Raw genomic sequence first — 103,655 nt, forward strand, 5'->3', positions numbered from 1 at the left:
CTGGGGGTAAAAAATGAAAGGGGGTAAAAGGGGGGGGGGACATGATACATGGAGAATGAGTGAGAGTGAGAGTGAGAGTGAAAGTGAGTGAGTGTGTGTGTGTGTGTATAACAACAAGGACAGATGTCGGGCTGGGCGAGAACCAGAAGTAAGCAAGGAATGGGAAGATGTACAATAAGGAAAGTCAAGTCTGTGCGGAGCAGAATAAGCTGGGGGTGGGTGGAAAATGGCTAACCTCCTCATGGGGAAGTGAGCACTTGTTCATAAAGCTGAATGACCAAACGCGACGCCAAATTCAATGCCGTTTCCTTGTGATTGCTCAGCTGATCACACTGATCAAAAATACGGCTGGCCTATCACAACATTTCCCATCATTAGAATACACTGCCTCTATGCATGCGCGCGTATGTTGTATCCCCAAGCCCTTATTCCGCCCATGTATATACATACCTCGTTCTCTGCAGACGACTGCAGCATCGATCGGATCTTGTCTACTTGAGGCATGGTATCGGCACCCATACGTTCTTGGTTCCATTTTTGCCAGGTTTCATAAGCAGCTGCCATGGCAATGGCTTTGTCGCTATGGAAGGAAAACAAAAAAAAAAAAACAAGGTTTAAGCTTTCTTTTTTGGGTGACCGATTTCCCTTTTCCATTTTCCATTTCTTACCTGAGACGCGGATTACGTTCAAGATAAACCATTTGATGACATTCACGATATGCATCGAGTGATAGCATCGTAACCGAACTTTGGGATCCACGCTTAGCAGGACTTAGACCTTGGGAGTACATTTCGGCTTCGGAGCTAGGGATTGTACTGGATGGCAGGGTGTTTTTGATGGCTGGAGCCATGTCGAGTTGTTCTTTGTCATTTTCATTCACAAAGGTCCAAAGTTGAAAGTCATTGTCGACGGCTTGAAATGGAAAAAGAATCAACTTGCATGTGCCATTCTCTGGATTCGAGTGGATATCCAACACCCAATCGTCATTGCTTAATGAATAAATCACATTGCCAGGTTGCTGTCTACCAAGTGCATCCATAATCCCTTCTCGTACGCCCCAAAGTTGGTTGTGTGCTTCTTCTACAGGCTTTGCGTCATATAAGCAGATTTCTGTTTCTTGAATCAAGCGCAGCCGCCCTGCCAAAGAAATGGGTGTCAATCGTCATGCGTTGTTTTTGGTTTGATGATGCTCAAGTATATACCTTTTCGAATGTCGAGAACAAGATTGGTTGCTTTGTTGCGTAAAAATTGACCATCCCATCGCCACAACTCTTCATCGATACATCGTGGTGCAGCAACCATCACCTGAGATCGTCGAGGATCGGTCAAGTCGTTTTGTGCAGTGATGACATTTCCAGTGGATACGGATCGGATAAACATCCAATCATCATGACAAGATGAAGCAGTGGATACCATGTTGAAAGAAATGGGTGAAATAAAATAAAGAGGAAAAAGGCGTGTGCGTATATGCAATCATGTTTCGTCGACAGCTGTATTTATATATCACTAAGCGCGCGAGCGTGAGTTGCATAGTGTTGCCTTTTATGGTCTTTGTGTCCAATGAGTGCAATGGATGTGGTCCTCATTGAGTTGCTATGCTGCCCCCTTGAGTTATCACCTTCATATGCCGCGTCGGAAATCATCCTAGCGTTCCCCCGACTTGCTTCCGCACTAATGACTGACAAGTAAGCTCGTTCTCTTGATGATCGAGAATCTCGACTCAAACACACACCCCATTCTTTACTACTCCTTTTTGGCTCATTGATTGACACTACCGTCAGGATTAGCTTTGTAACCCCATCGTGCTATTTTGTTGACGTGGCATTTCATGTTTTTACCTCTCCGATGATGATAAATAGTAATCAACAGCATCATCATGCATATGATTGGGTGCCTTTCTTTATCCATGCCTATTTCTCAAATGATTTGTGAGGGGGAAAATGTGTGTGTGATTCATGTTCCCAATGTTTGTAATGGAAGTAAACAGAAGCAAAGGTTGATGTGCAGAATGTTTATCGGCTGACACACTGACCATGCCAACGCTGCATCTCCGCCCGGACCACTCACTACTCTATACTACGCCTGTGCGCCTCGTTTGCTTAGGAAACGCCCTTCACTCGGGGATGTTGTGGTATCATCGTAGGATTTTTCTCTCCATATCATCCATCCGCATGTGATTATCGACCCATTTTTGTACTCACATGCACACGTATGTTATTGTCCATTGTCGAACAATGGGGCAAATGTTCCTTTCACTTGATACAGCCGGCGACCGGAATGAGATAGCACCCGTTTTTTTGGGGGGTGGGGGGTTGAGAGAGAAGAAAACCAACAACAGCGGATTTGGTATAAGCCTATGTACGTGAGGATGGGGGTTCGTTCCTGTTGCACGACCATGGCGGAAGAGATACATTCTTTAACAGTGTGTATGAAGCATTTGAGAAGCACACTCAATGTCATTATTTGCAAGCATGAATGAAAATGAATGTATAATATTTTACTTTATATTCACAATGCCCACACATCCCCCCATTCAAAAGTCGCATTAGGATAAAGTTGTACGATGTGGATCTTTTGTCGTTTGTCGACCAAAAAAGCCAATGTTCACTGATTTTGGCCATTGCTTAGAGTTTCATCGTGTGCTACAAGGGCTGCTTTTTTGATCTCCCTTTCTTCTTCTACTGCTGCTGCTGCTGCTGCCCTGCTCCTGTGTATCCCTCCCCCAAGGCCCCATTAATGCAAAACAGGTTTAGAGTCAAATTGAGACGCGTATACATCCCGGCGAATCTTGCTTCTCTCACAGCTTACCGATCTCTTGGGTGTAGGTTGTACATGGCAACTCTGGTGTTGCTCCCGCTCAACTTTTTGAAATACACGCAACCGAGTTACTCCCATCCGGTTCAACACTGCTGTGAAACCTGTCACCTCTCTCTGATATACTCTTTCATCCGAAACCCTCATTCTCTTATATCGCGCGACTCATGCTAGAGCATAATCATACAAGTGTGCAACAACAAACAATTCGTATTGTAGATTCAATCATGATAAAGGAAAAAGATCGGATATGAACCCTATGGATCGAATCAAAGTGATGGGTACAGAAGGTGATTTGAAAGCAGGAATCGGGAACAAGAGAGAGCAAGCGAACGAGAATCAGGGACAAAAAAAAAGATCATCATCCCATCCAAGAATCCCATCCTATGTCCATGGCATGTGTGTGTGTGTGTGTGCGCGTATGTGTACATCCACTATCCTTACACCGGAAACGCCCATCAGTAACACCATCCACCCATCATCACAGCCTTTTTGCATATGCAGATGTGAAAAAAACATACCATCTGATCTGGTATATGTCGAGGGTATTTTACTGTTGTTGTTGTTGTTGTTGTTGTCCACCACCAGATCCCGTGCTATCATTGTGTTCCTTGAGTGCACTGTAAAAGTCGTGCCATATATCAGAGGCATAGTGAAACCCTTTGCCGACAGTGTTGATCTGCTCCAGATTGCCATGCAACTGATTCAAATTGCGAAATAGCTGGTCCAATCCCTGGTGTGTCTTTTCTAAGAGTGCTGCTTGTTCAGCTTGGAAGGTCTCTTGTCGTGTTGACATATCAAAGTGGAGGTGCGGGTGAGTGGTCAAAGCGATACAAGGTAAAAAGAAGAAAAGAGTAAGTACAATGAGGCACACCGCTCGTGACTTGGTCACTTTTTCTCTCTCTCTCTCTCTTTCTTTCTACTCTACTCATCTACCCACCATGGCGAGCAACAAACGAATGAAGGGTGTCAGCGTCTCCCTACCTGTATACACATGCAACTTTGCGATGCCATTGACAGGCAAAAAAGCAGCCGATTCGGATCATACGCACAAGTGGACTATAGCATTACGTGGATTCCACGGCGATCTCAGCTTTTGTGTCAAAAAAGTCGTTTTTCGGTTGCACGACACCTATCCTAATCCTGTGAGAAGTAGGTATCATCATATACATATACAAAAGTGTATCCTAATACCTCCATACTAGCCATCGAGGAACCTCCTTTTGAATTATCAGAGACAGGATGGGGTGAATTTGAGGTCTTGGTCAAGGTCCATTTCCATCCAGCAGCCAACGAAAAAGCAGCACAACTCTATCATCACATCCGGCTACATCCTTATCAAGATGATCCATCAGGAGGAACATGGCCAAAGGATAAACCAGTAACAAGCTTTGTTTACGATGAATTGGTGTTCAACGAGCCTACCGAATCATTCTACCAGATCCTTGCAGACAACAACGTCGTCAACTCAACAGCATTACCCGTGAGGAAATACACAGGAAAGGATTCTACAGTACCTCCCTTCTGCGTTCAAATGGAACAAGAGGAATTGGATCGGTTGGATAAAGCACAACGTGAAGTGAATCAACAAATCCTTGCATTACGGCAACGAAAAGCAGCATTGGAACAAGAAAAAGCATCCGGCAATTAATATAGAGAGACACTTTCATTATACTACATACCCCCTATCTCTCTCTCACACACACATCTTTTCTCATGGCAAAATACTCTCTCTTGTAAAAAAAGTGGCAAACGAGAACAAATATATATATAAATGTATGTATCATCATCATCATGAATGAATGAATGAATGTTGGATCAATAGAATGTATAGAGAGCGAGGAGGGGAAAGGAATAACTAAAGGAGGGTACTAAGATGTAGGAGGTGGTGGTGTGTGTATACTACTTGATGTTTGTTTGATCACATGGACCGTCTTCCTTCTGCTGTAGTAGTAGATGTTGGTGGTGGTATATTCTTTTTTTGTGTAGCATTGGTGGTGGTAGATCCTTGCTTTAGACCAACAACACCTCCTCCCATACTGGCACCAGAGCTATTTTGTTTTCGCCGCAGCATGCTTAGACTACCACCCGTTTTCTTCTTTTTGCTAACCATGGCAGGGCTAGCATCACGTCCAACATGTTGTTCACGGAGTCGTTGAGCATGGCCAACAATGCAGCTGATCAAGTCGTTGTATGTTTCAGCATCCATCATGAGTTGTTCTCGTTGATCCAAGAGATAAGTCAAGTACTCTGTCGCTTGCCGTTGTAACCTTGAAAGTTCGGTCACCATGGATTTGAGTTTTTCATCAGGGAATATCCGAATCGTTTCTATGACAACGTGATGTTGAGCTAAGTGATGATCCCCGTATCCATGACAATGAAATTTTTACCTTCCGTCAATTCACAATAAGCCTTTGCTATGTCAATATCCAATTCCGGTTCTTCTTCCACAGGCGCCTTTTTGTTGCTGTTGTCAACTTCTTCATCATCATCATCGCTGTGTTGTCGACTCTCTGTTACAGGTACATGAACACCCGACAAAGATGTGGATCGTGTGTGGTTGGGTGATGAACGTCGTTCCATGGAGCGTGGAGAAGATGTCTGCTTGGTGTCTAGATAATTGGATTGCGGTCGTTTGCTTCCCATTGCAGGAGAGCCCATGCTACCACTACTTGGACTTGATTTCTAAATAAAAAAAAACGTCAATATGCCATTGTAGAAAATCCGTATGCCATCCATTACCTCTTCATAATTGATAGTGACACCGAGAGCAGTAAGATAGGCCTTGTTGGTCTCTGAGCGAGTCCACTGGAATTGGCCAATGGATCCTGTGATAGGGTTATAAAACACCGAGTCGCGGGATAACTTGTCCCAAAGATTCTCGCTACATGGCGTGCATAAAATCTTGGTAGGTGGTTCCATGGATGTGGGTGATGCTACGAGTTCTTCTTGTTGTTGTAGCTGGTTTTCATTGTCATCATCAAGGGACCAAATGCGCTTAAAGAAATGATCCAAATGGGCTGTTATCTCTGTTGCATGTTGTGCTGTATCCAAGACTCGGACCTATCAATGCAAAAATAAGTACCTCATGCCATCATGATGATGAAGAGAGCGAGAGAGATAGATCGAAATGTTATACGCACATACTCTTCCGCTTCTGTTGGTTTGGGAGGTGATGGAGGTGTTGTTGGTTGTGCGTCATTCATATCGGCATCATTATCCTCCTGCTGTTGCTGCTCAATAGGACCAAATCCATCATCCATTGATTGGAAATCATCAAAGTCCTCAGTCGACTGGAAATCATCAAAGTCTCCAAACTCGTCATTGTTATCTCCAAAGTCTCCAAAATCATCATCATCCATTGCCTTGTTATCCTCGGTTGCAGCCGTCGTCGCTGTCGTTGAGCTGCTACTTGGTTGTTCCAAAGTACCCCGATCCTCCTCATCAAACGATCCGTCAGTGGGATGGTCGTCTCCTTTGTCCACAGCATTCGTGTCCTCATGAACAGCATCAGGTGCATTGGCATCGTGGTCGTGTGTAGTACTGTTATCCATTGTCGTTCATTGAAGGGTTTGCAAAGTAAAGAGCAAGGCGGGTTCTATCTCCAAGACTACCACTACCACCTCCTTCCTGCTGCTGCTGCTGCTGCTGCTGCTGTTAAAGGCAACTCAGCTAGTGACGTCGTGTTCCCCCAAGTTTCATGGGAGGACAACCACCTTCGTGTTAAAGCTTGTTCTTCTTCCAACATGTCGACCATTGGACGCACCATCAAGAATGTCCTAAAGACGGGCCCCAAAGATGCACTTCACCAAATGAACAACATTGGCGATACTAAATGGGGTCCTCTCATTGGTATTGATCGTTTCGGCAACAAGTACTTTGAGAACAACGACGAAATCTCTGGTCAGTAATAAAAAAAAAAGACGAATGACACCTTTGATACATCAGCTTATATACGTTCTTCAATATCATCAGGTCGTGAGCGTTGGGTTGATTTTGCAAGTGTTGATCCTGATGCCGCTGATATCGATCCTGCATGGTAAAGGAGGATGAGACTAATAATGATACGAAATGATACTGAATGGGGTTGCTTTGCTACTATTAGGCATATGTGGTTGGCAAGAATTGTCCAGGAACCTCCTACTGCCATGGATAGCATTCAGCCTCAAAAGTGGTGGACCGAACCCACTCCCAACTTCACTGGTACTCGCAGCTCCTTCAGAACTTACAGCACTACCAAGGCTAAGGTCACTGCATGGGAACCCACTGTTCGCGCGAGACAATAGATTACACATCATCACATCCATTACCATTAAAAAGCTATCAGTTTTCAGCTTGATTCTCCCAATCACGACTTTTTTTTTTACCTTGAATGCATTTCATCGACATTAACACCAGCAGCGATTTTATGATACAGCATGAATTTCGACATTAGACTTACATACAAAGAAACGGGGGATTCTTTCTACTTTAATGGTTGATGTTGGCATTGTGATATACAAAGGTTCTCTCCAACACTTCACCCTTAATGGAAGAGTTGTCTTAGACAAACGCCTATCCTCTTGAAAGAGTACCTCTTTAATATTGACACGAGAAGCATGTGCCTTTTATTATAAGAATGAATGAAGTTTGGAGTTCTCTGATGCATAAAGAGATCTGTTCATCAAGCAGTATTAAAGTCTTATCAAAGGCATAAACTATGTACGTGTACCGATGGAGGGTAAATAAAGTGCACGTGTAAAAGATGTTGCCATTGCAACATGCCGTACAGTAATTTATTCCACAGGTAGATATCGTATCATATTAGGAAGAAGGGGGGATGGGAGAAAGAGAAAGAGAAAGAGAAAGAGAGAGATAGTGAGGGAGATTAGCATGCACAGCCAGGCTCTGGGCTCTGCCGATCGGTATTCGAAACGTTGACGGTATCAGGGAAATCGCTACACAAAGGGATCGAAATCAGCACACCACGTTGAAACAAATGAGGATCCTCATTCTCTTACATGTCGACATCGGTTTCACGCGACAAGGCGTTCTTTGCAATGGTCTGGAAAGCTTGTTCAACATTGATAGCTTCCTTGGCCGAAGTCTCAAAGTAACTAGAACAATACATGTTAGAAAAAAAGGGGGGGGGGAACACGCCTTTTGCATAAATCCTTTTTACTCACGGCACATTGCCCTTGGATTGGCACCAAGCCATAGCACGCTTTTGGGACACCTGTAACAAAAAAAGAGATGGGATGTATGTGTCAAGGGAACGCCTTTTGACATAAAAGTGTCATATCCATCACTTACCATGCGTCTCGATTCCTCCACATCAATCTTGTTACCAAGCAACACAAAAGGGAAGCTCTCGGAATCTCGAGGAGAGGCTTGGATTAAGAATCTGTTATGCGATGGTGAATAACATGCCACTATGACCATCCTAAAAAGAACAACTTACTCATCTCTCCATTGATCTAGCCACAAGGAAAGAAAAGAAAAACGCAAACATGAATCAGCCTCTTTTTTTTCTAAAACATAGCAAGACCTTGTTACATACCAAGGGATTCGAAACTTCTGCTGTTGTTCACATCATAAGTCAAGACGCAACAATCCGCGCCTCGGTAAAACGCCACACCCAAGGATTGGAAACGCTCTTGACCTGCCGTATCCCAAATCTATCCAGCCGAGAATGTAAAAAAAGGGGATCAGTGGATGGCGGCATCGATTTGTGTTGCAAAAACACACACACACCTGCATCGTCACGAGACGGTCATCGACAAGTACTTCCTTGGTGAGAAAGTCGGCTCCAATAGTGGCCTTGTATTGGTTGGAGAACTTTTTGTTCACATACTGGTTCATAAGCGATGTCTTGCCAACACTAGAGTAGCAGCATGTGAGCATCAAGAGGTGAAATCAGTGCATGTCATCTCGATGGGCTTACCCACTATCGCCGAGGATAATGACCTAATGTTGGTACATGAGCCGCTGTTTCAAACAAGTTGTCTTTTGTTCTTCCCGCAGGCGAAGAGTGTATGTGTGTCCTGCACAAAGCTTACCTTCAAAAGAACTTTCTTTCGACTGGAAGACATAGTTGCGTTTGTATTTGAAAAAGGTGGAAATAGCGGAAAAGGGAGGTGTACGAAAGGAATCAAAAAAGCGAAAGGTGTCTTGCGTTGCTCACATGTTCTCTGAGAGCGGAATTCACCACCACCACTGCAATGAGCGAGCGAGCTAGCAGCACACAACTGTATATGCCCAGTGCATGCAATCTGCACAAACCACCCACCCACACATCTCCCCTAATACAATGGGCATTCTTCGATTGTATCCTCATTGATGTAAAAGTTTAATATCCCTTATCATCGACCCACTCTACTATCAAAGACGACAACACGTGTGATAAGAATGATGATGATGATCCAACAACTTTTTAACTTTGTGGAATGGAAGCACACAACCACATAAAGGTGGGGAAATAAACGATGAACAATGGCAGAATCAACCTTTGCGATAGGATGATCGAGAACAACAAGAAAACAACCCATCCTTCCTTGCTGGTTTGAGGTCCAAAGCAAGCACTGAGCTATTTACGGGAAATGACCACGACGGCAATATCGACATGAAGCGGAGATGCATAATCAAGGGAAGGGCATTGGTGATAGTTTGCCAAGGACTCGATGGCTCGTCAAGAGGTGGGTGATACAAGTCTCTCTTTGAGATGTCGATTCAACCACCCATTCTTATCATTTACCCTACAACCAAGGATCAGATAATACCATTCATTTCCCACACGTCGTGCTTTGACATCAAGAACATGATGCTTCTTCTTATGACCCTTGTGTTTGTGATATCGATATGGATTCATCCTACCTCCTCATTATCGTGAATTTCAACCACATCCACAATAGGGTTACAGTAAATGATCGTAGGCAATTGATTTTGAAATGTATCAGCACTGCATATACGTATAGCCGATGATGCATTGAGCATTACAAGAGGAGTATGATAAGTAAAGCAAGATCATCCCATCATACACAATTGGCTTTTGCTACATTCGATTGCTTTCATATAATTACACGACCATGCATGTTCAATGCGAATGTTATATTTTGGGGCATTCAATCATCAGCATCATCCTTTTTCTTGTTTCCAAGGCAACCATTTTCTCAAAAAGGTATACACTTTTCATCATCATGGATACCACCATTTCATTTATATCTCTATGCACGCGCACACACACATCCACATGACACAATAAGGTATTCAACAGCAACATCTACCTTGAGTAAGAGGAGGAGGAGGAGGAGTAGGAGGATTCCCCTCCCTGGGACAATCTGCGCCACCAGTGTTTTTTTTCTCAGCCAAATAAATTTGCGTGCTCTGCAGGGGTGGGGATACAGCCTTTCTCTTGCGCACCATGTATATCTCTCGTGCTATCGGTCGCGTTGCCTCGAACGCGTTCCGTGCTGCCCCTGCTGCACGCATCGCTAACAAGTCATTCACTGCTCCTGTCGCCATCAAGGGTATGTAAAAATCTAGTCCCATGCACGCCATCTCGCCATTGTATCAATAACGTGTAAAATCTTTTTACAGCTCGCAACTATGCCTCTGAAGCTAATGCTGCTGGTCAAATTCGGTACGTGTTTCTATGACAACCACACTATTCTTGGTTGCTGATGACCTATTCTAGTTCGGTTATTGGTGCCGTTGTTGACGTTCAATTTGACCAAGAGAACTTGCCTGCTATCTTGAACGCTTTGGAAGTCAAGGATCATGCTGGTGGTCGTCTTGTCCTCGAAGTTGCTCAACACTTGGGTGAGAACACTGTTCGTACTATTGCCATGGATGGTACTGAAGGTAATTACAATCATCAAAAGACTTGGATGAAGATGTATGTATGTATGTTAATACGATGTCCTATAAAAGGTCTTGTTCGTGGTCAAAAGGTCATTGACACTGGTGCTCCTATCACCATTCCTGTTGGTAACGAAGTCCTTGGTCGTATCATTAACGTCATTGGTGAGCCCATTGATGAGCGTGGTCCTATCAAGTCCAAGGCCACTCGTGCTATCCACGCCGATGCTCCCGAATTCGTTGATCAATCTCCTACTCCCGAGATTCTTGAGACTGGTATCAAGGTTGTCGATTTGCTTGCTCCCTATGCTCGTGGTGGTAAGATTGGTCTTTTCGGTGGTGCCGGTGTCGGCAAGACCGTCTTGATTCAAGAGTTGATCAACAACATTGCCAAGGCTCATGGTGGTTACTCCATCTTTTGTGGTGTTGGTGAACGTACTCGTGAGGGTAACGATTTGTACCACGAAATGATTTCCACTGGTGTCATCAAGCTTGATGGTGAATCCAAGTGTGCTCTTGTCTTTGGTCAAATGAACGAACCCCCTGGAGCTCGTGCTCGTGTCGCTTTGACTGGTTTGACCATTGCCGAATACTTCCGTGATGAGGAAGGCCAAGATGTGTTGCTCTTCATTGACAACATTTTCCGTTTCACTCAAGCCGGTTCCGAAGTGTCCGCTTTGCTTGGTCGTATTCCCTCTGCTGTCGGTTATCAACCCACTCTTTCCACTGATATGGGTGGTATGCAAGAGCGTATTACTACCACCAAGAATGGTTCCATTACCTCCGTGCAAGCTGTCTACGTCCCTGCTGATGATTTGACCGATCCTGCTCCTGCTACTACTTTTGCTCACTTGGACGCCACCACTGTGTTGTCTCGTTCCATTGCTGAGTTGGGTATCTACCCCGCTGTCGATCCCCTTGACTCCAAGTCTCGTATCTTGGATCCCCGTATCGTTGGTGATGAGCACTACTCCGTTGCCACTGGTGTCCAACAAATCCTTCAAAACTACAAGTCTCTTCAAGATATCATTGCCATTTTGGGTATGGATGAATTGTCCGAAGAAGATAAGCTCGTTGTCGAACGTGCCCGTAAGATCCAACGTTTCTTGTCCCAACCCTTCGCTGTTGCCCAAGTCTTCACTGGTTATGAAGGTCGTCTTGTCAAGCTCACTGACACCATCCGCTCCTTCCGTGAAATCTTGGATGGTAAGCACGATAGCCTTCCTGAATCCGCTTTCTACATGCAAGGCGATATCAGCGATGTCATCAAGCGTGCTGAGGAACTTGCCAAGGAGATGGGTGCCCAGTAAATATAATCACATCAAATCTCGCCTCGTCCAACATACACAACACACACACACACACAACACACGCATTCCATGCTTTTTCCCCCAAACCTCCCTTTTGCCGCTGTTTTTAAAAAATCAAGAAATACAGATCGTGTATTGTTTTGTTCAAAATGCTTAGATGTATATTTACACAATGTTACTACTTATTGTATGGCTCTTTTTACAAGTGTATCGAGATCCCCTGATTGTTCACACATGGCTCTAAAAAGACTATTTGATTTGGAGAGTAATTGACGAGGTGTATCAAATTCGGCGACGCGGCCCTGATCCAGCACGAGCACGCGATCATAATCGATAATGGTATGCAAACGATGGGCAATGCATATCAAAGTTGAATCAGCAAACTCGGTATGGATCGTTTGTTGTATCTTGGCATCCATGTCAAAATCGATACTGGCAGTCGCCTCATCCATGACAATCAATGGACTCTTTTTCAAGAGAGCACGTGCCATACATAAAAGTTGTCTTTGACCTTGAGACCAATTGGCACCACCATCTGTCACTGATTCATCAAGGCTTTTGATTGTAGATGTCATATGGACTCGACTCAACGCACGCCATAGGATCGTGTCAGTATGCTCATTGCATGGATCAAGGTTGCTGCGTACAGTGCCTGAGAAAAGAGCAGCATCTTGAGGTATCATCGTAAGGCGTGATCGAAGCTGGTATATGTCCACATGAGCAATATCGATCCCATCCAAGAAAATACTTCCAGTGGATGCTTCAATAAATCGAAACAAGGCAAGTCCAAGGGTGGTTTTACCCGATCCTGTTCTTCCCACAACACCAATCTTCTCCTTGTGATGGATATCGAGTGATACATTGCACAATACAGGATCCAAATGAGCTGCATAGCGTACATCCAAATGCCGTATCTTCAATGTTGCCTTGTTGGGCCATTGCTTTGGGGGAAGAGATTGTCCTTGAGGTTCTTGCTCCAATTCCAGGTACTCTTGTACTCGCTCGACAGCATTTAGATTCATTTCAACTTGAGTATATTGCCGAATCATCCAATACACATGACTCAAAAAGCTTCGTGCATAGATCAATGAAATGCCGGCCATACCAGCATCAATGGTATCTTGGTTCTTGAGTAAGAGAATAGCAGCACCCAATGTCATGCATGCACCCGCTGTATCCATACGCACCAAAAGCCATCGATTCACCATCCAAAGGGTATAAAACGGGGATGCAAACTCATCCAGCTTGTTGTACATGTTGACAAGAAAGCGTCGTGATTGTGCAAATGCACGAATTGTCACAGCACCAGTAAGCGTCTCCGTAAAATGAGAATAAATGGGTGATCGACTGATGGAATTGAGACGTTTGAGCTCTCTTGAAGAGTGCAAATAAAGAATGCCGACAACAGCATACACAACAGCTAATGTATAGAATACTTTAGTTTTTTATCCCTTCTTGCGTGCATTACATGATAGCTTACCTGTGATCAAGGCTACCAAAATAAATTGTGGAGTGATGGCGCTAATGATGATCGAAGATGCTACCATTCCCGTAATACATTCTACCATCATGCTTGCTGTACGAGCCATCTGCATATCGATCACCACCATATCCGCTCCAAAGCGATTAAGAAGACGTCCAATGGGTGTGGTATCAAAGAAACGCATAGGTGCATGGATGACACGATCAAGAAGCTGGTCAAAGAGTCTACGTGCGCCTCGTAATGATCCATAGTATAAAAGTACGTTGCGTACTGTATCACAAGCAACAAAGGCGATACAAAGGAGTACATACACCATGATGTAATAATCCACTGGAACGTCATCATTTGATGTCGTCGTCGTAAGGCTGTCTATGGAATAGGCTGCTGCCCATGTTCGTAACCACCTGTTGTTTTGATACGTGTAAGCATCTCCAAATAGTGATTTTTCATCAAGGCCTACCAAGTTTCAACAAAGACCAGTACGCGTGATCCAACAAAGAACAAACAAAGCAATACCCAAAATGGCCATCCACCACATGCTTTTAGGTAGGTTGCATGAACTTTGAATTTGACATGTCCTCGAGCCGCTCGTTCTTCTGAGATAAATCTGTCACCTTGCTTATCTTGAGCTACAGCAGCAGCAGCAGCAGCAGCAGCGTTGCCATTATCATGTTGTTGTTGATGATCCTTTCCTGTCGTTGCCATGACATCATCTTCAACATGGCAACGACTGCTTCCTATCACATCAACAAGCGTGCCAGCTTTTAAAAGCGTGTCTGTATCACCAAATGCTGCAACACGACCTTCTGGATCCATCTTGACGAGGAATTTGGCGGCTGGCAAACAAAGTTGTACATGATGTGTGACCATGACAACGGTGCGATCCTTGAGCAAGTTACCCAAAAGACATGACTGGAAAATGTGTTGTGCTGTATGTGTATCCACGGCACTAAGACAATCATCCAAAAGGACCGTTTGTGCCATTGAGTAGACTGCACGTGCAAGCGATACCCTATTTTCAAGGTCAAAAAAGAGGTCATGTATACTACCACTACGCTATCATCACCACCTACCGTTGCTTTTGACCACCCGAAAGGGAAATTCCTTTTTCTCCAATTTCGGTCATATCACCATCAGGAAGAATAGCAAGATCCTTGACAAGAGCACATTGATGCAATACTTGATGGTAGCGAGCTTTGTGATAGGGCATCCCAAATAAAATATTGTCGCGAATCGATGTTTGTTGCAAGAATGGATGTTGAGCAACATAAGACACCATGGCTGGATGATGAGAGCCACCCGAAATTGTATCCATTTCGCCCAAGACTGCATGTAGCAAACTGGATTTGCCACTCCCTGTGGGTCCAATCACCAGACTAAGCTTGTTTTTGGGAAAGTCAAAGCCATGGGGAATACGCAATTGAAATAATGGTAATGACTCTGCTGCTGCTGCTGCACCATAGGAGGGTGGTGATGGTGGTGATGATGACAGAGGGGTATCAAGAAGCGGTTTCCTTTCATTGTCGTTGTTGTTGTTGCTATCGTGTTCCTTTTTTGTGCCATTGTCATTGTTAATGCCATGATCCCGTGGCCATGTAAACACCGATGATGATTCAAATCCAAGATTGGTACTATTTCTTTGTTCTTGTTGGTCGTCATCATTGTCCACTTCGGGATGATCGAGATATTCTGATATTCGTTTGAGGCTGACATAGGCTTCGGTAAAAACACTGATAGCGTCAGGGATGAGCATGATTGGATTGCGTAGCATGTCAAATAGAGTAATGCTGACAAACACGACGCTAAAGGTGATATCATGTGAGTTGCGTGTGTGTGTGTGTGATAAAAAGTGTCCATACCTGGCTGAGAGTTCATGATTATCGACCTTGACATACCAAATAAAGGCACATGCCGATACCAATACCGGGGCCATGAGATACCCAATGCTCATGGCTACATCCATCACAAAGGTATGCTTCAAATGTCCAAGCTCCACATCACGTGCGCCCATGATTTTGGATTGCCATGTTGATTCCCATGCAGCGTATTTAATCATTCGAATGCCTTGGAATAGCTCATTGAGTAATTGATTGCGGCGATCTTCAGCGGATGACAGGTTATCATACGCTATCCTTAATTGGCGGATCAAGAACCATGAAACGGGTGAAAGGATCAAAAACATCCCAAGGCCGATCACGGATGCCACACCCAAAAGGTTGTACAAGTAAAAGATGGCAATGGCAAGCTCTAGCGGTGCATTATAAAACATCTATCAATCCAATAGATCAGCATCCCATACACACAACATAGCAACAACATGGGGACTTACAAAGATGGAAGCTGGAATGTCAGCGATCCTGTCAGCATCCACGCTCATCAGATTGGTAATTTTGCCAGTGCTTGTGTGGTGCGATTCTTTACGACGTAGCGTCTTTGCATAAATTTCAGAATCGAGCATGCACAATGTGCGCACATTCCATCGTCGGCCTGCCCATAATTGGATCCCCATAAACAATAAGCGGATCATGGCTGCTGCAAACATGGCGAATGCATAGCCATAAGCCGTTTCAACATTCATATGCTGACGCTGTTCAAAGTACTCCAAAAAGCGTTGCTGATAATAAGGTTGAGCATAAGCAAACACAACCGCCAAGGTGGAACATGCAAACTGTGTCCAAATGGTACGACGATTCGCGTGGTACAATCGATACAAGATCTTTCTGGTGCTGCTAGTGCTGATGCTGCCATAGGCTGAACAAAGAAAATCCATATGGGCAAACCTTGCCAAATGTTGAAACGAAAGTGCATACAAGTCGTGCGTTTCCAATGGTCTCGAATAGCCAAGCATCACCAAGGGATTAATCTATTCAAATTGTTTTAGCTTTCAATGGGGTCCACTAGGGATACTACCACTACTTTACCCATTGGAACAATGCCCATGAAAATATGCTTGCTGTTGCCTCTGGACTTAAGCGTCGATCCTATACAACACAATAAGCTTTTCCTTTTCCCCTTGAAAACTAAACTCCTTCCTATCCGCACGCCCCTCGTGATCATACATTACGGAGAATATATCCTTCTTCCTTGATCGTAACAGTGCCTGTCTCGGGAACAAGGTTCTTGGGATGGAGCGGTTGTGGTACAGTGCCAGTGAGTATGAATAAAACAGTGCAAACACCGCCATAAATGATCCACCATCGTAAAAGAACGGGGGCCATCATCCATAACTCGCTTTGAAAGGCTGCATATATACGATACCCTGCATCCACCATCAATATGCCATAATAGAAGGTAAAGACGTAAATGTAATGGCGTGCGGGATAAAGCTGGTACAAAGGAGAGACCAATGTGATCATGACAAGCACCACCTAAACAAGGTAAAGACTGAGTTTTTAGCTTATGCCACGCTCACCTTCACTTTCACTTTCACACACACACAAATGGACACATGCACATACATAACAACACTTACCCATATGACAAAATAGACAGCGGCATAAACATCCACCATCATCATGCAGCACAACCATCCGGTAGCCACAATACAGCTTAAGACTAGCTGGAGATGTTTGCAATATCGACTACTACTACTACTGCTGGGCTCTTGTTGTTGGTGTTGTTGGTGGCACAAGGATTCATCGTCGTTGTGGTCGTCAGGTAATATCGCGTCTTGTTGCTGTTGTAGCACGTCCTGTTTCAAGTCAAACGGGTTGGTTGCTTGTCTACGATGCCGATGGTATAACAAGTAAATGATGCTCAATAAAAGTATTGCCGGTAAAACCAACGTTGGTAGTAGTGTATCGAAAGAATCGATCTCGTTGTTGCTCTCGTTGTTAGTGTCGTTGGTAGTGGTGGTGGTAGTGGTGGTAGTGGTGGTGATGATAGCCGTAGAAAAAGAGGATGGTGGCGGTGACGGTGATAGTTTCCATAGCAAAAGATGCGGATCCATATAAAAAAGTGGAAAGAAAGAGAAAGAGAAACGCATGATGATGTATTATGTGTTTTGGTGCCCTGTGCATCATAAACTGAAACCGAAAGGAGCATATATTTCGAGCGAGGATGATTGATTCCAGGTCACTAATGCGTCTGCGCCTCAATTTGGTATAGCTCCAATATCCTCTCTCTCTTCCCCCACCTCCTGGATGCTGTATATGTATGTCGGTGTGTGGATGTGTGTATGGGTGTGTGTGTGTGTGTGCATGTTATTAATATTGATCCAATAGTACAAGGTATATATAGAGAGAGAAAGAGAGCAAAGTTGTCATCATGATGAGGGGGCTTAATAATGTAGTATCAACAACGCTGATCCATCACTTTGGAGCTTGTATTCGATTTTCATGTCCTGTTCATCTTGAATGTCCCTTATCATGCAGTCGTCCATTTGCACAGCAATATCCTTGCCAGGTACGTAACGGATCACATCCCTGATTGGGGTGTTCATGGGTAACATCTTGGCGCACACCTTGCGTACGAGTTCATGTACTGTTAATTCATCGAGATAGATGCCATGATACAAATCGGATGAAGCCATGCGTGCATAAATAGCTAATCCTGTAATAATAAACGTCTTCATCAGCCAAACAATATCCCATAAAACAACCTCCTTTTACTTACGCATTGGTTTGTGTCTAATAAATCTTGATTCATAGGGTCTATTGTTGTTGTTGTTTGTAGTCGTACGAAACATGAGATCGGTTTCATCTTGGTCGTTTGTCGTAGGCTGACGATCCATCATCATCCGCTGCTGGTGGTGGTGGTGGTGGTGATGGTGGTCATGGGAACGTTGTTGTTGTTGTTGATGACATGCAGCAGCTGGTGAATGGATAAGTGGCTCCGCTGCTTCTGAAAACACTGTATAAGGTTGATGCACTGCTTTCCAATAGTCGAGCCATAATGCTTGTGGATCACTTCCTTTTTCTTTAAAAAAGAATGTCAATCGAATTGCGTTGCCATATCCATGCGTGTGTAGTATTATTTACCTCGCATGCGTTCCATTTGTCGTTCAATGTATCGCATATCATCCTTGTTTTTACGCTCTGCACCCTATTTACAAGCAAGGATGAGATAAAGAAACCCACATGGTAGGAAGAGAATAGGATGTATACCTTGTCTCTGAAAAGCTTGATACGGCAAAATGTGGATTCAGCATGTTGATTGCTAGTTGTTTCCATATGCAGTCGTAATGGGATCCCCTTGACACCTTTGATGCGTGAAAAATCGGTCGAAAGACAATTGAATCGCACATAGAGTGTTGCACCTTGTTTGCCGTTCCATTCGAAAACGATACGATCAAAATCAGGATATTGGACAGAGTGAATACCATTGGATCGACTGTGATCTACAACAATAAAGGTAAGAAGAAGGAAGATGGGATAGGGGAGAGGAGAGAAGAATCAACATACTCAAATCGAGGGCCCGAGTCATGGTTGGATGCTTTTGTTGACTTGCCCAAAAACGCCAATAATTAGCAGCGAGTCGTCTGTGAGTTTCCTCGTGGAATGTCAATGTCAATGTGCTTGTCAGGGGTCCATCATAGCCCTCCGTATCATAGAGACGAATGCAGTAATACTGGCCTAATAATAAAAAAGGGATGAAGAATAAGCCCGTGCCCTGCATGAACCATGATGAGAGTTTAAGCTTACTCTTGTTCAAGTAGGTAAGCTGGAAAGTTTCTCTTTGAGCTACTGAGGGTGGAGCTATGGAGTGTGTGTGTGTGTGTGTACAATGATCAGCCCAAGACATACGTTAACGCGTAGGAGGAGTGTTGTGTATACTGTACCTTGCAATACAATGTCATAACGAAAACTCGATTGATGCGCAGGTGCAGGTGCAGGTGGTGGTGGTGGTGTTGGGAATGAGCCACTTGCATGGGACGGCAAGGGAGGCGATGGAAGCGTAATGGCGTTGACATGGTGGTCCGATGTTGGAGAGACTGGAAGAGAGGAGCCATAATGCCGAAAGTTGTCAATCGGCGGCGGACCTTGAGGTGATGGTGTGGTGCTGCTGCTGCTTGAAGTGCTAAAATTCACGTGAGTAAAAGACCTTTGACTTGGTTTGAGTGATCTCACCTATTTAAACAAGGAATGTATGAATTGGCTAACATGTTTGTGGGCATATCGAATAAAGTCAATGCAAGGTCCCACATCTTTTTATATATATAGAGGGTCATGGATAAAAAAGGGAGAGGAAGGTTCGCGCTGTTTTACGGGGAAAGTAGTACTGCTACTGCTGCTACCCAATACCCCACATTGTTTACAAGGAGCCACACTCTATATCTTTCCCTTTTTCCTTTCCACTTTTTCGTCAACGTGGCCGCATGTTCACTTTTGAAGGGGTTGAAAGAGAGGGAAAAAACGTGCCAAACTTAAATTATTGGCTCCCCCGAGCAAGCAGCATTCATCATCATCATCATCCATAGAGAAAGAGAGATAGAGAGAGAGGACCACTACTCGTATGAGTAGCAATAGTAGGATCAGGAGAATTCTGAGACATGCTATATCCGAGAAGGAGGGAAATCAGGGTGCAGAAATAAGGCTGATCAGGGCCATACATACACTTTACAATAAAATGGACACTGAAAAAGTGAAAGGCATCATCATGTACACTAAATCGCATGCTGTTGCATGTGTGTGCGTGTATGTGTGAGTGAGAGAGAGCATGGGTAACCACACACAGTATAGGAGGGTGGTGGGATGTTCCTTTTTTGCAAAGGGAGAGAAAAGGACACACACACATACGTCAGAAGATATGCATTTCATAATCTTGACCAATAAGTTGCTTACCAGGTGCGTGAAAGTTCCCTGGCCTTTGTCAGTGCATTTGCATGGATATGGAGAAAAAGAACAAAACGTTGTATGCCTCTCCTTTTTTATGCAATTATTATCTATCGCACGGTCGACGTAGGATATATAACACGTTCTGGTGGTGGGTGGTTGCTCTCTCTCTCTCTCTCTCTCTCCCCGTGGTCTATGTATTCAAACAAGGGAGAACAAAGAGAAAAAGGAAACATTTTCACAACGTTGTCGTCCATCCCGGAGCATTGTCCGATTACATACTCCTTCCATATGCCCGTTTTACTTTCTTTGTTTGGTAATCCTATGATGCATGCATTTGGTTTTTCCTGCGTCATACGTCTGTGTGTACAAATATGGGGTTGGATACATACATAGGACCAAGTCTCTTCTCTCATTCTCAAATTACCCCCTCTTTAACCTTCCCCCCAACCCAACCCATTCCATCCCTTCACTTTTTGGTGACAATCGCATAATCGCAAATCTCCTTATACTACACATACACAAAAGAAACAAATCATGGATACTAGTAGGAAAGCTGTATATTCTTTGGATAGACATCATTTAAAAATGTTGCTGCTGTTGCGATGTTTTGCCACCAAACTTTTGTTTCAACCTTTGCAAACGAAGCTTGATCTCGGTAGAATCATCTAATAACGACAATAATGAGTTTGTATGCATAAAGTGGGAGGAATGGTACAGTGTACTTTACCTGCATGCATACTGCTACGATACCCTGACATGGATGAAGTGCGACTAAGATCGGTAGATTGGCGTTGTTGTTGTTCCTGTAATACAGGGGAAGAAATGGGTGGTGAAGAATTGCGAGGTGATGAATGATGGCTTGAATAATCGGTAGTAGTAGTGGTAGTAGTAGTATTGATTGTGGTAGCTGCTGGCGGTTGTGGTGGTGGTGATGATGGTGATGAAGATGAAGATGCAGCAGCGGTAGTAGACCCGATAGGAGCCGTAGTCATGGATGCTGTTGCTGCAGGGAGATTGGAAACAGGGACTGAAGCCATGCTAGTGGTAGTCGTAGTCATGGCATTGGCGGTAGTTGTAGTAGTGTGCATAGCAACGGGTGAAGATTGTGCTTGTTGTGATCGTAAATCGGTATCTTCAGCAGCAAGATTGCTCAATCCACGGCGAATGTAACTTTGGAAATATTGGCCGGATTGGCTAAGATACGTGTTGACCTTGGCTTCAGCAAGTGGATACTTCTTTTGGAACTCGTATAATTCGATAATGCCTTGCTTTGTTTGATCTCGAGTGCCAATCTTGTGGAAGATTTGTGTCAATAGCTGATTCATTTCATAGTCAGAAAGAGTTCGATCGGTCTGCATGGGCTCATCATCCACTTGCATAGGCTGAACGTTATGGGATACAGGTGATGGTGTTGATAAACGATTGGTTTGCTGATGCATGGGCGCTGCCACTGGTATAGTCATATCTGCAGGATGCCCGCCAGAAGCAGCTCCTGTATCCATGGGTTGCTCCCCTGAAAGATAGGATCCTATTGAAGTAGTACGTGCCATGCCATTGGATTTCAGTGACGAGATCGAGGAGGGTCGACTAAGAGATGAGGTGCGTGAATGGGCCGAAAAGCGTGGGTTTTCAGATCCAGTCTGTGGCATGGTTGCATAAGGACTTTGTCGTACTTGCTGCATACGTTCACGTTTGCGACATGCTTCCAACATGTGATGCAAGTAAGGATAAACGCTGCTTGCTTGTGGATTATCAATCAAGGTCAAATGTTGGAAAATCGAGTCACCCAAGCCATTCACCAATTCCAGCAAAAGGGTCTTTACGGTTCTTAAAGGCATCTCTCCCAAAGGTACGCTTTCAGCTGCACGTCGTTTCCATTCGGTGGGTGGTGTCGTGATGAAGAATTTGTTGATATCGAAAAGAAGCTCATCTGGATTGAGGACTCCTGTGCGTAGATTCTCTTGAACCGTTTTGGCCAATTTCCACAAACATTTCATGGTCAACTCCGTATATCTTGTCTCCTTGGCATTCGTATCATCGCCTGGTCTAAGAACAGCTGCGCTGGTACCCAATAAGGAGAGAAGAGCACTAGGAGATAGTAGATGAATTAGTAAAAGGAAGGAAGCATTTAAAGGAATCACTTACCTAAATGTCACATTGCGTTGACTATTCTCTAATACCTTCACCATGGCCACATTAAGCGCTTTGGATAATTGCGGTCCCGATTCAAGTGCCAACATTTTTTGATCCAAAAGTCGATGAGCGAGCTCTTCCAGTAAATGATGTAATGCATCTTGAGATACGGCACATGCCAAGTCTCGGTTCGAAAACAAAAGCACCAAGGCGCTGACAAGATGTTTGCAGAGACGTGTTGTTGCTGGTACCCGAGGATCAACAGTTGAATAAGCAAGTCGGACTTGTAAAGTGATTGCATTAATCAATGGCTCGATATCAGGTAAAATAAGCTCAGGCTTCGAGTTGAGAATCTTATCCAGCTGCTTCAATGCTTCAATGGAAGGCTGTGGGTCGCCATTGGTGATTTGTGCAATAAGATAATCCACAATATAATCTCCACGCTCCTGTTGAATGGCTTGTTGTAAACTGGGATGGGTGGCAGTTCGTGGCTGTCGCATGGAGGATGGTCCTGGCAATGTCCGTGGTTCACTTAGGCCTGCCATTCCACCAGCAGTGTCGACACGATTTCCATAGTCGTCCGTAACATCTTCCATAGGTTCAGGTTCAACATTACGTTGCTGTGGCGGTGGCGGTGGCGGTGTGTGTTGAGGTGCTGGTATACGTTGTTTCGAAGGACGTGGTAAACGTGGTAATTGGCTGACAGTCGGGAACTCGTCCACTTCCATTTCCTCAGCTTCTTGTTTAGCCTTTGCTTCACGTTCAGCAATGACGCTGGCAGATGGTTTTGTACGCTGTTGATATGTATACATTGTTTAGCTACACATACACAAGGTCTAATACAAACATGACAACATACCTTTAAACGTTCTTCCAACATGCCCTTTTCTTTCTCTCCAAGACGTCCAACATACTTGTATACGGTATCACCCACAAGAATATAGGCTTGAGCAATAGCATTCAAAGCAGCATTTCTGACACCGGCATCACGATCTCCAATATGTGTGGCGACAAGTGGTAATGACTTGTTGGGTATCATAACCGAAATACCATTCCTTTGGATAAGAGCACCAATTTCTTCCAAGCATTCTGCACGAGCTTTTGCATTCTTGGAGCTAGCTGCTGAATCAAGAATATGGTTGAATAACTTCGTGGCAGGATAAACACGGCACATGCCCTTGAGAATATTTCGAATCCTTGCACGCATCACTTCCTTTGGATCACCAATCTATTCATTGTCAAAGCTTAGTAAATGACATTATCATACATCCCAAATAAAGAGCATTTACCTTGTTGATTAAGAATGGTAAAAAGGAAATGGCTTCATACTCGGTAAGATGGTATCCTTCTTCATCCATAATAGCCACCAAATGTTCGGTCACGTCAAGACATTTGATCAACATGCTGGTGTTGGTATCAAAGAATCGGATCGTAAGGTACTTTAGAATGATATCGGCATTGGCAATGTAACGCAGCTTCATATCGGAAAAGTCGATATCGTACTTGTTGGAGCAGATTTCAGGTGACACCAAGCATTCATCAAGCAATGCCAAACCACTGAGTCGATCACGTTCAGCATATTGGCTGGTGCTGAATAAGAGACTTCGAACTTCGGCGCTGAAATGGGGTTCACTTAATGATCGTAATCCATCAACAAGATCAGGTCGTGGTGTATCAAATTGCCATCGTATCTCTTTTTTGGCACGAATTTGCTTGGCACGTGTATCTTCACTAAGGACGGGTGGCTGGGCTTGTTCAGTACTAGCAGCAGCGGCAGCAGCAGCAGATGCTGATCCAGGGCTGGCGATCCCTGAAGCGCGAGGTGCCTGTAAACCTGGTTTCTTTCTTGGTGCAAGACGTGATTTTCCAATGGAACGTTCTTCAGAAGCTGCTGATGCTGTAGCACGTTTAGGTTGTGCAGCAAGTGTAGGAGCAGCAGCAGCAGGAGCAGCAGCAGCAGCAGCACCTCGATGTGCTTCGATCATGGGCATGATAGCTTGTCGTTGTGCACTCTTGAGATCAGCTGATTTATGGACAACAGCTTCGTATCCAGCACTAGCAATGATCATAGGAAGACAAGCCTGTGCGGACTTTCGAACATCAGCATTACGGTCTTGCAAGCATGAAAGGATGGGTGAAATCATGGGTGAAAGATCGGGTGTGGATTGTTCTTCTTTGAGAGTCGTGCTGAGCCAAGCAAGAAGCTCCTTGCGTAATGAAGGTGAATCGCCCGAAAGACTTGTTGCAAAAGCACCAATCATGCCATCGATACCACATGCCTTCCGGAACTCTTCCAAAGTAGCAATACCAGCAGCTCGTACATTGGCCTTGTTATCAGAAAGTGAGGTAGTAACAGGACCCGTCAATGGCTTGAGGTACTTTTCAAATGGTTTGCCAGCTGCTCCAGCAAGTTGACCTGCAATATCCAATGCCATGATTTGAAGGTTCTTGTTGCTATCGGCAAGACGTTGTTTCAACACACCAGGGAACTCGCCTATATATTACAAGCATTAAAATGGGATCATTCAATGGCTGTCATCAATGATGATACTTACCAAGATTAGGTTTTATCCGCTTGTTGGCTTCAGCAATGATACTCAAAACCTTTTCAAGACCTTCTTTTCGCACCTTCCAATTGGCATCGCTACATGCACTTGATGCTTTGGATAATTGAGAGGAGATATCAACGCGTGGAAAAAGGGATTCAACAGCATCAGCGGCGCCACCGCCACCGCCACCACCACGACTAGAACCACCGCCGCCAGATGCTTGTGTATCAGCCTAATACTTTATGTCAATAATCGTTTCATAATGATGATGATGATGATGATGACGATGATGTACTTACACTTGTCCTGGTGGGCTGTGGAGGATCCATTTGTGCAACCTTGTCAAATTCGGCTTCAATATTGGCTAGCAAAGCAGGTGTGACATCTTGAACAAAGGATTTGACCTCTGTGAAAGGATGTTTAGTGAATGAATCCTGATCCACCTTCCCTTAAAAAATCTTACCAGGCCCAATGAACATGCGTAAAGCTCCCAAAACAGTGACAGCACTTGTTCGCACCGATGCATTGGTATTGGATAGAGCAAACTTGATGAACTCGATGAGATCACGGACTTGTAAACCAGCAATACCAAAATCCATAATGGCCGAATGAATCCACGTAAGCGAATCAGCCAATACCTTGGGTGATTTGGCTTTCTTCCAAATGGGATAGGATTGGGAAAACACAAATTGGAGCGAAGTCTTTTCAGCAAACACAATCAAACATTCACCAGCAGGTTTCTTGAGTTTGATGTCACCCAACTTTTCCACAAGAACTATATAGAATGATATGTATGAGTGAAAACAATATAACATTGTCATAAAAGATATCCATACCTTGTACTGCAATGGCCACACATGCCTTGTTAAACTTTGGACAATCGGTTGCCAAGAGTTGTAACACGCCAAAAAGCTTGCCCATCACCTGAAAATTCATTTCCTTCCATCCAGGCTTTTTAGAAAGTGCACGAAAGACGATCTCAGGCTCCGTGTCTATTGGATCCATGCTGGAAAAGTGTGTTTGAAGCGACTCCATGGCTGCTAACCGAACTTTCCATTGACTCTGAGCAACATCATTCCATATTTGTTCAGGGATAAATTCTGTTGCACGTGCTTCAGCATCTTCTTGAGTGAACTTGTAGCGCACTTCTTCAGGACCACTGGAAGGTGGAAGCTTTGCAGCCTTTTTGGGACCTGCTGCTGCTGATGATGATGATGCAGTAGCTGCCTTGGGTTTGGAGGATGACAAGGTGGGCTTTTTTGCGCTTGAACCTGCAAGACGAGCTGGAGGCTTACGTTTTGGTGGGCTCATGGTGGGTGGTGGTGCTGAATCATCATCAATGGCCATAGGTTCAGGTTCAGCTTTGGGTGGTGGTGGTGCCTTTTTTGCTGCTGCAGGCTTTGGCTTCATGGCAGGCTTTGCTGGTGCTTTCTTTGCTGCTGGTGCTGGTGGTGGTTTCTTTGCGACAATAGGCTTTGCTTTGACTTCAGCCTTCTCACATGCCTCTTTGATCTTGCCCATCTTGATATCATCCAATCCTTCTGTCCATGGAGCAAGTGCCTTTTCACCCACTACTTTCATCAAGGTACCAAGACCTTCAGCGCTTGCTTCACGAGCACCTCCATCCGCATCATCCAATGTCTTTAGCATCATCTCTGCAAAAGCCTTGTACTCCGCTTTGACAGGTGCAGCACGTGTCTCCTTGAGTCGTCGTGAAAGCAACTTTACTGAATTGGCTCTGACCTGAGGATTCTTGTGTTTCACACCCGTAGATACATCCTCAAGAATATCACTTAATGATACGGTGCCAAAAACCGCATTGAGACCATTCATCAAATGTTCCAAAATAGCCGGCTTGCGTTCCTTCAATTTCTCAGTCATAGGAAGGGCCACCTATCCAAATTAAAGTTGAGGATTTGACTCTATGAAAAAGAACAACCCCCCTCCATCATCACTTACCACTCCCTTGTATTTTGCAAAGTCTTGTCGTAAACCCGTTGCAATCGCCTCAACACAATTTGCTGCCGTTCCCACAAGTAAAATGTTGGTATCATTGATGCGTTTAGCGAGTGCTGCCATCAATTCAGTATAGTCGTTATCAGCAATGCGAGGTGTCTTTGCAGCTGCCATCAATGCATCAAGTGCTTCTCGTCGTTCTTGCCATTTTTTGGATGCCTTTATAAAGATAAAAAAGTGAGTTGTCTTGTGTGTATAAATGCATCCTCATTCTCAATGATACATACGATTAATTCGAAAAAGTTGCCTGGAAGTTTAGCAGTGATATTGACAGGGTCGGCAAAATCATAAGGATCCACTGGGTCTTCATCCATAGGTTCGCCTTGATCATCACCACCATCACCATCTTCAGCTTCACCTTGAAATACATATATAAAAGTAAGTCCCACATGTGTGTGTATCATCTACCGCAAAAGGCTCTTACCCATCTCGGCTTCTGCAGCTGCAGCTTCGGCCGCAGCAGCTTGTTCGGATCGGAGTAAGCGTTCCGGCTTTGCCTTTTCTTGTGGTAACTTTGCAAATGCTGCTTCCAGGTCTTTGACTTGTACTGGTTTCAGATCTGATAGTGAATTGTTGATAGCGGCACCAAGCCATCGATATAATTCAACCGTCATTGAAAAAGCCTATCAACAAGACGCGTTGTTAGAGTTTACCATCCCTGACGATGAAGGAGACATTTGCATAATGGGCGTGTGCGTGTGTATAACTCACCTCCGCTCGCACATTCTTATCCGTATGAGCAAACAACTTTGGGATCGTTTTGAGGATGGGCTTTGGATTCACCACTCGCGGGACACCAAATTGCCTAATATACATGTGGTTATTTATCTCATGATCCATATACATTCACATACAACGACGACGACGACTTACTTTACAAATTCTCGAAGCACCACCACCGTTTGAGTGACAAGTTTGGGTTGTTTGGCACTTAGACCGGGTAAAACGAGTTCCTAGATAGATACATGTGTTATTCGCTGTTGCCCCTTCTTGTTCCTTAAAGAGATACAACATACCACGACTGGATCAGCAACATCGATTTCAGCATACAGCAAGATAACTTCGGTAGCTTTTTGTTTGGTGCCTGCTTTCATTGCTCCAAGACATTTTTCTACCAAGGCGGGAACTACAGTCTCACGAGAGCTATAAAAGATAGAATAAGTAATCCCTTTCTTTTACACACACACATCCCTGATCTCCCTTGTCCCTTGTGTGTCTCCATCGCTTTCACCCCAATACTTACCTAGCAGCATTGGGTGCATTATTTACAAATTCATATATGACATTAAGGCCTGCTTCTTGTGCAACTGCATTGGCATCGGTAGCAATCTTTTTCAGGTACGGCTCATAGGTGTAGAAATCAGAATCGTTGTCTGTTTTGCGGAACAAGGATGTCAACTCTTCATAGGCGGATACACGTGCTTTCCATAGCTGTCATACACAATGAAATATGTCTTTAGTCACTCGTCCTATTTGCATAAGAGAAAGAGAGAGAGAAAAGGTGTACCTTGTGCTGTAATCTGTCAGCAACAGGGAGTTTGTTGTAATCTTCTTGGTCACCAGAATCCATCAAGAGTATAATGTGTCGGTGTCAATGGCGCGCAAAAGAGGGCGGGTGGCAAAAGGGTGTTTGTTGCAAGTTGGGTTTTATCGCCTCGTCAGGGGTTGAGAGTTGTTGGTTGCGTGAAGGATTCTGGCGAGGATGTCGATGGAAATATATACAAGTCGATGTGTCTTTCTCCACCACGCAGAATGTAAAAGCAATGCACGTTTTCAGCTGTGTCTTTTGTGCAATGTGGAAGGGGAGAGGAGAGGAGAGGGAGGGAACACACGAAACTGCGTACAAGGCGAGAAAGAAAAGGGAAACCTAGTTTGAATTTAGTCAACGTGACGACCTTGCTCTAGTGATTACACGCACACGCACACGCGCATTGCGTCGGGTGCATTAGCTCCGACTCTCCATCCAAGGCAACACTATTGCTATGCATCTTCCAAAGTACTACTTTATCATTACGACCATCTTGTACTTATTCGTCATATGATATACAACAAGCGAGTAGTCGCGGTGTTGATGTTCTACTATGATCATTTTTCATTCACTTGAATCCACATTACGGATAAAAGGCTTTTAAAGTGAGACGCGGATGATGTAAACAAGTCATGCAATATATCAACGAATCCATCAAAATTGGGTCTATTGATAAATGGAGTACTCTTTCTCGAGCTAATTCTGGTGGCGTCCTCGGCGGGCTCTTTGCATGCAAAGAGGATTGTCTGTTAATAGATGTACATGATGGGTTACTTACATAGATAAAATAAAGAAGCATTGTTTATTTATTACGACTTGGACTTTGCTTAGCTTGTGGATAGCTTCGAAGATGGAAGAAGAAAGGTGGTTCGATTATCGTTCATGCAAGAAGCATATGCTTATTTCGATACGATAAGGATCTTCAGCTGTATCATCGTCTTCATATGATCGCTAACAATGGCCCATTATTATACAGGGCCGCATAGCATAGCGTTGGCCGAAAGTTGTTAAAGGTAAGCGTGGTATGTTCATGCACCCATGTCACATTGTATCACACCCGCTCACTCCATCTTGAATGTCAATGATTACGGCAAAAGCATCTCCATACAGTGATGTAAATGATCCAACCTCGCCTTCCGAACTTCTAATTTCTATTTCCCCATTCGATGCAGAAGCCAGCCAAGTGATCCACACCTTACACATATGAGTCTACAGCATGATACCCTTCTAAGTATTATCTTGAACCCAATTTTCATTCAATGAAAAAGTCGAAGAATAGCGAATGGAAGTGTGGATGTTTGATATTATAAAGGTACAGGATCACAACTTGAATAAGATACAGGTGAATCACATAGAGTCAACAGGGGTAATTGTGCCATGCTATTCTTGGTTGCTGCGGTCATAAACATCCCTCATCCACGATTGCAAAATAGCTGCTGCATGCATCGACACGAGTATTCCAAGTAGTCCATGGCAGTAAAACACACTTCGCCAATGGCCATTCCAATCCATCCGTCATCCTCAGCCGTATCCACGCCCATGATCCTTCCTTCCTGATAATGATACCAAGTAACCAAAGCAGCGTCCAAGGTTTCTCATCACTGCACTTGATTGCATCCATCCATCCATCCGGGCCATTTGATTGCTGCTGATATGCATTCTTCCACATCCTACTGTTGATCCATCTCTTTCTTGGTCATTCCCATTGCAGCTCAACCAGGTGAAGATTACTTGTATTGCGATGTACTTGAAAGCTGATAGGGGATCATCCATAGTATATCGTGTGTCGTAAAACAAGGTGCTGCACGTATATAAAGCTGCTCCCATACACTGGCTATCTGCTGTTCACGTAAAAAAAGGCTGTAAGGCAAGTTGCTGCAAGTAAAGAAGACCGTTTGAGACAATGAAGACCTTGCTCATGGTAAGTGCTGGAAATGAATGCTGTTACGGTGGATCGTGGCAGAGGAATGTACAAGAGCTTGCGTTGTGTCAAAAGATTCGTGTGTTGTAGTAGGGTGGCAAAAGGCTGTGTACACGCCATGGACTTGCCATTCAGTTAAAGACAATCGGATCAAGGCAGCTGTGGGATCGACATGATGGGTTGAAGCAGGACAATCGTTCGCATGTAGTAGTTGTGGTTGAATGGAGTAACAGCTGAGAATGGGAAGAAGAGGCAAGAAAGTGGGAATGGAAGAAGTGGAAATTAAACGGGCGGACACTTCTTGTATACATCCATGAACACTGTAATTGATCCATGACCTTGAGATTGCCCCTCTCGAACCTGAAACTTTCACACAAGATGCTCTGGGACATGCTGATCAACGTTGTTCATTTAAAAACCACAGGCTTCATTGTGAAGATTTAAAATACGGGGCGGGCTAAATGGTGGATAACGGGTACAAAAGAGAGGACGGCCCACCGCCCCGAAGTTGCCCACTTCCAACTTGAAAATTGGTCAGAAAGGTGCTCCGAGCATGCTGATCAACTTTTTTCTAATAAAAACCTCACGCTTCATTTGAAAATTTGGAATGGGAGCGTCCAAAAGTTTGAAAGACGGAGACATTCGCAGGGTCTGTCTTTCAAGAATTGACACATTCTCTGTTTGGGCGTAGCTCAGTCAAATCGGCTCGGATCAAGAAAGTTGAAAGATGGGAATGATGGGCTGGAGGAGGGGAATAGTTCACATGCATTGGTTTGGGCAACAACGGTGAATGTGAGGAATGGGCTATTGGCTACCAATGATGAGCTATGTACAAGTTAACATTCATTGATCGTTCTAGTCATGCAAAACTACTGAGTTACACAAAGACGTCCCTGTGCATCTTTTGCTGTATCATAGCCATTCTACTTCACAATGAACAACGGCCACCCTTCATATAGCATCACGCTTACAGCATATGTAAAACATAAAGGTGCCGGTATCTCTAAACTTTACAATGAAACGTGAGGTCTTTGATAGAACAATGTGCTCGGCGGGGTGAAAGCGATCTTGTGTCAAACTATGAAGTCCATCGTGGCCAATCCCAGATTTCGCAATGTCGCCACCAGCCAAACTGGATCTGGGGGGTCGACCTCTTCGACGACGACGACGACCAAAAAAATATTTTTTTGGGCTGTTTGCGACATTGAACGCGAAACTTTCACACAAGGTGCTGTTGGCCAAGCCGAGCCCATTGCTCTATTCAAAACCCCACGTTTCATTGTAAAGTTTGGAGATACAGGCACTTTTATGTTTGTAAGCGTGATGTTATATGAGAAGTGGTCTTCGTTGATTGTGAAGTATTTATATGGAGGTTGTTAGCCTCGTTTTATTGGGAGTGCATCGGAGAGTGGCACCCCAAAATCGAAACAATATTGGTCAAATTGATAATCATAAGGAGATATACATGAGAGGGAACGAGATGACAAAGGGTGGGAGCGAGCTAATTGGAATCATTAAGTCTCATGGAAGAGACACTCCCCGACGAATTGGAAGGAGTGGCAGAAGACGGAAAAAGTTTACCCCGACTTTTAAGCTTAAAATAAAGGGTGGTAAAACTTGATAAAGGCAAAGATCGAATCATTTCCTTGGCTTCATCAGACATGGGAAAAGTCGTCAACATACGATCGATGGACTCGGGCGGTGTTGGTGCCTTAGATGTTTTGGCTGATGGTTTTTCAGGGGAAGATTCTGTAATATGAGTACTGATAATCATATCGTTGTGGGCTTCAAGGGGTGAGTAATCAGTGCTAAGCATCGATACATCAGAATGGCTGGCGGCAGTGGAAACAGAAGACGATGGGGACATTGGTGGGTCATTGATGAGCTTGACAACAATAGGGCGACGATTGGGACATTTAGCGGCACGGTGGCCATTTTGGCCGCAAGACCAACAGGGGCGATATCTGCTTGGGTGGGTAGGACATGAGGACATAGAATGACCGGATTTGTGGCAATGAAGGCAATGAAGCGGCATTTCAGCCCATGTTGCATAAAACCAGTCTTCGGAGTTAGGCCATGAAATCGTGTGTGTGAGCGATGATGATTGTTTTGAACCTGAAACGTTTAATGTTGCATATCCGTGTCCCATGAACAACTTAGAGTCATGATCACGGAGAATACCATAATCAAGAACATCACCAAAGGGTGAGAGAGCCTTATAAATTCCATCGGTAAGCTTATCTCGAGAGGTGAAAGGAAGGTTGCTGAGTCGAAGATGAATGAGACGGGAATCAGATGGTAAAGGTACACTAGGCAAGATACGCACACCATCCTTGAAAACAAGGCCTGACGTACAAGCTTTCTGGTAAACGTTGGAGTCATCGATGAATAATTCAACAATACGGCGAGCATGATCCGAGTGAAGGCGAACACCACAATTGTTGGGAAAGCTTTCGTTTATATGGCACAAAAGCTGGGAGCGATTTTCGGAACGAGATGTGAAATCAAAGAACAAGCTGGTACAGGAAGCAGGAGAGCCACCGGCTTTCCACACATTCGAGTGCAAAGAATTGTCATGAGCTGTTGTTTTCAACGAATCCCGCGTTGGGGAATGAGTACGTGCTGAGGAATGAGTGCTGGTAACCTTGGCATACGAAAGCCGTTGTGGACGATATTGTGTGCCTGTTTCCTTATCAGGCGATTTGGTTAAATTCTGGGAAGACATAATTGATTGTGAAGTAGATTGACCCTGACAGAGCAAAAGATGCAGAGGGTCGTGTTGTGTAACACAGCTACGTTTGCATGAATGAAAGGGTCAATGTATAATTACTTTATGGATCATCTAGGAACAGGCATGTGCTGCTAGCTAACGGCCACTTTTATCCAATCATCATTGTTGCGAGATCCACTGCATGGGAACGATGCCCCTGCTCTAGACATTCATTTCCATGATTCAATTATATTGATCCGAGCTGATTTGACTGAGCTGTGGTCAAAGAGAGATTACATCACTCTGGACATAAAGCACGCTCGATGTAGCTCAACCGATGTAATCTTGTTCGACCGTAACTCAACCAAATCAGCTCGGATCAACCTACTTTAATCATGGAAATGAATGTCTAGAGAAGGAGAATCGTCCACCTACAATGGAATGCACAAAAGTTGTGAATGCACAAAAGTGGCTATTAGCTGCCAATGTATGACCTGAAAATGAGGGTTGCGTACCTGTCATGCATGGTCCCTGAAGTCCAAACTTTTTAACCCAGTTGCACAAACACGTCCCTCTGCATCTTTTGTTCTGCCAGGGTCCACCTACTTGACAATGAACAAAGACCACTTCTCATATAGCATCACGCTTACAAACATAAAGGTGCCTGTATCTCCAAACTTTACAATCAAACGTGGGGTTTTTATTAGCGCAATATGCTCGGCTTGGCCAACTGCACCTTGTGTGAAAGTTTCGCGTTCAATGTCGCAAACAGCCCAAAAAATATTTTTTGGTCGCCGTCGTCGAAGAGGTCGACCCCCCAGATCCAGTTTGGCTGGTGGCGACATTGCGAAATCTGGGATTGGCCACGATGAACGTGAAACTTGCACACAAGGTGCTGTTGGCCAAGCCGAGCAACATGGTTCTCATAAAGAACCCACGTTTGATTGTAAAGTTTAGAGATACAAACACGTTTATGTTTTACCTATGCCGTAAGCGTGATGTAGTTGCTTTTTCCTAGTGGATGGTGTCGGCTGCATTAACGGAAAAGATGAAGAGCTGAGTGAAATGGCACGTGGTGATGGTTACACAAACACGTCCTTGACAGGTTGCTGCACAAATGGAAGGCGATTGCCTTGGGTAGGGTGATTTTTGTACACGGACATCCATTGATAAAGAAACTATATCCATCGTGGCAGCAACAATGCATTTGCAGATACCATATATGGATGGATACATATCCAGGTGTAGGGTCACACATTTTGATTGTTCAAATCCAGGAGTCGAGCTGCATAAAAGAGCGCATGGACCGAATTATTGGTAACCCTGCCCACAGTAAAATCATGAGTAGCTTAATTACAAGAACCAAGCCCATGTGAAATCTCGAGTAGTGGTTATCTTCATTTATCCAAATGTAGAAGTTATGTAGCGCTATGTTGACAACAATAGCTGTGGCAAGCAGGGTGGCGTGGAGTGCACAAATGGATGAGAACCACCGAAGGGACGACAAAAGCCGCTTCTTTTCCTCTCCCACTTTACAAAGCAAGGTAAGACTAACTCCACTTACGAAGTACAGAGCTTTAACTGCTACCATTGTTGCCTTAAATGCACAGTGCTGATGGGCGAACAAGTGGTCAATGCCGACAACACTTTTCAGTTACAACAAGCACGCGCGCGATCTACCCATGACTCAAGCTTCCATTCCAATACAACATGTAGGTTACATGACTGCATTTCTTTTATTCTTCCAACTCGGCGTCGTGATACTAAAGTTTACGTGTAGTTTGCTACTCGCTCGTTTATACCACACCCAAGGGAGCCGTTGAGTGTCGTGTGTATCCATAGTTGTCGTCAAGGAGATATCCCAAGCCATTGTTACTTTGGGTATGTTGATACGAAAAAGTAAATGCTGGCCTTGTTATCTTACTTTGCGTTAATGAAAGGATTACACATGTTTGATGATGGTACCCCTGGCAGCAAAAGGATGCTGATTTCAAAGCAAGAATGCAGTACGTTGGCTCAATGGTACGCTTATGATTGGATCTGCAAAGCAAGATGTGCTAAGTAAAGAGCCTTCCCCCAATTCAATAGCAGCACCATATGCTAGATCGGGTGGATACAGGTTATTTGAAACACCAATGGTATTGAAAGCCATCTCAAGGTAAAGGGATTCTTTTGGATCGGTTGGATTTAAGTGAACTTACGAAAAGAGATAGAGTAGCATACTCTCTTTCGGCGATACATCACTATTATCACGGTAGCGTGTCAAGGAAGCCAATGCAGTGTACTCTATGGGAGACGGCCATGCTTTGTTATTGGAAATCGGTGCGACTCATGGAGCTGCTTGGATTTGAATATGCATGCAACCGCTGTTCGGGACATACTTATGCCACCTACAAAATATCACCTTTTAAGCAGCAGGTGGATTTATCAGCTGTTGGTTTTCCATCACTTCGACTCGGTGCTCCAAGATGCTTGACCACTTTACCATTCCGATCCATCACGACAACAACTCCCACGCCCGCTCACATATAAAGAAGGCTGTTGTCACCAACACTATCATACGCCCTTTCTGTCTACTTGTATTCATATCATCATCCATGACCTTTGGTAAGTCTCGAGGATAGTCTTTTTTATGTGATTCCCAAAATGAGGGTACTCAGTCGTGGATTCATTTATGTAGCCCGCTTCATTGACTATTGGTGCTTAATGACTTTTGGATGTTGTGTTCCTCGGTGGACCCTTTGTGGTAGGTATACCCTATCATTTATAGGCAAAAGGCAACCTCAGTCTGATGGGAAATTCGGACTCCTTTGTAGGTTATATGAGTACGTACATGTCATCTTTGGTGCGTCGAATTGGACATTGTTGTACGCGACATCAAGCTGGGTGATATTCCCAAACAATCCACTTCAAGCCTTGCCAGAGCATTTTACCAAAAGATCACTTCGGTGAGCTACAGCGTCAGCGACGAGAATCTGATCAGCTCAATACGCAAATGCGCTCGTTATATGCCCTCAAGAAATCCGCTAGAGGCAAAGTATCAACCATTCTACTTCAGAGCAAGTAAACCAACTCATCCGTTAATAGACTTTCTACGTGAAACTTACATTCGCAATCAAATATCGAAGAAGATCAGAATGCGAGAATCCACCTTTCCGCAAACCGACCTACTTTTGAAAGTATGTATATGCAACTCTGAAAAAGCTGATGTTCTCACTCAATCAATACTTAGAGACGAAGATCAAGGAAAACGCGCTCAATCTGATGGAAAGCATGACAACGTTGGATAACCGTCGTATCATTTCCGGGGGTGCTAGGTTAGGCCATCAACAGAAACACCATCATCATGTGAGAAAGCTGGCTGGACTCGACCAACTTACTATAGTCTCCCATCAATAACAGCAACACCAAAGATGTATACGACCAGTCAGTTCTCCTCCTTATCTCTACCTACCGCTCTTTCTCGAAGCATAGCTGCACACACATGTACATAAAGACAATGATTTACATGATATTGCAACACCATAGCTGGCTGTTATAAAAGGATTGTATCAATGAAGATGATTGACCGGTGGCTATTGTAGACGATGTGTCTGATTGGCGAGGTGGACAAAAGTGGGCAGAAAGTGTGCAAAAAGTGGACGCACACTTCCTGCAACATCCATTTTCCATCGTGTAAATATTTTCTGTATAGGCTCTTCCCCCTCTTTTCACCTCATGTTTCATTGTACCATACATAAAAAGTCTTTTTGAGGACCATAGCAAACAGGTCGTGAGATCTAAGGGTCATCTAAGCTGATTCTTGATACACACCAAGTGACGAAAAAGAGATGTGCGAGGACAACACCACTTCATTAGCAGTGTGCATGATAGGTAATGTCTATTGCTATGATACGTTCAAGGACTTGATCATATGGCCTATACATAAAGGATACTGGGAAATACATTTTCATGACCATCAAGGCCCAAATGATTGAAACAAAAGATGTAACAGTGGGTGGGTATGGGAACAAGGAGAGCTGCTTTTTTATTGATAAGCGCCAAAGTACGTAACGTGATCCAAGTGTGGTCTTTAGTCTTGCTGTCAAGAACGGCGAAGCGAATTCCCAACTTTGCACTGGTGCATAGATGTTGTGCTGCTTTGTTTACCTCACTCAGAGCACTATTTGCTTTTGTGATCTACCCGATCGAAAACGTTTCTAATACTGATAACCCTGAACAAGTATAAAAAATTACGTTTTGGGTCTATTGCCTATTTTCGTAACTAGTATGCTGCATGCAAACAATAAACTTTTATCCACGTTTCCTGTTACAATTTGGGCTGTGGTCATAGGTATGCGATCCTTTTGGTGCACACATGCATGGAGGGATCGCTAGGACATCTTTATTATAAGCAGCCTATGAATAACATGATCTTTCTTTAAGGGAGGGAGGAGAGGTTGATTGCATGGGATAATGAAGATAGGATGCATGTAGTATGCATGGCTGTTCATTGTTCAGTGTGATCTGCATACAAAGAAAAGCCTGTGCTGCTGTTTTTTGAGCATGTTCGTTAGGGCTGTCGCCATTAAATTCCCCTCACTTCCTTCTTTTTCTGTCCCCACTCCACCGCATCTTCCACTCAACACATCTCCAGTTCCGCCTTGACCCACTTCTGCACCCCAGCAAAAGAATCCTTCAAGACAGGCACAACGTTTAAGCACGAGCTTGAAGAATTACGCTTAGAAACGTACAGCCTATGCGAACGATGCACTTTATTGAGGAGGCCGATGTTGCACGGCAGGACCAAAAGGCACAGCGAAAATATTACCGTCGGAGTCGGACACAGCAACCATAGAGTGATTCCATACAGCACTTCACCACGCCTCACAGACAAGTTAGCTCGATTGTTGCCGCGCACTCTTTAGATGACACTGATCTCCAGAGGACAAGCTATCAACGTCTTGAATTGGTAGAGGCAAGAAGACAACGAGATAAGGCATTATCAGCAACTGCAGATCAAATACGTCCCACTCAACACGACTTATTCCACTTTGACCCACTCTGCACCCTATGAACAAAAAGAACCTTCAAGACAAAGTACAACGTTTAAGCAATGAGCTTGAAGAATTACGCTTGGAACGTGAAGAGTCGAAAAAGAACGTGATGCACTTTATTGAGGAGGCCGATGTTGCACGGCAGGAATTGGAAAAGGCACAGGCGACCATTGCCCATTTGACACAGCAACTCAATGGAGGACTTGCTACACCACCACCTACAGACAAGTTAGCTCGATTGTTGGCCAAGGTGCACTCTTTAGATGACACTGATCCTCTCATGGACAAGCTACTCAACGTCTTGGAAGGAGGAGGCAACAGCGACAACGAGATAAGGCATTATCAGCAGCAACTGCAGACTGCACAACGCGACCATGATCAACAAAGACAATACCTGCATCAAGCTCAGGAACGTATTTCGCAACTAGAACGCGAGAAGCAGCAAATCAATGACATGGTTGCCACTGGCAACCGCGACAAGGCCCAGCTAGAGGAACGTGTGACACGACTCGAAGAGGATCAAAAGCACATGGCGGATGCATTGGATACAGCCAATACAGAGAAAATGATGGCTCAGACAGCATTAGAACGTGTTCAAGAAGAACGACAACGCATGGATGATGCTCTTTCAGCTACCAACACTGCCAAGACAACAGCTCAAGAAGCCGTGGCTCGTCTAGAGGCTGAGATTAAGCACATGAGAGAGGCTTTAGCAGCTGCCAATGCTGACAAGGACAGGATGCAACATGACATCAACACTATCCAAGATCAATTATCCACATTAAAAGATGACTATGCAACTGAACGCGATCGTGCTGAGACCTTGGAACAACGATGGCAATCATCCGAGGGAGAATTGGAACAAGCTGAAGCACGTGTGAGTCGCTTGGAACAAGAAATCACGACTTTAAGGCAGCAACAATGGGAAGCCAAAGTGCCTGCCGCCACACAAAAGGCTGAATGGGAAAGCAGGATCAATGAGCTGCAATCCAAATACGACCAAGCTCAGCAACAATGCAATCAAAGCAAAGCTGATCTTGCTGCTATGGCGACCGATCTCACAGCATGGAAGGAGAAACATCAACAATTGAGTGAATCCATGGTAAGTATCATCATCATGATGTCAAGCATACTATTGTTCACTCACTCGATTGGCTTTTGTTTCACTTTTTAGACTCGATACAAACAATTACAAGATCAGCAGCAAGCACTAGAGCAGGCCAGAATTCGTGAGAATCATTTGAAAACTATCAACAAGGTATGCATTCCCCCATCAAAAGGAAGAAGAGGAGGATCACTCAATTGATTTTTACTCTTAGACCCTTCGGGATGAGATTCGCAAGGCATCGAGTCGTGATGATTCAACGGTCAATATTGAATATCTACGAAATGTTATTATCAAGTTTCTCGAGAAAAAGCAAACACGGGTAAATTTATAGCGTATAGGTTATGACATGCATCATGCTAATCCATGGGTTTGATATGTAGGCGCAGTTGGTTCCCGTATTATCAACGTTATTACAATGCTCGCAAGAGGATCAATCACGACTCAGCAATCTCGTCCGACACCCCAGTCGTAACAGCTTATAAAAGGACGCAACGACATGGCTCTTTTCTTATACCCTTATCCTAATTATCCAAAAATGAATGAAGACCGTATGAACTCTAATATCAACCGAGGCGTTGGCTCTGCCAAGGAATCTGCTGGCAACATGATGGGCAACAAGAAAATGGAAACTGAAGGTCAAGCTCAACGCCAAGGTGGTAAAATGCAAGAAATGGAAGCCAAGGCTGGTGAAATGTGGGATGATGCCAAGCAAAAAATGGAAGGTGCTTTCAAAGGCATCAACAAGTCTACCTCCGGCAACACCAACCAAAGCAATCGTTAATATTAAGCTTCCATAAAGTGCTGCTTCTTTCCCTGTAAATAAATGTGAAAAACGTTCCATTTTGTAAAAGTTTCAAGGAGGTGTTTAGATCGGATGTAGATAACTCTGTGTGAGTAGTGCTTGGGTTCTGAGTAAATATGGTTTAGAAGATGATAAGATCGCATTCTCTCTCGATCGTGTGATCAGCAGATGATATTACAGTGATGGTGGTTGTGGTGGATCGTAGCATAAAACATATAATATATCGAGATGCGGGGACGAGACGGCGCTCACGGAGTGTCAATACATTGCCTGAAAGGTTAGGAATCCTATCGCTTTACAGTGATTGACCTTGTGCCCTTGATTTCGTTTTCTCTGGTATGTAATGTGCATGCGTGTGTGTTTCATCCAGGAGCACCATGTCTTTGTACCACCAAAGAAGGGCGATCGAAAGAGAAAAAGGTAAAGGGAAACTGAATATTTGAGATTGCAAACAAAACAAAAAACTCTATACACATGATACTACCATGATGCATATTATGGGGCCATGATTGCTATAAAAGCAAGCCGAGTGTTGGGAAAAATGGGCCCGGATCAATGGTTACTACTATTATCATTATGGAATCATCAAAGCAACAATCATTTCCTTTTGACATGGGTCTTGGTTTATACCACGAGCATACTACTGCTACCTTTCTTGACCCACCCCCTTCTACAAACGATGACACCTCATTTGAGCTTGATTTCTTGTCATCATCCCCCATTGATGACATTACCTCACAGCAACAAGATTTACTCGCCCCATCCTTGACGTCGTGTTTTCCTTTTGATCAACAACAACAACAACACTCACCATTGCAAGACAATGAACAACCCTATTGTTCTCCATCTTTTTTATTCACACACCTTGATATCAACCAAACCGATCAACAACAACAACAACAGCAACGTCCAATGGAATCCCACAAAGAAGAAGAAGAGGAGGAGGAGGGGACCATTGAATGCTACAACTGTAAAGTGATCAGCACTCCTCTATGGCGTCGTACGCCTGATCGCGCTCACATTTTGTGTAATGCATGTGGGCTTTATTACAAGCAATACAAGCGTCATCGACCTGTGCGTATCTGGCAAAGGGCTACTCGTTGGTTGGGCATTGAAGGCTATTATCAAAATCAAATTCAGTATCAGCAGCACCAGTATACCACCACCACCCCTCCTATGCAACAACAGCAATGTGCCAATTGCCATCAAACCGATACTCCACTCTGGCGTAAAAATTCACGTGGACAATCCATTTGTAATGCATGTGGATTGTTTTTCAAGCTACATCATCGTGATCGTCCCATGGAGCTCAACAAAACAAATAGCCAACGTCGTCGACGCCGTCGTCGCGAACCATTAACTGGCACAGAAGAAATGTTTATGGGTCTAAGGGCAGACATGTCGCGTGATGAAATGCAACTTGTGTTGCGTATTATGGAAGAACGATGCGCGTTTCTCAAAGCCATGCTAGGCAATAATAATGTGTCTTGTAATAGTAGTAGCAGTAGTAGTAGTAATAACGATGACCCACAATTACCACCACCACCACAGCAGCAGCAACAACAGGAGATTTTTGGATACATGTGATGTATTATAATAAAGTAAGGAGGAAGTCTTCATTGTCTTTGTGCTGTAAAGTAACCCGATTTGGTACATCTCGTCAATGTTGAAAGCGCCACTTGGATGCTCGGTAATCCAGCCACAATTGGAAACCTCTCTCATTTTTACGTACCCGACTCCGTTACCAATGCTTGACATGCATTCTTACAAGAAAATGAATTCCTTGCAAACATGACAGATTTGAAAGCGATGATCATCAACGCTACATTAGATGAAAGCTTAATGAATAAACACACACAAACACACGCCTTGTATTCGCGTCAAAGAGGGCTGAGTTGTGCACATACATAGGTGGGCGGAGGGGGGGGTGTTTGGTTGATTGTAGGGAAGGGTTGAATGTTAATGTTGCAGCAGGACACGGAAGGGTTGCCCTTGTCCCTTTCTTTTTCTTTTTCTTTGTTTCTCTCCTTCAAATGGAAAAATCGCTTTTAGACTATGACCAGAGTCTCGAGGAGTTGAAACGCCAAAAACAGCATTTGCAACTTGTCATGCAGAAGATGGGCGAGGAGTGGGCTGAAAGGTAAATCCCCAATGGGGGCGTTGCGTGGTGTGTCTCATGGCAACCGATTAGCCCTCATTGCTCACTTGATTTGTACACGCGCGTATAGTGGTGCCGGTGTTGGCTGGTTAGACAATATCATGGATGGATATCCTTCTATACCCATATCTCCATCTCGACGCAATTCAGCTACTACTACTACTACTACGACTACTACCAGTGCTGCTGCTACTACTACCACCACTACCACTACGCTGATCATGGTGCCATCTTCATCTATGACCGCCATGAAAGGAAATGAGGATACCACGGATGGCAAGGAGCAATTGAAGGAGGAGGAGAGCCGAGATGATGAAGCTTAATCGGATCACTATTGTTATTATGCATCTCCACAGCAACCTATTCATCGCACGTTCAATGCAGCTTATCATCCACGCACAGGTCATCGACCCCCTTTTTTTTTACCCTTGTGTTCATCATCAACAGTAATAATAGTCGTTAGCAGTAATGGCACATGTTACCGCGGCGTTGGTTTCATATCATGGCAATCATTCATATTCTCTCTTCAACACATACACACACACATGTATTTACATCCCTATTTACGTTACCATAATATACACAGCAGCATCTGATTACGCATACGATCATCATTGGCTGATAAAAAAGTTGCTTCGGAGATGATGAAAAGGGACATCAGCACCTGTTACAAAAAAGTGTGCAGAGGTGTTCGTTTCTATTTTGCACAATGCACCATCTTTATGAGTTACATTGACACATGCAGCACATATGAAAGAATACAAGATGCCTAGGCCCATAAGGTGAATGATAAATATAGCGCTGTGTTGTTGGTTACATGAACCCGCCCCATCTTTTTATTTGGGGGGTGGGGGCACAGTGGAAAAGATGAATGTGAATTTTGTGTTTGAATGAAGGAGAGGGAAAATAGATATGAAATTTGGGGGACAAAGGGCGATCTGCGGGATGTATGTGTGATATTACAGTTCTCAGCAAGAGTGAATGTGATGATGCCAAGAAGGTTAACATAGTAAATGAGTGGATGATGATGATGAGAGCATTTGTTTCATTGACTTATTGTACACCCCCCTTTCAAAAAAAGATCGACGTCGCAGATCCCTTTTCCATGGTTGCTCACGATCTTTTTTTTTCTTTCCCCCTCAAGGGAAAGCCTGTGTGTACACGAAACCATAAATGGAGGTGAACGAGTTGGGCGGTCAACATACGCTATTCCTAATACGGTTGGCCTCGGAGACAATCCGCTTAAATTCTGCTTTCTGCAATTGCATCTTTTTCTTGCTTCTCTTTTCACCACAAGCATGATGAGTTCACCGCATCAACAACAACAACCAGAGCAGCAGCAGCAGCAGCAGCAGCCAAACACATCCACTACTACTACATCCACACCTTTTATCGACCCATCATCTGTCATGGTTGCAGCAGCAGCTTACTCTGCTGCAGGTCTTCCTCCGCTGTCACATTTGTTACTGCCAGACCAACAACAGCAGCAACAGCAACCACTTCAACAACCACCCACACCACAACATACACCTACCCCTACCATGTCATCTTGTGCTTTTTATTACCCTTCTCCTCCTCAAGAACCAGAGAACAACAAGGCTTATTCATTTGTACCTGGTGCTACACAAAAGAAGCGTCCTCGTCGTAAATACCATGAAATCGAAAGACTTTACCCTTGCAGTTATCCAGGCTGCTCTAAAAGCTATGGCACGCTCAATCATCTCAACGCCCATGTTGCCATGCAAAAACACGTAAGTTGAAATGAAGAATGAAAAATGATTCATCCATCCATCCATACCATATACCAACCACCACTGTGTGAACCATAATAGGGCCCTAAGCGATTGCCAGCCGAGTTTAAAGAAATGCGCAAACAGTGGCGTAAGCAAAAACGTGAGCAAAAGGCAGCTCAACAACAGCAGCAACAACTACAGCAACAACAACTACAACAAGTGGTAGCAAATACAATTGTCGGCAGCACAGCAGGTGGTGGTGGCGGCAATATGAGTCAAAGTGGTGTTGGAGGAGGAGGAGGAGCACATCAAGGAGCCGTTGCTGTTAGTGATGTAAGCGCTGCAGCTGCAGCTGCCGCGTTCCTGGTCCCTCAAACATCATTTTTGCCATCATGGCAACAGCAGCAAACGTTGATGGTGGGTCCAACCCATGAATTGCTCCATCCTTTTTGATGTTGTACATATTCCCAACAAGCAAGCACTCTTCTTCAATGCCACTGACAAACACACACACACACACACACAAACAACCCTGTACATATGTATCTGAGCTGCTGATCACCCACACACCTTTCGAGTATACAATTACCAACCAACCACCCCATCTACACCCACACACAACATCCGCACTACCTCATTCACTCTCTTTTTTTCTACAAACCCCCTACATTTTGTATCACATGCAGGGTTGAAAAAAGAAAAACAACGCGCATATCATGAATAACAAACACACATGTGGAATTGTATTTTACTTTGATAGCATATGGATGAGGATCGATGAGAGGGGAGGGGGGATAGTTTAAGGTTAGATAGGGTGAGTGAGTGAGAGAGCATAGAGAGAAAAAAGGCTGTGCACCCACGCCCGACCTTCCGCCCGTTGCACGCAAAGTTCTTTCTCTCTCTCCCCCCAAACCTTAATTTTTTTATATTGCCCGCTCTTTTTATTCTCCCTCTCTTATCTCATGCGAAAAGCTTTTGTGTCTCTCGGCGAACGAGACAGCACTTTTTCTTGTTCACTTTACGACTTTGGATAAAAAAAGGACAATGAGCAATAGGGTTCCATGACGTTCGGTGTGAAAATGCATGTCAACGATGCGATCAGCGTCATCATACGCGCGCCCATGTAAATAAACATACATCTACCCGTTTGAGTTTACGAGTATCCAAAGCAACGGTAATGACAACAACAACAACACACCATGCGTATAGGAAAAGAAAAGCCGTTTTCAACATCTCTTACTTTTTTTTCCCATCGTCATTGTTGTTCTTTTTGGTCAAGCAATCCGTGTCTATCTTTTGGAAAAAAGTGAGACACACAACACGGATCCATGGTTCTGGTGCTTGGCCAAGAGGATCGGCGAATGCGGACAATATCGTAACACTTGTCATCCCGTCCATTTGTAAGGGCTCAGCAGGTTTTAACTATATAATGACTATCATCACATCATGCACTGAAAATGATATCATGTGCTGCTTGTTGCTGCTGCTGCTGCTGGAGTACATTCATATACCTTCGCACTTTTTGAGACAAAGTGACACCTAATCTTGTCAGCCAACCAAAAGCGAGACTCAACATGCCTTATGACGTTGAAACCAATCGTTTGGGATGAGAGAGGGGGGAGGGACGGAGGGTGGCACGTCGTTTCAGAACAATGGTAACCCGTAGTCATGGTATGCTTACTTTTTATTTTTCTTTTGTTTACCTCCAAGCATATCAGCTACATCCTCTAATTTACATCCAAGAGCATCACATAGGGCTGCATTAATCTGGTTGGGGTCGGCCAAGCCTTTGGTTTCTCGCATGATTTGACCAATAAACCACTTGTACATTTTCTTTTCGCCTTCCTTGAACTTTGTAGCCTATAAAACAACATGAATACCATGGTATTCATCCATCTCCTTTACATTACCTGTTGAGTGTGCTTTTTGACCAAATCCTCGCACATCGATTTCAAGAGTGCACTGTCATCAATACGAGCCCATCCCTTTTTGTCCACAATATCCTGCGGATGGCCACCTCCTTCTTGAAGCATAATGTGCAGCACATCCTTGCCAATCTTGCCAGTGATGGTGTTTTTCTCAACCATATCCACCAACGCACCCATTTCCTCAACAGTGATAGGACATGCATGGAATGGCGTTTCCTTCAAGGCTAACTCGCGGAAAAGATCATTGACGGTCCTATAAAACAAAGGTACCCGATCCATTCTCGATGAATAAGTTGCTTCTCCTCATCATCATCACGTGAGATCACTTACCAATTGAGGACCATTTGTGAGTTGCGGCCTTTGCAAACCTAATTAACCCATCCCATCAGCAAACCACCTTTGCTTTTCATAAAAAATGACATTCCTCACCTTTTCAAAAAATTCCAAGCTTCCAGGTTCATTCAACAGCGAGTTTGCATCATCCAACGACATGCTGTATTGTTTCATGATACGTGTCCTTGTCTCATCGGGTAATTCGGGCAAGTCCATTGCGATACTATCGACATATTCCTGCAACATCATGTCAAAAAGATGATTCATCATCATTCCCCCATTTCCACTTACTTGACTTAGGATGAGTTTGGGAAGATCAGGTTCCGGCATATAGCGATAGTCAGGAGCTGTTTCTTTGCTTCGTAATCGAAAAGTCTTGCGACCGGCTACATCAAAACCACGCGTCTCGGGTATCACTTTGCCACCTTGTTCAAGCAATTGGATCTGGCGTTCGATTTCAGCATCTAAAAGGAGAAATAATGATTCATCAGCCCATTCAATGTTGTTGCTTAATGAAACATGGATCTTACCAATGGCCATGGATAAAAATCGAATGCTGTTTAGGTTTTTGATCTCACAGCGCGTACCAAATGGCTCACCATCACGATGCACAGATACGTTGACATCGCATCGCATAGATCCCTGTAAAACGCATGTAGGTTAAGCCGACATGCCCGATATTGTCAAACATGCATAATACAATACCTCATTCATGCTGGCCTGTGAAGATCCCACACATTGAAGTACACTTTGTAATTTCTTGACCACTAATCCCGCTTCGAACGAGTTTCTACATCATATCGCCATGATCAACATCCTCTCCAATGAATGCCACATACACACACAAACCTCATATCAGGTTGAGTCACAATTTCCATTAACCCTGTGCCTGCTCGATTCATATCCAAAAGAGTCGATCCCAATTCGTGCATACTTTTGCCGGTATCTTGTTCCAATTGAATCTGATGTAAGCCAACACGAATAGGTTCAGATACGCCATCCAATTCTGTCAATTCGATCATGCCTCCACGTGCAATGGGTTCTAATGCATATACCATCAGCCTATGACCCACGATGTGATTCATCTCATAACTTGCCTCGTTGTTGTGTGATTTGATATCCTTGTGGCAAATCAGGGTAAAAGTAGTGTTTGCGATCAAAAGAAGACTGATGTTGTACATTGCTTTTGAGTGCCAGGGCTGTTTTGACTGCAAGCTCGACACAGCGTTCATTCAACCTCTATAAACAAGACATGGGTTCCCATAGTGAACACGTGCCCACGAGATGTGTGTAGTAGTAGTAGTACTCATACCGGCTGCACACCTGGGAATGCAAGATCGACCAAGTTGACTTTGCTGTTGGGTGGTTCCTCATACGACGTTTCCATGTCTGAAAACCATAGCATGCATGTGAATGGACGTGTTGCTCGCATGGGCGTCTCATTGCGTACCAGAAAACAGCTTGGTTTTGGAATTGATTTGGGCGTGCACTTCGATACCAATGATGGCTTCCCAACCATTCTTGTAAACGCGACGATCGGCTCTGGTAGCAAAGCCAGCTTTGCGAATCCACCAACGCGATAATAACATGGAGGAGTGGAGAGAAGGAGAGAGAGAGAGAGAGCTGTCAATAGCAACAAGAAGCCCGAACAATACGTCCTGCTTGACCCTGACCTTGGATTGCCTTATATAGCGCTACAGTGTGACACTACTACAACATAGAACAATAGTAGGCTTGCCATAGTAATGTATCATAAGATGATCCATTGATACTCGTCGTATAATTAACATGATAAACGTGTTCTCTTGACAATCGAGAAGAGATAATCCAAACATACAAACACACGCATACATACAAATACACACATACACCCAATAGAGATGATATAGTAACAATGATCATGTTTGCGGATTTATAGAGGACAAATATTTAAAAACGGGGACCAGAGGTTGGTGGATTGTAAAAGGGTTGGTAAACAATTGTTGTTGATAATTGCGTTATGGGGTGTTGTTATGAGAATGCATGTTGTGGAAATTGGGATTTAAGCCTTCTTGCACTGGCACTTTTGCTCCTCGGTGAGACCGCTCAAGGCTTGCTGGATGTGTTGACCGCAACCTGAAAATGTTGTTTGTTAGATGAGCAGATCATATAACATCATCATGATCATCTTACCCTTCCAGGTGTATTTGCCGCACTTTTCGCAGGTAACTCGCATGCACATGGTGAATAAAAAGTAGTCTTTGTCTTGTTGGTTTGATGATGAAAGATTGAATAGGATTGGGCAACTTATATATATCAAATGGTAGTGGTGGTGCGGAGAAAGCCAGGTGATGACCCATGCTTACGCGGCCGTCCATCATCCTCCCCCCGAAATGACCTACCCTACCCGGAGGGGAATGCTCTATTTAGTCTTACCAAAGCGTCTCATTATGGAGAAGTATTCGCTTGTGCCCTCTCTCTCTCTCTCTCTCGCTCTCCCTTGATGAGCTTGCTCCCCCAACCACAATACTTTACACCTTCTTACGTAGGCAGTGGTGACCCAATTCCATGATCATGATGATGCTTACGTGGATCTACGCGGACAATATTGTTCACACATACGCACACACACATCACTTACACACACAAACAAACAATCTTGGGTTTCCAAAATTATCATCGACTATCTTTTATTATCATTGAATCTGTTTAATAATTTTTCCCTCACCGCCGCAATCAGTCTATGGAATCGAGAAACCTCAAAGTCGGTGGATAATAACAAAGTCAAACTGAAACAATGGATGAACAATAGAAAACCGATCCTACTATGTTGTTGCTGCTCCACTTGTTTTCTTATAACCTACTTTTATTTGCCCAATGCGATCAGCAGTAGCAGCAGCATTCTCCTTAGCAACCACAGTGGGGATTTTATCCTCCTCCTTGGTTGCAGCATCATCCGAACCTGTTGTATGCGACTGCGGTTTCCAAGATGAGAATGGTCGCATTTGGTCTGAGATATGGCATTCAGATTACAATACCTACAAGGCCAACTTGCAAAAAGACAAAAACTATGTTGTGATGAATTATACGGTGCCACCAAAGCATGATGATACGTTGGAACGCTTATTTGATCCTGCCAATGTCCAGCTAGCTTCTCAAGATGGTGAAAGCAGCTTTAGTGGACTTCAATTAGCGGTACGTAAACAAGACAATGGCCAATTCACATCCGCTTCTTTTGGAACCAAAAGGTAAAAAGGAGACAATACCGCCCTGCCACCTCCCTCTCCTCCCTCTTGCTCAATCATTGTATCCTTTGTCTATGCTTCATCCAGGGAAGACTTTTTGTATGGTACGTTTCGTGCAAGCATGAAAACGACACCTGTACCTGGCACAGTGCAAGCCTTCTTTTTCTTTCGGGATAACACGTGTGAGATCGACATTGAAGCCGTGAGCCGTATCCAGAACCCATGGCAATCCTACTTTTCGGTGCAACCTCAAATTTACAATGAGGATGGTTCAGCTTCCAATCTCACCAATATCAAAGACCCAATTAACTTTGATCCTACCGCTGTAAGTTTGCAAGCTATCATTGTCATGCAAAAACTCAGCCATTAATATGTATATACACAATGATGCAGGATTTCCATGAATATCGCTTCGATTGGACTCCCGATGCTGTTACCTACTACTTGGATGGATCAGAAGCCACTCGCCTTACTCACAATGTGCCCCGATATCCGGGAAGAGTACTTGTAAACCATTGGACCGATGGCAATCCCAATTTTAGTGGTTTACCTGATCAAGATGCTTTTCTTCATGTTGCCAATATGACCGTATTCTTTAATTCATCCGAAGCTACAACGCCACCAGCATGCCAAAAGAGACAAACACCTTGTAGCGTTGCAGGTAAAGTTGGGGAAAAGTAAAAAGAGAGCAAGCAGCATGATGGCTTACTACCATCCCATCATAGATATCATGAGCCAAAAACTTTTACCAGCATCGAGCGATAGCGGTCCATCAACACAATCGAGCAACAATCATCATGAATCAGCAGCAGCAGCATTCAATCATTATTCTAGTGTACTCTTATATACGACTGTTTTATACATCCTAGCATCCATCATCATCACATAATAGAATTCATGCATCAATACATCAGGTGTTTGTTGAGCCCATGATTCAAGAGCAAGATGCATCACAACACGTGTGTGTGCGATTTGTTTGTATTCTTCATGGGTATTGACGTTTTGACATGTGCTAGGGGGTGAGGGAAAGATGTACGCTAGAGCTTTGTGGAAAGATTTGATGGTGGGTGATAAGCAAAAGAATCAAACTACTCATCGGGTGAGGGTGAGGGCCTATAGTATAGGGAACAATCATCGGTGTCGTGTGCATTCAAAAGTTGACATGTTTTGCAATAGAGATAGTTCTTGCAACGACCCGCTCGTTTCATTTGATATCGATGACCATCCAACATCAACTTGCATGTGCTGGTAAAAAAGGCTTTGGTGGATACAATCGTCATGTCCTTGTTGGAGTCCTCGTCATCGTTGGCTGTGTCTTTGACAATCAAATCCATCACATTTCCCATCCATGCTTTTTCAGCAAGCGCATCTTTGACATGGCGTAATGTATCCCGCTCATTTGTGAAATGCATATTCTTGATGGCGTACACGTACAATAACTTGTGTTGCTCTTCAAGAGGAATCGTGGGAAGTAGTTCAAATCGCCATACACCTCCCTGACGTTCGGCGTCTGCGTATGCAGTCAGCACCTTATCACGGTCTTCCTTAGTATCAAACGCGATCAACGCCAAGGTCTTTTTCAAAGGCTGATCCGAGGCTTGTACAAAATCCACGTGGCTATTGCTGATGGCTTCTTCATCCAAGGATTTCAACTTGTTGATAATGGATTCATGGCTAAGGGATCGTTGCGGAAACACAGCAAGGAAAGTGCGTTTTGGATGTTCAACATGCCGATGCATTTGCCAGTTGAATGAAAGTGCTCGAATACCACCCACGCGTCTTCCTCGAAGAGCCTTTTTCCCAGATTTCATGGTATAGATACACAGCGCGATAAGAAGAAAAAAAGACGAGATGAAAAAAAAAGAGAGAGAGAGTGATATACAAGGGATTGCTGGGTAAGGTCAATGACATAAACATTGAGCCACGTGCCTCGCTTCTGGAAATGCACTTCCGCATGGACAACATCACCTCTTTTTCCATGCACATACAGCTTTTGTTGATGGATGAGATACACACTATGAAAGGTATATAGTGAATAATATATTCATACGATTACAGCAGGGCGTACTTACCTCGTAGTTGCACGCAAACACGTTGTCAGCCCATTCACGAAAATGGATTGCTTTCTTTTTTGTGTCTTCGTCTCTTTGGCATGTGCTTGTGGGGCAAAAGATAAGATGAGGAGCTCCTTCTCACATTCATTATTGGACTCATCACTCTATTTGTGTATGCGACAATGGCTCTGGGTCATCAAGCATCCGCAAGGTGCATGGCTGTGGTTGTTATCAAGTTCATTGTGCGAGGAAATAGGTACTTGGTGAACGTTGTCTTAGGCTCTCGTGATCCTTGGCCACTGGCAACTCATCAAGATAATCATCCCATCATGGTTGTTCCCCTCAATGCATACGAACAAGAGTATCCCGATTCATACGATGATGTAAATGATCCAATCTCGCTTTCTCACCATCAAATTTCTCTTCCCCTTTCAATCCAGAAACCAACCAAGTGAACCAAATCATTGATGAATCCAGTTTTCATTTAATGGAAATCGAAAAATAAGGCATGGTGTGTGTGTGGGCATCTATCAAGTAGATAAAACAACATTGCTGCCAAATGAAGAAGGTGTGCTTGAATCATATAGAGTGAATGGATGTCATTGTGTCATTGTTTTCTTGGTTCCCGCGGCCATAAGCAATATCATCCAGGATCCCAAAGCTGCTGCTGCGTGATTGGTCTCGACCACCCAATATCATCCATAGTCGATCAACCATCCTTCATCAAAGAGAAAAGCCGTCTCGTCAATGCCATTCCAATCCATCGCCATCCTCAGCCGTGTTCATATGATAGGACCCTTCCTTCCCGCTGGCGACGTGCCAAGTGATCAAAGCAACATTCCATCCATCATAACCATTGCAGTAATCGCTGCTGATATGCATTCTTCCACATCCTTCTGTTGATCCATCTCTTTCATAGTCATTTTCATTGCAGCTCAACCAGACGAAGATTGCTTGCATTGCGGTGTACTTGATAGCTGATATGGAATCATCCATTGGAATGCGTATGTATCATAGCAAGGTACTACACGTATATAAAGCTGCTTCCATACAATGGCTATCTGCTGTTCACGTAAAGAAGGCTGCAAGGCAAGTTGCTGCAAGTAAAGAAGACCGTTTGAGGCAATGAATACCTTGTTAATGGCAACTGATGGAATGAATGCTGTTACAGTTGATCGTGGTGGAGGAGTGCAAGAGAGTGTATTGTGTCAAGAGACTCGTGTGTTGTAGAAGAGTGACATGAAGGCTGTGTACACGCCATGGACTTTGCCATTCAGTCAATGGCTTTCGGATCAAGACAATCGTAGGATTGACATGATGAGCTGAAGCAGGACAATCGTTCGCAGGTGGTAGTTGTATACTGAATGGACCAACAGTTGAGAATGGGAGGAAGAGAAGATAAAGTGGGAGTGGAAGAGCTGGAAATCAAAATGATCTTTCTGATGCGTTGGATGATACTTTTTGTTTGACCGTTTTTCAGTCAAATCTCATCGAATCAAGAAAGTCCAATGATGGGCATGCTGGGCTGGAGCAGGAAAATCGTTCGTATGCATTGGATTGGTCAACAAAGGTGAATGGGAGGAATGGGCTGCTAGCTGGTATTTTGAACTACTCCTAAATAGTGTACAAGAATCATGCATCGCCTGTGCTGAATGACTCAAGTTACACAAACACGCCCTCTGCATCTTTGGCTCTATAGTCATACTACTTGACAATGAACAAAGACCACTTCTCATATAGCATCACGCTTACAAATATAAAGGTGCCTGTATCTCTAAACTTTACAATCAAACGTGTGGTTTTTATTAGAGCAATGTGCTCGGCTTGGCCAACAGCACCTTGGGTGAAAGTTTCACGATCAAGCTTGCCAATCCCAGATTTCGCAATGTCGCTACCAGCCAAACTGGATCTGAGGGTCAACCTCTTGAAACTTTTTTCGTCGACCACAAAATATTTTTTGGGCTGTTTGCGACATTGAACGTGAAACTTTCACACAAGGTGCTGTTGGCCAAGCCGAGCCCATTGCTCTATTCAAAAACCCACGTTTGATTGTAAAGTTTAGAGATACAGGCACCTTTATGTTTGTAAGCGTGATGCTATATGAGAAGTGGTCTTTGTTCATTGTCAAGTATAAGGTGGACCCCTGACAGAGCGAAAGATGCAGAGGAACGTGTTTGTGTAACTTTGGGGTTAAAGTTTGGACTTCAGGGACAATGCATGACAGGTACGCAACCCTCATTTTCAGGTCATACATTGGCAGCTAATAGCCACTTTTGTGCATTCACAACTTTTGTGCATTCCATTGTAGGTGGACGATTCTCCTGCTCCAGACATTCATTTCCATGATTAAAGTAGGTTGATCCGAGCTGATTTGGTTGAGTTACGCTCACACAAGATTACATCGGTTGAGCTACATCGAGCGTGCTTTATGTCCAGAGTGATGTAATCTCTCTTTGACCGTAGCTCAGTCAAATCAGCTCGGATCAACCTCCTTTAATCATGGAAATGAATGTCTAGAGCAGGGGCATCGTTCCCATGCAGTGGATCTCGCAACAATGATGATTGGATAAAAGTGGCCGTTAGCTAGCAATACATGCCTGTTCCTAGATGATCCATAAAGTAATTATACATCGACCCTTTCATTCATGCAAACGTAGCTGTGTTACACAACACGACCCTCTGCATCTTTTGCTCTGCCAGGATCCACCTACTTGGCAATGAACAAAGACCACTCTTCATATAGCATCACGCTTACAAACATAAAGACACCTGTATCTCCAAACTTTACAATGAAATGTGTGGTTTTATTAGAGCAATGGGCTCGGCTTGGCCAACAGCACCTTGTGTGAAAGTTTTACGTTCAATGTCGCAAACAGCCCAAAAAATATTTTTTTGGTCGTCGTCGTCGTCGAAGAGGTCGACCCCCAGATCCAGTTTGGCTGGTGGCGACATTTGCGAAATCTGGGATTGGCAAGCTTGATCGTGAAACTTTCACCCAAGGTGCTGTTGGCCAAGCCGAGCACATTGCTCTAATAAAAACCACACGTTTGATTGTAAAGTTTAGAGATACAGGCACCTTTATATTTGTAAGCGTGATGCTATATGAGAAGTGGTCTTTGTTTAATGTAAAGTAGTATGACTATAGAGCCAAAGATGCAGAGGGCGTGTTTGTGTAACTTGAGTCATTCAGCACAGGCGATGCATGATTCTTGTACACTATTTAGGAGTAGTTCAAAATACCAGCTAGCAGCCCATTCCTCCCATTCACCTTTGTTGACCAATCCAATGCATACGAACGATTTTCCTGCTCCAGCCCAGCATGCCCATCATTGGACTTTCTTGATTCGATGAGATTTGACTGAAAAACGGTCAAACACAGAAGTATCATCCAAGCATCAGAAAGATCATTTTGATTTCCAGCTCTTCCACTCCCACTTTATCTTCTCTTCCTCCCATTCTCAACTGTTGCTCCATTTAACTACAACTGCCACCTGCGAACGATTGTCCTGCTTCAGCTCATCATGTCTTCCCTACGATTGTCTTGATCCGAAATCCATTGACTGAATGGCAAAGTCCATGGCGTGTACACAGCCTTCATGTCACTCTTCTACAACACACGAGTCTCTTGACACTACACACTCTCTTACTCACTCCTCTACCACGATCAACCGTAACAGCATTCATTGCAGCAGTTGCTATTAGCAAAGTCTTCTCTTCATTGCCTTGAATAGTGTTCAACACCTTGTCACTCTACTACAACACATTTCTCTGCGCGACCAAACGTAACAGCAGCTGCCATTAGCAAGGTCTTTACTCCGTTGCTTCAAACAGCGTTTCTTACTTACAGCAAAATGTCTTCCAGCCTTTTCACGTGGACAGCAGATAGCCATTGTATACAAGTAGCTTTATTTACGTGTAGCGACTTGTTTCAATACATACGACTTCTTCTGCATATGGATATGGATATGGATATGGAGTGATGAGCTGATGTAAATTGTTGGGGACCTTCACAAAGAGCCTTGGTTTATGGATTGAGTGTACATGCATAAATCTGGAATGAGATAAACAAGGTGGCAGCTTCCATAATCATCAAACAATGTCACCCATCTGCAAGCGAAATCTCTCGAGGATCTATCATTTATACCCATAAGCACATTCGCTAAATAAAAAAAGGTATTGCGTTTTGTAATTTAGAATGGGATGTGTGTATTCAAGTGATCACATGATATCAGCAGCAAATAAAACCACCTGGCAATTGCGCCATCGAAATGTGATTATAGCGCGATGCAACGAGTCATCAATCACGCAAGTTGATTCTCACGTCCTTTTACTTGACACTTGCTCCACCATCAACAGCACATAACATTCTCACCATTTCCACTACCTATATTTCCCTCATCGTTGTATGCATCCATTCCCTCATTGTTGGTAAAGAGTAACACAAGTGATACGTATATTTAAGATATCCCCTATCCTATTGCATTATTGGAGGCTGGCGTGCCGCTTGTAGACCATACAACATCGTTGCACCTCGTCGTTGTTGAATCGTTGGTCTTTGGGATGATGAGGAAGAAGAAGCAGCATTGAATGTTGACGCCGATGATCCTTGGGGAGCCATAGTGGAATAAGTAGGGATGTTGTTGTTGTGAAGTGCGGGAGACGAAGCAGCTGAAGAGGGCCGATCATCAAACATAAGTTGACCATATAATTCGGTGTCGTATAAAAAGTCGAGACTATCAAAGTTGATGACCCCTGGTATTAACAAGTTGTTCAAATCTCCTTCCTTGATGGGCATAGATGATGGCTGCTGAGGTGCCTGTAACTGAGGTGTGGTTGATGATGCGTTAAACGACGGAAAATATCCTCCAGCAGAGGATGGGATGGCACCAGCAGTAGGAGTAGTAGTTGTAGCAGTAGTAGCAGTGGGATCAATAGTAGAAATGGTTCCACAGGGTGATGCAATGAATGACCTTGACGCATTATCATTGTTGTTGGGTGAGATGAATGGTACAGTTGGTGGTGGCGGTGGTGGTTTCAATAAGCTGTTATTGGATGCGGTACTCTCCTCCATGGTAGAAGATGGACGTCGTTGAGATTGATACATTTGGCTGTGAGTAATCAAAAGATCCCGTGTCATGGATGATAGCCTTTGGCACAATGGCCAATAGGGAGCTAAATTCTTAACGTAGTGCATACATGTATCAGCATAAATGTGACAAATACATACATATACATTCAACTTACAGCATTCAATGTATGCAAAATCTGCAATGCTCTATTGCTCTTGCGACAGGCTTCAGGACCCTTTGAAAACGTCGATGTCATGACAACGGTTGCGAAGATGTAAGCAGCATAGCCTAGGAACGGAAGACCGTATTCGCCACAATAATCACACACGGCTTGAATGACTCCTGTCGCTATCCGGATACTATTCTTACAAACATCGATGCTGTGTTGAATCGAGTTATAGGTCGTTTGATCCACGTCTCCTGGGCGGATATCGCTGTAAGCCAAACTGCCACGATGCATCAATAGCAAAGCTGAAGACCACAATGACCACATTGAAAGCCAAAGGTTGAAGTACATGAGACTTGCATTTTGTGTGTGATACTCGATGTTGGAGGGTGTAAAATCAAATCTCTCTGGTAGGCCCTCTTTCCAAGCACGTAGGCAACTCTCCAATGCTGTAAATTCTGGTAACGGTGGCCACACCACGGCTGAAGACGTTGTTTTTGCTCGTTCAATCACGCTGTTGACTTCACCAAATATTTGCACGATCCTCATAAATTGTTGTGAAATCCCCATCAATGATTCATTCGCGATAAGGTCACCTCCAACTGAGACATTGCTGAATTTTGGTTCACGCATAATCATACATTCGGGAATGCTTGGTGGAGCCGAATCAATATCAGCTTTATGGAGCCCTTGGGGTCGACTTGTACCCGCCGTTGCTAATCTACATACATAGTGAAGTAGTGGTTGATGTTAGTGATCATTGTGATTGGATGACATCCCATCATCGATCATGACTTACATGTCAATGCAAACGATACTCCAAAAGATGCGACGACGTGTAGCCATGGCAACCACATCGACTGTCCCGTCCTCCGTCATGATGGGGGTGCTCAAGACCTCTTCTTTGTGTAACTCAAGCTCTTGACAGAACCTGTCAAATACAATACACCCACCGTTAATCCCAACATTTCCAAACAACGTGAAGATTGTATCATTTACCTTACAGCAATTTCCACATACGTCCACGCCCTAACAAGTCATGGTGTTAAGAAGATAAGAAGCGCTTGATTCAATAAAACACTTACTTTGATGCTTGTCCATGACCATATTCCAAACAAGCCATGATGCCCCAAAACTGAATATTCTCCAATGTAGGTTCCAATAAAGTATCATCGATCAAAGACTTTGCCTTGGATGCAAATCGCTCGCTAACCAACGAGGGTGGGTCACTCAAGATGCTAGGATGTGTGCAATATCTTTACAAGAGCAAGTGAGTTCTACTGCTTTTGGCATAACCAGCATACCACATACCTCGCAGCCTTTGCCAATACACTCCATAGCAATGGCATGGAAATGGTGTCGTTCTCAAGAGCCTCCACAAACTTTCCTCTGTGGGCGATAGGAATGACGACGTTGAGGTGCTTGAAGAAAATGTCGACAAGCTCGTAAACGATCTCTCGTGGTGGAAGACCATAGGCTGCCTCTATCCTGCGTTGTGTCGAATCTGTAATGCCATTTCAATACATGCCAATAAAGAACGTGTCATGACCCTTTTTTTTACCTGGAGAAATGTATGGAGCTGAGAGGAGTGTCGGCTGATCATCATGCAAGAGCGGCGGTGTAACTTGCCTGCCACCACTCATTTGAGCAATTTGCTGCTTCAGTTGAGCAACTTGTTCTTCCAGTACATGCACATGGCCTTTACGAGGTCCTCGTTTTTTAGTTCTCGCGTACTCGCAAATTGTATTGGCTTCTTGGCATATCGTGCATTCAGGCTTGGTGCTATCACATCTTATCTAAAGAACAAGGGAGAGCTTAATAAAACGTGTCGGTCAATGTCAAGGTAACAACCTTTTTCTTTCTACATCTTATGCAGGCTTGAGTAACACGCATACGTTTACGATGATGATCATTAGAATCGTCGTCGTTGTTCATGGGGATTGGGGGGGACAGGGAAAAAGAGCAGTACTTCATGCTGGATCTACCATGTTGGGGGTTACAAAGGGCCTTTTTTGCCAGGGTGCTTACTTTGAATGAGATCACATTTTATTCGTTAAACTTTTTCACTCTGATTTACATCCTTTCTGTGGGGGTTGCTGTTGTCATGGATTTAAAAGCCTCCAGGGTATTGCTTGTTTTTGTCAGTGAGGGGAACATACTAAGAGTCTCATAATCAGCTTTCGTTTCCTCTACTGTTGTGAGAGCTTTAACTTACCATTACACCCATTTCAGGCTTTTCTCGGATGTTTCCATGCTTATCCTTATCGTAGACAATGATCTTTTGAAGCATACCACCGACTGGGACGAAACATCTATCATGAACGATGAGTGACAAAATCCTCTACCTCGCCCAATGTATAAAGCATACATACCTTCCTGGTGACTTGAGTTGACGTAGCAATTCTGTGGGCTTGTCACTTGAAGCTGCTCCTACGTGTCTGCCGAGTTGTTAATCAAGAGTGATTACCTTTCAATGATGCGCCCACCACTAACTTACATGCAATCATAAAACTCTCCTTCAGGATAGCCTTTACGCCCATCTCCAGCAACAAACTTGACACGTTCATTCTCGAGCCAATCAGGATGTTCTTTGCTGAGATTTCGTTCACTTGCTTCAACCAGTTGTTCAATATGCTCGATACCAATCACTTGTCCTTCGGGTCCCACCTAAATGATATTATACATCAATAAGCATACTTTCCTTTTCTCCATACACCCATCTATGATTTCCCTCACCATCTCTGCCATGCATGCTGTCAAGTACCCTGAACCAGAACCAACATCCAATGCTATATAGAAACGTATTGAGCCATTTGCTCACACTTTGAGTTGCCTATTTACCTCGCATTCCAGGTTGAAGAAACTCCTCCATCATATCCAATGCATATCCATGCATATGTCTATACAATCAACAAAGCATCAGTAAAAGTTCGTAGAGCACTCGTCATCCAGGAGATCACATACGGAGCAGAGATAGTAGCACCATAACCGATCGACTGCGGTTCATCAAGATAGGCACCACGTGGAGCATAATCACCTCTTTAACCCCATATCATCATCAGCCATCAATTCAATGTATGTCGACGCCAATTTCTACCTGTCAATCTTGTTCATTGCGTCCACAACTCGTTGCTTCGTAATGATGCCAGCTTGTTTCAAATTCTCGACTAGCTCCATGTTACTTTTTCCTTGAGGGCTTTTTAGAATGGGAAGAGAAAGAATAAACGGTCTTGTTTTACCTGTACAGCGCCATGCCATGTTGGAATGTAGAAATGACGACAGTATAACGTCGTAATACGAGTGTTGACTTGTGTGAGTGTGAGAGAAACAAAGAGAGCCCCATATTCCCAGCCCAGTTGCATAAAGTGACCCTTTCCGAACAATTGCATGAATTATCCTACACACACATACATAGCCGCATGATTCCGCACAAAATGTCACACACACATGGCCTATACCAGAAGGAACGCTGCTTTGCTCTATCTCGGCCAATCATGTCTACGTTGGGATGTCTTTCATATCAGGAGCGTTTGAGTATACAAAGTGTGGTGGTATATATTACATGTAAATGCACAAGCTGAAAAGGGTATGGATGAGTCGGATGGCACTAGTTACAATATGCTGAATACTAGAATCATTGAGTATCTAACTTTATCGCACACGGGTATCTTGTCGATGATCTTTATACGCTGGCGGTGGTATAGCTATTGCTTGGTGATCCGTTCGTTCTGAAATTGGAGTTGCTGTTGATTGTAAAGTAGCTTGTGCATAAGATGGCGGCGGTAACTCGCCATCATGTTGTTGTTGTAGTTGAGCCGGCATTGATGCTGTTTGTTGTTGTTGTCCTCGTCCATTGATATGTTGCTCCCAGTCATCCATTTGCCGACGCATTCGTTGCTCATGCTCCCGAAATATACGTTCTAGTAGTAGCCGTTAGCCTTGATTTTTTTCTTGTATGAACAATTTTCCTCCTCTTACATACTTCTTCGTTTTTGAGCATTGTGTACGAATATATAAAACATCACGGATGCAACAAAGATGATAATGATGACAACGATCGGTACAAAAAAAGGCGCTGAAGGAAGTAGCATGGATACTTTCGTTGCAAGAGAAGAAAGAAAATGGTTGAATGCTGAGCACTGGGAATCCTTTTCTCTTTTACTACCATTGTTCGTATCACATGTGTGGGTATTTGTGCGACGACGACCCTGTGCTACGGCATGCATATGTATAATTCTGCATCATGGATCAAAAGCTAAGCACAGGGCCTGCATGGAAGCTCGTCGTAAGAAGCCTGTTACAATACGAGTGGTGCTTAAATAATGTGAAGACCCATTTATGCCTTCAAATGCTGCATTCTATACGGCTGCTTTTAGCTAATGGGTCTGGTATACTCTCCATGCTTTTATTTGATCGACCAAATCTATGGACCATGCAGTCATGGGCAACTGTGGCACAACAAACTATGTATGGGAAATGCACATCATAAATCGTGCTCAGCCTCTTTGGTGGGGGTTGACTTGACTTATGCATCAATCAACAAGGCTTGATTCGTGGATCTCAAAGCTTAGCTGAAAGAAAATAGTCTCTGGATAAGTAGCTTGACCATGATGATGTTTATGTAGGTATGCATACATCAATAGAAAGGATTTGCCTTATTCCCCTTAATGGTATTTGACATGCATAATAGGATTGTATAGCAAGATTCTATAAGGCGAGTAATGCCATTTTCTTATCGTGGTTGGGTGTTGCTTCTTGTCACTGCTTGCCTTTTGAACGAGAGCACGTGATACAAATCTGCCATTGCAATCATGTGATCCATACATAAAGTGCGAAAGTAGCATGCTTTGTAATTCACATGGTAATCCTTTTTGCGAAATGGCCGACGATGAAGGTTACGTTATGCGATACAGAATAGTTTCTACTTGTTCCCACAGCCCTCCTTTTCATTTTTTTCTCTGGGCGGGAAGGAGGAGGAATGTTATGCAATTATTATGTCCTCGGCATTTGCAACGTTATTGGGTTTGTGCTACCTCACCTTTATAGACTTTGCTTGAATAGCATTAGCTTGAATAGTTAGGCTGTGCTGATGCTGTCAAATGTCAAATTCATGCATCAGCGGCGCGCTGATAGTGTTTGGGTACCCATTATTGGGTCTTATCGTAATCATGATATTCGACGTTGAGATTCGCCAAGGCGAACAATTAATAATGCCGCTGTGACACAATTCCACCGATGAGAAAGTTGGAGAAGTTAATGATTCAGTGGAACGGGAGAATGTGTACCTGTCCAAAGACAATACCACTGGCGGTAACCTCTTGTCGGTCGTACACGTGATGGTACAAGCGGTATCCTTATTGTAGCCAGCACCCCTTTTGTCACCTTGTCAAGAAAAATTAAGAAAGGTAACGATTAACAATATGGCATTTGGCTGATCATTTATACGTATTGTGGGGGGGGGGGTGATTGTATTACGTATCATTGGTATTGAAAGTTGTTGTAGTAGTATAATCTCATCCAAACGTTGTTGCACCCGCTGGGAATCCACTGAACGGGAGGATGGATAGAAAAAAAAGAACCATGATTATTATGCGGGAAACGGGATCGTGTCATCACCTTTCTTTGGTCCCATGAATCATGGCAGGAGGCATCAAGAATAAAAAGGGTGGATGCTACCATCATCTTGCATTTTCCACCACTCCTTCTTACCTGGACTCGTTTACTATTACAATGAAGCTCAACAAGCATCTCTCTATTCTTGCTGCCACATGTGCTCTCTTTACATCATCGGTGTTGGCAAGACCTGTTACTATAAGCAAGCGAGCCTCGGCGGATGATTGGCGAGATCGAGCCATCTACCAAATCTTGACGGACCGATTTGCACGTAGTGATGGATCCACGGATGATTGTACCGATCTTTCCAATTATTGTGGTGGCAATTTTCAAGGCATTGTTCAGCAGCTTGATTACATTGAAGGCATGGGTTTCGATGCCATATGGATTTCACCCATTCCAACCAATGCAGAGGGTGGTTACCATGGCTATTGGGCTACCGATTTTTATTCATTGAATGACCATTTTGGATCGCAGGACGACCTAAAGGCACTCGTGGATGCTGCACATGAACGCGGCATGTATGTCATGTTGGACGTGGTGGCCAATCACGCTGGTCCTACCAACAATGGCGATTATTCAGGCTACACTTTTGGCTCATCTGATTTGTATCATCCACAATGCTCGATTGATTACAATGATCAAAATTCCATTGAGCAATGCTGGGTGGCGGACAACTTGCCCGATATCGATACCGAGAATGATAGTAACATCAACAAGCTGCATGACATTGTGTCCACGTGGATCTCCACCTATGGCTTTGACGGCATTCGCATTGATACGGTCAAGCATGTACGCAAGGACTTTTGGTCTGGTTATGCTGCTGCTGCAGGTGTATTTGCAACCGGCGAGTATGTATAAAATAATATCAGCGTGCATTTCTTGTTGTATTCATCATCATCATCATCTTAGAGTATTCGATGGGAATCACGCCTATGTTGGACCTTATCAAGAACAACTCGATTCGCTGCACAATTTCCCATTGTACTATGCATTGAACGATGTCTTTGCATCGAAACAAGGATTCCAACGTTTGAGTGATCAACGAAACGCCAACATGAATGCATTCAAGGACGTCAGCTTATTGACAACATTTGTTGATAATCACGATGTGGTGCGATTCTTGAATACGAACAATGATCAAGCACTATTTAAGAATGCCCTTGCCTATGTATTGTTGAGTGAAGGCATCCCTGTGGTATACTATGGCTCCGAGCAAGGTTTTGCTGGTGGTGCTGATCCTGCCAATCGTGAAGCTTTGTGGTCTTCTGGTTACGACACGTCATCCGACTTGTATCAATTTATTGCCACCATCAACAATCATGTGCGACAAAAAAGTGGTAAAAAAGTGTACATGGATCTTGATGTGCAGGACAATGTCTATGCTTTTATGCATGGTGATGCGCTTGTTGTGCTCAACAATTTTGGATCGGGTGCATCCAACCAGGTCTCTGTCAACGTAGGTGCACAGGTGGCTGAAAGCACTAGTTTTACAGACGCTATCAGTGGCACATCCATCACTGTATCCAGTGGATCGGTCACGTTTACTCTAGAGAATGGTAATCCAGCTATCTTCGTCCCTGCTTAAATAAATGCTGCTGTTATCGTACATATAAATCTTGTTGCTGTGTTCGTTGCCATGGAGATTGTTCCAGGGCAGCTTACTTGAGAGGTTGTAAAGGGTTACAGGTTCCTTTAATGTGGTTGTGTAATCCCATACATACATAGCGTTAAGCCATTCGACAAGAAATCAAAAGTTTACAAGCGAAAACGAGTTTACTATTATACACTCTCAATTACTAGCAGCGATGATGGGACAATGATGGAAAGAAGTTCTATTGTGGAATGTGATCGGTGCCGTACATTTGAAAGCTAACCATGGTAATCTCATTTTCTATTGCTGGAGGGAGCATCAAAAACGTGGTATCATTCTCGCCATTGACATGATAGTAATGCTGTAGGTTGTCCCATGTGTAAGGTGAATCCCGATAACCCCATACGCTCACTGCTGCCCATCGTTCGATCGTCTTGTTCTCCATCATTTTCCTATTTTCCCACAACAAACCTCATTCGTTAATCATCCTTTTCATCCTCAAATGCATATCTATCTATATCTTACCCAACGGTCACCATGACATGTCGTATAAATTGCGTTGGCACAAGACCTGTACATTGCACCAATACACCTTTTGCTGATCGTAAACTTGGTTCTGGTGCTCGATAAATGCTGACAAACGGGTCGGGGTGTTCCTTTCCTACTCGGATCCTATAAAACCACCCCCCCCATCCTTTTAGAAACTTTTTGCGGATCATAGCAACCACTCATATAAATACCTATTTGCTTTGATGTAGGCAAGTCCAATCCACTCCAATGCATCTTGTACATCCTGCTGCCATTTTTGATCCGGCTTCTCTGAGAGCTTGATAGGCAAGTTTTCAAAGGAGGGTATGTTGATGTTGTCCCATTGTTCAAAAGTCAACTGCATTGGATGCTCGGTTGCTGCTACATCCTTTGGCCAGGTGACATTGCATGTCTCGCCCGTTTCTAAAAAGCTAATTCAATAACCATGCATCCTTGTCCTTGATTGATCTTTCATTTTACCTTTATCAATATACGCAGCAGCCATTTTCATTTTATCCGGAAAAGTGTTTTTCAATCCTCGTAGCAATTGCTGGAACGCCTTGCCATCCGTCTTTAATTTTCGAAGATCGACTTTGACAGCTATCGATGAAGATCCCATCCAATACATGAGTCCATGGATTTCAAACTCTGATTTCACCTCAACTCACCATATTTATCCCTCAGCTTATCTTGTCGATGTTGATGTGTAGTGATTCCAAAAGATTGATAGGTTGGCTTCAACAAGCTGAGAATAAGGTTGCCTAATTCATCCATCAATTGACCTGGAACAAAATCATCTATCCTTACTTGCCTTGATGATCCAATACAATGACATTGTCCGTATCCAAATTAGTCCCAAGGCTATGTAGAATGAGATCATGTGTCTCTTTTAAAGGATATGAGTTGAATGCATACAATTTGAAAGCGAGAGTAGAAAACATACGAGATTGGATATAACGCGTGAAAAAGTCGTCTTCGAGCAAGGATGCCAGAGAAAGCTCAATGTGATAATACGTCCCAGCTGTACTCTTAAAGTGCTCACGCGCTTGTTCAAGTGTGTAAAACGGTAGGAAAACAGCCAACTAGTGCACGATCGTTAATGACGATTCAAGTGGGGGTGATCGAGGTTGCGGCTTACTTTGTGATTGAAGCAGTGTGACATTATGGAGTGTTGCCATTCTTTTTCATGGGCATGGAGACCGAGATAAGAGAGAGCTGCATAAGCAGGCGTTGGTTTGTGGTTGGGAAGATAACTCGATTCGCTCATTGAGTGCGTGTGTGTGTGTGTGTGTGTGTGTGTGTCGCGTGTGTCGAAGAAGTGTCAAATTTGGGTTGAACAAGCGGCGGGGCCTGCTTTTTCACTCAAATGTGTGTGCGGTATCTGAGCACACAATGAACCTATCATTATTGATGATACGGCATAGAGAGAGGGGGAGATGGATCTATGGTTGGGGTTGCAAATAGAAAAAGGTCGAGACATAAACGGAGAGAGTACTTGTTTATTATTGGGCGTGTCCAACAAGAAGGAAAACGGGTGAATGAATGATAAGGAGGGGGGCCATGTGATGATCATGAATCAGGCAAACGTACAAAGGTGTGTGTGTGTATAAACAATGGGACCGATATGCAAGTTCCCCCAACCAAGAGGATGTGTATGAACCAATAGACCAACAAATCCAAGATGTGTAGAACGCGAGGTCACATGAACATGAAATGCGCCCATGCGGGGAGGCAATAAAAATGGGAGCACCAAAGACTGCTGATCAAAGTTTCCTTCTTTTTCTTTATCTATTTATCATGTCAGATGCTGACGCCAAGACACCTTTGCTTGGTGGTGGTACTACTACTACCCATCATCACCATGCTTCTACCAACACCAATATGAATACTACTACTACCACCACTACCGCTGCAGCAACAGCAACAACACCCACCAACAAACCACCTGTGAGTCGACCCAAGTATAAACGCCGCAGGTCGTCGTTTGATGCATCCACTTACAACAGTGCTGGTCATTCACCTGCGTATGTACGCTCGGCAGCTTCTTCCTTTCATGAACGCCTTTCACTGGCAGATGACCCTGGTTTAAGTCTTTCCAAAATCTTGGGCCTTACTATATGTATGGCCGGCGTGCAATTTACCTGTAAGTCAATCATCCACTTTGGTGATATCGTTCATTCTACTTAAATGTAATCCACAACAATAGGGACCGTGGAACTTTCGTAAGTGAGAGTCGACTCTTCATTTACCCATGGTTGACTTTAACCAATTATGTAGGTATGGGACACCTTACCTCTTATCATTAAACCTATCAAAAGAAATGACAGCGCTGGTTTGGCTTGCTGGTCCATTATCGGGACTTTTGGTACAACCGGTAAAGTAGACATCACACATCACCAAAAGCATGTATACCCATGTTCATTGTCGTTACTATTTTAGTTGATTGGCGCCTTCAGCGATAAATGCACCTCACGCTTTGGGAAACGACGTCCGTTTATTGTAGTAGCTGGATTATTGACATGCATATCCATGATTTGTGTCGCTTATGCGCGTGAAATTGGTTACGGGATAGCCTATATCACCGATCAGAATGATATAGAAAATACGGTAAGGACATTCTTCTTCTCCTCCTCTATGTGGATGTGTGTGTGTGTGTTGTGTATTTGAGCTAACCTGATTAAGCAAGTCTCGAACATTGGCAATGCTGGTTGCAGTGGCATCGTTTTATTTTTTGGATTTCACGTTGAATGCAGTGCAAGCGATATGTCGTGCATTGATTCTTGATATCCCACCCTTATGGCAGCAGGAACACGCGAATGCTTGGAGCGCTCGGATGTGCAACTCGGCTATGGTGGTTGGCTACTTTGTAGGGTTTGTCAATCTTGTCGAGCTCTTTCCATGGTTAGGCGACACTCAAATGAAGGTCTTTTGTGTTATTGGCACCATCATTTTTTGCATCACATTAGCCATCACATGCATCACCACGCATGAAAAGAAGCTTGAAATAGAAGAAAATGATGATGGGTAAGTGGTGGAGGAGGATTTGAAACATCATCCAACGACCCCTCTTCTGACGACAGATGAAATTATCAGGCCCTGGTACAGCACCTTTGTTTATATTTGGCGTGCGTTTCGATTTCTGCCACGGCCTGTGCAGACATTGTGCAACACACAATTCTTTGCTTGGATGGGATGGTTCCCTTTTCTCTTTTACAGGTACTATCTTTTTATTGATCCATGTAGTATAAAAGCATTACTCATCATCCATATGGCTTGTTAATACCTATGCATATAGCACGCAATGGGTCTCTGAACTTTATTTTACCACGCATGAAGGCAATCATGGTGACTGGGCAGATGGCACACGTGCTGGTTCATTTGCCTTGTTGTGTTACTCGATCGTGTCAGTTGTTGCAGGTGTAGTGATACCCGCTCTTGTAGCACGCTACGAACCCTCCCTCCCTTGGATGTCCACCACCAATGTGTATACCGCATCGCATTTGATTGTGGCAGCAGCCTTGTTATCCGCTTGGTTTGTCAAATCGGTCTTGGGTGCTACAATAGTACTCGCCACCATGGGCATATCATGGGCGATTGTACTTTGGGTGCCATTCTCTCTCGTGGGTGAATATGTCAGCTATGATGATGAACGACGACAACGTGCACAATTGGAACAGGCTGTGGCAACGGCTGCTACAACAACATCTGCTGCCGAGTCCCAACAAGAAAATGATGATTTTGATGCAGGCATGATTCTTGGTGTGCATAACATGTACATTGTATTTCCCCAATTTGTGGTTGCCATCATGGCAGCCTTCATTTTCGCTGCTACAAATGCCAGTGGTGATCCCTCTTCCGGCGTAGCTTCCGTTTTAGCATTTGGTGGTATCATGGCTCTCATTGCAAGTGCGTTTAGTCGTTTCATTGTACGCGTCAAATAGTAGTGTACCCTTTATTTGCTTCATTATCATATTACACTGCATCCAATACACTCAAACATTACAACAATCATACACGTAAAAAAGTGTTGCCATAGTGCAATGGCTAGGGGATTTTCCCTTACAGCAGCAATGGTCACATTTCATGTCCATATGTATATGAAACGCAAAGGTCTGTACAGGTAGTCCTTCAACCAATGACGACAAATGAAGAATCTATCTCTGCAGGATTGTTTATTGACATTGAGATGTGTGTTTCAATTGCCATGATGTAACCTTGGGCTGTGCAACATACAACAATGCATGACATAGCTTCCCATCTTTTGTATTACATACATAACCCGAATGACAACAATAGTGTGGATCGTGTAGCTAAGGGATACCCTTTATTTCTCTTTATCCATTATATCACTATACTTTTTTTCATGCAAGGATCCAATCAATGATAGGTTCTAATTCATTCTTTTCTGCAGAGCACATTTCAAATTGGACGTCGTTGTCGAGTTGATCAAAGTGAAAATCCTCGCCTTCGTAACCTAGGTAGACATCGTGCTCATCCTGATCATCCGAAGCTTGTTTCTCCACAGCAGCTGTACGTGTGCTTCGTAATTGGTTACTAGCAATAGGGAAAAGAGTGAGTTTTTCTTTCTACAAGCTACCATTAGCAATGCTTACTTACATTTCAGATTCCAAGCGTTGGATGATCTTTTCCTTGGGCAGTGCAATGATCATGTCGGCCTTATTGCAAGCAACGAGAACGCGAGTCGATTGTTGTTGTACTTTACGATCAGCCAAGATATCATAGAGATATTCAGCCACTTCCCGGACCTGCCGAGCGACCTTGGTGCTATCCAACACAAACACAATGCCGCGTGTCACTGGAAGGAAATCGGTATATCGCAATCGTACGCGTTCATGACCTGGGACATCCACCAAATCAACCGTCTACTTCTTCCATTAGCATATATCCCATAGCCCATCCTTCAACTGCTTGCCTTATTATCCACTGTCATGGTGCCTTCGTTTTCCTTCATGGATGCCACTGTAGACACAAACTTGTCAAACCGTAGCTAGTATCATAGCAGCCGTTTTAGCATATACGTGTATGTACGTCGACAACCTGTATAGAGTCCTACCCGTGTATATATTGCTGTCTTCCCTGCATCTGGAATGCCCAGTAATAAGATGGTGTTTCGCGATGACTTTTGCTTGAGCACAAGGCTGACAATAACTAGTAGTCAAGATCGATGGAGGTCGTTAGTTACTGGTTCCATGTCGAGTGTTATCAATCGTACGTGCGAGGACAACAAGCACAGCAGCAATGATGGCAGCCAATGGAAGCCAACTCGGTGTTGTCATGGTGTCGGGCGTGTGTGTGTGTGTGTGTGCGTTGTGTGGAAGAAGTGTGGTGGAAAAAAGGGCGTCGTCCTCTTTTGCGCCTTGAGCTCTCTCTCACTTCCTCCTCCACTTTTTATCCTTCGTCTCGAATCGTCGTCCCTTTCACCTACAACAACGCACCATGCCATTCGACAGGAAGCAATTTGTCTTTGTGGAGAGGAAGAAGGCATTGCATTTAGCAGAGTCTTGTGGTCTCGGCATTGTCAAAGAAGAGGCATACCTTTACGGCTACCAAATCTACATTATCGAGCAATGGTCAATATACCTTTTGAGAAAGTTTATTCCATTGGTCACTTATATATCTATTCTACAGGTTATGCGATCGCAGTATTACTTCTAACACTATCAAGGTGTTTACTGGGAACCAGCAGCATTCGGTAAGAGCTCATTCAAGACTCTCTATTTATTATCATTCCTGCATAACATTTCTCTCTCCACCACCACCACCACCCCACAATCAATAGATCAAAGTGTGCGTATTGAGTATATCCACAGCTGAGCTACAACATCCACGTCCAGAGATTCAAGCCTTTTTTAATGCTTCTGCACCTCTCAAACTTAAGCATGTAAGTCAAAGGAAACACTCTCTCTTTCAAGAATGACGACTTATCATCATCATCATTGTAGACCGGGTTGGGTGAGATTATGTTGACGGATCCCAGTGAACTACCTTGTGACATGGATATGGTGCTCGTACCTGATGGCGATTATGACAAGTGGATCAACCAAGCCTATGTCAATATCAATCTGAGGAGAACCAATTGTACCGGTCGAAGTGCTCTTAATCTCAACAAGCCAAAGTAGGTATATGATGTGATATTGAAGAGATGGATCAAGCTTACTTACATGTTCATCTTAGCCCTGCATCCGAGGAAAAGTTTCGATCTATATACAAGATTGCAGACACGGTGCCATTCGAGATAGCAGTGATCAATCTGGTGACAGTGGCTCAAGTGGCCTTGTACCTATTCAATCTCCTTAAGCGAGACTACATTGACGGACTTATTTGCAATGAAACCAGTAAGGCGTTTTGGGAATTCTATACAAGGTATCATCCGCACAAATCCCCAGATGTAAGATGTCGCGTGATAAGATTACCCCCCCCCCCCGACACACAACACTCACCTGCTGTAATAGTATCAACTCAAAGAGCCATGGATGGAACCTCATCTTTTGACAGCATTGATAAGCAAATTGGTGCTCTGCAGGAACAAGCTTCATGCTTATAACTTTACGGTAAGGTGGTGGTGGATTTACAAGGACGTGAAAAAGAACAAGGGAACTCATACCGGGAATAGACCATCAAAGATCCATTCACTGATTATGAGGAATTTCGATTCGACATTGAGGAATATCAACGAGCAAAAGGTCTCAAACGCACCAAATTTCTTGATCTGGCAACATTGGATAAGCTCAATGAGCATACAATCAATCAACTCAAAGTACGCAACGTCATCAAGTCTAAATTAGACGACATTTCTGGTACGTGTCATGTGTTGTTTCAACGGATGATGATGGGACTGATCTCTTTTTTACTATTAGGTGTAAGCAATTCCCCCTTGTTCAGCGAATCATCAGAGCCAGAAGTTTTCCGACATCATGCGACGATTGAAAGTTTGAGAGCAATATGGCGACCACGATTGAGGAATACACCCGGCGGGGATTTGGATAAACCACAGCATGAACTTTTACACATGATCAAGGGGATGTCGGCTCGAACAACACGAACGAGTGGGGCAGCTGCAGAAATCCTCTCCAAATTTGCAGGATCCTTGCCATGGGTGGAGAACAAACAAGGCTCTGTATCACGCAATAGATCAAAACGAAGAGCTGCTGCACCTACATCACCACCACCTGTAACAACAACACCCACATCACCAGCACCTTTACGCAACAATACTGCCACCACCAATATTCAGCTCACTTCACCCAGTGGATTGTCAACCGTTGAAGATGTCTTGTATCAACCCGATATCCGAGATGACTCTAATACACGGCGATTGCTTTTCGAATCAGGGCTTTCATCCGACGATGATTTGTATGGTATTTTATAAAGGAATTGGAGGGTACAAAGCTAATTCTTTCTCTCTCTATATAAGCAGTAGCTATCGATCTGATTCGGATTTTCCTCCATGGCGATTATCATCCGATCGACAAGGTAATGTACAAAAGGATCTCTTTTTACATATGTATACTAAAACAGGGCATATTAGACACTCCTCCACCACCCACAACGACGACCACCGATTTCCCAACAAAGCGCTTTGTAGGATCACCCGTATCATTGCGACCTGAGACAGCGAGTCCTGTGAGTGATATTGCAGGCAATGGTGCCAGCGACTTTATGCCATTATCACAGCCTCATCGAGCGCCTATGCGATCACGATCTGTGTCTGATAGCATTGTATCGTTTGCTTATTTTCCACCCTCATCCAAAGACCCGATACGACCCAACAAGCCCATTTTACCACGTGCCAATTCGTTGACCATGATACCAGCAGTAGTACATAGCAACCACCTTCTTCATAATGATGGCAACAACGAACGCATGACCGACTTTATACCCTATATCGAGCAACCTACGGATGACATGTCTCCTGCATTACGACCTTCAGTGACGATGGATGTTGAGACCTATCTTGTTTTTGAAAAGCTGCAGCGACAACATACGGAGTTGCGAGAAGCCTATCAGCAATTACAAAAGATGGCCAATGTGTATGAGCGCCGAGCAGAGCAATTACGGACGACTTGGCTACGACGATCCACTGAATTTGAGCAAATTGAAAGAGCTGCACGTAAAGTGATGGATGAACAACTGGAAGCTGAAAACGAGTTGAAAGAAGTGGATGATTCAAGCGCAAAGCTACATTACGAATTGAATGTATTGAATGAGAATCTCAAGGATGTCGAGGAAAACGTGTCCACCTTCTACTCCAAAGTCAGTTTACTCGAACGCAAGATGCATGAATCGCAACAATCCATCACGACCATGCTCATCATTGGCAACTACTTTGATTACTATTGGCGAAAAATCAAACGTTGGGCTGGTTGGTCATCGTCATCAGATCCATAATCTCTCCCATTCTCATAATCCTCCTCCTCCACCCATAATCCTCCTCCTCCTCCTACACATCTACACATCATCTATAATAAATAAATAGGCCATTGTCATTTGTATGTTGGAAGCAACAGCAGGATCCGTATTTATTGTACGTCGCTTTTGCAATAAAGAAACTGGGTGTGTGTGTTTTTGTAGTCTTAACGAAGACGACGGGCTTCACGCTCGGATTCCAAGAGACAAAGAATGTCGTTTTCACGAACGGGACCCTTGACGTTACGAATGATGCTGCGATGAGTGTCGTCCATGAATTCAACGCGAACTTGGGTCACACCACCACGGGAGCCGGTACGGCCGAGGACCTTGATAACACGGGCGAGTTTGACGGGCTGCTTTTGAGCGTCCTATAATGAGGGTCATGGCATGACATTGTTAGGTTCCTCCATTAACCATCCTATCGTATTGCATCCATCCCACCCATCCATCCATCCATCCATTTCATCTCATCCAAATCGTTCATTCATCCATCCATCACTCGTGATATCCCTTATAATAAAATGTTGCATGTATGTTCATATATAACTTACCATACTGTCTTTTGCACCTGGAGGTAAGGAAGGTGCAACTACGGTGGCGGATTCTCCCCAATCAAGCAGAGCGCTCGGCTGTGTGTGAAATAACATTCCATATTTGGATCATCCCGCGCGCATTGTTCATCCCTCACTGGGTGTGGGTGGAGTGTGTGTGAGTGGTTGAATGGATCACTTGCATATACATATACAAACCTATCAATCTCGATTTTCTTTATTACAATAAAGGTTGGATGATTATCAACTTTCAGGATCCCCTTGTTAAAGGAGATAATGGGGCATATGTTTACTTTTGATCGCATCATCTGATTTGTGAGCTTAAAATGCGGGTTGTTGCTGTTGTAGGTAGTGGTGGTAGTTGTGGCTGCGCGCTTTTCTTGATATACATACATACACAATGATGATGAACATCTCCCCCTCGCCTGCATCAAGTTATTTTGACTGCATTGACAGCTGCATGAGCATGGTGTGCGATTCATTCATAAATGCATACGCACACACGCACACACAAGTTGTAGTTCTACTCATTCACTGGTGGCAGATTATCCTGCTGTGGCTGTGATGTATGATACGAATGATAAGCAGATGTCTAAATGTGGAATGCAGAAAACGTTCATTGTAAAAGAAGGGCAAAGTGCTGTCCTCCTGACGTTTGTATGACATCGATGGTCGATCGCATAGTCTTTGGTAGCGTGTACATGTGTGACAAAATAGTAAAGCACGCTTCTATATTATCCAGCCCCATCGCTAAAGAGTGTGTGTTTTTGTACAAGTGCGTTTTATCACGAGATTTACAATGTTACTGCAGCAGCAGCAGCATGCCCAATAATAGAAGACATGTGGTAAACGAAACAATGACAACTACAACATCATCGTTGCTGTATGTAGCAGTAAGACACAATGTGTGACGACGCCATTCATGCTATCACGCAGTGGCCGTTGCCTAGCAACCAGAGAAATATTAAATGGCGTTACAGAGTGTGTTCCAAAGGTAGGGGTGGTTGCTTTCAACCAGTTTTGGACATCCTCAGCCTTGCCCAGTCTCGTGTAACCTTTCCATCCGACGTATCCTTGTTGATATAAAAAAAGACTGAATCCATTGTCAAGGTTTTGTCTTTTTTTTTTCTCTCCCTCCCCATTATCCCTTAAGAACATGTCATCGGGTGGTTCAAACGATCCAACAACTTCAGATGAAGGTCCACCTCCATCAACAACGCATGATAATCCTCCTCCAACATCTTCGGAAGACCCCCCACCGACAAGTGATGATCCAGGACCCACTACAAGTGATCCTCCTCCTACTACGACTCCACCACCTACAACTTCAGACGTAAGCATAATAAGATCTCTCTATATGTAGATGCTGATGTATGTATGTATGTATACATGTATATAGCCACCACCCGATACGAGTACACCACCAACAAGTAGTGATGACCCACCACCACCTGACACCAGCACAACCACCCATTCACCTCCACCTCCCGATTCAACCACAACACCACCACCACCGACATCTGACACAACCACATCCGATAACCCAGGTCGTCCCACAACAACAACATCGAATGGTGGTGGTGAGGAACCCACTCGAACGGTAACTGACAACCCCACTTCCTCACATAATGAACCATCATCTCATCCTCATTCTCGAACGACCATCACTACTACCACACAACAGCCTAGCTCATCACCTGTGGAAGTCACTACCATTTCTAGCTCAGGCACTGATATTGTTACCATTACATCGACCTCTTTTTCAATGATTGGTCCTTCCACCACACCAGGGGGTGATGAAAATGGAAAGGGGGATGGATCTTCTTCATCCGATACAGGTGCCATTGTAGGCGGCGTTGTAGGTGGTGTTGTAGGTTTAGCTGCTATAGGTAATGTATAAAACGCATGTACGCACTTGCATACATTAAGACTCACTCACGCACATAATAGCGGCTGTATTGTTCTTTCTTTTACGGAGGAATCGTAAAAAAGCAGCACCCACCCATGATCCATTTGATGGTCTTTATTCTCCCAGTGATCGTCAAGCCATGTCATCAGCAGCAGCTACCAGTGTCACTGGTGGTGGTGGATCGAGTAGTAATGCACGTCCTCTTGTGGCACCTTATCGACCTGTCAGTAAAATGGGGGTTGAAGATATCGATAACAACAATTACTATCAGCAATCCATGTCATCCACATCCCAAGGATACTATGAAGACACATCACCGCAACATCGATTTTCCGCCGGAACAGCTGGCGGACCAGGAGGAGGACCCATTCCAGGCTATACGCCTGGTCAACAGTATTACAGTAGTAGCGGATCCGAACCCGAATATGGTATCTATGGTCACCAACAACAACCTTCCTTTTGGCCTACTACTACTACAGCTGAAGGGTCATCCAATGATGGTGGCGGCGATCGGCATGTACCTCATCTTGCTGAAGAAACTCAAGTCCCGCATTCAAGATCATGATCATTGTTATTATTGGAAAAAAAAGGAACCCGTATCTATTTATAACTTCTATTCCCAGTAATACATCTTGTACATGTCAATGGATAAATCCTCCTCTTACTATTACTGTTGATGATGATGATGATGATGATAATGGTCTGCTGCCTTTCTCTCTCTCTCTTATCACTTTTAAATTATTCTTGTAACAACATCAGCTGACGAAGGTGGTGGAATGATCCTTTTATTCCAAAACCCGTATCACCCACCCACCCATACAAAAAGTACATGGTTGACTATCAACGAGTAGATGCTTGTGCTGCTGCATAATCTTTGACATGGGCAAAGTAGTACGTGTGTAACAACGAGTGACATTGATGGCTTGTACAATGGTATTGTATAGATTCTTTATTCAAAGTTAGTACATGTGGATAAAAAAATGTCATCTTTAAGGCGAACGATAATCGTCGTCGCTGAGGATATCATACGAGTCGCTTGTATGTGGGTCACTCACAGAAGCAAATCCATCATCATCCGATCCAACACTGCTGCTACGATAGCCATCTGAAGATCGACGTGATGGTGGTGTGGCTGTTGTTGTTGATAGTAGTCGTGGAGCATGTTGTTGTTGTGGTTCTTCATCATCCGCTACCACTGAAGAAGCACATGACGATGAAGATGAAGAAGAATCGAATGAGTCAGTCGACACGTGAAAAGAACTTGTTGGTGGTTGAAAGATGGAAGAGGACGATGCTGACTGCTGTCGCTGTTGAGCCAAAGCTTCTTTGCGACGCTCCATTTCACGTTCAGCTTCGTCAAGTGCTTTTTGTTCTCTTTCGAGTCGTTGCTGTCTCTCTTGAATACTCTTTTCCAATGCATCAAGCTCAATCGACGACTGCATCAACTACACACCATGGTCAATGCCTTTGTCATTGCGATCACACATACACATATGATACTTACCGATTCCTCACTTTGTAACATGTGTTTCCGATGTCGCAAATCTTGGTGACGCTTGTGCCATGGATGGCTTGTGGTTGCCGCTGTTTGATCATCCTCGTCATCATCATCATCCAGTTTTTCATGGTCGGCGTATTGTCGAACAAAGGCTTCGTATTCTCGTCGATCCTCATACTCCTCATACAACTTTGACACGACATGGTATCCACCCAAAAGAAAGACTACACCACCCGCTGCTATAGCAGCCATAACGATGGGATGCACCATGTTGAAGGTAAAAAGTGATGGGAAAGGAAAAAAGAAATAGAAATTTGTCGTTTTCACCCCACCTTTTTCTTTTCTTGGCTCTACCACATGATGACGCTTACACACTCACACACAAACACATGCACACACTACACATCATGCCTCCTTCACCTTGTATCCACTCTCTAAGATAGACCTTGTATACTATTTTATTGACACTACGTATAAACTACATGATCATTTATCATACAATCATTGGGAAATCATCCTGCATGAATGAAATACTCCTACTAAGCTACTACATCACCTATGCCAAGCAAGAGCCCAGCTCTCTCTAACCCAGCAGCATAACCCCGCTTGGCATTAAAATCACGTGCCATGCTTGTAATTGGTGTGTGCTTATGAAGATTTATGCATTCCTATCCATCATTGTTCTGCCTGATAATGATGATTCGCCATATCCCCTTTTGATTATACCACCCTAGTGGCATGGAGCACGCACATTGTCCGATAACCCCAATAGCTCTCATCTCATACTACTAGGAGTTGTGTCTATAATAGGTGTCCCCATGATCGGACTCATCATCTCGAATTCGTTAGAGTAAAGTTTTATCCATGATGATGGAAAAGGGTGGCATGATGACAGTAATGAGATGGGAAAGTACTGGACTTTGGGTATGTCGATCACTCGTGCTAAAAGACAGGGCGCTATACCCTTTTTGATCGGCCTATTGTACTTTATCGAGGAGCATTCATTATCATAATAATACTACTAAAGCCAAAGAGCAAAAGCGGCCTATGGTAACCACGTTGCTTTCATTGAATCTCAGTATGTACGTTGGCTATTACTACCTACCCAATTTGACTATGTGCATCGTCCATGATGAACTACTACTATCGTCACTACACCATAGAAACGTTGCGTGGGTGGGGGGAGGTGTGAGCAAATGCCCTTTTTTTGATCCAGTTGTTTCAAAGAAGGATGCAATAAATGTGTGGAGCAGTGTACGACTAGAGAAATGTTGCACAAAAGAGATTGCGGATGCGTTTTCACGCACCTGGTAACATTGTTACTGCTGAGCTTTTGTCTTATTTTTGTCCCAGTGAAACGATCCTTTATGTTGACGCTCTACCCAAATCAAATAAAACAACAAGTTCATGCTATAAAGTTGACACACGAAATGGTACTCGTTTTTGAGTGAGCGAGTAAGTGAGCGAGTGCATGAAAAAGGGCTAGCCATTAAAGCATGGGCATAAAAAGAAAGAGGGCAGCAATGCAACGCTTCTGAGTTATAAAAAAAGTGATAGAGAGAGGTGTGTGTGTTCTCTTAGCTTGAATCTTTCTCTTTTTCTCTCTCTCTCTCTCTCTCTTTTGCACACTTTCACTCCTTAATCCAGCGGCGCCATGTCACGCTTATACAATAGAGACACATCTGCCACTGACATTGTCGAGCAACTCAAGGTGCATGATACAGACAGCTATGCCCCCAACGATCGCCTTCAAAATCCAAAGTCATCTCGATCTTGTCATCGATCCGTTCCCGGTTCACGAGCAAGGGCAGCTTCCCATTCTTCTGAAAAACGTACAACCACACAACGTCGATACACTGTACACAATATGCAACATGCACGTTCAGAACGAGCACCAGCAGATCATCTAGTACAACGCTATTCACCAACGGACCTGGATCCTTCCATACGTCAAAAATACGTGCTGGTCACGGGTGGCGCTGGTTACATTGGAAGCCATACTGTGGTGGAACTTTTGACCGTGGGTTATTCGATTGTCGTCATGGATAACATGTGCAATTCCCATCTTGGTATGTATGTGTGGGATGGCATGGTTGTTGCTAGGGTAGCGAGCGGCGCGTGTGTGTGTGTGTGTGTGTGTATGGAAATGACGAAGGTGGTTTCAAATAGTAACATTCCCCTCCCCCCTTGTCAAAAAAATAGAGGCTTTACGTCGAGCAGAACGACTTGCTGGAAGACCTGTTGAATTCTTTAAAGGCGATGTGACATGCGAAGCTGATTTGGAACGATGTTTTTCTCTATATCGATTTTGGGCTGTGATTCACTTTGCTGCCATCAAGGTATGATACACACATGCATATCCTATGGATCATGAAATATTCATCCTCCACCACCCTATTATATAGGCTGTCGGTGAATCGACACGGATACCTTTGGAATATTATTACAACAATGTGACTGGATCCATCAACTTGCTTCGAGTGATGAAACGATACAATGTCAAGAACCTCGTTTTCTCAAGCAGTGCGACCGTGTATGGTGAGCCGGATGTCACTCCTGTTGATGAAACGGCTCGTGTGGGACCAGTGACCAATCCTTATGGACGCACCAAGCTATTTGTGGAGGAATTGTTACGAGATTTGTGCAACTCGGATACAGAATGGAACGTGTGTTTGCTGAGATACTTTAATCCTGTCGGAGCTCACCCTTCCGGCATGATCGGCGAACATCCACAAGGCATTCCCAACAACCTACTTCCCTATGTCATTCGCGTATTGCAAGGCAGCCTACCTCATGTCTATGTCTATGGAGATGATTATGACACGGTGGATGGTACAGGTGTACGTGATTACATTCATGTATGCGACCTAGCAACAGGGCATGTGGCTGCATTACAAAAGTTGCAAAAGAAACCTGGATGCGTCTCGTACAATCTTGGAACAGGTGTGGGTTATTCAGTCATGGAAATCATTCATGCCATGGAAAAGGCTACCTTACGCAAGATCCCATTCAAAGTGGTGGATAGACGACCTGGCGACATTGCAATTTGCACTGCAGATGCATCCCTAGCGAACCGGGAGTTGGGGTGGTATCCTACTCGTACAATGGAAGATATGTGTGAGGACATGTGGCGCTGGACACGTCGAAATCCAAAAGGTTATGAAGGCCAATCCCTAGATGAGGATGACAATGACAGTGACAACACAGCATAGAAGATTATAAGTCCACCACTTGTAGACAATCCACACATCTCTCCTCACAACCCCCACCCCCTTACTATGGAAACCTTCCCCCTTACTACGACGACAACCTACTACTACTATTACTTACAACAACTCCGTGATTCGACCTCCTATATACCGCATCACCCTCCTACATATCCAACTTGTCCTTCACACACGCACACACTCGCTTTCATCCTTTCCCCATAACGCTAGTCGTGTCATATTCTTAATGCTCATTGTACCATGTATATACAAATATTCATATTGTTGTTTTGTTCTTTAATCTAATCTTTTTTTATCTCTCTAATCTATGCACAAGATCGATGATAAATGTAAGGGATGGAAAGTGTATGTATGTAGGTAGGTACAACCCCACACACACTCATGCGGAGGTACTTTTTTGCAACTCTTTTTTCTTTCTCGCTCTCACTTTTTGCCTCACGACATGCTCGATGAAGACACATTTACCAAGCTATGGAAACTCACAAACGATTGGGCAGCACAACAAAAGACCAACCATGAGTTAGCATCTGGGCTCAACAAACAACTGGCCGAGCAAAAGGTACCCACTCACCCACCCCATTGAACACAAAGTCGCCATCGACACGCCCTTCACTCATGACTTTTTTACAACCAGCAACAACAGCAAACGGCAGAGAGTAAACAAGGTGATTATCAAAGAGACACTCTATGTGTGCGTGTGTGGTGTGCACGTGTGTATATACGAGAAGATCAAGGAATTTAATATGTCATCCTTTAAAGAGCTACAACAAACGACGACATCGTCCTTGTTACTGAGCAGTGATGTGAAGGATCTTGACCAGGCTACTGCTGAGCTGTTGGCTAATTACAAAGAACTATCGGAACGACACAATGCGGTGATGGAGCGTAATCAGGCATTACAGCATGAATGCAACGATTTACAGGATATTGTAAAGTCCTATGAGGAGAATCTACAAGTGATCACTGCTAAACTTCGATCCCACACGGTAAATGAAAGAAAACGAAGCAACATGGAAACGATAGATAGACTAATTATCGTGTCTTAGGTATCTGCTGCTGAAGGACATGTCCAACTGAGACGAGAATATGAAGCATTGCTGGATGCTGAAAAGGTTGGTGATGGGGAATTTGTTGTCAACGAGACTGATCATGATGATCACGTAGGGAACAACAGCAGAACTTTTATTGGAAAACATGACATTAAGACATCAATTGCATCATTTGGCTGCCAAGATACGCAAAGCTTATGCCGACCAAGAAGATATGGATCACACATCAACGACAAAGTTGGCCGAGTTGGAAGCAGAAAATCGGGCCTTGAGAGAAATGTTACAACTCACACCATCATCCATGGCACCTGATATTATACAACAACCTATCCACAATCAAACGTCCGCCCAACAACTGAGATCGACTATGAATAGTAATAGTAGCAGTACTAGTAGTGGCGTAGTAGAAGAATACTTTGAAGAGTAAACCTAAAATGTTTCATTTTCACTACTTTCTCCCCCGCTTTTCAAATGATGCACCATATTGAATACTTGAACAATACGCTTTATTCCGAAATGGCTCAGTTGCCATGGTCAACCACTCCCCATCTCCCAAGACGATTGAATGGCAATGACATGTTTAGCTTTCTTCTTCGACTGGAAAATGATACGGAAGTTTACTATCAAGGTGACCTCGTGTTTCTTCATCCTACATAGTGGGACGAGCTTTTATTAAAATGCAGCCTAGGATGCGGACGTGATATAGCTGGACTTGTACGCAGCGACGCACCTATCCCATTTGAATGCGGCATCTACTATTATGAGATGCACATCATTTCCAAAGGCGAACATGGATACATTGGTATCGGTTTTTGTCATCGAGAAAATAATCTGGATATCCTTCCTGGTACGTATGTGTGGTAGTACTACTACATCATGCACGCTAACGTTGTTGTTGTTGTAGGTTGGGAAGAGAACTCATGGGGCTATCATGGTGATGATGGAAACTCTTTTCATGATGGAGATCCTACACGATACGGACCTCTTTTCACGACTGGAGATGTGGTGGGTTGTGGTGTGGATATAGCTCAAGGAAAGGCCTTTTTCACAAAGAATGGCGTTTACCTTGGGATTGCTTTCGACAACATTGACACATCACGTGATCTCTTTCCTTGCTTTGGTCTCAATACCGAGGGTGAACGCATTACTGTGAACTTTGGTCAGGCCCCCTTTGTTTTTGATATTGAGAACCATGTTCAAGTAAGTACCATCCAATGGGTGAAAGCTGCTACTGCTGCTGATGATGATGACGCATTGTGTATGTACATAGAAACAAAGAGCAGATACCCTACGACGCTTACGGAAGCAATGTGAAGATCGCTACTTTTATTAGTGCACTCTTGATTTTACATACCCTCCTATGTATATCCCAACTACGTATGTAATGTAGCAACTTGCATAAAAAACCATATCATTTCCATGGCTGAATATGTAAAACGTACATTTATTAATACAAAAAAGTATGCTCTCTCTACGACCGCTGGTAATAACGGGCATAAATAAAAGCACCCACTGCTGCTGCTGCTGTAGAGGCAATGAGAAGGGTAGGCCATGATGATGATGATGATGATCCAACCTTGACCTTTTTGCTGTTGTTACCAAGGGTGGGGACCAGCTTGCCTTGTTCAGAAAGCATTTGAATCTCGTCAAAGACGGCAATATTCAATTCAAAGGAACGGATGGCTTCTTGCACAATCAAATCTATTGTCAATAAGGTTAGCATCTATACATAGGATAGGGTGAGTGTGTGTGTGTGCAGGCACACACACATACCTCGGGATTCCTTGGTTACGGGCGCAGTGTTCAATCGCTCACGGTATTCAGCCTTGAATGCATTCTGGTTACCGATATTGTTGAAGGCGTAGAAAGCAAGACCTTCATCCGAATCCCAAGTGCCATCGGTTTCCAAGAGACCCAATACATGCTTCTTTAGACGCTTTGCCAAGATTTGACCACCACTCAAATCACCCAAATAGCGCGAATAGCTATGAGCGACCAAAAGGGAAGGATCCTTTTCACATGCACGTTCCATCGCCTCCACGTAATTCTTGACAGCAGGTGTCATGGTAGCAGGATCAGTAATGTCACCCATTCGTTCCTTGCCATAATAATATTCGAGATCTTTATCATCATCATCATAGAGGAGTGGTCAATATACACATCCAATAGTCATCCTTACACACACACATACACACACACAATGCTCACCTTTCAAAAGGGTTTCCTTTCGGTTCAATTCATGAGGGAAATGAATCACTTGAATGGCTGTATTATCCTTGTGCTTTTCCAATAATGATTCCATAGAGCTAGGATAGGTATCATGTAAGCTGTCGTTATGATCATAATGATGATGACGATGACCCCTACATACCTGTACACAAAGTAGAGCGAAGTAAGGTAACGACCATATTCATCACGGTTGATTTCACCCTTGAGGAATCGTCTAATGATCATCGTCAATTAACAGTAATGCACCAATAGATAGGAACTTACTTTGTGAAAATACTGTTTTCAGCAGCCTTGTGAGCTACCATGGTACCTTCACGCATGGCACCAGCCAATTGAGGGTCCTTGAGATATTCAGGCTCTTTTTGAAGAGCATCCTGGTCTTCTTGACCAAAGAGAGTAGAAAAGCTGCTTTCCGACAAGAGCTGATTCAACATTTGGACAAGGATAGCACCTTCAGGTGTGGATTGGGCCTCTATGATGATGATGGAAATCGAGATCAATAGGGTTGATTCATCCTTCTAAACACATATACACACACACTTACTTTCCATATCGACAGCAGGATGGTTCTCAGGCACTTGTAAAAGCATGGTTTCAATCTCTTCCTTGCTCTTGTTGGAAAATGGACAACCTATAGCCACGTGATGAGATTACCTGACGATGATGATGCTATGTATGTATGTATTATATACCTTGTTGAAAAGCAGGACTATAGAAGGCCACAATTGATATTAGACTGTATGCTTCGATCACTCCAGGCGTTCTTATCTTACCATTTGGAAACTTCACCAAAGTTACTGACGTTGGCGTGATCTTGAATTTTGGCGTAAGGGCAACCAGAAGCAAATGCAGGGCATTGGCGTTTCAATTCGTCAGTATTCTCAAGGTGATCAAGGCCTGGATGGGGGAATGGTGTTGGTGTTTGTGTGGTTGTTTGCGACATTGTAAAGAAGTAAAGGGGTAAAAGAGAGAGAGTGTGAGTGTGAGTGAGTGGTGTGAGTTGGCAGTAGTGGGCTGACTTTAATCACAAGGATGGTCATTTCCAGTCGTCGTCGTCGTTCGCCGTCGGTCACCGGCTGCCCCCGCCCGCCCGCCCCGCCCATGCGATCTTTATCTGATCCTTGATTCTACTACATGATTCACGTGCCATTGGAGGACAACAATGGAATATAATATCCAAGAAATGGGGAATTGACATGTCTCATTTTACTCTGGCTATCCAAAACTACTCCCACATCCTTGATTATGGGGCCCCCATTGTTGTGAAGTATCCTTTTTTAAACTTGCTGCTTTGTTTTCATTGTAATACAGCTTTATTATGATTTCTTTTTTACAATATCACCATGACCCAGGAAAGAGCAATACTTTGGGACACGTTACACAATAGAAGCCGAAGTTCCCCCCCTCCTCCTCTTTTCCACTCCATCACGTTATAGGTAACTCAAAAGAAAGCGGCGCTTGGTAACATGAGAATGCGTGTTTTCCTTTTCCTTTACCAATGAAATGCCATTGCCGAGTATGAACTTTTCTCCCCAACCCGCAACTCAACCCTTTCATAGCACAATAATTTGACTCATGGAAACCACCGTTTTATAACGACTTTATCCGATTGTCCGAAAACCATTTGTTGTAATCTAATTGTAGCAGTAGAATATCCAGGCTCCCATTGGCTTTGATTTCTTGAGGTGCGTCCGATACCAGAGTAAAGAAACGATCCGTGATATATGAAAATTCCTATGTATATATACCATCATTGAGTAAGAAAAAGACGTGTATTCTACTATGACCCTCTTTTTACCTTTTCAGTCTTCATGATCTGTTCCATGTGTGCATTCTCAATACTTTCATACGGCTTTGCCCATTCATTGACAATATCGGATGCTGTTCGCTCCGTTCGACGTCGTTTGGTGCGTTGCCAGTCCTCTTGATGACATAATTCTTGCACAAAGGCACAGAACTTTTGACACATCCTCAATGCTTTATACATGATCTGGGCAGTATCCTTGGTCAAGATGAGACATCCTTGCATAATGTTGCGTAGGTATTGGGTATGAGCAGCTTGAAGATCTTCAAAAGCAGGGGTAGCGGTGGTGGTGGTGTAAGAAGATCGTTTAGCACCCGTAATGACTTGAATGAGTCGCTGATAGTGTGGAGTGATGACATTGGACTAGGATAAAAAAAAGAGGGTAATCAACATCACCCTACCTATTCATTCATTGCACCCATGATAGTTACCTGAATATGATTCCATAACGTATCCACCCAAAAGAGCATATAAGAACGTAATCGACAAACCGCCCTTGCTTCATGATTCGAAGGCCCATGCCTCAATGATATCCAAAGATCCGATAATGACATTTGTACGTTCCTCAATCCAGTCATGAATGTCCAAAGATCGCTATAGCACTGCAAGTCCTCTTTGCTGAGAAATAAATCAATGGGCCATCGCATATCATAATGTAATGTACAGCTGAGATCCACCAGTAAAAGTCGGCTAAACAAGGACGATGATGTGGATTCATTGTTTTGCATAATCTCCACACAATAGCCATCCATTTGTTCCTCGGCTTCGGTGCCCACAGAGGCCTTGGCCAGCAAGGCATTGAACTCCTGATGTCGAAAGATCATGGTTGTCTTGTGATGTTGATCATGCGGGTATTTAGCGAGTGATCGTCTACGCCATTCTGCACATGCAATGATAAAGTTGCTTGCAAGATCACCATAACCAAGAAGAAACATGTGCCGAAATGATTCCAAATAACATTGCAAGCTATGCTCGCCTGTCAAGACGCGTGAAAATAACCAATCCGCCGTAGATCGTCGTATTTGTTGCACCACTTGTTTCAATGGATCGTATTGTCGCAGCGATTGTTGTTGTTGACGTAATGATAATAAGAGTTGCAAATGCTGTTGTTTCATGGTATCAGGCATGGGGTTGTTACCCATTTGGTTGACAGTGGCAACGGCCTTCCCAACAAAAAGCACAGACTCAGCCAATGCAAGCGGGATATGCTTGGGAATTTGCTCCAATGCTAATCCATAGCGACGTTGCCAACCTGCTGTTGCTGTTGTTGTTGTACCATTGTTGCCGGTGGTGGTGCTTTTTGTAATAAAAAACTCGTCATTGGTCCAATTCCCATACACCATCCAAGAGGTAATTTGTCGATAGAGAACATCATGTAATCGATCAGCCACCTTGTGCATCACATCACGATAATCACTGTTGCCTGTACGTGCCTCGTCCAATACAAGGTCAAGAAGTTTGCATCCATAATACTCGCATGCGTCAAACTTTTTGGTGAATTCAAGCAATGCTGGTAATAATAGCTCCCATCGGCCCAAGGAGGATGCTAAGAGGGAAATAGGCACCACACCTCCACCTGCATCATAGGTTTTGTCGAGTAAAAGTCGTTCCATATCCAAGATATCACGTCGGTATTCTTCCAATGTCGCTTCAAGTGCTGTCGCCATCGCTTGTGCATACGCGCCTTGTTTGACAGAAAACGTATTCAGCTTTGCATAGATCCAACCCAGTTGGCCAAGTCGATTCAACGATTCGCGTTCGGCAGGGTGCAACAATGGGAAATCAGGGTTGATTGAAAACGTGCAAGGGTCATCGGAGGGGAATGGTATAAAGACGTCGCTTGGAAAACCCGAGAGAACGAAAATGAGCTCATGAAGCATCAGGGACAAGAAAAGAAAGTGTAACGAAAAGGAACAAAAGGCTCGCGCGACATTCCGAACACGTGCTCACGTGATTCACCAACCCAACAACATGTGCACTTTTATATAGCCAGGCTTTTATTACTACAAATAAAACCCCCCTTTTTAAAATGTGGTACTTCCCCAAGCAGCCGATGGTGGATTAGATGATGCAAAAGGATTGGATGATCCAGTTGGATTGGGTTGTTGCAAAGGAAGCGTGGGCGGCATGAATGATGTTGATGCACCTGTCATTTGTGGCTGTTGTTGTTGTTGCCAACCTGTCATTTGTGCTTGTAAGGGCTGCATTGTTCTAAATGGATTGGAAGTGGTGGTCGTTTGTTGTTGTGCAGGTCCAGTACGATGACTTGGAATCATCATTGAATTGGCTCGATTAAAAGGTTGTTGTTGTTGTAATGAGGGCAGGCTTCCAGTGGGTTGGGGAGGAAGAGTTGACATACGAAAAGGATTATGTGAACCACCCGTGTTGGCCATTGTAACAGGATTTAGTTGCTGAGGACTGCCCATGAATGTTGATGTTTGTTGCGAAGGGACAAAGCCCATGCTACCGGTCGTCAACGGCTGTTGTTGCTGCATGAATGTCGTTTGTTGTTGATTTTGTATACTTCCAAAGAAATCATCAAGGCTTTGATTAGGTGTAGCTGATGGTGGTTGTGATGATGATGGCAGGTTATTGGTAGTAGTGGTAGTGGTAGTGGTGGTGGTGACAGAAGATGATGGTTGTTGTTGTTGTACAGGTTTGGGTGCTGCTACGTACAAATCATCCCTCTTTAGTATTTGATTGACCATCAGCCTCCTCCCTGTTGATTAACATACCTTCTTGATTATTGGTGTCCTCAGGATTGTTCTTTTTTCGTATATATGCCTCCTGCTGTGCTTCATAGTTGGGATCATTGAGATATTCTTCCAATGCAGTAGCCAGAGATAAAGGTGCCTACATCATAAAGACTTGCAGGTTAATTTATCATTCCTCCTGAAATCAATCAAAACCTTCCACCACCCCTACTACAACTCACGTGCTTCAAATTAGGAATGTTAATCTGCATATCGGATTGTAGCCGTCGTGCTTGATTCAAGTATGAAATGATGTCCTCGATTTGCTTGGTGAATCGCTTGTAAATGCCGAGGGATGTTTGCGCATCTGGTTTGCTCATGGCAAAGTAATGCTCTATGTGTTGGGTCAAAATATTTGTCTCTTTCCCTCGCTGTACATGTGTATCGGGTTACCTAATATGTTAACAATCCCTTCATTCAATGACCGAGAACAACTGAGCAAGTCTTCGACAATGAGACGATAAGCGTACAGGCAAATAGCTTCATCCACACCATCAATAAGCAGCTACATAAGAAAATTAGCGTCATTGTTTTAGTCTTGTCGGGGATGATCTTACATTGGTACTTAATATGGATGCAATTTGTTTTTGTAGCACCTGTGTTTCCTTGAGCAATCCATTCGACGTTGAAAGATGTCGTAGCCTTCCTTCCTTTTGCCCATTGGGTGGTTTCATCAAATCCTTTCTCAACTCTCCATATGCTTCTGCACGTCGTGCAAGATATTCCTTGTAGATGCGGATATTCTGTACTTGAGTATGGGCTATTGTTGTTGTTGTTGTTGTTGTTGCATAATGTCAATAAGGATGCTCTTCTTCTTATGCACAAATTAGGTGTTACTCACTTGACGACTTGTCACGCAACTTGTTTGTTTCCAAGATTTCGAGATGATGATACACGTAGCTTGCTGCACAGTCATCAGCACCTTCCCGCATTAATGTATGAATGATAATCAACACCTTGAATACAATCTAGTTGTATATATATTAACACCCATCCTTCCTTCCTTATGACCCAATGCGCTGGACTTACAATCCATGAAGTCTCTTTCATTCGTTTGGATAATGTGTGCATGATATCTTCAATATTGGCCGGGCTTTGGTGTGTCAAAGCAACGAGCGCTATTATGTTGTATTATGGAGGTTAACGGGTTGAGGAAGGGTGCGAATGACCACACGTAAAAGGACAATGAGGAAACGTACTATCCAAATGCTTTCGTTTTGGAGGCTGGTATTCCAAACGTGTTGCTTTTCTCACTGCTGTCTCCATGAGGAAGGGTCGACTGGGGTTTGGGTGGGGTAAAAGAACAAGAGTAAGGTTCCTCGGTTAAATCCTGAACCGTGCGCATTAAAAGCAGCAGGAAGCTCTACGTGACGTCGTGGAGTAAACACTTTACATTGATAGGCTGTTCCCCCACCCCTCTCTCTCCCTTTGACAAGTCCACCACCACCTCCCCACTCTTTCCATTGCCAATGGCTTCCCGATTGTTGACCACGACATTGTTGCGTGTTGCTCGTCAGCAACCCATGGCTACATGTAATGACGCCGTTTTTTATTCGTCGTTGTCCCATTGAGTATTTATACATGATATGTATGTAGTGAAGCCTGCATTCCACACCACCACTCGTCGTGCCTTGGCCATGAGCGCACCTCGCATGCAAGGTAAAAAGGACACCTCGTCTTCGAGTAAATGACGACGACTGACAACAATAACATGATAACAGCCAGCCCCAAGGCCGACCCCAGCTACAAGTCAGGCAACGACGCACTGCACGAATATGGTCAATACCTTATCTCTGCCATGCCCAAGTATATCCAACAATTCAGCGTGTACAAGGACGAATTGACAGTCTATGTGGCACCTTCAGCTTTGGAACCTGTCATGCTATTCTTGCGAGATCATACCAACTGCCAATTCAAATCAGTGCAGGATATCACGGGTGTCGACTATCCTTCGCGTGAACACCGTTTCGAAGTCGTCTACAATATGCTCAGCATGCGTTACAATGCTCGTATTCGTGTCAAGACCTACGCTAGCGAAACGTCACCTGTGCCATCCATGGTCCCCCACTTTAGCGTTGCCAACTGGCAAGAACGTGAAGTCTATGACATGTTTGGCGTCTTTTTCGTGGGCCATCCCGATCTTCGTCGTATCTTGACCGATTATGGTTTCGAAGGCTATCCTTTGCGTAAAGATTTCCCTCTCACCGGCTATGTCGAATTACGCTATGATGAAGAAAAGAAGCGTGTTGTCCAAGAACCACTTGAATTGGCTCAGGCATTCCGAAACTTTGAAGGTGCCTTGTCTCCTTGGGAAGCAAATGGTAAGTAGTAGTGAATGGTGGTATGGATATGAGAGAGATTATACTCATGGACGTCCTTTTAAAAGGCCCTGGTCGTGATGATACTCCTGTCAAGAATATCGAGGATGAAAAGAAATAGACAAATACATGTACTTTACTTACTCTTGTTTACTACAGAATAAAGTTTGCAAAGAAAAAGGCAGAGATTATATCCTGGTCAGTTTCATTGCCTTGTGGTGGGATGCTTTTCTTTTTCGTTTACCTTTCCGAGTTTTTCCTATCCTACATCTTATCCCCATGTTGTTCCTTGTTACAAGCAAAGGTGGTGTAGACTCCTCTTATTATCACTCTTCCAATGTCGCTGAAACAACGCCGCATGAGACACCATCAGGTATGTATGTAATGCTCTCTACTACATACGTCTACGTATTCTGACAGGTCGCTATTAGGATACATCCATGATCTTTTCCCGGTTGTCCTTGTCAGCCTTGTCATTATCACGTCGTTGTATGGGATTGTAGCAGCAATGGTTTTTATATGGGCCAAGTATGGATGGCACAATGCTCATGCAGCAGCCGATGATGTGGAACGACAAAAGCAACGACATCCAGAGATAGCCTGTTATGGTGCGTTAGAGAGATCAACTACCTATTATGATTGGAATCGGCCTCCACCCTACAGACACCACAAACCATCATTCAACCCGATAAGATACCCACCCAATGTGAGACGCTTCTATCACAACAGTGTTCTACCAAAGAATCATCCGCGCCACCACCCAATGTCACATCCATCTTCTCTGCTGACCATGGAAGAACGGCAAAACCATTGGCACAAAAGACGTGATGCTTTGTTGAAAAAGTTTGCTGCACCCACTACTACCACCACCACCACCAATTAATTGTCGAAACCCAGGAACACACACACGCACAATATGGATGCTTCTTTTTTTCCACATTGCATGATTTACATTCCCACCTAAATAAAAACATCAACAACATTATCCACTCGAAACATCATAACCTCCCCTTTTTCTAATCCTTCAAAGCATTCAACCACGTGGTTTCTAGAACCAACTCGTTATGACTTTTTGTATCCACCTTGCTGAACCCACATCTCCGCATGATAAACATTCTCTTTCAACTTGCGATTATGTGTAGCCCGCATTGACCTGCGGCGTGTACATGTTGGTTGGGTTTACCTGAAACGAGGATTTGTACGACACACGCTGAGCCTCACATGGCCCCTCATTTCATTTCAATGCACATACTCTATCAATGTAGTATACCATCCTCTTTGTATTTGGATTCCACAATAAAATTGTGAGTGTTGATTCTATGAGTGGGATCAGTCATACATTTGAATTACACCACTGGAGGGTGACAAATATGGGATAGTGTCTCCTCGTCGACCACGTTGTCGTCATGGAAACGATCGTCATGCTTTCAAGCGGCTGACAAGCACTTTGACGCAATGGTCAACAACAGCGACGACATTTTTATTTCGGGTAAACAAGCTTACACATAGGTGGCTCATATTGGTTGCACAGCTATAACTATATTTTTACTGCTGCAGCACCATCACCACAACAACAAGCTATTACGAAAAGATGATCTTGAAAAAAGAAAAGCGGTGAGCATAGTATGATATCAACACACACGAAATAATTTGCATGATGGCTGATGTGACTCCAGGTGATGTGTGCGTGAGTGTGTGTTCCACGTTGCCATGTACAGTAGATATAGCTTTGAATGACATCCACGATGGGTAGTACAAAAAGCAAGACCTCCTCCGCATAAGGAAGATCCTGATCAGACGTCATGCGACCATCTTTCTTTGTCTTTTTATCGCTGGATGCTTCTTCCATTTCCTCTGTTTCTTTTCTTCTATCCAATTCCACAACAATGAGTCCTCCTCTCACCGCTACAAGCACGCTACAATACCCATCGCCTATTACGCCTTCTACTTTCAACGCTGCTACTACTACACCATCAGATAACAGCAACGTCGACAATTTAAGGCTACCACAACAAAGCAGCAATGACAACCATCACATGCAGCAGCAGCAACAACAACAACGAGGACGCTCACGTTCACGAGGATTATCATTGAGCATTACTACAGGAGCCAACACAGGACAAAGTAATAGAACAAGCAGCAGCAGCAATAGCAGCAGCAATAGCTCTTTACCTTGTCCACCCATGATTGCCCAACCAAGCACTGTCAGCATACATTTCGATTGTACTCAACAACTCGTGCTACGCCCTGGACGCATTGTGCGTGGTAAGTAGATTACGTACACTTGGCCGTTGCATCTTTGTTGATATACTTTTATGCAATAGGCACGGTTATTTTGCATGCAACACGACCCATTCAGGCGACACAAATTCGTATCAAGGTAAATAGTGGTTGATTGAAACGTGGAAATGGGAGCTTATTAATATGGATGATAGCTTCGGGCGGAAGAGGTGGTTGCAATTAGAGTTAAAGATAAGCCCCATTGTTGTCTTCACAAGGTGACAGTGGTTCATTTTGAAGTGGATACCAAAGTGTGGGGCCATGAAACAAGCGGTAAGTCGTCGTGTATACCACATTGGAAAGGATTCATAATGACTCGATTTATGATAGCATTTGTGCTAAATACCTGGCAAACACTGGAACCGGGAACACACAAATTTCCCTTTGCATTAAAGGTAAATAGCATCATCTTTTACTACATTGATGATGATTCTTATCCCACCTCTTAGTTTTGCAACGTGAATTTTCCACCCAGTGTCAATGAGCCTGCTGGATGCTCGATGCAATACTTGTGGACAGCTCATGTGGATGGTGCAGCATTCCAACCCAGCATACGAAGCAAACAATACAGCACACCTTTTCGACCCATCATCTGTGCGCCCCTGCCAGTACCTTGTGCGTTAGAAGATTGGTTGTACAAATTCCATAATTGTACACCTTATGCGCATGCCAAAGTGTTACTTTCCCAACAAGTCTTTTGCCCAGGTAAAATTAAAAACATAAAGGTCGTCAAACGTAAAGCTTATATCCTTTTACTGTCCAAGATGATTGGGTTGATATCCAATTGGAGATTCGATGTTTACCTTCCAATATGATTATTAGTGATCTTGGCTACACGCTTAAAAAACACCATGACGCCAAGTTGCGTTTGCAACAAGGTACAGCTTATCGTAAAGATGAAAGCGTCATTATCTCTGAAACGCATACGGGAGTCCCCGGCAATGATGGCGAAGCTCGGATCCCTTTGCATTTCCGATTACCAACACGTGGCGTATCACCTTCGTTCACATCACGGCATTTACGCGTCTACTATAGCCTGGTGCTGCATATTGAATGTCGTCAACTACAAGGTAGCACAGGGAGATTACTTAAAAAGAACAACATACACAAAGCCGACTTGGTGGTGCCCATTGCAATTGCAAATTTGCAGCATGATCAAATGCTTCAAGTATCCAACTTGACAGCCATTCAACCCTATCAGACCTCAGATGACGTACCCATGTTTTTTGATCCTTCTTTGGATGAGCCACCTTCCACACCTTTGCTTACTGCCAATGGCACAGGTGCTTCTAATCTACTACAACAAAACTACACGCCTCCTCTCCAATCACCACCCAATTACTTTAGTCTACACACATTACCACCTCAGCTTCGAAAACAAAAACGAGTCGAGCGCACCACGCATACATCCCATTTCTTGGCCGATAGCAGCGATACGGTCGATGTTGTCGATGTTTTGGATGATGAATGGTGATCTAAAATCATCATAAGCCCACCTCCCATTTGTAATAAAAGGATCAGTAGAAGTATACAAGTAACATTTATTACCCTAAATTGATGATCCTTAACAATCTTGGATCGCTTAAGGCACCATGCAATCATCCAGATGGCGTTTGCAGGAACGTATTTCTCAAAAGTGACCCTCTCTAGTACCATTTGCTTCCACGGACCATCGTTTTTTGCTTTGGTCAAATGTGTATGGAAAAAGTACCTTCCAATAATTACTACTCGAACATACAAGCATGAGGATGGAGAAAAGTCGCCTTTTGGAAGTGCGGTGCAAACAAGGGATCTTTGGCAAGTGCCACGCTGTCGATGCTGTGATACAAGTTAATTTGGTACTACCTACAAACCTCCTACACCTGCAACGGTGACCAGCTCTAATGGCTGTAATGTTGATGGTAACGCAAAGTCGTGGCACAAAAACCGGATCATTGTACATCACGCGATGCCACCTGTCTAATGTCACTTGTAGCAATTCCAAGTCCTACTATGCTATGTATTCCCATGGATGTAAGTAATGCGCTCAAAAGCAAAAGGTGTACGTGTGTGAGAGAGATCTGCATTGTTCAGCTGTCACATTCTCCTCCTCCTTACAGTTTTATTGATTCTTCAACAAAAGGTTGGTTTACTTTGCATGCTAAGCATAGCATCGTCGCCGATTCATTCGACCTACACCTTGGGAAATTAGTCGTAGTAGAAATTGCGTGGCTGATCAAATCTGGATATTCATACCAATAATAGCTTCAAGTTGGAAGATGACGCCAAAAGAGTGAAGAGGTCGGACATGAATATGTATGTCATCCTGTATGCAGGGGCATAGCAAGATTGTTGACATGGTGTTGCATATAGCTTTGACGACAAGTACACGTAAAATAAGGAAACACAGGACCCACACATTGACACCAATAACAAGTACTCGTATTCTCCATATCCTATGCAAATTGCTTTTTGAATGACAAGACGTAGGCTCCAATTCACCGCCAGGCTCCTTATAAAACTACCCATATCCACAAGTACATGTGAAGGTCCCACTTTGCAAGCAAGTATTTTGTCCAATTATGTACGTGAGAAATGGACACAGGTGTAGAAAAGGGAAAAAACGATGGCTATAATAAGCAGCAGGCATGACGTTAGAAAACCTTATCTATAATCGGGTATTGTTTTAAGAGAATTGCGTTGACATGCAGATAAGCATTCTTATGGTTGCAATAGGATTGATAATGGTTAACTATAGCATGAAAAGAGGACTACCATCACGGCAAACGACCTTAAGATGAATTGAAAGGTTACAAAACGAAAATCGCTGTTGACTTATAACGCCGGTTCTTGTGAATCCAAGAACAACAGGACATCTCAATTACCTACTCCTTCTGTGCTTCTGGATACCACCAGGGGGGGCATGTATGTGACACCATCTTACGTGTTTCCATATCATCCATCATAGCAAAAGTTAATGTGGTGATGGGCATGCTCATAGCATCATTGCTTATTTGCAGCACAACCAAAGGTATTGCGTTTTCAACTCGACTACGATTCATCTTTTTCATACTTCGGAAAGGCAAGTATGTTCCTTGATGTTGGCAAGGACAACAACAACAACATCCATACTATTGGAAGCAACAACGCATGCTTTGTTAGAGCTGTGTACACATCATCATGCTGCTTAGCAAATACACCTTTCCCCAAAGGTACATTTCACAACAAATGACGTTGGAGGTGAAACTATAATAGGCAGCCACTTTTTCTTTCTTGATCTATCAATCAAAGGTTATTAATGATGATGATGATGATAACTGACACCTAAGCCCACCATCACTTTTTCTGGATACCATGTTGTATTATCTCCCCCGAAATCAAAGTTACACACAACACAGCCAAAGCGGGACCAAATGTTTGGGACCATGCATTTTGGTTTATTATGATAATGAGTAGTAATAGTTGACTAGTGTTTAGCGCGAAAGCAAAAATAACGTTTTGATCTTTCTACAGGATGAACTAGGATGTAGATAAATGAATAAATGACAATGATGCTAAGCGGGTGAATAAGACTGGATCAGGGCGAACGAGTAAACGGGTGGTGGAATAACGGATATCGGTTTAAGAAAACATGTCGTACATTGCACACACACACGCACACACACGCAGCGAGAGGAGGCTGAAGAAGGGGGTATGGTGATGGTATTATTATGATGTTGTTGTTGTTGTGGTGGTGGTGGTGTGGTGTCGTTTGTCAGAACATGCATGCACCAAGGGCTAACACCACGATAAATGCAAGTGCAGGTCCAGAGACAAGAGAATCGGTGGCAATGGGATCGTGCAATGAGGAAGAACGTAAACGGGATGATCCAGCAGCTGTGGATGGGAGAATGCCGGAAGCGTTAATGTATAGTTCGTAGTCTCTTGCTTCGAAAGCATAGTTGGCGTTGTATGTTTTAACGACTGTGCTGAAGAGTGGATAATAAGCAGCAGCAGCAGCAGCTCTACTCTCTCGACCTTTTGTTGATCCCTGGTTTCGCCAACTTGAGACGGATGGCACGTGAGGAGAAGAATAAGCGGGAGTTGTTGCCATGGCAGCCGTGGTTGCTACGCAAAGCGCTGTAATTATAAAGAAAAAGCCAAAGTATCTGGCCATAGCAACAAGAGAAGAAAGGAGAAGAAAACGGGATGAATGCAATGTGTGTAAAGCAGATCGAATTTGAGTTTTTGGATCCTGAAAACGCAGCTAGCTCAGCTACCGAAAAGCAGTCAGCTCTGTGGGTGTGGGGTGAGACAAGAAAGCAGGGTGTGCCTTGATGGAAAGCTCCTCTGGTTTCATCCGCTCAACTCCTTCATCGTCGGATCAAACAGTGTCGCCACCACACTTTTAAAACATCATCACTTGTTACTTTAAATGCTACCATTGAAGCATACCTTATCTTTTATACCTTCCCCCCCCCACAACCCAAAGTAAATAGCATCCAATTCGATTCATAAAGTTGATATCTTTATTTCCCTAATATGACATGTCTCATCATGATGGGCATCCTGCAAATCCCAAAAGGGTGATGTCTGAGTATGATATGCAACATTCGTGTTGCGTTTGTGCACTCGATGGCGGATGATTGGCTATAATTCATTTGCGCTTTCCTCTTGCTGCTTCCACTTGCACCTCTTCTCAGGCCGCCTTCTCACGCAAAATGACCTTTTTGAACAAGATTATCGACAAGGCAAAATCGCACCAGCATAGCAACCATTCCAGTGTCTCATCTACTGCTTCCACCCAACAACCATCTACAACGTCTTCAAAGGAATTGCATAATACCCAGCCCAACCACCAGCTGCCATCCGACCATAGCAACAACCAGTTACCTGAAGACCAAAAACCACAACCTGAAATGACCCCATCATCAAGTGAAGCAACGCGTATGAGCCTGGATAATTCTAGTGAGTGCTATACAAAGAGTGTGGAGACGAGCAGTAAAAGATGGATTGTATATACTGCTCGCATTTCATCTATCAAGAGATAGCTTATATGGATATCATAGCAGGGACACCAGAGAAGCCTCGCACCGTTCATACACGTAATGTTCCATCCTCAACATACACCCATGTCTACAACGATAAGAACATTATCCAGCAACGCCAAAACCGTCCAAAGCTCAAATTGGCTGATTTCCATGTCTTGCGTACTCTCGGTACTGGTTCTTTTGGTCGCGTTCATCTTGTTCAATCGCGTGTGAATGCTCGTTATTATGCCATCAAGGTACTTAAGAAATCTGAAGTCGTAAGACTCAAGCAAGGTAAAGAGGGGGAAAAGGGGGGGGAATGGTATGGGTTTGGATGTGGATAATAATCTTGCCCTTTCCTTATAGTGGCACATTCAAACAATGAAAAGCACATTTTGGAATCCGTGGCACATCCTTTTCTCGTCAACATGTGGGGTACATTTCAAGATGATGTCAATCTGTACATGGTAATGGATTACGTTCCCGGTGGTGAATTATTTTCAATCCTTCGTCGTTCTCAGGTAGGATACACATCAAGGAAAGGGGGGGGGAAATGGAAGTGCAGAGAAGAATACATGGGTGGGTGATGATGATGTGGTAACCATTTGACTAAGCGGATTTTGGATTAGCGTTTCCCTGATCACGTTGCCAAATTTTATGCAGCTGAGGTGGTTTTGGCAATCGAATATTTGCACTCCAAAGACGTCATTTATCGGGATCTCAAGCCTGAAAACTTGTTGTTGGATGCTAGTGGCCACATTCGTATCACTGACTTTGGCTTTGCTAAACATGTCCCTGATATTACTTGGACTCTTTGTGGTACTCCAGATTACTTGGGTAAGATCAAATCTTGATGCACGATGAATCGCAACAGCTAACGACGGCATCATACATACGTATAGCACCAGAGATTATCCAATCCAAAGGTTATGGTAAAGCCGCGGACTGGTGGAGCTTGGGCATTCTTATTTTTGAAATGCTCGCAGGGTAAATGGGGGATATTAAGTGGGGTGTGGGCCATTGAATGGATGAGCTAAACAATGAATGATAGATATCCTCCTTTCTATGACGAGGATCATGTCAAGCTATATGAGAAGATCTTACACGGCAGGATCCGATGGCCACAATATTTTGATCCGGATGCACGGGATTTGTTGAAGCGACTACTCACATCGGATTTATCAAAGCGATATGGTAATCTGAAGGGCGGTGCTGACGATGTCAAAGGACACCGGTGGTTCCATAGTGTGGATTTCAATAAGGTAGTTGCACGCCAAATGAGGGCACCTTATATACCGCAAATCCGTGGTGATGGTGATGCTAGCCATTTTGATCGTTACCCAGAAACCCAGGAACAATACGGCGTTACCAACACATCAGATCCCTACGGCCACCTGTTCCCCGATTTCTAATAACGCTATAAAGTCATTTGTTGTATATTTGTGTTGGAAAAAAAAAGTACAAAGCTATCGTGATTTCCCCCAATGTAAGGGCTACTGCTACTACTACTACTACAAATGAGGGCGCTGGTATCATGTAATGAGGTGTTAGCTCATGGATGAACATCTCAGCAGTAATCATGAAAAGGTGCATAGTGGTAGACAATGGTGCACTATCATGGCTCCTTTTTCGATTGCGTACTATGAACGAAGGATGGTGCTTATGACAGCTCATGTTTGAATGGGAGTTTTCATTGTTCATGATAGTCAACGTCAATCCTTTGTAATATCCAACATGTATGATTAACGTGGTAGATCTCAGGATCTCAGACGCAAATGGCACATTGCTCCCTCTCGTTTCATCTATAACCTTTCCCTTCCAATCCAACATTGTAGTATATATCCCGATGGATCTTTATTCCAAAAGTAATGAGACAACAACTATCAACCGTACGTATAAATCCAACACCATGGCACTGGAGCCATTATCCCAATACAACCTCATCCTTTTCATTGGCAATAGCATCGATGCTAAACCAGCCAACTCGATTAACATACTCCTTGACATGAGAACAAGTTGGGCGAGATCCTTATGACTGTTGCAGGCACATCCACTTTTTCTCTTTGGCACATCTTTCGCTTGCACGCTGCTGCCAGTATTTTGCCACAGTTGAGTATATTTGATGCAGTCGTTCCAGAGAAGAGATGAGTCGATCGATCGTTTCCTGTCGGCAAAAGAGCACTCAAATATCGGCGTCGTTAACAATTGGCAGGTGCTGAAGCTTTTGTACCCACACTCTTGGATCGTTTTCAGACATTGTTGCTTGCAACCATTCTGACATTGAGCAGGCTGAATTGGTAATTCATAGGCGGACGTGAAGGAAAAGGACAAGAAGAGTCAAGTTGCAAGAGTGCGCTGATAGGAATTTTTGTACTCTGGTGGATATTACCATGACTACCTGGTTCCCATGGATACATACCTCGTTCATTCCTTTCCCTACAAAATAGCAAATCACTATGTAACAGAGCATTTATATATAAACTCTTCGCTTAATCTTCCTGTGCTTAAACCACTTCAACTCGTGAAACAGGTATCGAATCACGTGTAAGTATGTAGCTACAATTGTGGTACATGGCGCCGCTGTTTGCTGCACGTTTCCCCGCTTCGGCATGATAGTTTCGTGTCACAATAGGAGGTGTCAGTTGCATGATTGCCATGACAACACCATTTACTTTCCCCTTCTTCTTGCGTACTTGTAGAGAAAAGAACGGCGTCTTTTGGCAGCAATTAGCCCACAAAACGCGCTGACGCGGTACGCGTGGATATAAAAGGAAATCGGGCGAAAAAACGGGAAATGAGCACGTAAAAAAAACCACGCTGGGTGTGAAAAAATTTGCGCGTTTCAACATCCGCAGCAACCGGGTATATAACAAACGCCTTTTTTCGACCTCTTTAACGGGGCAGGTTGCGCAACCTCATTCTCCTTTGGAGATGTCTTGCATCGACATAAACTTTGCCGTCGTAGCTTAAATGACGTATAACTAGCCGTCCGCGATAGACGTTAAAAGGGCCCGTCTTGGTAAGACGTAAACTGCCCGTCTTGGCCTACGTAAACATGCCCGTGTTGTTAGGTACGTCCATAACACGTTAAAAAAGACCCGTTTCGGTAGTGCGTTAACTACTGCGTCTGCTTCACGCCCGAAGCCGTCTTGATGGTACGTTAACTATTCACGTTTGCACATTTACGTTAAAATGGCCGTCGTAGCTTAAATGACGTACAACTAGCCGTCCGCGATAGACGTTAAAAGGGCCCGTCTTGGTAAGACGTAAACTCCCGTTTGCACATTCGTAAAATGTTTGCCGTCGTCAGACGTAAACGCCTTTTCGCACATTTTCTATAAATGCTGCCGTCGTAGCTCAAATGACGTATAACTAGCCGTCCGCGATAGACGTTAAAAGGGCCCGTCCGGGAAGACGTAAAACTATGGATGTGGATTGTCATCACCTCCTCGTGGTCACATCTGGAAACCATCATCATGATGGGCTAAGCATGGCATTAAATAGTCTTGTAACTTGATATCCAATAAACTTTTCTTTTAAAAGCATTCTTCTCTCTATAATTGATCACATAAAGATGATGATAACTCTTTAATAAAGGATGGAAAGGTAATTCAAACATGACAAGCCTTTGATTGTGCAATGGTATAATGATCATGCATGTGGGGATCTTGATTGAGTGGGAGGATGCGTGTGTGTGCAAGTGCTGTATGTGCTGCAGAAAGAGTTTAATGCGGGTTGCTGTAACCAAGGTGAATCATCACCACCCTTCTTTTTCGTTGTCATGCCACTCCACGATTGGTGCCAACAGGTACATTCACGGCCAATGTTGTAGTAGAACTTGCTCCATTGAAGTGTTAGCTTGTATAGACGACGAGATTCGATCGCAAAGACTTTGGCTCATTTGGCTTTTGACTCGACTCGCCTACACTACATCGTGGTCTTTGGTTTCCCAAGTAGCCTGCAACAACGGGTCTTTGTGTATATGAAAAAAGCAAGTACAGTGAACAAAGAAGATGAAAGAGGCGTTTATTGTATATGCATGGTAATAATGAATTGAATAGGTTTCTTTGGTCAGGCAATCCAACTTTGGGCATCATCATCATCTCTTTGGGTTCGACTCCCTTTTGGGTCGTTTGACATCATCAGTGCACAAGACAGGCCGTTTTCACAATATGCTGGTGGTTACTCTTTGAGGATTGGAAAGATGAGGGGTCCTTCTTCCTTTAGAGAAGAGGATGAACGAGAGCAAGTATGAGTCTGGGCAACTACGAAAGCGATGTCCTTGGATCCAACTGGATTTGCTTGAATCGTGAGCAGTGCTTTCACAAAGGATGGTGATTTGGACTATTTGCATCCCTCTGTGGTTTTGACGAACAACATCCTCCCAACATGTACCCGGTTTATTGATGGTGGCTGGTTTTATTTAGAGATGAGGATAACGATTTTGATACGATGAGCAAGGATGATGATGAAGGACTAGAATCATGATGGGGGCCAACTACACAGCTAGAAGAAAGGATGGGTTATTATCCACTTGGGGTAGATTAATATGATAACTTTGATAGAATAAAAACTGTTCCGTTATCGGCCTTGTAAGGACCACGAATACATGCATACGTTCATAACACGTATTCTGATAGATAAAGAGAGAGGGGTTGAGCTTAAGAGAAAGGGTGATTCTCCATTGAGTTTGAAGAGATGAGCTATGTATACCAATTCCAATGTATGAATGTGAGCATCATCATCCACTTTGTTGGTCGTGTGGACTGGGGGAGGGGTGTACATGGAAATGTGACATACATGAAACGACGATGTGTGATACACATACCATCCTCAATACATTGTCATTATTATTGGACGGGTGTTTACTTGGGTAGCTTCCTAAAGGTAACCATCATCATCATTATCCATTTGTGCAGTACTATGTGTAACCATCACGACGTGCCATTTTACTCAGCTCTTCGTCTTTCCGTTAATGCAGCCGACACCATCCACTAAGAAAAAGCAGCTCTATCACGCTTACGGCATAGTTAAAACATACAGGTACCTGTATCTCTAAACTTTACAATCAAACGTGGGTTCTTTATGAGAACAAAACTGCTCGGCTTGACCAACAGCACCTTGTGTACCAGTTTCACGATCAAGGTGGCCAATCCCAGATTTCACAAATGTCGCCACCAGCCAAAGTGGGTCGACCTCTTGAACTTTTTTTCGTTGACGACGAAAATATTTTTTGGCTGGTAGCGACATTGGGTGAATCTGGGATCGGCCACGATCGACTTCATAGTTTGACACAAGATCGCTTTCACCCCGCCGAGCAGCTTTGTTCTATCAAAGACCCCACGTTTGATTGTAAAGTTTAGAGATACTGGAACCTTTATGTTTTACATATGCTGTAAGCGTGATGCTATATGAAAAGAGGTCTTTGTTCATTGCCAAGTAGCTAGACCCTGGAGAGCCAAAGATGCAGAAGGACCTCTTTGGGTAACTCAGCTAAAAAGTCAGGACTTCAGGGACAATGCATGAAAGGTACACAACCCTCACTTTTATGTCATACATTGCTAGCTAACGGCGACTTTTATCCAATCATCATTGTTGCGAGATCCACTGCATGGGAACGATGCCCCTGCTCTAGACATTCATTTCCATGATTAAAGTAGGTTGATCCGAGCTGATTTGGTTGAGTTACGCTCACACAAGATTACATCGGTTGAGCTACATCGAGCGTGCTTGATGTCCAGAGTGATGTAACCTCTCTTTGACCGCAGCTCAGTCAAATCAGCTCGGATCAACCTACTTTAATCATGGAAATGAATGTCTAGAGCAGGGGTATATCAAACGTTCCCATGCAGTGGATCTCGCAACAATGATGATTGGATAAAAGTCGCCGTTAGCTAGCAATACGTGCCTGTTCCTACGTACTAATATCACTATACATAAACAACGAATCAAAGTGGAGATCGATGATGATGACAATAATAGTGCGACTCATTGTGTTCATGATGCTGGTGATTGGATTACTTCCTTGCACACTGTAAGTTTCTGCTATGATGTTTGGTGAAGCGGGTATTGATAATAGGTGTATGATGTGCCAAAACACATGCATGAATGATGGTAAAGGCTCGGATACCTACACTTTGCCAAAAGGTCTTGTAGGGTAAACTAGGTACGGTATCATGTTTGCAGTCTTACCTGAT

The 103,655-nt window shown here is 43.8% G+C and overlaps 41 protein-coding genes across 41 annotated transcripts; 20 read left to right on the forward strand and 21 right to left on the reverse strand.

The window, feature by feature from the left end:
- Positions 1–239: 239 nt before the first annotated feature.
- On the reverse strand, positions 240–1,416 carry O0I10_004206 (uncharacterized protein; the record flags this gene model as incomplete). The annotated part of the gene is made up of 4 exons (XM_058484267.1): positions 240–353; positions 451–580; positions 669–1,137; positions 1,203–1,416. 4 exons carry the CDS (start codon positions 1,414–1,416, stop codon positions 240–242), a joined length of 927 nt encoding a protein of 308 aa, XP_058344892.1.
- Positions 1,417–3,364: 1,948 nt separating this feature from the next.
- Positions 3,365–3,610, reverse strand: O0I10_004207 (uncharacterized protein; the record flags this gene model as incomplete). The annotated part of the gene is made up of 1 exon (XM_058484268.1): positions 3,365–3,610. One exon carries the CDS (start codon positions 3,608–3,610, stop codon positions 3,365–3,367), a length of 246 nt encoding a protein of 81 aa, XP_058344893.1.
- A 145-nt stretch (positions 3,611–3,755) lies between these two features.
- Positions 3,756–4,465, forward strand: O0I10_004208 (uncharacterized protein; the record flags this gene model as incomplete). The annotated part of the gene is made up of 2 exons (XM_058484269.1): positions 3,756–3,966; positions 4,020–4,465. The coding sequence occupies 2 exons, from the start codon at positions 3,756–3,758 to the stop codon at positions 4,463–4,465; spliced, it is 657 nt and encodes a 218-aa protein (XP_058344894.1).
- A 270-nt stretch (positions 4,466–4,735) lies between these two features.
- Positions 4,736–6,368, reverse strand: O0I10_004209 (uncharacterized protein; the record flags this gene model as incomplete). Its single annotated transcript, XM_058484270.1, has 4 exons — positions 4,736–5,142; positions 5,205–5,499; positions 5,557–5,877; positions 5,958–6,368. The coding sequence occupies 4 exons, from the start codon at positions 6,366–6,368 to the stop codon at positions 4,736–4,738; spliced, it is 1,434 nt and encodes a 477-aa protein (XP_058344895.1).
- Positions 6,369–6,560: 192 nt separating this feature from the next.
- Positions 6,561–7,100, forward strand: O0I10_004210 (uncharacterized protein; the record flags this gene model as incomplete). The annotated part of the gene is made up of 3 exons (XM_058484271.1): positions 6,561–6,717; positions 6,790–6,853; positions 6,920–7,100. 3 exons carry the CDS (start codon positions 6,561–6,563, stop codon positions 7,098–7,100), a joined length of 402 nt encoding a protein of 133 aa, XP_058344896.1.
- A 581-nt stretch (positions 7,101–7,681) lies between these two features.
- On the reverse strand, positions 7,682–8,885 carry O0I10_004211 (uncharacterized protein; the record flags this gene model as incomplete). The annotated part of the gene is made up of 9 exons (XM_058484272.1): positions 7,682–7,751; positions 7,815–7,910; positions 7,980–8,029; positions 8,107–8,197; positions 8,255–8,270; positions 8,354–8,471; positions 8,548–8,674; positions 8,738–8,760; positions 8,853–8,885. The coding sequence occupies 9 exons, from the start codon at positions 8,883–8,885 to the stop codon at positions 7,682–7,684; spliced, it is 624 nt and encodes a 207-aa protein (XP_058344897.1).
- A 1,328-nt stretch (positions 8,886–10,213) lies between these two features.
- Positions 10,214–11,960, forward strand: O0I10_004212 (ATP synthase subunit beta, mitochondrial; the record flags this gene model as incomplete). Its single annotated transcript, XM_058484273.1, has 4 exons — positions 10,214–10,319; positions 10,390–10,432; positions 10,487–10,653; positions 10,723–11,960. 4 exons carry the CDS (start codon positions 10,214–10,216, stop codon positions 11,958–11,960), a joined length of 1,554 nt encoding a protein of 517 aa, XP_058344898.1.
- A 182-nt stretch (positions 11,961–12,142) lies between these two features.
- Positions 12,143–17,392, reverse strand: O0I10_004213 (uncharacterized protein; the record flags this gene model as incomplete). The annotated part of the gene is made up of 9 exons (XM_058484274.1): positions 12,143–13,380; positions 13,441–13,847; positions 13,904–14,455; positions 14,517–15,245; positions 15,303–15,712; positions 15,773–16,306; positions 16,365–16,424; positions 16,503–16,811; positions 16,916–17,392. 9 exons carry the CDS (start codon positions 17,390–17,392, stop codon positions 12,143–12,145), a joined length of 4,716 nt encoding a protein of 1,571 aa, XP_058344899.1.
- Positions 17,393–17,722: 330 nt separating this feature from the next.
- Positions 17,723–19,612, reverse strand: O0I10_004214 (uncharacterized protein; the record flags this gene model as incomplete). The annotated part of the gene is made up of 8 exons (XM_058484275.1): positions 17,723–17,994; positions 18,058–18,360; positions 18,423–18,486; positions 18,549–18,781; positions 18,846–19,016; positions 19,086–19,139; positions 19,223–19,461; positions 19,512–19,612. The coding sequence occupies 8 exons, from the start codon at positions 19,610–19,612 to the stop codon at positions 17,723–17,725; spliced, it is 1,437 nt and encodes a 478-aa protein (XP_058344900.1).
- A 1,186-nt stretch (positions 19,613–20,798) lies between these two features.
- O0I10_004215 (uncharacterized protein) lies at positions 20,799–28,487 on the reverse strand (the record flags this gene model as incomplete). The annotated part of the gene is made up of 17 exons (XM_058484276.1): positions 20,799–20,884; positions 20,947–22,307; positions 22,365–23,146; positions 23,212–23,580; positions 23,642–24,846; positions 24,908–25,133; positions 25,201–25,307; positions 25,365–25,676; positions 25,738–26,794; positions 26,861–27,076; positions 27,145–27,275; positions 27,342–27,540; positions 27,629–27,722; positions 27,791–27,870; positions 27,934–28,060; positions 28,161–28,348; positions 28,425–28,487. 17 exons carry the CDS (start codon positions 28,485–28,487, stop codon positions 20,799–20,801), a joined length of 6,603 nt encoding a protein of 2,200 aa, XP_058344901.1.
- Positions 28,488–31,867: 3,380 nt separating this feature from the next.
- On the reverse strand, positions 31,868–33,091 carry O0I10_004216 (uncharacterized protein; the record flags this gene model as incomplete). Its single annotated transcript, XM_058484277.1, has 1 exon — positions 31,868–33,091. One exon carries the CDS (start codon positions 33,089–33,091, stop codon positions 31,868–31,870), a length of 1,224 nt encoding a protein of 407 aa, XP_058344902.1.
- A 5,037-nt stretch (positions 33,092–38,128) lies between these two features.
- Positions 38,129–39,702, forward strand: O0I10_004217 (uncharacterized protein; the record flags this gene model as incomplete). The annotated part of the gene is made up of 4 exons (XM_058484278.1): positions 38,129–39,214; positions 39,287–39,370; positions 39,432–39,539; positions 39,601–39,702. The coding sequence occupies 4 exons, from the start codon at positions 38,129–38,131 to the stop codon at positions 39,700–39,702; spliced, it is 1,380 nt and encodes a 459-aa protein (XP_058344903.1).
- A 53-nt stretch (positions 39,703–39,755) lies between these two features.
- Positions 39,756–40,001, forward strand: O0I10_004218 (uncharacterized protein; the record flags this gene model as incomplete). The annotated part of the gene is made up of 1 exon (XM_058484279.1): positions 39,756–40,001. The coding sequence occupies one exon, from the start codon at positions 39,756–39,758 to the stop codon at positions 39,999–40,001; it is 246 nt and encodes an 81-aa protein (XP_058344904.1).
- A 597-nt stretch (positions 40,002–40,598) lies between these two features.
- On the forward strand, positions 40,599–41,609 carry O0I10_004219 (uncharacterized protein; the record flags this gene model as incomplete). The annotated part of the gene is made up of 1 exon (XM_058484280.1): positions 40,599–41,609. The coding sequence occupies one exon, from the start codon at positions 40,599–40,601 to the stop codon at positions 41,607–41,609; it is 1,011 nt and encodes a 336-aa protein (XP_058344905.1).
- A 446-nt stretch (positions 41,610–42,055) lies between these two features.
- Positions 42,056–42,503, forward strand: O0I10_004220 (uncharacterized protein; the record flags this gene model as incomplete). Its single annotated transcript, XM_058484281.1, has 2 exons — positions 42,056–42,162; positions 42,251–42,503. The coding sequence occupies 2 exons, from the start codon at positions 42,056–42,058 to the stop codon at positions 42,501–42,503; spliced, it is 360 nt and encodes a 119-aa protein (XP_058344906.1).
- Positions 42,504–43,478: 975 nt separating this feature from the next.
- On the forward strand, positions 43,479–44,366 carry O0I10_004221 (uncharacterized protein; the record flags this gene model as incomplete). The annotated part of the gene is made up of 2 exons (XM_058484282.1): positions 43,479–43,931; positions 44,013–44,366. The coding sequence occupies 2 exons, from the start codon at positions 43,479–43,481 to the stop codon at positions 44,364–44,366; spliced, it is 807 nt and encodes a 268-aa protein (XP_058344907.1).
- A 1,224-nt stretch (positions 44,367–45,590) lies between these two features.
- O0I10_004222 (aspartyl/glutamyl-tRNA(Asn/Gln) amidotransferase, B subunit) lies at positions 45,591–47,763 on the reverse strand (the record flags this gene model as incomplete). Its single annotated transcript, XM_058484283.1, has 11 exons — positions 45,591–45,773; positions 45,824–46,094; positions 46,172–46,209; positions 46,271–46,411; positions 46,466–46,638; positions 46,705–46,816; positions 46,880–46,964; positions 47,024–47,216; positions 47,272–47,413; positions 47,487–47,563; positions 47,625–47,763. 11 exons carry the CDS (start codon positions 47,761–47,763, stop codon positions 45,591–45,593), a joined length of 1,554 nt encoding a protein of 517 aa, XP_058344908.1.
- Positions 47,764–49,030: 1,267 nt separating this feature from the next.
- O0I10_004223 (uncharacterized protein) lies at positions 49,031–50,287 on the forward strand (the record flags this gene model as incomplete). Its single annotated transcript, XM_058484284.1, has 4 exons — positions 49,031–49,401; positions 49,486–49,723; positions 49,792–50,059; positions 50,124–50,287. The coding sequence occupies 4 exons, from the start codon at positions 49,031–49,033 to the stop codon at positions 50,285–50,287; spliced, it is 1,041 nt and encodes a 346-aa protein (XP_058344909.1).
- Positions 50,288–50,486: 199 nt separating this feature from the next.
- On the reverse strand, positions 50,487–51,209 carry O0I10_004224 (uncharacterized protein; the record flags this gene model as incomplete). The annotated part of the gene is made up of 1 exon (XM_058484285.1): positions 50,487–51,209. One exon carries the CDS (start codon positions 51,207–51,209, stop codon positions 50,487–50,489), a length of 723 nt encoding a protein of 240 aa, XP_058344910.1.
- A 4,717-nt stretch (positions 51,210–55,926) lies between these two features.
- O0I10_004225 (uncharacterized protein) lies at positions 55,927–58,622 on the reverse strand (the record flags this gene model as incomplete). Its single annotated transcript, XM_058484286.1, has 8 exons — positions 55,927–56,631; positions 56,697–57,408; positions 57,487–57,618; positions 57,687–57,716; positions 57,773–57,943; positions 57,999–58,191; positions 58,249–58,483; positions 58,539–58,622. 8 exons carry the CDS (start codon positions 58,620–58,622, stop codon positions 55,927–55,929), a joined length of 2,262 nt encoding a protein of 753 aa, XP_058344911.1.
- Positions 58,623–58,797: 175 nt separating this feature from the next.
- Positions 58,798–59,945, reverse strand: O0I10_004226 (protein-L-isoaspartate O-methyltransferase; the record flags this gene model as incomplete). Its single annotated transcript, XM_058484287.1, has 9 exons — positions 58,798–58,845; positions 58,903–58,999; positions 59,060–59,125; positions 59,185–59,354; positions 59,424–59,476; positions 59,529–59,587; positions 59,652–59,726; positions 59,785–59,875; positions 59,927–59,945. The coding sequence occupies 9 exons, from the start codon at positions 59,943–59,945 to the stop codon at positions 58,798–58,800; spliced, it is 678 nt and encodes a 225-aa protein (XP_058344912.1).
- Positions 59,946–60,338: 393 nt separating this feature from the next.
- Positions 60,339–60,778, reverse strand: O0I10_004227 (uncharacterized protein; the record flags this gene model as incomplete). Its single annotated transcript, XM_058484288.1, has 2 exons — positions 60,339–60,607; positions 60,670–60,778. 2 exons carry the CDS (start codon positions 60,776–60,778, stop codon positions 60,339–60,341), a joined length of 378 nt encoding a protein of 125 aa, XP_058344913.1.
- Positions 60,779–62,417: 1,639 nt separating this feature from the next.
- On the forward strand, positions 62,418–63,888 carry O0I10_004228 (uncharacterized protein; the record flags this gene model as incomplete). The annotated part of the gene is made up of 2 exons (XM_058484289.1): positions 62,418–63,151; positions 63,213–63,888. The coding sequence occupies 2 exons, from the start codon at positions 62,418–62,420 to the stop codon at positions 63,886–63,888; spliced, it is 1,410 nt and encodes a 469-aa protein (XP_058344914.1).
- Positions 63,889–64,135: 247 nt separating this feature from the next.
- O0I10_004229 (uncharacterized protein) lies at positions 64,136–65,689 on the reverse strand (the record flags this gene model as incomplete). The annotated part of the gene is made up of 8 exons (XM_058484290.1): positions 64,136–64,346; positions 64,420–64,566; positions 64,635–64,845; positions 64,903–65,022; positions 65,091–65,183; positions 65,234–65,308; positions 65,366–65,504; positions 65,561–65,689. 8 exons carry the CDS (start codon positions 65,687–65,689, stop codon positions 64,136–64,138), a joined length of 1,125 nt encoding a protein of 374 aa, XP_058344915.1.
- A 473-nt stretch (positions 65,690–66,162) lies between these two features.
- O0I10_004230 (uncharacterized protein) lies at positions 66,163–68,363 on the forward strand (the record flags this gene model as incomplete). Its single annotated transcript, XM_058484291.1, has 7 exons — positions 66,163–66,565; positions 66,629–66,644; positions 66,700–66,796; positions 66,862–67,029; positions 67,109–67,446; positions 67,516–67,638; positions 67,718–68,363. 7 exons carry the CDS (start codon positions 66,163–66,165, stop codon positions 68,361–68,363), a joined length of 1,791 nt encoding a protein of 596 aa, XP_058344916.1.
- Positions 68,364–68,783: 420 nt separating this feature from the next.
- O0I10_004231 (uncharacterized protein) lies at positions 68,784–69,719 on the reverse strand (the record flags this gene model as incomplete). The annotated part of the gene is made up of 5 exons (XM_058484292.1): positions 68,784–68,976; positions 69,040–69,305; positions 69,356–69,430; positions 69,497–69,591; positions 69,656–69,719. The coding sequence occupies 5 exons, from the start codon at positions 69,717–69,719 to the stop codon at positions 68,784–68,786; spliced, it is 693 nt and encodes a 230-aa protein (XP_058344917.1).
- A 160-nt stretch (positions 69,720–69,879) lies between these two features.
- O0I10_004232 (uncharacterized protein) lies at positions 69,880–72,831 on the forward strand (the record flags this gene model as incomplete). Its single annotated transcript, XM_058484293.1, has 10 exons — positions 69,880–70,013; positions 70,072–70,135; positions 70,223–70,324; positions 70,386–70,558; positions 70,618–70,831; positions 70,896–70,994; positions 71,057–71,240; positions 71,301–71,796; positions 71,861–71,916; positions 71,972–72,831. 10 exons carry the CDS (start codon positions 69,880–69,882, stop codon positions 72,829–72,831), a joined length of 2,382 nt encoding a protein of 793 aa, XP_058344918.1.
- A 185-nt stretch (positions 72,832–73,016) lies between these two features.
- Positions 73,017–73,406, reverse strand: O0I10_004233 (40S ribosomal protein S28; the record flags this gene model as incomplete). Its single annotated transcript, XM_058484294.1, has 2 exons — positions 73,017–73,220; positions 73,404–73,406. The coding sequence occupies 2 exons, from the start codon at positions 73,404–73,406 to the stop codon at positions 73,017–73,019; spliced, it is 207 nt and encodes a 68-aa protein (XP_058344919.1).
- Positions 73,407–74,559: 1,153 nt separating this feature from the next.
- O0I10_004234 (uncharacterized protein) lies at positions 74,560–75,877 on the forward strand (the record flags this gene model as incomplete). The annotated part of the gene is made up of 3 exons (XM_058484295.1): positions 74,560–74,736; positions 74,803–75,292; positions 75,354–75,877. The coding sequence occupies 3 exons, from the start codon at positions 74,560–74,562 to the stop codon at positions 75,875–75,877; spliced, it is 1,191 nt and encodes a 396-aa protein (XP_058344920.1).
- A 424-nt stretch (positions 75,878–76,301) lies between these two features.
- On the reverse strand, positions 76,302–77,062 carry O0I10_004235 (uncharacterized protein; the record flags this gene model as incomplete). Its single annotated transcript, XM_058484296.1, has 2 exons — positions 76,302–76,757; positions 76,817–77,062. 2 exons carry the CDS (start codon positions 77,060–77,062, stop codon positions 76,302–76,304), a joined length of 702 nt encoding a protein of 233 aa, XP_058344921.1.
- A 1,402-nt stretch (positions 77,063–78,464) lies between these two features.
- On the forward strand, positions 78,465–80,022 carry O0I10_004236 (UDP-glucose 4-epimerase GalE; the record flags this gene model as incomplete). The annotated part of the gene is made up of 3 exons (XM_058484297.1): positions 78,465–78,879; positions 79,013–79,149; positions 79,216–80,022. 3 exons carry the CDS (start codon positions 78,465–78,467, stop codon positions 80,020–80,022), a joined length of 1,359 nt encoding a protein of 452 aa, XP_058344922.1.
- Positions 80,023–80,479: 457 nt separating this feature from the next.
- On the forward strand, positions 80,480–81,513 carry O0I10_004237 (uncharacterized protein; the record flags this gene model as incomplete). Its single annotated transcript, XM_058484298.1, has 5 exons — positions 80,480–80,596; positions 80,672–80,702; positions 80,797–81,023; positions 81,084–81,149; positions 81,202–81,513. The coding sequence occupies 5 exons, from the start codon at positions 80,480–80,482 to the stop codon at positions 81,511–81,513; spliced, it is 753 nt and encodes a 250-aa protein (XP_058344923.1).
- Positions 81,514–81,560: 47 nt separating this feature from the next.
- Positions 81,561–82,419, forward strand: O0I10_004238 (uncharacterized protein; the record flags this gene model as incomplete). Its single annotated transcript, XM_058484299.1, has 4 exons — positions 81,561–81,714; positions 81,775–81,933; positions 81,991–82,286; positions 82,357–82,419. The coding sequence occupies 4 exons, from the start codon at positions 81,561–81,563 to the stop codon at positions 82,417–82,419; spliced, it is 672 nt and encodes a 223-aa protein (XP_058344924.1).
- A 138-nt stretch (positions 82,420–82,557) lies between these two features.
- Positions 82,558–84,258, reverse strand: O0I10_004239 (uncharacterized protein; the record flags this gene model as incomplete). The annotated part of the gene is made up of 8 exons (XM_058484300.1): positions 82,558–82,787; positions 82,860–83,207; positions 83,295–83,392; positions 83,458–83,529; positions 83,580–83,787; positions 83,860–83,946; positions 84,008–84,024; positions 84,089–84,258. The coding sequence occupies 8 exons, from the start codon at positions 84,256–84,258 to the stop codon at positions 82,558–82,560; spliced, it is 1,230 nt and encodes a 409-aa protein (XP_058344925.1).
- A 647-nt stretch (positions 84,259–84,905) lies between these two features.
- O0I10_004240 (uncharacterized protein) lies at positions 84,906–86,999 on the reverse strand (the record flags this gene model as incomplete). The annotated part of the gene is made up of 3 exons (XM_058484301.1): positions 84,906–85,049; positions 85,114–85,482; positions 85,551–86,999. The coding sequence occupies 3 exons, from the start codon at positions 86,997–86,999 to the stop codon at positions 84,906–84,908; spliced, it is 1,962 nt and encodes a 653-aa protein (XP_058344926.1).
- Positions 87,000–87,143: 144 nt separating this feature from the next.
- Positions 87,144–89,138, reverse strand: O0I10_004241 (uncharacterized protein; the record flags this gene model as incomplete). The annotated part of the gene is made up of 8 exons (XM_058484302.1): positions 87,144–87,784; positions 87,855–87,972; positions 88,055–88,206; positions 88,266–88,377; positions 88,430–88,632; positions 88,714–88,840; positions 88,902–88,990; positions 89,072–89,138. The coding sequence occupies 8 exons, from the start codon at positions 89,136–89,138 to the stop codon at positions 87,144–87,146; spliced, it is 1,509 nt and encodes a 502-aa protein (XP_058344927.1).
- A 203-nt stretch (positions 89,139–89,341) lies between these two features.
- O0I10_004242 (uncharacterized protein) lies at positions 89,342–90,311 on the forward strand (the record flags this gene model as incomplete). The annotated part of the gene is made up of 4 exons (XM_058484303.1): positions 89,342–89,405; positions 89,469–89,531; positions 89,594–90,193; positions 90,259–90,311. 4 exons carry the CDS (start codon positions 89,342–89,344, stop codon positions 90,309–90,311), a joined length of 780 nt encoding a protein of 259 aa, XP_058344928.1.
- Positions 90,312–90,469: 158 nt separating this feature from the next.
- O0I10_004243 (uncharacterized protein) lies at positions 90,470–91,073 on the forward strand (the record flags this gene model as incomplete). Its single annotated transcript, XM_058484304.1, has 2 exons — positions 90,470–90,563; positions 90,622–91,073. The coding sequence occupies 2 exons, from the start codon at positions 90,470–90,472 to the stop codon at positions 91,071–91,073; spliced, it is 546 nt and encodes a 181-aa protein (XP_058344929.1).
- Positions 91,074–92,076: 1,003 nt separating this feature from the next.
- O0I10_004244 (uncharacterized protein) lies at positions 92,077–93,944 on the forward strand (the record flags this gene model as incomplete). Its single annotated transcript, XM_058484305.1, has 6 exons — positions 92,077–92,455; positions 92,515–92,570; positions 92,626–92,743; positions 92,801–92,865; positions 92,920–93,175; positions 93,235–93,944. 6 exons carry the CDS (start codon positions 92,077–92,079, stop codon positions 93,942–93,944), a joined length of 1,584 nt encoding a protein of 527 aa, XP_058344930.1.
- A 2,259-nt stretch (positions 93,945–96,203) lies between these two features.
- Positions 96,204–96,605, reverse strand: O0I10_004245 (uncharacterized protein; the record flags this gene model as incomplete). Its single annotated transcript, XM_058484306.1, has 1 exon — positions 96,204–96,605. The coding sequence occupies one exon, from the start codon at positions 96,603–96,605 to the stop codon at positions 96,204–96,206; it is 402 nt and encodes a 133-aa protein (XP_058344931.1).
- A 544-nt stretch (positions 96,606–97,149) lies between these two features.
- Positions 97,150–98,870, forward strand: O0I10_004246 (uncharacterized protein; the record flags this gene model as incomplete). Its single annotated transcript, XM_058484307.1, has 6 exons — positions 97,150–97,396; positions 97,498–97,752; positions 97,825–97,979; positions 98,088–98,295; positions 98,361–98,445; positions 98,510–98,870. The coding sequence occupies 6 exons, from the start codon at positions 97,150–97,152 to the stop codon at positions 98,868–98,870; spliced, it is 1,311 nt and encodes a 436-aa protein (XP_058344932.1).
- Between the last annotated feature and the right edge of the window lie 4,785 nt (positions 98,871–103,655).

The sequence above is a fragment of the Lichtheimia ornata genome, assembly GCF_029851405.1.
Source record: "Lichtheimia ornata isolate CBS 291.66 chromosome Unknown scaffold00015, whole genome shotgun sequence".
In the NCBI taxonomy this organism is placed as follows: Eukaryota; Fungi; Mucoromycota; class Mucoromycetes; order Mucorales; family Lichtheimiaceae; genus Lichtheimia; species Lichtheimia ornata.